At 45.3% G+C, this 144,179-nt stretch overlaps 5 protein-coding genes across 9 annotated transcripts; all 5 read left to right on the top strand.

Moving 5' to 3' along the window:
• The first annotated feature begins 16,352 nt into the window (after positions 1 to 16,352).
• Positions 16,353 to 26,895, top strand: LOC119458177 (sulfotransferase 1B1). Of its 3 annotated transcripts, none has more exons than XR_007467889.1 (4): positions 16,353 to 16,482; positions 22,668 to 23,142; positions 25,395 to 26,594; positions 26,636 to 26,894. XR_007467889.1 is itself a non-coding variant. In XM_049670823.1 (4 exons), the coding sequence occupies exons 3-4, from the start codon at positions 22,687 to 22,689 to the stop codon at positions 25,878 to 25,880; spliced, it is 942 nt and encodes a 313-aa protein (XP_049526780.1). In that variant the 5' UTR covers positions 16,374 to 16,482; positions 17,284 to 17,339; positions 22,668 to 22,686; the 3' UTR covers positions 25,881 to 26,895. The 3 variants fall into 3 exon arrangements, 2 of the variants coding, with proteins under 2 accessions (XP_037575934.1, XP_049526780.1); XM_049670823.1 differs by adding an exon at positions 17,284 to 17,339 and having other exon boundaries at positions 16,374 to 16,482; positions 25,395 to 26,895; XM_037720006.2 differs by having other exon boundaries at positions 25,395 to 26,895.
• Positions 26,896 to 45,472: 18,577 nt separating this feature from the next.
• On the top strand, positions 45,473 to 87,912 carry LOC119458176 (sulfotransferase 1B1). Of its 3 annotated transcripts, XM_037720004.2 has the most exons (4): positions 53,117 to 53,245; positions 58,357 to 58,832; positions 64,689 to 65,174; positions 87,845 to 87,912. In XM_037720004.2, exons 2-3 carry the CDS (start codon positions 58,377 to 58,379, stop codon positions 65,172 to 65,174), a joined length of 942 nt encoding a protein of 313 aa, XP_037575932.1. In that variant the 5' UTR covers positions 53,117 to 53,245; positions 58,357 to 58,376; the 3' UTR covers positions 87,845 to 87,912. The 3 variants fall into 3 exon arrangements, with proteins under 3 accessions (XP_049526767.1, XP_037575932.1, XP_049526766.1); XM_049670810.1 differs by lacking the exons at positions 53,117 to 53,245; positions 87,845 to 87,912 and adding an exon at positions 45,473 to 45,537 and having other exon boundaries at positions 64,689 to 66,350; XM_049670809.1 differs by lacking the exon at positions 87,845 to 87,912 and having other exon boundaries at positions 64,689 to 66,349.
• Positions 69,668 to 87,844, top strand: LOC119458175 (sulfotransferase 1B1). The gene is made up of 3 exons (XM_037720003.2): positions 69,668 to 69,757; positions 77,302 to 77,777; positions 87,359 to 87,844. Exons 2-3 carry the CDS (start codon positions 77,322 to 77,324, stop codon positions 87,842 to 87,844), a joined length of 942 nt encoding a protein of 313 aa, XP_037575931.1. The 5' UTR covers positions 69,668 to 69,757; positions 77,302 to 77,321.
• Positions 87,913 to 103,659: 15,747 nt separating the features above from the next.
• On the top strand, positions 103,660 to 109,956 carry LOC119458174 (sulfotransferase 1B1). Its single transcript, XM_037720002.2, has 2 exons — positions 103,660 to 104,130; positions 109,471 to 109,956. The coding sequence occupies exons 1-2, from the start codon at positions 103,675 to 103,677 to the stop codon at positions 109,954 to 109,956; spliced, it is 942 nt and encodes a 313-aa protein (XP_037575930.2). The 5' UTR covers positions 103,660 to 103,674.
• A 26,625-nt stretch (positions 109,957 to 136,581) lies between these two features.
• LOC119459563 (sulfotransferase 2A8) lies at positions 136,582 to 140,289 on the top strand. Its single transcript, XM_037721274.2, has 3 exons — positions 136,582 to 136,663; positions 138,282 to 138,758; positions 139,792 to 140,289. The coding sequence occupies exons 2-3, from the start codon at positions 138,303 to 138,305 to the stop codon at positions 140,272 to 140,274; spliced, it is 939 nt and encodes a 312-aa protein (XP_037577202.1). The 5' UTR covers positions 136,582 to 136,663; positions 138,282 to 138,302; the 3' UTR covers positions 140,275 to 140,289.
• Positions 140,290 to 144,179: the final 3,890 nt, after the last annotated feature.

Genomic DNA, 144,179 nt, shown 5'->3' with positions numbered 1-144,179 from the left:
TCCTGCTCCTTTACATTTTCACCGCTCAAACGCAAGAATGCACCTAAGTAGGGTGCAAAAAGGAAATCAGGGCAATTTCCACGCGCATAAAGATCAATGATTAGTAGAGATCACATATGCCCTTATCCCCTGTCAGAACTCATTATTACCTAGCTTGAGCGAAATATATCATAAAATACGTAAAAATATTTAATAACATGATAATCGTAGCCCTCAGTGTTTTGTGGATGAGTGCGAAATTATTTTTAAGTTGGCATGATTAATGAACTTGCATCAAACAGCAAACAAACTGCAAGAAAATTAATACGGGTTTCATGGACAATCATATTCACCCATTTATCAGTCCATAATGTGAATGTATTCCTTCCCTCGCTAAAAGCTACAAATAACGGCTACATAAATATAAGCTGATGATGAAAGTTTCTGACGTACGCGTTGTATTATTTTCTTTGCTTGTTTATACTTGCTGTTATTAAGGACGCTGGTTCGTGGGAGCTATAAATTAAATGAACTATGTACAGTGAATCCAATCACGCATGTGGGAATGCCCTTGTATAAACAAGTTTTTACTAGGTGCGCCAAAAATGAAACAGATATGTTGAATTTAACAGTTCGGCAAATTTATTGTGCCCATTCATCATTACCCAACGGCATCGTTTAGGGGCAATGGGTATGTTGCCAGTTTTCTGGGTTGCGTACTGGATTGCTCTTGCGCTTTTTCTGAGCAATTAGGCTAACAATATCTGACGGTTTGAGAACTACCATGAGCGTGTCTTCCTTAGCTCTCTACAACCAGCACGTACATGCAGGCCATTACTCATTTCGTAGAAAGTTACCACTGTGTAAATAATGACGTTAAATAATATCAAGACCCAGAGGGGAAAAAAAGTGTTTTTCGGCCTTCCTCACTTTGATCTTTATTTCAGCGGTGAACGTTTTTTGGTGTTTCTTTTTTTTCGGGGAGGTCAGTGGTTGATGCTGGGAAGTTGAACGCTTTGCTAAAGGGTTCTGAAAGCGTTTATTTTTATTATTGCAGTCGCTACGGAGAAGCGAAGAGGGTTGACTTCACCACTGACACACGGCTAACTCTGAAGATTCCCTGGCGGTACTGCGGTGAAAAATTTGGATATGTGATAGTTGACCTCCATAAGACCAGGTGGGTCAGATTCTGTTTTCAAAGAATATATGAATTGTTTTTTTTATGCATTGCCTTTGAGAGATCCCCACGCAATTGTCTCAGGTCAACTCACAGGAGAATAAAAGAACTTGTTACTATCTTGATATTAATAACTTGCTGAAACCGCAAACCAATGTCATTTACACATGAATAACCACTCGCTTTAAAAACATGGAATTTACCCCTTCAGGAAAGCACGCCAATATCAAGCGTAAGACCTCCTAAACCATGTATTTTAGAAAGCAGGGCTGGAAGCACCAACAACTGGCAGATATCAGAAAGCAGTTTAAATCAGGTATGTAGAGAAATTCCGAGTAAGTGCCGTATTCTAGTCTGATGCATGCCTTTAATAGCGCAAGAAACACGGGGAAATACAAAAAGGAACACATATAAGCGAATCTTTGTCTTCGTTCGTTTCATCCATCCTGTGTATTGTGCACTATTTGGAAGTATATTTGTCCACCCAAACGCAACCAGTTCTGTACCTTATTCAAGTAGACTGTCCTAGCAACGGTACCTATAAATTTTCTCGCTATCAAGGAGCCTTTGCGTACCCGGCAAGCGCTCAAGTCGTTCAAGTCGTGCGCTCCCACCAACCGTCATGATTCTTATCAATTCCCTGATCAAATTTATGCTCTGCATGCGCATTTAATTCAGCAAAGAAGTACTCTCGGCTTCTATATTTCGATGCATTAGCATTACGAATGTCAAAGTGGAACAAAAAATGTACATGTATGGGAAGTGTGGCAGGCCGGTCGCGTGTAGAGGTAGGGGCAGAGATGGATATCAGGAGCGTATACCTATATATATATATATATATATATATATATATGCTCTCGATATCCATCTCTACCTCTACACGCGACCGGCCTGCCAAGACATAGTTGACGGGTGCAAGCACCCTACAGCAACAATGTGTTTTGACAGCGGCAAAGCATATATTGGGGGCCCGCTATGTCACGTACGTATTTAGGCACAACGCCTTAGAGTTTAACGCATTCCCTGATGAAGGTCAGACCCCGACCGAAACTACGAAATAAAGCATTGTTCTTTTTTCATACGTGCGTCGTCAATCTACAAGTGCCTGTTCAACTACCGGATCCCGACAGACTCTCATTTAATATAAATAGTGCAACTGGCGTTCGCCTGCTCCGGACTACCGTTAGCGGCACTCCACTCCGCGAAGAGGCAAGACGCGTGTCGACTGACCTCCAGAACAACTTTGCAATGTCGTGAACATAATTTATATCTTAGATCCCAGGGCTAAACGAGGTGCGCCTTAGTGCTAATCGCATTTCTCCCGCAGTTAGCGCTAAATCGCCACTGAAAACGATCACTTGTGGCAGAGTAAGGTTGTGTTTTAGACACTATTATAAGACCTTTATAAACAGGGATGCAGAGCTTGACTATGGTGCTTCGGCTACTGAAATGTTACGTTAGATAATGACTGTCATTAGTTACCTTTTGATGTGCGGGAATTTATGGTAAGAAAACAGTAACACAGCCCTTCACAAACTGTCCTCCTGATGGTTGCGTCACGAGAGAAACAACTGAAGAAAATGTTAGGGTGACACTTGTGTTTTATTTAGCAGACGGGTTCAGTTTGTTTTCAGACGGAGTGCAGAAAGACAGTATAAAACTTATAGCATGTCTTCCTATTATTCACCCCGCTATATTTAACATAGATTGTGATCACACAGCCATATTAATTCTGGTCGCTATCACTAGAGAGTGTCGCAAAAAGAACAAAAGCCTGCGTTTTGCTTAGCTTATTCTTTGCCTTTTAAAACTGACATTTTTGTTTCTTGAATATTCGTAGGTTCACCGTCAATTTCGAGGTTGTCAGTAGCGCCGACGAAGAAGTGACCCTGCGTGCCGTAGAATTGCATACTGTCTGGATGGATGACATTGGTACATACGTAGAAGGGCTTGGATCCTTTAGTATGAAGGCAGGTGTGGTTTTGAGCAAGGTTTTCCCACAGATTATTCGCGATCTGTGGGTAAACTTCCTGCCCACATTTGTAAGCAGGATTATGCAGGACACCGTTCTACGCATATTGACTAAGCCAAAAGGATTACCTTAGGCATCGCCACATTGTAAGCCTAAATAAATGGGCTTTCAATATAGTGCCTGCACAGTTTCTTTCGTACCACAGTGATCACGTGCAAACACCGCAGAATAGCAGCTGTAATAGATTCGAGCCTGGACATAATGAATTATCGTGTATTGCAAAGAGCTGTATACTTTGAATTTTTTTGCATAAAAATCCATTTTGTATATCAAATTGCAGGTATACCGAACTATTTCGCGATCCCCTTCGAGTTCTATACTCTGGTTCGACTGTATAGGGTGCTTTTGAACTGCAGGAAATATTAAAAAAATTCCTGTGGCATATATGACAATTACACATGCTTGATCTAAATTACTCCATGAGGCGACCATTACTTCTACGAGAAATCGAAATGCCTTATTCAATAATATAAGATAATTACGCTAATTACCTTTTTCAGTGAATTACTTTGCGGCAACTATTTCATACTACGAATTTAGCCGTTGAGCAGTGTAGATGAAGTGTTGGAGTTGTGGTATCTGCCACACGCAAAAAAAGGACATTTGGTGCAGCTCAAAATACACGCGGTGCATTGACTTAGGTTGCTTGAACCTATGAATGATTTACATTGCTCTTATTATGTGCGTACAATATGTAACAGTAGCGTAAGATAAACGGTGGGCCCCAGTAAGCTGAAGGGAACCCTAAATAACTCATCGGGCGTTACGATCGGCAGAAAATAGTACATAGCCACAGATGCTTATGAAATGACCGAGCGTTCATAAAATTCATGTAACTTTTCTATGCCCAGGTATTCTGAGTCATCAATAGCGTGTACCACGAAAGGCGTTAATAATTCTGTAAACATAAGGAAGATGGGACAATTCTAACTATTTCTGTTTTTTTACCGTAGCATCATAAACAATACGACAGATCGAGGTAGTATTTGAGTAAGTATGTATAATACTTTACCTGCTCAGTTTTACAACCTAGAGAGTCACAAAATTAATTTTAAAGCGAGACTTAAAGCCTGTCATCCAAAATATTCGCAAGCACTTCGAGAGTTTGAAAACGGTGACACTGCTAAATAATGCTGTCACTAAAGTCTAGCATATTTTACACCTGAAGCCGAATCTAAAGTGCCGTACAGAGAAAATATTATGACCATCACAGACGCCCACGAGTGACAAGGCTGTATTCCGTTCACCATTGATCGAGCATAAAAGCGCGTGTTTCTCAAGCAGGAATTTCCATGATTAAGCATTTGCTTGCCCCCCGTTAAGGTTGCCATCAGGAGCGTTACGCTTATGCTCGCCTTTCAGTTTCTGCTTACCAGGCGATATTTCAAAGCATTCAACACTATACATAAACTAGGAGGATGAGAAGGAAGTAGCTTCATTCAAATTAAAGAAAATAATCGAGCATTGTTAGCTTCTTAAGTGTATGCGAGCAGTTTTTTTACCTTCCGGACATTAGGCTTCTGTGTAGCATTAAAAGCGATCATATCAGTGTTTTACGTGTACATAATTAGTTAATCGGTCAAATTTTCCTTTGCTTGGCTCATTACTATGGGGTCTTTTTCAGTCGTCAGAGGTCGCTTTTTTGCGGGGGGGTTGCGTTGTGGGGAGGATGATCGCGAAGAGGCTGCGGATGCAGCGGGTGTGTTAGCTATTTGTCTTTGGGGTGTGTTTGTGGTGGAGTGTTGAACTATAGAGCTATTAGTTTGCTCTCTCTCTGCTCTCAGTTTGTTAATTTCCTCCTGCAATTGAGCGACTACGGAGGTTAGGTGCTCATTTTGTCTTTCTAGGTGTTGTATTCTTTCGTCTGCTTTAGACCGGGAGATAGGCGGACCCCAGCTCACCTGTTTTGACCGGTCTTTGGAGACGCTTCTGGACAAGGGCGGGAAGGAGCTTGACCTGCTTCGACTTCTCGTTCCAGGGCCGCGTGTGGCTGAAGGAAACCGGCTTCTTGAGACGTGTCCATCATTATTCTTGGGTGGTGCAGGTGAGGTAGCAGGTTTCCTTTGTTTTTCGTAGCGAAACTTGCACCTTCTGGTCCCGGTGACGTGATCTCCCTTGCAGACGATGCATTTCGGGGTGCAATCTGGGTTTTCTTTCTTCGGATGGCTTTGTCCGCATCGGTAGCAGAGCCCCATGGATGAAATTAAATCCATGCTGGAGAAAAATTTCTCACAATTTGCCGCACAAATTGGCAGCAGAATCGAAGCACTTGAGGCCAGACAAAGCAAACAAGAAGCAGCCTTTGCTAGCTTCACATCCAACTATGAGCAGAGTGCAACTACTTCAGGTGCCAGGCATCGTCCAGAAACCCCCCATGTACTTCAACATGGCGGGACTGCATAATGACATAACAATCTGGCAATGGAACTGTAGAAGCTTCGGAAAAATCGAAGTAATCTGCAGTTCCACATACAAAACCTTAAAGAAAAAGTCCCCGACGTTATTGCCTTACAGGAAACACTTGGCAATGTTAAACTGCGGAACTATAAAACCTATGAAAACAAAATTTCAGAGAAATACCAAATTGCCACTTTAGTCCAGAGAAATTTAACGGCCATAGAACATGACCTAGAAGTGTCTGACTTGGACTGTCTACTAGTAGAACTAATTCCACAAAAGGTAGGCATACCCGCCTTATTCATACTTAATGTTTACAGCAACCCTAAGGGAGGACACCCTGCCATTATCGAAGCAATAAATAGGACACTCAAAATTTCCAAACAGAATCCACTAGTCATAGTGGGGGACTTTAATGCACAAAACATAGTCTGGGGATACAGAGCCAATAATAAGAAAGGCACGCATCTCTGGAATTACATCCAGGATGCGCGCCTTACGCTACACACAGACCCAGTCACCCCTACTAGAATTGGCAGGAGCACACAGGTTGACACATCTCCAGACCTGACGCTCACAAAGTATATAGGGCAAGTGACATGGCAAAACACTATGACTAACCTAGGTAGTGGCCACTACATAGTGGCAACTACTATAACTGCCAAGAACCTCAGAGGTAGAGGCAGGAAACCGGTCCAAATTACGGACTGGGACAAATTCAGACAACTCAGAGATCAAACCGCAGGGAATGAGATAAGTAACCTAGATGAATGGGTCAAAGACCTCATCCATGATGTTAAAACATTAACGAAATCAATCCCATCTTCAGAGGCACCAAAAACTGTGGACAGTCGGCTGCTACATATGTGGGAAGCACACGACAGTCTGCAGAGAAGGTGGCAAACGCAGAAACTCAATCGACCACTGCGCATTAAAATTGCAAAGCTATCCAAAGAGATAGAAGATTATGCACAACAGCTTGCCAGGCAACAGTGGGGCCAAGTCTGTGACCAAATGAGTGGCAAACTTGGACTCAAGGATACTTGGCACCTCCTCAGACACCTTCTGGATCCCGCGACCAGCAAAATAGCGCACATGTAAAAACATCATTAGACTAGTGCATAACCATGCGCTCACAGATAAAGAACTCGTCGAGCAACTCAGACAGAGGTACCTAGACACATCAAACAAAGTCTCTCTATCGAGCTACTTGGGAGCCCCGAACCACAAACTGGACGAGGAGATCCAAGAGTCTGAAGTGCGAGCAGCGCTTCAAAGACTTCGGACCTCCTCGGCTCCAGGCGCGGACGGGGTTACAAACAAATCACTAAGAAACTTAGACGATGCCTCGATCGAAGCAATTACTAAATATTTCAACGAATGTTGGGAAAGAGGGGAACTCCCCTCATCCTGGAGGCATGCAAAGATAGTCTTCATCCCGAAACCGGGAAAGAAGCTTGACTTGCAGAACCTCAGGCCCATATCTCTCACCTCCTGTTTAGGCAAAGTGCTCGAGCACGTAATTCTAAACAGGCTACAGAGCCACATGGATGACAATAATTACTTCCCGCACACCATGATAGGCTTTAGAGGAAATCTATCAACCCAAGACATCATGCTAAGACTCTCAGAAGAGGTCTTACACCCTATTCACAGGAAAAGAACTAGAGCTGTCTTAGCCCTAGATCTAACAAAAGCCTTTGACAACATTAACCATGAGGCAATCATGCTTGCATTGGAGAAACTCAATGTCGGACGCAAGACATACAACTATATCAGAGCCTTCCTCTCCGACAGGACTGCCGAACTCCAGCTATAGGCTCCGTCGCATCTTCCATATTTCAACTTGGCAGCAAAGGAACTCCACAGGGATCAGTACTATCCCCTTTACTATTTAACATCTCTCTTATACCGCTAGCTACCGCACTTAGCACAATCCCTGGTTTGAGACACTCACTATACGCTGACGATATCACCCTCTGGGTTAATACCGGAAGTGATAGTGAGATCGAGGAAACACTACAAGCAGGAGCAGATCAAGTGTCATATCATGCGAATCAAATAGGCCTGTCATGCTCCCCCCAAAAGTCAGAACTTCTGATTATAAGGGCTCAACCACGAGCAAAGACACCTCACCCAGACATCAAGGTGATGGTAGATGGCACGTACGTACAAGAGGTGCAGACCCTTAGAATTCTGGGGATGCACGTACAAAACAACGGAAAGAACGCATTCACCCTGAGCAAAATCATAGGATGCGTTAGCCAAACAAACAGGCTAATTAGACGAATAGCAAACAAGCATAAAGGCATGAAGGAAGCGGATCTCAGGCAACTTGTCCAAGCCTTCGTCCTGAGCCGCATAGTATATTCCCTTCCTTACCTGCACCTCTACCCGGCTGAAAAGAAGAAAATCGATTGCCTAATTAGACAGTCATACAAATCAGCCCTTCACCTCCCTAGATACACGGCTAATGAGAAGCTCCTTGAATTGGGAATTCACAATACCCTAGAGGAGCTGGTCGAGGCACACAAGCTAGCCCAACTGGAGAGGCTATCCAAAACTCAAGTAGGAAGACACATACTGGAGGACCTGGGGATCCGATACGGATCCACACACACCTCAATATGTAAACTTCCCCTAATATACCACAGAAATTTAAGGATAGACCCAATACCAAAAAACATGCATCCTGAACATCACAAGGACAGAAGGAGAGCAAGAGCTAAAGCTCTACATAAACACTACTCAGGTCTGCAGGATATAGTCCACGTAGACGTTGCGGAATACCCAAGTCGAGAAGCCTTCTCTATAGGCATAGTCAACAATCAAGGTCAGGCCCACTCCGCAGCAACAATTTGTTGCATGCATGCAGACGAAGCAGAAGAGGCAGCTATAGCTCTGGCTATAAGTGGCACCACCGCGGAAATCATTTTTAGCGATTCCAAAACCGCAGTTAGAAACTTTGCCAGTGGCAAAATCCACAAACCGGCCATGCAAATTCTAAACAAATATCCACCGCCTGATCGCCAGATCCAAATCATCTGGGTCCCAGCACATTCCTCGCACCCAGGAAATGAGGCTGCCCACAATTATGCCCGAGGTTTCGTCAGCCGGGCGGTGGAAGGCCTCGACCTGGGTTCAGCGAGGGATCGCATGGTGACATTCCATGAAATTACTATGCACTACCGCGAAGGTAGACAAAAATACCCCCCTCCGCATAAATCACTGAATAAACTGCAACAGGTGACCTGGAGACAGTTGCAGACTGGCTCATTTGCCAACCCTTACAAATATTCACTAATATATCCGGGCTGCTTCTCACCTAAATGCAAGAACTGCGACGCCTATAAAGCGGACTTGACACATATAATGAGCGACTGCCCCGGGCTGAAACCTAGGGCTGAACTCGAGCTTCATAACACTTCAGACTGGGAGGTGGCGGTGTCCAGCTCGGATCCCGCGGTCCAGCTGCGGACCGTCAACTGGGCTTTGGAGGTCGCCGAAAGTCAAGGGCTTACGGCCACCTCACGCCGCCTAGCAGAAGAAACCCAGTAATTTAAATAACCCTGCATCTGACGAAAATAAAGTTTTCCCTCCTCCTCCTCCTGGCTCATTACTACTTCTAATCAACGGAAACAGCTCAAGACGTCGTCATACGGGCTGGTCAGCTCTCTCGACATTGCTTTCACAACGCTGCCGATCTGCACGCGCAAAATAATTTGCCCGACGCAAATCAGTGTTTCACCGGAGAACCTTGAGTGTTTTACCGAAAGTCTCTATGCACGCTTGTTTGGTACACTGAACTTCATGTACAAAAAATGAGGTGTAGTGCAATAGGAAACGTAGGAAGACAGAGGATACAAAGACTGGTAATGCTAAGCAGTGCGAACAAGCGCACCGGTCTGTTCTTTTGTACGATATAAGTTCGCCAACTGTTCGTATTTCTTTGTCCGGGACTGACCATGTTGCATGAAAGCGCCATAATAACACTAAGACTAAACACTTGAGAACCACTTGACGAATTCTTGGCGACTAAATAGTCAAGAGCACAGCGAGGGGGACGAACCACTGCTAACATTGTATTTCTTAATTATAGAATATGCACTGTTTACGCCACTAGAACTGCAGCCGTCTCATCTTGACTGCAAAATACATCGTTTTGTCGCTTCCGATATTGCAATAACGTCTCACGGTTGTACAAAAATATTACACATGCAATGTTCAGTGCAATTCCACATGTAATAAATATGGGCCCCACACTACTAAGCAGTGCAGCGGCAAGTACATCAGTATATAGCGTTAGGATTCTTCGCATTTCTACGAGCATTTTGCTAAAGATGCCCAAAACTCTTACAGAAATAGGAATAGGTATAAATGCGCATAAGAATACAGAAAATGTGACTTTCTATGGGACATGATGTGTTCTGAAATATAGTATATACTTTCTCGCACGCAATATGCCTACAAAGATGAGTCTAAAGAACGGATTTTGATATGAAAAAAAAAACATTTACAGAAGCTTCTGCTAAATCAATAACAAGGATTTGGTTCCCGTCTAGGAGCAGATAAATATGTGTGACGTATTACATTGTCTTTATGTGTGTCATAATTTTTGGGTAATAAAGGTTGTGTTTAATAAATCGCATTGAATCAGCTACAGATTTTTATTAGTATAGACAACTACAATATATGATTATTTTTGCGCACAACATCCTGAATGTGAACCCATGGTACAAACAGCAGACATAATCCTAAAGCCACCAAGTCGAAGCGAAAATAGGTTACATCGTAGCCCGCAGCGTCCTAATTTCATTTCACACTCCAGTTAACAGTAGAAGTAACCAGCACAAGTTTCCTATGAAAACCTATAATCCGAGGTGTTCTACATGTATAACCTTGAAACTTGACGAAGCCAGCATTCTCAGGCCGCGTTATTTACACGATCAAAAGAAGAAACAAAACATATTCCTTGTTCATCAGGTAAAATTATGCCGTATAGTCCCACATTACGCATTTAACCCATCGCCGATAAATAATCCACAGTGGCTCCTGTGTCCTCGCAGTGTAAGTTGTGATAATGTGTTAGGAAGATAACAAGGTGCAAAAAAGGAGTGGCTACATCAAACTTTTGGAGCGAGTTTGCACTCATTTTTCGGGCGACTTAACATACCCCGACTCTTTTCACAGCCCTCTATGCATATTCACATCGGTGCGTGAGATCGATTTTTTTTCGTTCACAGGCATGCCCTTATATGTTATATTTAAAACCTTGAAGTCGCAATAGTAAGTTAACGTGCCGCCCCTCTTACCTAAGAAAATACACAAACAATAACACCTAAAGAAAACTAGTCTGTCACAAAAAAGTTTCAGTGAGTTCACAGAGAACAGAACAGTGGCACGCAGGAATTTATATTAAGTCCTTTCCTGCAAATTTAGTTCATTCCAGTCAATACAATTCCAGTTTATTTTTAATTTTTCGTAACAAGGAGGAAGCAGCCTAGTCAAAGTTACTGCACTGAGCAGCTTGACAGAGACACAAAACATCCGGTTTAGCTCGTACATGAGCGCCCTTCTTACTGCATGTCTCATTCGAGAGCTGATATCTCTTGCCCGATATCTTAAAGTGCGCGCCAAAGCGATAGCTTTTGACCCTCCAAGACGCGGAAGCGAGACACCAGTGGTATCATATATGCTGCAGATTGGTTTCAATGCGTCTCGGAAAGGAAATATATGCAGGTTGTCCCAGCTATCATGTAGCACGATTTAAAAAAAGAGGAACGGCGTTACGCGAAGCAAACCTAGTGCGTATTATTTTCAGGACAGTGGAGTAACCGCAAGTAATTTTTGGTTACTGAGATTTAATTAGGTAATTGTAATTAACTATCTAACTCGAGAAGCACTGCTCCTAATCAGTCAAAGTGTCAATGAGAAAGTTGTAGAGAAACACGAAAAACTCCCGATGCAGCTTTCTGGTGCTCAATACGTGCTACATAAATGTGTTTTTCCGAGTGTGAAAGAAGCCCGCGAATGCACGCAAAGTGCCTCGAGCGGTCAGTCGCGCGACAATTCTGCGTGTATTCGCGGGCTTCTTTCACGCTCGGAAGAACACTTTTATGTAGCATGTATTGAGCAACAAAAAGCTGTATCGGGACTTTTTCCTGTTGCTCTACAACTTTCTCTTGACACTTTCATAATTAGGACAGTACTTCTCGAGTTAGACAATTATTTACAAAAACCTAATTAAATCTCAGTAACGAAAAACATTTCTGGCGGCTACTCCACTGTCCTGGAAATATTATGCACTAGCTTTGCTTCGCGTAACGCCGTTCCTCTTTTTTTAAATCGTGATGCATGATAGCTGGGACACCCTGTATAAAGGCCCTATGATAGCGATCATATCGCAAGAACGCTGGGTAATCGCGCTTTAACGAGCAACCGATGACGGTGCTCTCACTGCTTTGTACGCTGAAGTCACTGCTGTCAATGATAAAAAAAAGCATGGGGCATATAGTGCGACTTGTATCTGTTAAATTTAAGCTAACCGTTCAGTGCAATAACAAAGCAACAGATGTAACGCTATTTATGTTTGAAGGAGGGATATGTGTAGGTGTCATACCCAGTGATGTTGAAAAAACTTTGTGCTACCATAGATATACAATTTAGGGTTTGATACTGGGACTGCAGGATTTCATATACGTGGCATATCGTGGTTCATCACCGTAAATATTGCAGTAGCTGGGTTAAACCTAATGGCTCAAATTCTATTATCCTATAGAGCTTATTGCACATTACACTTCAGGCCAATTACCTGAAGGAATGAAGATTACTTTCATGACAAATGGAAATGTACACATATGCAATTAAACAAAATACCTATTTAAATTCGTTCTGATTTTCTTAGGCGCATGGTGAATGGCGAAATTGAAGCTGACAACTTATGAAATTATAATGGGATGGATAGTTGGCCTAGTTAATATTTTATTTCTGGGAAAGTCTGTTTCATGTTGACATGCGGAGTGTGTCTGTATATAATCTTTTCTTTTGTGCATTACGAATTCAGTGGCTAAATAATTACATTATCGGGTTTTACGTGGCAAAACCACGATTGCATTATGAGGCACGCCATCGTGGGGGACACCGGCATAATATGGAGCCTCTGGGGTTATTTAACGTTCGCCTAAATACAAGTACACGAGTGTTCTCGCATTTCGCCCTCATCGAAATGCAGCCGCCGTAACGGCGATGTGATCCCGCGACCTCGTGCTTAGCAGCCGAACACCACGGCCACTAAGCAACCTTGGCGGGTCAAAATCATTTGTGAATGAGTGCATCTTTCCTTCACCTTCTTCGTTTCTTCATTACCGCGCTCTTTTTTCCTAATAAGTAGGTTGTGTCTGCTTAATAGATATCTTAAGGGTAGCACCCCTTTTGACATACCTGTCCGTGAAATGTGCTACAAAGCGCTCTGCTGCACCCCCTTAAAAGTTTCTCCAAACCCAATACAATGCAGGACAATATCGACTGCAACGCATTGAGCAACCTTGACGCTACGACTTTTCATGTACGTTTAATTTATTGTTCTTTCAATCAATCTGAAAGGGTGAAGCAACGCTTTCTAATGAAGCAAATGTTTGTGTCTAGTGGTTAACCGATATTTCCGATATAACTACGGATATTTATATCAAGGCGGTGCTGCACGGGTTTGCTATGAGCTCCCTGCTTGGGGACTGTACCGCTGAGCGAGAGCGGCTTCTTGTAGTACAGAATTATAGCAGCGTGTGTTGACACATTGCAGAGGTGAGTAAAGTCAATTAGGTTAACCAGATTTCTCCAGCTTTACGGCTTGTATTCTTAACTTGTCGTCTTTGAGAATCACAGGAAGAGCGTAATATTTTTTCAGCAACATCCTGTGCTCTATTGGGCTGAAAAAGTGTTTTTCGTTTCATAGTTTTTCAATATTAGAAGGAAGGGTTCGTGCCTGCGAATAAAATCGTCTTTTTATGAAGAGGTTCCATTTCTCGCGTAAAAATACAACATAGAAGCATTGTAAATGCTTGTAAATTTACGATATCCTCGTAAACATATTTTCCCGTTAATTTTCTGTTGCATAAGACCAACTGAAACACTGCCGTAATTTTTCTTAGGCATTAGTTCTAAATCACATTTTTTTTTATTCAGTGCAGTGTAATTTGATTTATCTATACACATTATAAGCGCGTAGGTGACTATTATCCACTAGCTTTAGGTACTACCTCATTTAAGGTGACTGGTATTCCCCTACAATTAGCAGTTTCATCAGAGTGCAAAGGCCGCGCCGGGTAAGGCCATTCAGGCCTAATATATCATCTCTCTACTGACGCAAGAAAACGATAATATAAAGCGCTGAAAAAAATTAAAACACAAGACTTTTTAACGCATTGTCCCTACTAGCCATATCTCAAAGCAATTTTTTTTTAAATTTTCTAAACCTTACAATCCCTTATTGGTGTGTGCGCCATGATAATGTGCTTGGATGCTTTCAATGTCATTCAATGTCATTCTAGGTCACCAGAGAAAGTCGTATTTTCTTACTGTGACGGCTCTTGAGGACGTCCTGATGGTTTCAGTGGCTGCAACAATGGCTGCCGGAGAAGTGGTCTTCAACTCTACCCTACAATTATGATTAGGAACTGTGAAAAAACTGTGCCCACACAACGCGCTATGTTACGACTGCATGAACGAAAAAAGTGTGCACCCGCTGTTTCGCTAACGCAGGCACTCGACGCAAAACCAGCCTTGATTGCTTTCCCACATCCAGTAAAATGAGAAGTGCAATTTTAACTTGGGATCAGCTGAAGGCTGTTTTCGTAAACGGTGCATGCAAGATGAATCAGGAGACACCACCACAGCAGAGGATAGTTTTTTTTCTACATGTGTTCTGTAGTAAACTAGACAATAATTCATGCCTTACCTACGCTCCTTGCTCAAGTACGACAGCAAATGCTCAATGAATACCCAAGAATGCGGATGTTGAAACGGCCACCGCCATAGCAAAAGTGGTAGTGCATCGTACGCCTAATAAGAAGGTTGTGGGTTCGGCTCCCGCGGCCAGGCAGTGGTATTTTCCTTCACTTTCGTTTCCCTTTGATTCTGCTCTTCAATTAAAATCTAACATTACCTTCCCCTATGATTTTCTTGGTTTTATTATCTGTTTGCTTCATATGGTTGCGATTTTCAGTTTCGTCTGAATATAAACTAAGTGATGTGTGTCAACCAAGCAAAGAACTTTACACGTGCAAAAGGAGCGTGACTGTTATTGGGGGTTTTAGGCCAGCACATGCGACGCCTGCTGCCTGTAACGATGTTATAATTTGATGGTCTAGAATTTTAATATGGCCCTTGTGCTGAATCCTCAAACAATCCCGACATCGCAATTATTTCTAGCAATGCTAAAAGCGCATAGGTATTCCTCACATTAACTTTAACATTATTTCCTGTCAGGTCAGATTGCTTTCAACTTCTGGTGAGACAGTGCTGCGCCATATGCATGTCTGTTACTTGCCCATGTACTTTATTCCTGGCCTTTTTCGTCATGGGTCCCCTTACAGTCTTTCTACTATGGGACCCTCCTCTGTAAAATCATTTTTCGTGATCTTACACCTAGCGAACAATAAAAAAATTTTCATTACTGCAATAGGCGCATACTTCTGGCTTATTACTGAGGGGGAGGGAAGAGACTCCCAACCTTCTCCACCCCTGACCTTATCGTCGAAAATCAATAAATGTTATTCTCTCTCTCTCCTTCAATTTTATCCTGACGATGAAGCGTTTTTTAACAAGTGATTTAGTAAAGCTTCCTGCTTTATTTTTATGTAACATTCTGTCAAAGGTTTATGATGCAGGGCTACGTTGTATGCATGTAAAAAATGTGCATTGTAGACTACCTTTAAATAAGTGTATGTTGCGTGCCTAAAGTTCATCTACTTCGTCCTGACAATTTGAAGTGTTTTAAAGCTCGTTCCTAAGTTTAGCGCTGTTTTAGCCATCTGCAGTGTTGGGACGATCCCGGAAATTGTGCAGCCCAATGTTCCCGCGAGTATGTGTGCCTTCGTATGCGACACTGTGTATGCCGCCATGCCGCTGTGTGTGTGCCGTCACCGTCACATCCTTCTCGTCTCGCCATTATTGCCACGCCATTGTGGTAACACAGTCTTCATGACGCTATCTCACGCCATCGTCGTCACTAAGGTATCCTTACAGTCTTCGTCGTCTTCATCCGATTTTCGGCATAACATCGTCGTTATACAGCATTCCTCATACAACACTAATTACGGCATCGTCGTCATACACACGCTGCCATCCCATTGTTAAGGCTTCTTGGCGGACCAGTTGGTTGTAATTCATAGTGAACAAATAACAGCTAGAACTGACAGGATTGAGTAGGCCACACATGCGCTGACTTATAACTACTTTTTTTTCGGTGGTTTACGAACGGTATATCATAAACATAGTACACGAAAAAGAGAAACAGTTACAACAATCACACATAGAAGTGATTATCGTCTTGTACAAGAAGACGATATTTCTACAAATCCTACCGTGCCGATGGGCCCTGTAGGAGTGTGCACAGTGGCACATTATTGTGCCGCGTGGGAATTTGTTTGGCCCGAGTCTCGTATCATGTTTGCGTTTGGGTCGGTCCTTCGGCTGCTAGCTGCACTTAAGCTATCAGGCACAAAGGTTCCGATGGGTATCCTATGATAGATTGCGCGACTGGGAATAGCCTTGGTTGTGGCCCCCGAGCGGACAGCACAAGCTTTGTCAGTTCTTCCACTGGCGCCAGCCTCCACAGTCATTCATAAAGTACCGAGAAGAAACCTGAGAAAACTGCTACCAGGAACTGTTTAACGTTCAGGTAAGTGCAAGTTGTCTGGCACTTCCGCATCGCTTTGGTAGGAGAGCGCCATTAGGTTACAACATGACCTACCTAAATTTTTAGGTTGAAGATGTTTCTAAGGAATCAGGTCTTTGATTGTTGAGTGAAGAGTATAGGACAGAAGTACATAAACCTTTGTTGTAAGAAACATTAGTAAGCTATACGTTCTGGCGACTGGAGCAAAGGGCTTGCGATAGTTCTTTTAGAAAGGTTGTGCAGCGAAAATATTTTACCTTTAATTTAGTTCCTGTGCAGTTTTCTTGAATGATGACCAAAGCACGTATTAACAAACACTTCCTATGCAGAAGTCTTTTGTCCTATTAGATACAATTCAATTTTTCGTCATCGGAGAGCATTATATTAGCAAAAGCTCTCAGGAAAGGCCACATGCTTTGCCGCACAAAAAATAAAGCTTTGTTAACAGAGGTCCGCCACTCCAAACAAATATTTCACGATATATATATTGCCTTCGGAATTGTTTGAATCACCTTTCCTAAGAATTATTTCATCGCGAGCAAGGAAGGTTGTCCTTTGGTCGCAGATGTTCTACAACTTAAAGGCTTTCTGTTTCCAAACCGTTTCTCTGGTAGCAATTGCGTGCAATTCGCAGGCTGCATGCTAAATCTTTTTCCACAAATTTCTCATCCTCGTTACCAGTCATAGCATATGGATGGCGTTGTGACTACGGAAGTAGTGACATTACTAATCAAGCGGATGGTACACAGGATGGTCTGGAGTGAGGAAAGATAAAACCAGTGAGCTCGATAATCGCTTTTACAGGAGGTCCGCGTAAAAGGAGGCACGGCCAGCTGTTCTATCTAACAGTACATAAAGAAGTATGTTAGTGACACTCTTAAACAAAATCTGTAAGTTAACTGCATTTTAAGTGGCTCACTCACTTAATAAAAGGGCGCAATTAGACCAGAACATTTTAATGCTGAGCGACATAATTAGCGATGCGGGAAAAAATATGGAGCTTGTCCGGAGACTCTTTCGGTCACGAATCACGTTATTAGAGGAAATATAACCCCAAAAATTATGCATATTCAACGCACCTGTTGGTGTCTCTGTCAGGCGGAAGTTTGTAGTCTTTGTGCATAAGTTTCTCGATGTTCACGCCTATACGTTAGTGCACATGCGTGTGAAAGGAGAGCACTAGTTCACTGAATAATTAGTTTGTTTCCCGTGCGTGAGTTTATGTGCAGAATTTTATTTTGCGTCTGGTCGCTGGAGCTGTTCAATTGTGTCACGAAAAGACGTTTCGTGTTGTTAGCTTCTAAAGCTGACTCGCGTCCCGCGTTTACGCGCCAATGTGCGCTTGCGTTGAGCGGCATAACGTTCAAATCCTTGTTCAGCGAGTCGCGACTTCCTGGCGTCCAGATTCTTGGCAGTCTCATGGCACGCACCCAATACAAAACCCTCACTCACGATGCACGCGTAGATGAGGCGGCTCTACGTGATAAAATGACATACTAAGCTACGAAAGACGACAAAAACCAAACCCCGCGGAAAAGGAAAGAATGCATCACTTTAATATATTTAGGTCTTCATACGCCTTGCGTCACAGTATCGCATGTACGAGTATGCTAGGCCATTCGCCAAAGCTGTGGGTATACCCACCGACTTGAGTTGTCTTTTCTGTGTGTGCGTGTGTGTTAGTGGCAGGACCCATTCAGTGATGATTGTGAAAGTCAGCGATAGCTTGCATGTATCATCATCATCATCAGCCTATATTTATGTCCACTGCAGGACGAAGGCCTCTTCCTGTGCTCTCCAATTACCCCTGTCTTGCGCTAGCTGATATCAACTTGCGCCTGCAAATTTCCTAACATAATCGCCCCACCTCGTTTTCTGCCGTCCTCGACTGTGCTTCCCTTCTCTTGGTATCCATTCTGTAACTCTAATGGTCCACCGGTTATCCATCCTACGCGTTACATGGCCTGCCCAGCTCCATTTCTTCCGCTTAATGTCCACTAGAATATCGGTTATCCCCGTTTGTTCTCTGTTCCACACCGCTCTCTTCCTGTCTCTTATTGTTAGGCCTAACATTTTTCATGTATATTCAGCTGCATATAGCCATGCCATCGCACAAGAAACGTTGTGGGCACATCAGCCGACGCAAGAAGTGGCAAATTCGCTGGCCACAACAATGCTGAATGATACCACGACACACCATATCTGGTTTTAATTACTGCACCCAAGCTGAACCTTTGTAACAACCGCCACTGTCACTGGTTTTCTGGCTGTAACATTATTTGAATCACTCCACAACAAGCAGCCGCACTCGAAGTGATGGGGACTGTAACGGATGGGGCATTATTGCTGTTTTCTGTTTAAGATTTAATTTTCTTACGTCACTCTGGCCCAGCTGTTCAGGGGTACTGGCCAAGAATAATCATGTACTAATATCGCCTGCGCTGCGCCAAAGTTGACTTTTTGGGAACATACCCAGTGGCCTTTCTGTCTGTTCGTCAAGACAGTAGCCAGCTCATGGCTAGTTGTTTGCTAGGCCAGAGAAATTGGGTCACTTGGTAGGCGCCACTGTTTACTGTGCGAGATAGTCCGACCATGCATTGTTGCTGAAGTAGCCAAAGAATACTCCCGCAATAAAATTTGGGCTTCTACAACGCCGCCCATGAACGACCCACCAGCATGACCAGCCCGGCCACGCGATGCCTCATGTTAGTTGATAACTTTTAGCCATTTATACGGAGGAGTACTTGAGAGGCTTTTGCGCAGCGTCCTGAAGTGTTTTCTCGATCACTTTGCGTAAGATAGCATTGAGAGGCCGACAGGCGTTAGGAATGACAATGGCTGGAGCAATGTGAACATAACTTCGTCCACGTGTCAATGCTTCAGCTTACAAGAAGTGTGAATCGAAGTTCACACTTCTTTGATCTATGGTAGTTTCTGCCGACTTAGCCATTTTAAATACGTAACAATGGGCTTATTTGACCATCGAAATTCATAAACATCACAGAACTGCTATTCTCTAGCATGCAGGAAGCGTGTCCACTTTTAGGCTTTCTTGCTATCGCTGTTTATTACATACCCATGAAATACTATCTAACTTTAAGGTGCTGCCGGAGTGCAACTCCTGTCTGTAACACAGAGATATCCATAATATATATATATATATATATATATATATATATATAATATATACATACATTTCGTCGTATTACATCAGCATACGTATATCACGATGACGTTTTTGCCACTAGTCGAGCGTGCGGATTGGGAGCCTCCAAATAAGGAGAAATTTACGCAGTTCAGCGCGTAATTAACAAGGTTACCTTTAATAACTGTTGATAAAGGATCTTAGGTGCGGACAGTACATTGGTATTTTCTAGAATGCCCTCGAAACTATCCAGCTAGGCGAATAAATTGTGAGTAAACAACCTCCTGCGATACCTACGCGAAAGAATATTTCACGTTCGAAGGCTGCTTGAAAACAAAACTGACGCGGAAAACGAGCCCCTATGACGTGAATATTCCCGCCCTGTACTTCACTCTACCACTCTGTCCACTGGCAGAGCCCCATGAGGAGGTGCTTTGAGGATTGCCTTCGTTATCTTTTTTCCTTCGGTCGCTAAAGAGTGCCTTCATGTCGATGGCCTGCTATAATCTGCACCATCACTCCGTCGTAGTTGCCTTCGCGGTGCACCTAGAGACCGACGGCTAGACTTTCACTGCTCTGACAAATTAATGTAAGGCAATTCTAAACTACCTATGGATAAAACAACAGAGATAAAAAGTGGAAGTGGGCCGTCCTCAACGCGCCGCCTCGCGACGCCACACTATTGGCGGCGATGGCTACGTCACGAAAAACAGAGGGTGGTGAGGTCTACGTCATAGGTGCCCTTTGTCCATGCCTATCGCTTTCAGAAAAACCTTCGAATGTGAAATATTCGTTGGCGTAGGCCCTGCAGGAAATTTTTTATTGAAAATTTATTCTCTTAAAGACATAATGTTGTTGACGGCCTCCGAATAATTGCTCATTTGCTTTAGCCACCTAAGTTCATTAATTAAGAAAAAGCAGACAAATAAACTTTGTAAATTGCGCTTATAACTGCGCAAACTGCCCTGCATCTAGAGGTTTAAAGTCTGACACCTGCATTGTCACTATAAAGTTATCGTGATTTATATTGCTCGAAATATTAAAGCTTGTACCAGCTGTTATTAAAGCGACTATAGTAAGAAGAATTTAGGTTTAGGATTTTTATTGCTACTGCCTAAATGAATCTGGTTTATTGCTTTATTGTCGAAGTTCAATTCCTGCTAAATCTGCATGTAACAAAAACTACTTTCAATACCACGCTGCGCTTATCTTCCATATCCCTATTGCAAAAACCAGCGTCTTCCAGTGCCTTCCAGTGCGAAACCAGCGCGTTTTTTGACACTGGGTGGCACTGGGGACGCTGGCGCACGCTGGGAGTCACTGGGAGTCACTGCGACGCTGGTGAGATCACTGGATAAGTGCTGGGTCACACTGGACGAGACGCTGGTTTCACTGCTATGACGCTGGGGCGCACTGGTGTGCGCTGTACACGTGCTGGAGTTCGCTGGCTCCTACTGGAGACTGCGCTGGTTTCGTTTGTGCCGCACTACCGGAGTATAGGCGCTGCTGAATATTAAATGCTTGATACAATTTTATGGGCATCTCCTGTCCTAAATATAGCGCTATAAGTTGGGATCATAAATATCTATTTCGTGTCGGTGGTGTTGAAGCTTGGAATAAAGGTGCGTGACGCTAGCCCATGCATATGCGACACTTCAGATCACTTTCGCTTTGTACATTTCCCTTTTGACTGTGCGGATAGCTGTATTCGTGAACGAATTCACGCAAACGCAGATAACGCCTCGTTTTCTAGTAGTTTGTACTCAATCGATGACTGCAAGTTGTCGCAGTGTTGTACAGTCGACACGAAACCGAGCAGCCGTTCAGACGCGTTCGAACGGACCTCAGAAAGAATGCCGCTGATTGATATTATCGCACCGACAAAAAAGCTGCGGTGATTCGTGCGCTTCCAGTTTCCCTGCTGTACCAAAAATAATAGTTAAAAGGTTCTGAAGCTCAAGCACAAATATTTTCGCATCCGCCCGGTACCCACACCGAGATCGTTCGTTTCAACCGAAGGTTAAGTCTACCGTACGTACCCGCCGAGTTCGTCTACACTCTATCGGCCTGTCTGGGCTGAGGAATCAACAAGTCTAACGAGGATAAATCACTCTGTAGTTCACCTTTTCCATCGGTGTTTTTAAACAGACCATTCTTTCGAGTGTACAGTGTCAGCATAACAAGCGATGAGCGCCGATATGGCGTTATAAACATACCTATATGTGCTGTCGCCGAAGGCTGTCAGCAGCATTAACCGACCGCTTCTCTTGCGGAGATATGTGTCTAAACATATGTGTCGATTGAAAAGCATTGTCGAGCTATGGAAATGTTGCATTACGTTTGCGCGAAGAATAAGAAACGGCTGTCAAAATCGGCAGTAACGGCCCGTACAACATTGCGGGTCGGCGGTTCAATTAAGGCTTTTTTCGTTGTTAATATACCCATCGCAAAAGCAAATCAGTGGTGCAGCACTTCCAGGCATACTATGCAATACGGACAACAACTTTTTTGTTCTGATAGAGACGTAAGTTTTAGTTGAAGGCGATATCGCATCTACCATGTCTGTGCAAGACGTCTGTGCAAAACTACAACTGTGTCTGCGCGTTGACATGGCAAAATATGAACCGGGAATCATAGATCGGCGTGGCGTAGTGGTACGATACTGGGATTGGGATCATAGGGCGGAGTTTCGAATCCTCGCGGATTTTTTTTTTTTTTTACTTTTTTTGTCTTTTTTTATTGCATTACTACGTTCTCTGTTTCTTTCTGTATTCGAAAAAAATATATAAGATAGCCAGGCACCACGTATTTCTCGCTCTAGAGCTGCATTTCGCACCAGTACCCCACGCCCAGCGCCTCCCAGTATGCCGCGCCTTGCCAGCGTCCCAGTATCCAGCGCGCGACACTGGGCCCATAATCAGGCATGGCACTGGGCACTGGATACTGGGTTTTGCAATAGGGATGGCACTCATCAGGCGTTCTGATTGCATAGCAAAAAAAGAAATGTTCGAATTATTGATGTGATCTACCCAACTTTTTGCAGGCACGGCAATCCGATCGAAATGGACCAAGAATCATATCGGTTTGTTGAAGGAGTGTGGATGCACAACTTCTTCCGGGACGAAGCCATCCGCTCAGTTATCAATTTCAAACCCCGGGATGGAGACATTGTCATCATAACGTATCCCAAATGTGGAACCAACTGGACAACGTTCATTGTCTACAACATTCTGACACGCAGCAAACAACTTTCCAGTGTTGGAGAGTTTGGGCTCATGTGCCCGTTTATTGAGATGACTGGAGCCGCAGCTGCCGAAAATCCATCGAGAGAAGGTCCCATTATTACCCACCTGCCGTTGAGAGTTTTCCCACCAGTGGACCACGCAAAGTACATTTACGTGGCCAGAAACCCTTACGACTGTGCGGTGTCCTATTACCACTTCCTCAAGGGACTAACTCCAAAGACGGTCACCGATGTTTCCTTCGAGAAGTTCCTACCGCTTTTTTTATCCGGCAAAGTAAGTATTCTCTTCCTCAGATGGTAATGGGGGTATTCAAAGTACAGAATTATTTGTCCAATGCGAATCCCATTTACCTATCGAAGCTAAATGCCGATATTAAAATAGCAAACCTTTAGGTCTGATTTCATTAATTTAATTGGTCTCTATATGCATCCAGACACATTCACGTACGATAATCGCGATTTTCTTAACCATTGCGTTTGTCTACAGCGCAACTTGAACCACTTCTCTATCTAAAACTGTTTCTCCTCTGTTTCACAGCATTCTTTTAGCGCAGATTAGCGTGATTTCTTCTAATAAGAGTACATGTCAAACTTTCGGCGCACCACGAACCTGTTCAGCCCTTAGCGACAATCCCGTGTTTAAGTTTCCTTTCATCTTGAGATATCAATGGAAGGCATGTTCTGCTCCAATACATAAAATTAAACCGGCCATTGCTACCACTCATAACAAGAAATGGCACGGTGGACTTCATGACGTACAGCCAAAATGATGCAAGACAAGCAATAAATCGCAGCCTGCGTGGGTAGCGATGTGGAAGAGTTTGTTATCTAGACGTTTTCATGACATTACCTGGCATTAAAATTTTGACAGATTGTGTGAAGGAAAATATAGGAAAAACAATAGTGTTCGTCATAGCGCAATTTATACAGGAGCTATGCAGGTGTATGTTCTTGTGCTTGGACTGAAGATAAGACTCGAAGCGGGGCGCATACGAAAAACGAGTAGGTAAATAGAAGTCCAAGAACTTCCAATCTGGTGGGCAGACCAATAAGGTCGACGTGTGCCATGAGAATAAACTCGCATATGAAAAAAGTGATGGGGGAGGAAGCTCCCTCTTTCTCCTCATTCCTTTAGTTTTTCTTAATTCATTCTTTAGTTATTCTGAGTTGCGGTAATGGAACCGAAAAAAGTCAGTGTCACCCTAAAGGCAACGCATCAATTGCGATAGCTAAATACTAGACAGCTGTACGAACCAAGGACAGTAGCTTTATGGGCTGTAACTACTTGTAAAAATTCGCTTACTAACTAAATTCTAACAAGCACGGTGTCACGCGCGCGCTGGCTAATATGAACACATCTCACTCGATGACCGCTGACATGCGCTGTCCAAACGTTGGCGAAAGGAAGAGGGGCAGCAGCAGTGAGCGAATAGTCCATCGGGCTGCCTCTCGTTTCAACGCGAACGTACTAAGCGATTTGAACACAACGCGAAGCTGTTAGCCCTCGGAGCGCCTAGACTCTGTACCCACCGCAGATTGATTCAAGATGGGACAGGCGCTGGCGCGCTCTGCAGTGCTTTATGCACTGCACTATATGCACTATAGCACGCCCTATTCCACCCCGCCCTCTTCCCGAGCCTTGCGCGTGATTAAAGAGGTCGCACTTCACACCCGACCGTCTTCCTTGCAGGTGCGAGATCTAAGCACCATCAGTGGCTCACCCTCACACGCTTTCATGCGCACCCACGTCATACGGCGCGCAGCCGTGATGTTATCGCACTTGGAGTTCATACGCAAAATCACGGCGACGCCGACGCCAATGGCGGCGTCGGAAATGTGCCTGGAGTGTCCATGTAATTGCTCTGGGTGAATAACAAAATTTGATCGCCTTTCAGGATAGCCGCCCGGGATTCCACTAGAAAAAAGCCCTCTTAAGAATATCACGACATCGAACCTACTGCATAGTCCTGTGTTGCATGTATTTTGGATTCCTGGTGGTAATGACTTTATCTGTGGGGGCTAACAGTACGAACTGTGAAATTGAAAGAGGGAACTTGCAGCCAGAATGGGCGAAGAAACATTTTTCGGACGTTTAAGTTATCCGGATTAAACGATGCAGCCCGTATTCTCCGCGGGACTCTCCATTGCATTCGACTACTATGGTTCATAGCTCCGTATAAAGTTAATTACCTGCCTGGCTGCATCATTTTGCTGCGCTTTGAGACCGTAACATGGATCAATCACAAGCGTTTGGTTACATGTACCTTTATTTATGTACTGAACGTAAAATAAAAAATTAGAGTGACGTATATTCCGACAGGTTTCATACACTAAGAATATCAGCACGTAACTAACATTCAGCTTACTCAAGCTACACGCAGGCTATTTACAACAAGGTAAACTTACCTTGTTGTAAATAGCCTTACATGCAAGTAACGTTGCGTGTGTTTTGACACTAAATTTGTACAGACACAATTTGTTCTTCATGCTTTCAAGGTACCGACGTCCCTCTGTTTTCGTGCGCAGGTAATTTACGGCGACTATTTCGACCACCTCTTGGCGTGGTACGAGCGGAGAAACGACGCCAATGTCCTTTTCCTTACCTATGAAGAACTTAAGGCGGACACGACAGGGCAAGTGCTCAAAATCGCTGACTTTCTCGGTAACGACCACGGCGCCGCACTGCGAGAAGACGAGGCGGTTCTGCAGAAGGTGCTGAAGGCCTGCAGTCTGGAGAACATGAAGGTCTTCTTTAGTGACAAGCCACTGGACCGAGCCAAGAAAATGGTGGAAACAGCGCAGGAAAAACCAGGTTCTTCTGAAATGTTGAAGAACATGCCAACGCCGACTGTCGAGATGCATGAGGGTGCGGGGTTCGTGCGTAAGGGAATCGTAGGCGACTGGAGAAACTACTTCACACCGGAACAAATAAACGAAACTAAAGACTGGATAGCGAGAAAGACTGAGGGAAGTGACGTAATGACGCTATGGAATAACTGCGACCTGCCTTAAGCATTCGAGGGTCATGGTGTTTTTATTGTCAGGAGGTGTTGGCGTAAAAGAGGAATATTTTACAATCTGGAATTCATTATCACTATATAATTAATGCTGTGTACGCGGGCGAAGATATGTAAGCTTCCTATTCCTTTTCTATATTTTTTTGTTACCAATAAAAATCTTTTACACAATGCCTATGAAACGTAGAGGAGATTTTCATTTTTTTATTATGATGCAACCTGCGGATGCATGTTCATTGAGCCAATCACAGTGAAGAGTCCCTATACAAGATTCGTCTTTTTATGTCATATCAAATTCAAAGAACGCTTATTCACAATTCATCAGCCAGAGTGGTCACCAGTATAATGAGGTGCCGACCAGAAGGCTAGCTATAAACCACAAAAGCGAATTTATTAACGTAGTTCACGAATCTAGAATCTCTTAGCTCCGAAAGTCTAACCCTTGTTGCTGCTTAAGTAAGGGCACGTAATAACCGTCAAAACAATAGGAGACTTGCGTGCTCTGACTCTGAGCTTTCACAGTGGTAGCGCGGTGGACTGTTCATTCTAAATGGAGCCGCACAAATCACTACACTATCCTCTTTTTTAATTAGGAAGCATTCCTTGCCTCCTTTTAGGTATTTTGGGGCAGGTAGGTAAGTGGGTAGGTAGTCAGGTAGGTATTTCTTGTCTCACCACACTTCGGAACAACTGTAATTAAAATAAATACGTGACCAACCGTGCAATCGAAACCGATGTGTTAGAGCACAGCACCCGAAAGCTCTAACCACTCGACCACGATAGCACTATGCTCCCCTCGCGCCGAAGTCGCTCTCTTGGACGCTTGGCGTGTGCGTTACGTGCAGGATTCTTGTGTTGTTTCCTTTTGTCAGCTTGCGCTTTGAGATTACGTGTTAGACCACACCATCTCCGGGATCGGCCTACATTCTCCAGTTCATTCCTCGAAGCAGCTTACGCTTGACAGAAACTGCGCGACGTTCTAGTGCCTTCAAGATTGGTGTAGGTCCAATAAATTTTATACGCAGAGAAGCAATTGCCCTCGTCGTTTTAACGTGCACCACATGACACAGCCGAAGGTACGTAAGATTGTAAAGAGCCGTCTCACTGATGACGTTTAAATCCGTGGTTCTCTCGCTTAAGCTCGTGCAGTACCTGTGTGAAAAGACAATAACCTGCATGTTGTAAGCTCGCGTGCAACGGAGTAGAAAGCATACGTGGCGAGCATGCGAAGGTGAAATGAGCGTGAGTAAAGTAGGGACTTAGAAAAATGTTCCTAATGAAGGCCGGAATGCTGTACACGCGGGCTAACCATAAAATAAAGGATTTAGGGGTTTTATTTGCCCAAACCACCCTATCATTATGACACACGCCACTGTGGGAGGCTCCGGAATAACTTTGACCACCTCGGCTGCTTAAACATGTACCTAAAACTAATTATGAGTGCCTTCCTGGTTTTCGCCTCCACTGAAATGCAATGCGCAGCTGTGTGCTCCTAACCGAAAAGCATCCCGCTTTCAGCATTTGGCACCTGCTTTCTCCCTTAATTTCTTTATCAATAGCGAAGAGGGTGTTTTTGTCTTCTCCAGGCTCGTACTATAAGAACAGGTGGGCAGAAGAGTCCACCTAGAAGTCCTGAGGATCCAGAAGGGACTCTCTGAAGTTCGCGGACAAGAGATCGCCGATATTAATTACAGGGAAGTTAGTTATTTTTACACAATTTGTAGCTTCAGCTGCTTCCTTTCTGGAACACTTCTTTTGTTACTACGCTAAATGCACCAAAGAAAAGAAGCTGTACGGTATGAAAAGTCGCTCAATCTCTGTCCTTGACATAGTCAAGAGCAAGACTCTAGATATTTAACACCAGCTGCGTAAGACACCGTAACTTCTCTGCTATAAGACCTGTCTATATAATTGGTATGAAATGCTTCGCTTTATGCTGTGGAAGCGATGTACTTCACTTATTGGTTAAATTTTACAGCCAATGTCATTGTGCTACTAGCAATTCTCAAAACGGCGTGTGCGTGCTTTCATGGCGTACTAAGGGAAAACTGAGCTCAGAAAATTGAGAATTGAGAAAATCGAGAGGCGCGCTATTCAAAGTAATTTCACCTTTGCCACACCGTGGTAGGACGACAACTTCTGTTTTAAGATCTTCTCCGAATAAAACAGTTGCAACACCAAGGGGAATAAAGCACTCTCCACTGACACCATGAAACTTCACACCATCATTCCACGGGAACATAACTTTCCGACCCAGCTTATCTTTGAAAGTCACTCATGGCCGAAACGGTAGCACTAGTATCCACTAGTGTTGTTGCAGGTGTACTATCAATTAACACACGTACTTTGTCCTTAACCATCATAATAGGCAGATGAGTGTTTCGAAGAGAAGTACACTGTCCGGCGACCTTACCTCCATCGGACGCGCAGGCTAGTTTCCCGATGGCGGTGGTGGCGTAGAACGTCGCTGAGGTGACGGTGAACGTGTTGGCAACCGGTTGGTGGCGTCAGGCTACGGTGTGAAGCTGGCAAGACACTCCTTGTGTTGACGGAAAGTATTGCTGGGTGGCGCGCCTGTGGTCTTTGCAGCACCAGGGTTTGCCGGTCAGTGGTCCCCATGACTGTCAGGTTAAAAATTAGGCCAAGCCGGTGGGGGGCCATATGTTGTCTGTCGGCGTCGGTGACAAAAACGAGCAATGTGTCCTATGGTGCCACAGCTGTAATAGGCGATGCACGACCGACGTTGTGGGCCTCGGGGCGAACCGGGGGATGCTGCGAATAATACACGCGATCTTCCGTATGCCGATTCGTGGTGGTAGCTCTACGAGTGCGTTGATCGTGCGTCATGTCGTCGGGAAAGGAACGTCGGTGCTATTGCAGCTGATCGACTGCAGCGCCTGGCATGGCAGACAGTGATGATACAGAAGGTGCATTTTCTTGAGGTTGGCTGGAAGCACAGCCAAGCTATTCGACATCCGCCCCTTTGGTGTGTCGTTCAAGTTCTTCACGGACCATTTGCCTTGTAGTTGCCGCCAGGTCAAATTGAAAACTGCAGTTGTCGTCAGCGCTTGCAACCATTGTGACATTCGCTAACCTCCCAAACTTTGGCGCGATACGGCGCAGCTTCAAGACCTCAAAAGTGCGTTAATGCTTGAGGAGGTCGCAGATCAAGGCGAGTCTCTCCTTTCCAATAAGGTAATCACAAACAACCTTGGCTATGCCTTTGAGAGGTTGTACAACTTTGTCGCCTTCGGACATTCGACCGTTTTACATAGATCACTTCTATGTACGTAGTACAGGTCTCACCTGGAACTTGAGCGCGCTGATGCAATGTCTGGTCAGCCCGCTTACTTTTCGTGGTGGAATCTCCAAAGCACTATGTGATGTTAGTAACGAAGATCTCCCAGGTTGTGAAGGCATCTTCGTGGTTCTCGACCCACACAAGCGGAGTGTCTGTGAGGAACAGAACGGCATTGTCTAGCTGAGTCGTGGAGTTCCAGCCATTGTACTTGCTCACACGCTTTGTAGTGGATGAGCCATTCCTCCACGCCCTCGCGGAATTTTTCTGAGAAAGGACGGTGCTCCATTTATTCATCCAGGTGTCAGTTGTCCGCACTGGAGAAGCCAGAGATGGCTGTTTATCGCCGCTGTGTGTCATCTGGATCTCCAGTGGTGTCGGAGGCAGTCGAGCGAGGCGTCCGTTTCGGCGTGGCACTTGCTGCAGCAGCTCCGTCGTCTTGGTCGACGTACCCAATACCGCCACCACAAAACCGTTACGGTTACGGTTGAACAGTCTTTATTTACAGGACGAGGCTGATGGTCAAGGAAATATGTCGTCGATCGACTACGCCAGCTAACTTCTTCCTTTTCTTCTTGCCCGGCTCATGCCGTAGCAATATCTTAACTGAAGTCAGTCATCATTATTTGTTGCCTGCACAATCTGACTGACACATGTTCTTGTACGTGCGCCTACACGATAAAGACTTCCATATGAAGAAATAATCAAATCTCATTGTTCCCTACCGAGATAGAAAATATTCTCAAACACCAATGAGCGGCAAAAAACGATAATCTAGAATGTTACCAGCTTAAGTTATATGGATGTCACAGAGCGCACGTTTTATCACGATGAAGCCGGGTCTGGATCACGATTCTCGGTCGTGATTGGTTCCTTTGCACAGGCTGCGCGAGGAAGCCATCACAGTGAAGAATTTCGATCAGGATAGGGCTTTATCGCGATCAAAAGTGGTCGTGTGACACCGGTATTATACTACCTAATTCATGATATACATTCCTGTACCTTCAGCAAATAATTACCGAATGATGCTTATACACGTCTCATACTGCTGCTGCGCCGCGTTTGTAATCGTTTTTCCCCATGCTCTTATAATGCGCATGTGTTCGAGGAAGTGCTTGGCGTGACGCCTGCACTTGAGATACCGCACACAAAGGTGGCGTCTCTCTGTCCAACACTATTCTCCGAGCGATTTCTTGTGAAGAGAGCTGGACCAAACGGTATCGAAAACCTTATTGCACCAGTGAAAATATTCTTCGTTTCGCGTTCGGACCAACGGATAGACACGTTTTATCATTTTTGTTCTTTCGTGCCACAATCCCTAATCATCCACATACCAGGTGAGTAAACTATACTTCGAGAATAATTTGCCGATCTGGTAGGTGGTTCGAACGTTATCACGTGTTTCTGCGGTTTTGCGTAATGTAGCTAAATAGGGTGCAAATTTATCAACTCACACTTTTCATTTTATTGAGTGCTGTGAGCCGAAAGGAACGTAATTGTTGGCGCAAAGTATGTGGCAGAAAGGGAAAATATTTTTGTTTGTCGGATTATGTGCACTTGACCTGCCGCCTGTGTGAAAGTTACGACCGCTGCAGCAATGGACAGGCGTTAGGATTTAGTAAACGGTCGACAGCACGACATGCCTTCTGAGTACGCCCCCGGAAGCGCTCACCTGATAGAGCACCAGAACCCTTATCAAAAGTAAGCTCCTGTGGTTTGCGAGAATAGACAAAAGTCAATGGTCCTATAGTGAGCCCATATCAGTAGTGAAACATCATATTGCGCTCAAAAAAGCAGTCAATGTGGGTCACTGAGACAGCGGAGATAACTAGCTAGGTGGGCGCTGGCCGCAGTTGTCAGTCTGCCAACTGTGCCGTTAATCGAAAAATAAATTATGTACCAACATAAAATAATACCAGCATAATATACCAACAAGAAAATACCAGCAAGATAGGCCTCTTTCGGCGTGCGCGAACCATAGTGGGCGAACCAAAGTGATCATCTTGACATGTTTGCGCTTCTGTTAATATTTATATCAGCGTCCGTTATGCAATTATCATGTAATTCTAACCTCATGTTTTATCAGCATCAACCTTCCAGATTTTAGTGATTGTGGTTGTTTATCGCGCATGCGCAATGCTACACCGAGTGCGAAAGACTTCCTTGTAATCTTTTTTGTAAGTTGCGCCCTTGTCCAGGTCTTCATTTCCGCCATGCGTGTTTCGCGTTAGTTCACTCTTTTTGGGCATTCTTCGTTACGTGCTCCCTTGTATTTTTGAGTGTCTGTGACTCTTTTTGTGTGAGGTACGTGAGTATTGTGCTTGGAACGAGGCACTCGAGAGGGACCTTCTTCGCTGCGGTAGCTTGGTGGCTATGACGTTGGACTGCTAAGCTCGAGGTCACTTGTTCGGTCACGGTCGCTGCAGCCGCATTTTGATGGGCGCGAAATGCAACGGCTATTTTATAATCAGATTAAGGAGCTCGTAAAAAATCTTATCAAATTTAATCTCGAGTCCTCCACTGTAGCGTGCCTCATAATCAGATCGTGGCTCTGACACGTGAAACCATAACATTTATTGACATTTTAAAGAGAGACCTCAGCTGCAACTGTCTATGAAGATTTACATTTTGTGAACATTACCACTCGACATATACACTATGTGAACATTTAAATTGAGTGCACCTACAATTTTTTTACTGCGAACTGTGTCCACGTGAATTTACCATTGATAATTTTTTTCATTAAACTCTGCAGTTAAACGGGCCCGAATCACGAGATAAATTATGAAGCATGAAGTAGTGAGGCACTCAAGAATAATTTCGGCCACCTGGGGGAGGGGTTCTTTACCATGCACCTTATGTAAGGTACACCGACATTTTTTTTTTTCTCATTTCGCGCCCATCAAAATATGGCCGCTGCTTCCCCAAACTCCAGCACTAGACCATAGCCACCACGCAACAAAGATGGGTGTGAATCTCCATTTATTTTTTACAGCGTAAGCTGTTATGGGCTCATTCCAATAGCCGTTTCGCGTCGCGATGATGCGGCCGCCGCCGCCGCGTAACCATACGAAAAAAAAGTACCCGGTCTCCGCCGGGATCGAACCCAGGCCCGCTGTGCGAGCGTCGGATACTTTTCCACTGAGCCACGCAAGCGCTTGCTTTCGGGCAGCGGAAAAAAAAAAGACCTATCAACGCCGACGCAGACAATCCTAGATTCTGCCAGTATGGTGACGCCAACTAGTTAAGGCGCAGACGACGAGATTCCACTCAGACGAGGTGCGCAAAAAAAAAAATAATACAAGAACACGCGATCTCCAGTCTCCGCCAGTATGGTGGCACCCTCTAGTTAACGTGCCTGCATACGCATCGTGGGCAGCTCGCCATCGGCGCCGGGCAGGCAGTTGAGAGATCGCTCTCGTCAAAACGAGGCGAAGAGACTTTGTCGCGAAGACCCTGGTGTGCGTGGTGCCGAAATTAGGGCTACTCTTGAGCCACTCCACCAGCTTACGCTGTGATTGTGCTGCGTGTGCCGCGCAGGCCTGTGATCTTTTTGCAGTTCATTGTTGTTATTTTTTTCACGCAAATTATGAGCACAAGTACCATGCCAGGAAAGAGGAGTAGGTGGTGCTACATGTAGTCACCAAATTGGCTGTAAAAAACACAGGTAAAAACTGCTGATACAGTTCGACTTTTTTCTTCATATTCATACCTACGTAGGCACTAAGAAATGGTGCTCAATTCGTGCCACAAGTTGTATGACTTGATCCTGGGTTTACCGCAATCTCCAATTTAAAGAATAACTAGATATTTAGCTGTGCACCTAACGGTAAGCAACAAGAATATGCTGATTTATATTTCTAAATAGTGCTTCACCTAACTTGAGCGACACTCAAAGGCCACTGGGTACGGACTACGTGTGGTAGTTATTATTTATCGTACGGCTCCGCTTGCTCTATTGCTTCAGGTGCCCATTGATTTAGGCAGAAGTGGAAGTGAAGACCATTGTCCTTGAGACATCATCTTAGATGAAAGCCTATTCAATCAAAATTCCGGTTTACAGCACTGATCCTGCCATCAAAGCATACTTGAGAGAACTAATATCGCTGCGCTCAAGCGACAGGACACATGGCAGATTTTCAAATTTTTTGGAGCTCTGAAACAAAGAACCACGAGAGCTAGCTATCTACATAAAAATAATTTATCGGCACTTTTCTAAATGCGCTCTAGAACTTATCTTTGGAAGACGTTATGTTGGAAGCAATAGTTTAAAGGATAATGTTTTTCTAAAATAATGACACCACCTAATAGCAAAAGTGGTTTGCGTGGCTTAACAAGATAGTCAACGATACATGCTCTGGCGGCATTCAGGTAGCGCACGGGTGTTGTTCAAGGCTTGTCACAACCTAACTGAAACATCTTGTATATGGTGCTCTCGAGATTTTCAGAGCAAGCAGTGGCAAAGTGATATGGATGCCCGGTGATATCTGTTCGTGTAAACTTTTTGCAGACCCTGACGACAACGAATTATGGACCAATAATCATATCGATTTGTCGAAGGCGTGTGGATGCACAACTTCTTTCGAGACGAAAACATCCACTCAGCAATCAATTACAAACCCCGGCTAGGAGACATTATCGTCGTAACATACCCCAAAGTCGGTACATACTTCTTCTTCTTTCTGGGGTTTTACGTGCCAAAACCAGTTCTGATTATGAGGCACGCCGTAGTGGAGGGCTCCGGATTAATTTTGACCACCTGGGGTTCTTTAACGTGCACTACAACACAAGCACACGGGCGGTACATACTGGATAGTGTTTATTGTTTACAACATTCTGGAACGTGGCAAAGAACTCTCGTGCGTTGGTGAATTTAGTCTCCTGTGTCCATTCATTGAACTGACTAGTGCCGGACCTGCTCAGGATCCATCGAGGACAGGACCAATTTCGACACACCTTTCAATGCGAGATTCCCCACCAGTGGACAACGCGAAGTACATATACGTCGCCAGGAACACTTACGACTGTGCGGTGTCTTACTACCACTTCCCAAAAGGATTGACTCCAAAGACGGTCACGGACGTTTCCTTCGAAAGTTACTTACCCTTTTTTTTATCCGCCAAGGTAAGCATCGGTTTTTGCCCTATGGCTATGTATACGTTTAGTTTCCATAATATTTCTTTCAGTATGCCTCTTAGTTTATCTTTTAGCCTACACTGTAAATTTCAGAGTAGGATGCCTTTAATGCACTCCTAATGGTTGGATTTGTCAGTCATTAAGATACATGACCAAATTTAAACGTGCGGCGGTGCTTTTCATTGACCCGGAAAATGTCAAAGTATTGAGCATTCACCGTATGCAAAATACATGTGAGGAATAGTGAAACGCGCCAAAGAGCGTACTTTGGCGAGCAACTTCTCATCCGTAAATCACTCTAAGTTCATGTTTCAGAAATAGGGCGTAAAGTTATACTTAATGCGTGTGGAAAATTAACAAGGTCCCTCTTTTCGTTTGTGCAGGTCATTTGCGGCAATTATTTCGACCACCTCTTCGCGTGGTATGAGCGGATAAACTGACGCCAACGTCCTTTTCCTTAGCTATGAGCAACTGAAGGCGGACACGAGAGGGCAAGTGTTCAAGATCGCCTGACTTCCTCACTGTGCAGCACCGAGCTGCATTGAGTGAAGCCGAGGTAATTCTGCAGAAGGTGCTCAACGCCCGCAGTCTAGGAAACATGAAGGTCTTCTTCAGCGACAAGCCGGTGAACAGAGTGACAAAATTGGTAGAAACCGCGTCTAAGAAACCTGCTTCCTTTGAAATGTTGAAGAACCTGCTAACGGAGGCTGTCGAGACTCACAAGGCTGCTGGGTTCGTGCGTAAGGAAAACATGGGCGACTAGAGAAACCGCTTTACGCAGGAACAGGTTCAACAAATTGAAGACTGGATAGCAAAAAAGACAGCGGGAAGTGACGTAATGCAAACTCTGGAATGAGCGCGAACTGCCTTGGGTATTTAAAGGTTGCTTAGTAATTTTTTGTTTCTAAAAATAGCTGGTATGAAAAGAGGAAGCTTGAGGCTCCAGGTGAAATGCTATATTTATTCCTAAAAATTTGCGCATATATGGAGATTGTTAGACTGGGTGGATTTAATACAGTTTCGGACAACGGACAGAGCCTTGGACAGCGACCATTCGTAGCCATCATTGAAAGCAACGAGAGCATTAGTACTCAACCGGAAGTCGTCGCTAGGTATCTACGATTGCTCATATAATTGATACGTATCTTCATGAGTGTGCGCGACTAGTACAATTTCTCTATCCTGTGTATGTTTTAGTTCCTACATGTCTTGATCGAAGTCTAGGGTAAGGTATCTGATGGTTATCTTGGTAACTTCCCAGCTTTACTTCTCTTCTTTATCATGTGTAAGAAATAAAAAAAATGTCGCAGTTTCACCCCAAAGGCGAAGCATCAGTTGTGATAGCAAATTAGTAGAGAGCTATTTGAAGTAGGGATAGTAGTTTTACCGGCTGCATAATTTTGGAGACAATTCGCTTACTAACTGAATTAACAAGCGTGGTGTCAACGCGCACAAGCAAACATGAATAGATAACACTCAATGACCGCCGACAAACACTGTAAAAACGCTGGCAGCAAGCGCAGCCGCTGCAGCGAGCGGAAGTTCGTGCGGTCTATCGCTTCAACGGAAACTGAGTGGCGAATGCACAGCGCATACAAAAGTCTGAGGCGTGTGGAGATCCCTTTTAAGAGACGGTGCGGGCGACCGCCGCAGCCGGCCTAAGTAGGAGCGCAGTTGTTGGCCGAGTAGAAACTGCCAACCACTGAATTCTTGAACTGAATATTCTGAATTTAAAATTAACTTCTCGAATAGCATAATTGGATGAAAAGTGTTGATGAGAAAATTTTAGAGCAGCGTGAAAAACTCCCGATACAGCTTTCTGTTGCATAACACGTGCTACATAACAGTGTTTTTTCCGAGAGAGAAAGAAGCCGGTGAATACACGCAATATTGGCGTGCGACTGGCCGCTCGAGGCACTTTGCGTGTATTCGCGGGTGATCATGTTTGCAGGTGAAAAGACGAGTGATTATTTCTTAAGTGTGCCGGAATTTTCAGAGATCACCTGTGGCAGGTAGCATGATTCTTGTCCTTGGAGTGTATTATTCGAAGAGGCGGACATCACTTCCACGAGAAACCGAAAAAAATTAAATAATTACTTTTTTTAATGATTACTTTAAGGCACATATGACAATTTCAAAATTGGTGCCCGTGAAATTGCAAGACAAATCCGCTTCAAATGAATTGCAAGGATGACACCAGTTTCCAGATATTATTTCACAGCGTGCGGAACAAAATACTTAGGCGTTCCAGTTACTTTGTGCTTGAATGAATAAACAGTGCTAAAAAGTAAGCGGAACGTACAGCGCATTCTTACGGCCAGTTTGATGGCGCCTATATCCAAACCGGTGTCATTCTGGAAATTAATTCTACGTGGATACGCCTTGCAAACTGGCCGACTACAATTCGTAAATTCCAGTAGGTGCTGCAGTTTAGGAAATCAGGAGGCTAATTAGTGTATTTTTCTTTAGTTGAATATCATTTTTGACTTCTCGTGCAAGTCCGCCTTTTTGAATAGTCCAGCTCAAGGAGTAGAATTATGCAATCTGCAACAGGCAATTTTTAAAAATTCGAAAAACTTAAAAATTATCACCCCGTTTAGCCAAAGGAACAGAAGCCCCAGAATATATTCTACAGATTTCTAAATAAACTTGACTTCAACAATTAGGCAAGGTATATCTGCGCAGGGTAACGAAGCTTCCATAGAAGCGTGCACGTCCTGCAATGGCGGCTGGTGGAGGCAGGGCAGCGCCATCTGCATCGCACGAGGCCAATGTTTCTGTGGTAAAAAATAACGTTTGCAGCTCCAGGGGGGCTATTCTGTAAGAGTCCACCTAGTGGATTGTCCACTTCAGCTGTGCGATTGGCGCCAGCAACACGAACGTGAACGAGCCAGCCAGTCTCCTTCGCGCCCGTATTGCTCTGCCAATGGATAATCCGAAGTGGACAGTCCACTAGGTGGGGTGGACTCTTACACAATAGCCCCCCCCCCCCCCCCTTCCCTCGCCATCCTTGTTTAAACTCACATTAGATCACGTACACACAGCACACAACAGTGTAAATTCAGCGTGAGCAAATGATGATATTCGCCACAACATCGTGCCAGAATCCTTTTTTTTTTTTTTCTTTATTTCCGGGCTTCGACACAGTGCAACAAATGAACACACAACAATAGACAGTACGCCAGATCGCTCAAGTGGCCAAATTGCCACTGCGGCGAAGCGTTGTCATTTTAAAATTCCCTGAGCACCAAAGGCTCCAGCCTTGACAGCCACTCAGGAACATCTGTTTGCGCTTTCAATATCTCCAGAAACCTGTGCAAACTTTCGCGGAAATACAAATATAGCAAGCCATACGGGAGCGCCATATACTGTGGAGGCCCATCAGCATAATCTGGTCAAACGGAAAACCATCCTCATTCATCATCATCATCAGCCTATACTTTTATGTCCACTGCAGGACGAAGGCCTCTCCCTGCGATCTCCAATTACCCCTGTCTTGCGCTAGCGTATTCCAACTTGCGCCTGCCAATTTCCTAACTTCTTCACTCCATCTGGTTTTCTGCCGACCTCGACTGCGCTTACCTTCTCTTGGTATCCATTCTGTAACCCTAATGGTCTACCGGTTATCTATCCTACGCATTACATGTCCTGCCCAGCTCCATTTCTTGCGCTTAACTTCAACTAGAACATCGGCTATCCCTGTTTGTTCTCTGATCCACACCGCTCTCTTCCTGTCTCTTAACGTTAGTCCTAAGATTTTTCGTTCCATTGCTCTTTGTGCGGTCCTTAACTTGTTCTCCAGCTTCTTTGTTAACCTCCAAGTTTCTGCCCCATATGTTAGCACCGGTAGAATGCAATGATTGTACACTTTTCTTTTCAACGACGGTGGTAAGCTCCCAGTCAGGATTTGGCAATGCCGGCCGTATGCACTCCAACCCAATTTTATTCTTCTGTGAATTTCTTTCTCGTGATCAGAATCCCCTGTGAGTAATTGACCTAGATAAACGTACTCCTTTACAGACTCTAGAGGCTGACTGGCGATCCTTAATTCTTGTTCCCTTGCCAGGCAATTGAACATTGTCTTTGTCTTCTACATATTCATCTTCAACCCAATTCTTACACTTTCTCGATTAAGGTCCTCAATCATTTGCTGTAATTCATCTCCATTGTTGCTGAATAGGACAATGTCATCTGCAAACCGAAGGTTACTGAAATATTCGCGTTGATCCTCACTCCTAAGCCTTCCCAGTCTAAGAGCTTGAATACTTCTTCTAAGCATGCAGTGAGTAGCATTGGAGAGATTGCGTCTCCTTGCCTGACCCCTTTCTTGATAGGTAACTTTCTACCTTTCTACCATCCTCATTATCTGTTGGCAGATACCTGATCCCGTAAGAGTCGAGCGGTAATTCTTTTTTTATTGTTCTTTGTCGCACCTCCCAAAAATATTCCCCTTTCCAGCAATGAATAAAAACATAGTCTATTGTCTCAAGCTGCTTGCATATGAGGCAGTGGGAACCCCAAGGTAGAAAGAAACCCCTTTCCTCTAGGAAAGACTTAACAGATAAAGTTCCAGTGTGTAACATGAAATAAAAGGGTTTGGTTCCCGGCGACACCTGCATTTTTTTCACTCTCTTTAAAACATTTCCACCTGGGCCTCCAGAGTATACAGCCCTGTACAAGGGCACGGGAAACACTACGTCACAAACATCCTTGTACAATTTTTTCCTTATAACGCTACTCAAATACTCCATCGAAAAACGTGTGTTTAGAAATTTGAGACTTACAACAATTTCTCTGAAGAAACCACGAACGCCACCTGAAACATATTGCGTCGTCATCACAAAATCAGGCAATGCTCCCCCGAGTCTTTGTTGACACATGCACCATGCGCAGGAATGGGTCTCTAACATCTCAGAAAAATAAAAACCTGTTTACAATCTGTCGCACAAACAAATGTCCAAGTCCTAAACTACCGGCCTTCACCTGCCGAAACAAGTTTGTGCGGCTGCACCTCTCCCAACTGGACGCCCAAAGAAAGACAGCAAAAACACGGTGCAGCTTCTGCACGTTTACTCGGGAACAATGCAGCACTTGCATTACGTACAGTCGAGTGCAAAATTTTAGAGACCACGGGAGCGGTGACTAAACTGCATTGCTGCGCCTTCTGACGGCTGCGCGCCTAAGTTCGAGAGCGCATACTGCGCACGCGTGTCCTTTTTTATTTGCCAGCCTGCTCGTAAGGTCGTTTCAACCGCGCACTCACGGGAACGCGGGCGAGAGCGCAAGGTGCCACTTCTGCAGTCGCCGTGGAATCGTAGAGCGCAAAAGACATCGCCGCTTCCTGACCTTATCACATAATTCGATTTCAGAAAAGTGATGCAAAGCATGTCTTCCGCGCCGCGGAACGCGTAGAATCAAGGCGCCGAGGCTGGCGCGCTCCCAGCGCTGTCAGTACAAATGAAGTGTTTTCGTCACGATATGACATTATCATCGCTCGGGTGATTGCACGGCGGCTGCAGAAGTGGCCCCTTGCGCTCTCGCCCGCGTTAGGGTACGTGCGCGGTTGAAGCGACCGAACGAGCAGGCTGGCAGATAGAAAAGGACGCGCGTGCGCAGTACGCGCTCTCGAACTTAGGCGCGCAGCCGTCAGAACGCGCAGCGATGCAGTTTAGCCTAAAATCCCTATATAAGAAAAGTACCGCCATCTACTCTTTCCCCCGCCGCCTCCTCTCCTAAAGCGCTTGCTTTTTCTTTACTTCTTGCTTGCGAAAGCCAAGTCGACGGTGGCGCACCTAGAAAGTCCACGTTGAAGCTTTCAGGCCGGGCGCGCGCCGCCGCCGCCGCCGGCGACTGCGGCTGCGCAGAGGACTTTCAACATGGCTCTGAGGCGGAAAAAAAGAAAATATAAAGAAGTGAAAAGCGCGCGCTATCACCGTCCAATCGGAGATACGGGAGAGAGAGAAGCGGCGTTTATCAAAGGATGGCGGTACCTTTCTTATATAGGGACTTTAGTTTAGCCGCCGCTCCCGTGGTCTCTAAAATTTTGCACTCGACTGTACGACAACTTGCTTGCGAAGACTGATAGACGAGAACTTTTCCATCTGTCCGCTTTTTCTCGCGTTTCTTGCGCCTGCGCTCGCCAGGGCCGCGATTTTGTAGCGAGGCATTGTGACTTATTCTACTCTAGTCTTATCATCCACCGCTCCCGGCCGGCTGATCCCGTTGATAACGCGAGCGGACCGTTGTTCCGACCACTGACAAAGCGCGATAAGCGCGAAATCACATTATGACCGGAAAAGCATCGCTACAAAATACCGACCCAGTACGCATCAGTGTCTTTATAAAATTCCAGCGGCACCCCCAAGTACCTTGGTGGCGTAGTAACCCAAGCCACGTTGGCGAATATGTCTGGGGTCGAAGCCCATTCTCCGTGCCTAAATCCCAGGAACTTACACCAGTTCACCCCACTTCCGGTTACGTCACTGAATCGCTCCATTTTGATAACTGATTTCATAACATTTTGATAACGATTGATAACTGACCCATCTGTCTTTATAACTTCATTTTATGACGGCAGCCATTGCACTGGTTAGCCTTAAGAGTTTTGCATGAACTCAGAGCAATAGATTCACCCACATTTTATAGAATTACGACATGTATGTGCCCTTAGTACCAAAACACATCTGTTATGTTGGTGTCAACATAAATGCAACGCTACATTGAAATAATTTACACAAACCATACTTGCATCTTCACTAACACAGAACGTATGCCACTTATAGTTTTGCTCCAGTACGGAATACATATAGAAAATATTGTTTAGCTAAAAGGCAATTAAAAGACAACGTTACTGATAAAATTTTATAACGTTAAAGTTACATATATTGTCATTACTTTTGATGGCTACGCATGAGTGAGTTTTGACGACATTACAGTGGTAAATACGGCAATGCCTTCGCGGCATTTCTCAGCCCGCGTCGCCACGAGCAAACTGCAAAAGCGTGCACGATTTCATGCTCATGCGAGGGGCGTTCAATAAAGATTTCAGCTGACCCACTCCTGTGGACGGAGAGTAACGAAACTTTGCAGATTTATTAGTCCTTCTCTGCATAGGTGCAGCCCAGGGACAGACACGTCTCCCATCTTTTTGTGCAACTGTATACACCTCGCTTGTAGAAGTCGACAGGTTGCTCCTAAAGCCATGTTGTGACTTCAGAAATGAGTCTCATCATCTGGAAAATGCTTGCCCTTCAAATATGACTTCATTCTTGGAAAGAGGTGGAAGTCCGATGGTGCGAGGTCGGGTGAATAAGGGGGATGCGGTAGCATTTCGAAGCCGCAGCAGCGTGCTTCCATCTGGGCAACATGTGAGTTGTGAACTGGGGCATTGTCTTGCAGAAGGCGGACACCTTTGGTGAGCGTGCCACGTGTTTTGCTTTTGATGGCCTCCTGCAATTTCCGCAGCAGCGAAGCATAGTATGCCACAGTAATCGTGGCACCCTTTGCTAGTAAATCCATCAAGACTACTCGGTGCTGGTCCCAAAAGACTGTGAGCATCACCTTACCCGCCGAGGGCTGGGCGCGTGCCTTCTTCGGAGGCGGTGAGTCCAAGTGGTTCCATTGCATCGACTAGACTTCAGTCTCCGAATCATAGGGATGGACCCAGCTTTCATACTGCGTAATCAGTCTGTTGAAATAGTCCCTTCTGGTTTCCATGGCGCATGGTCAAAAGAGTCTGGGAGCATTCCACTCGTTCCTGCTTTTGGAAAGGTGTGAGCGGCCGGGGAACCCAGCGAGCGGATACCTTACGCATATGAAGATGGTCCTGAATTATTTTTTCCACGGACCCCACACTATTCTTGACATTTTGGGCTAGGTCTCGAACGATTACGCGCCGATTTCCTAAAAAGGCGGCCTCCACTTGCTGGATGGTGTGTTCATCGATAGCGGAGTGTGGTCGTCCTGCAATCGGAGCCGTTTCCACCGAAGTCCCACCGCATTTGAATTCACGATGCCTGTTCTTCACTACATCATATGATGGGGAATCCTCCCCATAAACCTCTTTTATCTCATCGAACGTCTCCGTTGGAGAGCGGCCTTTCAAGTACAGGAACTTGACTGCTCTGCATTCCACTGCATCCATTATCACACCTCACACCGCTTCAGCACCTGTAAAAGAAACACCGTTATTAGTTCAGAGTTGCACATAGGCACGTGACCTATAGTGAATTATTTCATTACACATGCGCAGTCTCAGCATCCTGCAATAAACAGAAGTCAGTCAGGGGAAGTCTTTATTGACGCCCCTCGTAAATATTCGAAGATGGAAGCAAGCAGCCTATGACTTAACATTTTTCCATTCTGATTATATAGTCCATATTTGTTCGAAGGTTTCCATTAGTTACGTAATGGGTGGTTAATTTTAATCAACTGCTGTGTTGCTCCGCGAGATATAGTGGCGCTTCAATAGCACGATCATAATTTATCTCGCTGCTCATTGGTTTGGAACCACATCGTAGCCTCGGCTTCGCGACCTTATGAATCGACCTCGAATATGGTGTCCCGCTATATTTTTTGGGTGGTTATTTCGTTGCCATCGTCAGTCATGGTAACGTGGATACTACCGTATTTTATTTTAACAGCGAAACTGTTTAAGCCAGCTGCAATTTGTGGTTGGTACTATGAAACTGCCGCGCCGTAGCCATGGCAACCAGGAGAGCGGAGGAGGGCAGCGTGGCGCATGCGTACGTGGTCACCTCCTGGCCAGCTCCCTACCTTCCCGACCACCGCATCTCTTCTCTCCGCAGCGCGCTGAGCTAGGAGAAAAAAGTTGCAGTGACTTAGCTCGGCTATGCCAGGATATACGTAGCGTTAGCAAAGGTTCAGCTGATTATTCTTAGTTTTCCTGGTTGTCTAGATTGTCAAGGATTAGCTTGATTGTCATGCTTACTGCTGCTCCAATGACACACACGCGGTATACGTATTATGTGGCACATGTATTCATTCCTCCTACGCTCAACCGCTAATTGCCAGGCAACTACTTCGGGATCCGATGAGTCAAGCTTCTCCGTTCTTCTGCGCTGTTGAGCAGCATTTGCGCTCTCCTTCTCCATGGCTATACCACACTGGCAAAAGCCAGTCAGAAGCGCAGCGGCGCCAGCGCAGTGTCAGACGGCCACTGCACAGCGAGCGCGCGCCGGCGCCAGTGCGTCTACCACGGCTACGACGTCACTCCTCTGGAATGCGCAGACCGGCGGCGGTGAGTCGCGCGCGGCGGCGGCGGAGTGCGCGAGAGGTGCCGGCTCCGGTGGCTCCGGTGCGCAAGCCGTGTGACATCACTTGCGCATGCGCAGCACGGCTCTTGATGTGCCGCGCGAAACGGGCTTGGCTAGGCCAGTGTAGCTAACGCTACAAAAAAAGGCGAAAGCTTGCACTAGACCGTGCAAAGCACAAGACACAGCGAAGCTGGCCGATTGATATCGAGCGGCTAGCCTCCAACGCATTCGGCGTCGCCAAGCAACAGAGTTCTGCGCACTGTGCCAACCTTGGTTAACCTGCCGGCGTTTGTGGCATCCGAGGAACGCTCTCGCTCGTAGGAGCCGACGCGTCTAGCGCTAGTCACGCGAAATGTCACCATCGCGTTCTGCGTCGCAAGCAACAGCGTTCTTAGCACTGTGCCGACCTTGGTTAGCCTGCCTACGTTTGTACCATGGAAGGAACGCTGTCGCTCGTAGGCGCCGACGCGTTCAGCGCTTGTCACGCGAAATGTCGCAAAGGGGAAGGTACCTCCGAAAATGATCGTTCGAGAATACTTTCCTACATGCGAAGTTAAGTTAAACCAAGTTAAGACCTAGCCGCAGCCAAGTTAGTACCTAAAAGTAGCGGCCAGTAACACTTGAGGATGGCACTTTCGCTGTGCCTAAGCTTTGCACGACCGAGAGCAAACTTGCCCTTTTTTTAAGTGCGATGCACTTTAGGGGCCCGGGCTGTCGGCGTCTAATGTGATGCCATGTCGTCGTGGTCATGCACAAAAACAAGATCTGCTGAAAACTCGTGTATCGTTCACTTGGTATATACCAAATTGGCATGGAAGGGTACGAATGTATGACTAACATGACAGATAGGTCATGGCATCAATAACATCACATACTCGTCAATTACGTCACAATTAACTCTAATAACGCATACCCGCATTGCATATGTGGGTATGAGCCAGGGATATGCGGGAATTAGCAGAAACTCGCGAAAATCGCTTCCGAAACGCCAGTCTAGTACCAGCACAGCGTAAGAGAGGGCGCCACCACCCCACAAACGCTCAATTTCTGCTGACGTGTGCGAGATTAGCACAACAATAACATAAGGGAAACCCCGGCGCATCACTGCTTCGCACTTCCCCAGGTTCCACTTTAGTGGAGCTGCATTAGCACTGGATTTGAGCAGGATTGGAGCTACATTAAGAGCAAGATTTGGCACAGTTTGAACAACACAAGCACAGGATTTTTACTTTACCCGTTGCGATGAACTCACATGCAAGATTCGCTTGCCTCTTTAGCTCGTCACTCATGCTGAAAGTGCACCTCCCTCGGCTTCTCAGCATGGGAAACGCAAACTCGTCTAGGCTTGAGCATGCCCAACGGTGGTCATCTGCTACACCGCCGCTTCACACTGAAGCTCTGAGTGCGCGGATGTGCCAGTGCGGTCCATGTTACACGCACTTAATATTTACCTGCGCCCTGGCACCACCAGAGACTGCGGTCACGGCAAGACCAGGCATCGAAGTCTTGACTGTGCGCAAAGCTTCATAACACCACACCGACCTCAAGGCGCGTAGGCGCCTTGGCCATGTTCTTGGCCATTTTGCTTCGCCGTGAATCGAAGTCAGGATACGTTCTGGATACGTTCTCGTCCTTAGGCTTCTTCAGGACGTCAAGACCTTTTCCTTGGTTTGTCGAATTACGTCCACCGACGTCGTTCGCATCGCTGCCCTACACTTATGATTACGCAAGCAAATTATATCTGTTTACAGAGCAGGCAACATTACGAGAGCATTCACAAAAGACCGCTCCAAGCGATTTCGCAACCACGGCACACAAGGAAAAAAACAGGTTTTTCTCCGCTTGAGCAGTCGAGATAGCGGTCCTGTCATTTGTATAGCCTTTGCCTGCTGTCGTGAAAGGGCGCTCAGGCAATACAGATTAGAAGACAGTGTCACCCGCAGGTAGGTGGACCTAACTATTTGAACCTGATTTAGTTATGCTCGGCTTGCTTTGTAACCATGGGTTGCATTTATTGCATTGCATTCTGAAGAAAGTTATTGCCGAGTCTCTAGCACACGGTGGTATGTAGTAGAAGTTAATGTTGAAAAAGATAAGAATATTGTAAACAGCAGCTATATAAACTTCTGCGAGACTTACAGATTGCAATTCCTCCCCTACCTGAATAACTCAACGACATTACCTTGTATGTAAAAACTTGTCTACTCAATTGTAAATGGAACTAGCTAGATTTTGAGACGTTATTCTAACCGATCCCTTACAAATATTTCGAGCATCTTCTTGGCGGCGAGATGCTGCTTCTCCTGGTTGAGGCTGTACTCACAACTGACGCTGTGCGTGAAATTAATGTCACGTTTAAAGGGAGCACAGCCATATCGATGAAGTGTTGTGTGCGCGACGTCTTTCTGTGTGTGAGTGTGTGTATGTGTGTGTGGTGTGTGTTTTTTCGTAACCTGAACAAAATTTTTAAAATGGGTGCATAGACTTTAGAAAAATATGGCCAATGGCATATTGTTCGTGTGCGTCTTACGTTACTCGTTACGTACGAATATTTACGAAGTAGTGACACCAAAAATACTATATCCTAAGTATATTTTTAGGGCATACGTCTCTTGTTAAGTTGTGAGGCTTAGTTGAGAAACACAACGGAGCTCTATTCCACGACGTTTACTTTTACGTGCTGTTTTTCGTTCGGACGCGGACGAAGATCACGAAATATAAAAAAGCGTGGCCAGTGCTTAAAGTCAGGGGGGGGGGGGGGGGGGGGGCGGCGCACCTATATTTCTTAAGGAGGAGCTTGGCCTATCTTGGTAAGGTCAACTGTATCATTGTGGCAACCATTTCGGAAGCGCTCAAGGTGATTTTATTACCAGTAGTGACTTATGCGGGGCAATTCTCAAACTACAATTTTTCTACTAATAATTTATTCGCGCTTAATAGGTTGATGTGGCATGAATAAATACAGGAAAGCAGGTATAGGGTTGGTATTATTGAATAATGATTATTCAAATAAAGTATCTCGCAAAACGATTTATCTCATCGATGTCCACCTTCCATTTAATCGACTTAATCGATTAGACCTGTTCGACTAATTGTTCTCGAGAGTTTGACCGGAGTGGCGCATAAGTTTTACAATCGTGCTGGAATGGCGGCGCACGAGCAGTGACTGTGCAAATGTGGTAGAGTGACTGTCGACTGTTTTAACACTACAGCGTTAGGGACCCCGTGTTGCAGAATATCCGGTGTCGACGTCGAAGGCGTTGTCCTTACAAAAAAAAAAAAAAAAACATCCCGATCCACGCATCCCGAATCATGCAGGCCCTCCGCGTGGCACATAGGCGTAACTGAAGTAATTGAATTTCTCAAAGCAAAATGCGTCAGAAAGTTTCTTAAGTAGGACTTACACACAACCTACAGACATGATAGCGTCGGATTGTAATTTGGAACAATTTAATTGCACAGAAAGTCAAACACAAACATCAAACACAAAAAAGCGCCCCGCTCGGTTCTTTGAACACCATCCCGATGGCGCTCGCCTCTACGCATCCGCGACAGCGGTGGCGCCGGCCACGCGGAGGAAAAAAAAAAGAAACAGAAAAGTCGCTTTCGTGCGTAGACTTCGTCGGCAGCGTTTGCAGGTAAACATTACGGCCACATAAGCTGCAGTCCCCGGGAAATGTGAGAAGCAGTCAGGCATCTTTCAATGGTATCGCGTCCCACTCTTAAAGGCAAAGCTAAAGCGTCCTCCAAGTTTTTTTTTTATTTATTCCCGCATGACCCTGAACAAAGCACTTCCCATCTCTTCCCCCACATTGCACACGCCACCACGCCACCCGAAGCCTTATGCTTGAAATTCCCGCAATTCAAGGCACACTATTAGCCCCGAGATATTTGAGTGGCGCCCTCGCGCGTGTGGTGTCAGATACTTTTATTCTGCATCTCCTACAGTATTCTTCATATTTCAGCCTGATGTAATGTGCATATTTCAGTGCACCGGGGAAGACCGGAGGAACCACCTGGTGCTTAGTATTACACCTGAAAGTTAGGGAAAATTGAGCGTTGCATACATATTTGCCACAGCGCATGGTTAATCTAAACTTTTTTACATTCGGTTCACCTCACCAATAATAATGAAATGAGCCTCTTTTTCTGAATACACAATTACAAATACTATTGGATTTCGTAGGCAGTCTTCAAACCTTGTAGGGGTTTCCCAAAAATTGTCTAAACTGGCACAAAACTAGGCTTTAGCGCTTTCCATATGGTCCCTAAATAACTCGCACACTTCCAAAGCTTTTCTGCGACCCAGCCCAGCTGTGTTGGCGCCCATTTCTCCTATATCTGAATTAGGGTAAATAATTGTTTCTTTAGAACGCCATGAGAGCTCACACATAACGTTTTCGAGAATTTCTACTAGCACTAACTCCTTCGCCCTATTATTTTAAGCACAATGTGAATTACATAACTGCCATAGTATAAAAGCAAAAACTATATGAACAAGTATAGGGCAGAAAATTGGCGGCCTCCGACGCCACTGAGATTGAGCAAATATTCATGCTGTAATGCTTCCTTCCTTTAGTGCATTTAACGCAAGAACAAGTGCGCTATTATAGAAAAGTTGAAGCTGAAGAAAGACATTGTGTAAACACATCGAAGTCTCACTTGAGAAATGTTAGCGAGCTCTCGTCTACAAACCTGAGAGAGCTCTTCTGTCATTTTATTCTTGCCGTTGCTAAACTGAAACAAGAGTTTTTCAATACTTTGAAAAAACTGAATGATGTGTAAGCAGCCCGTATTTTAGCGGTGTTTGTTTCATTCACTCTTTAGATTGTTCATTCACTCTTTAGATTGCAGAAATTAAACGCCTTGAAGGTCGTCATTCTTACAGACTCCCGTGCTGCCCTCAGCAAACTTAGACAAGATGCCGATAGCCCATTGTTGTGCAGTATCCAAGAAACTTCCGGCAAAATTACTTCCTGTGGAGTGTCCCTCATTGCCCAGTGGGTACCCTTGCACGTGGGCATCGCTGGTAATTAAGAGGCTGATCGCCTCGCTTCAAGCTGTGCCCACCATGAATGTGACTGCCCTGACATTTCGTGCATGTTGGAAAACGCTCGTCTCCTGATGCGCCGATACCTCCTAAATCAGCACCCAGACCGGCGTGTTGCAGACGGATCGTTCCCTCCCCGTGTTCGTTGTTGAGGCTTGCCCCGTCGTGCTAGAGCACTGTTATACAAGTTAAGGGTTGGGTCTGTGTTGGTGCTCGAACGCCTATATACCGACAAGGACGTGAGGACAGCCGGTCGTGTACGTTTTGTGGCTCCTGTTAGACACTTGAACATCTCGTTTTAGAGTGTCCCGCATTCGTTGCGCAGCGCGCATTACTAATTAATGAGTATAGACTTATGAGGCTGCAATGTGCGACCCTTGAAGATTGCCTATTTCCAAGGACGAGCGCTGCTCGACGTGACCAGGCCCATCGAGCCCTGCTAACTTTTCTGAAGGACACTGACTTGGCCTCCCATTTATAGACATTTGTATTTTTGTTTTGTTCTGTCTGTGTCTCCGTCATTCTTTATTTCCTCTTTTATTTTCTCATATTTAAATTTCCTCTATTCCCTCCTCCTATAGGAGTAGGCAGGCGTTGTGCCCCTCTCGGTGGCAGTTGTCTGCTTGCTCCCTCCTTAATCCCTTTGTGTCCTTGTGTGCATATGTGTACAAATCAAATAATAATAATAATAATAATAATAATAATAATAATAATAATAATAATAATAGATTGTAGAATTATATCACCTGGCACTTTTATCTTGGTCTGATGCACTGAGTTGCAATAATTATTAACTAATCTTATTTTAGCTAACCTTGCACAAGAATATTGCCCAGCAAAAATTACTGAGGCATCACACACAGAGAGAGAAAGACAGATTCCTACTTTTTATTTTAAATATTCAATAATTGTGGACAGTGGCCAAACAATGGCAGAAAATACATACAACATAGAGGCAACACAAAATATTTCAGTATCGATCGGCTTATGCCTCAGAGTATGATATTCAACTTATATAAACCTGTAGGTTTCAGCACGCCTTTGCAAGTTTCCACAGTGAAACGAAAACATTCACGTATTTGGGTGACCTTTGGAATGTGGCAACAAAATTCTGTATTTAAATCATTAACGGCACCAGACCAGATGTTTATTATTTTTTCCGTAAACCCCGTGACACTATCATTTTGATTACATACTGGTTCAACTCAATCAATATCCTTTATATCTCAATATTAGTGGCTCAATTTCCAGCGCTGTAATAAATTTCTGAGTACCGGCTGTATAAATAGTGTATTACTGGCTACGCACATTTGTTTTTGCGTGTGTCGGCAGAACGAGAACCTTGAGCACTTGTTTGTTTCCGTTTATCAAAAGGTCGCAAAAAGTAGTTTTAGCCCTACGCCAGCGCTTCCTGACTAGTAGTGCTGCTCTTTTCTAACTGTTAAATTTGCTTGTGCAAATGTATCTATGTCACCCTTTCACATTACCCTTGTCGCATTGCCGCTAAATATACATGCTTTCTAAGCGAAAATATTCAAGTAGCCATTTTCTATAGAAGCAATGGAGCAATGCTATTTGACTTCATCCACACAGAATTCTGTTTCAAGTGCTAATGTTCAAACTCAACGTATTCGTCGAAGTATACCACGTGTCCAAGCTACCATGCACAAAAAGAACGGAAGCCTTTAGTGCCAATGAAAAAATCACATTTCACTGTCAGCAACCACAAGAAGGGTTTCGTACTTTTTCTGACTTTTAATTATTATTTGAATAATTACGAACATTTTAAATAATAATAAATATTTTTACTGCAAACATACCAACATAAGGTGCTACGGCGCCTTCAAAGTCATAATTTATATGGCCTGCTACGAGCTATATTCTGAGGATCTCTTTTTTTTTACTGCAAAATAACACACTTTTTTTCTGCGTGGTCTGCGTGTAACGTGGTATATTGCTATGTTCGGGCGTTTTATAACACGTGGAATAACGAGCAGCGCAAAATATAGCGCGTCGAAAACAAGTGAAATTTATATTTGCGAAGTTGCTCTAATGCATTTTCTTTTTATATATGTCTGCCGTAATTATAGTAAAGGCAACATTATTTAGTAATTTATTGCAACGTATTCATTACGACCAAAAAAAAACAAGATGCTTCTTCTTGTTACAGCTAATGAAGTGCAAGTGGCTTCATCGGTATAGAGGGCGCGACGGAGACAAGCGCTGAAACTTGAACTGTGTTTTTGTTGGACACACACATGTACGTACATACGCTTATGTGATCACACTCGCAACTGCCGAACCACGCTTGGCAACACCAAAAGAACATCTCGAATATCTACATATAGACTAATACAGCGTACCACCTCTTGCACATGCCAGTCCTACAAGTTTCTTTAAGGATAAGGCTGAAGCAATTACATTTATCAATAGCCGTTGCTTTAATTATCAACCCGGTGTTAGTGCTTACGTGATTTGCAATTACTTGATGTTTTCTCCAAAAGTTTAGCGCCCTCACATCACCTACAATTCAAAGCGCGGATTCCCTTTCTGCATTTCTGCACATTTAAATTGTGCTCCTGTAATGTCACATTACGACACCTGCCCATCTGCCCCACGTATTTTAGGCCACAGGAGAGGAGGATGCGTCAAATCACACCCCCCACTGTGGAATCAACAAACCTGTTTTTAGACTTAATATTAGACGTATGTGATTCATTGTTACCGGCGCTACATTGCTGGACAAAAACATCAGTAATTGCTAAGTACGCAGGCGATAGCACCGCGTTGATAATTGAAGCCACGGCTGTGGCTCAAAGTGATTGTGTCAGCAAACCTTCTGTCGCGCTATTGGACAAAGGGCTTCCTCACCTAGAATGTGCAGGAGGCAGTACACTGTGCCAATCAACGTAGATAGTGGAGATGTTCTTTTTGCTTTGTCAATCATGGTTCAGCAGTTTCGATTGCGATCACGTGAGCGCATGTACACGTGTGTGTTTCATAAGAATAAAGTTTAGTTGGAAGTGTCAATGACTTGTCTCGGTAGTGCTTTTCCGACCTTTGTCCTCTGTCACATTGTGCACAGCAGAGATTGCCAACCAGGCCGGTCTGGCACCTTGCTTCAGAATCCCATAGCCGATGACAAAGACAGAAAATAAAAAGGCTCGTTTGCATTCCTATACGACAGAGGCCGTTGTTTAGAGCACTTGTCTAGAGATATTGACGTACACGTGAAGTCTGATGCTCAAAGCTTTACAAAGCAACAGAAGCACAGATGTCATAGTTCTCCCGCTCAAATATTACGCAAATAACGGGATAAGACTATCTCTCAGACACACAGTTTTGTTATAGCGCTCTTGGCATAGAGCCGGGTACGAAGTGTCGCTCGAGAAGCCTGCCGCCGGCACAGCGATTTGTCGGTCGCCAATGTAGGTCATCCTTGATATGACGGTTGTTCTATAAGCAGAGGACGATACCAAGGAAAAGATTGCCTTCGCTGTACATGTGACTTTCGATATAGGGGCGTTGGCAATTTCGGCGTAGAGCGTGCCTGATAAGCTCCGTTTACACTCAGGGCGTCCCACTTACGCAATTTTTCTTGAAACTACAGGCTCGAACGACAACCTTTTGCACTCTGCATGGTTTGTTGTTGCGTTTGTCGCGAGGAAGTTCTGGCGCGTATTTAGAAAGACATTCCCTTACTTGAAATCATCATCGCGAGAACCGCGATGACGAGCATGTTATTAGTGAAGGTAACTGGCGAATGGCAACCATGCAGGGCTTGTGAATAAAAAAAATCTGACTTTGATCCGAGTGCCAAAGCTTCGAAGCTTTCGTTCTCACTTCATATCACTGCTAAAAATTAAGACGCGACTGGCAAAAAATTTATCATCACGTGACCGCAAGATCACCTAGCCAGAATGTGATAGGGTTCATAATCAGCAGCTTTATTTAAAATTGTGCGCTTCCCGCGTTTGCCTGACAGGAGATTTTGGGTGCTTGAAAAGCACACAATATCTGATTTGCGATCAGTTGTTATTGAATACGCAGAAAAATCTGAGGAGCATTTATTATTTTAATTCATTCTCTGCTGTGCCAACGACCAATGGAAGCAGGTGTCAACAATGCTTGCGGAATGAGTCACGCATACGTAAACGAGTGTTCATGTTCGCATGATTTACAGTGTATGTGTACGATGGTCAAAGCAACCTCCGAAAATGGCACAGTGATTAGCAGAATGCTTATAACCCTCCGATTGGTCAGATACATCAGAAACAGAAGGCGGTGTCACGTGTACAAACAGTTACAGTTCGGGGTCGGGTTCCTCCAGTGGCTGTCACCAACATGGTTCAGATCTCTCACCTAGACTTGTGATTGTGCAAACAAAGACCCTTTGTGAATACAGTGCGCCACGTTACGAGCTTATCAGAGGAGGAGGCACTCGAAGAGCTTTTGCAAAAGCACCACACAAGAAAACATACGGCCGTGACAGCATTCCATCGTGTAGTGCAATCAGCAGTTGCGTCATTCTTACTTCAAGAACTATCTTTGGCGGCCGTCGTCAAACGGAGCGCAGGCAAGATATTTCAGAAGGCTCAGAGGTAGGAGGATCAGCCCACTGCTGTTTGATTCAGATTTGGGCTGGTGTTTCAGCAGTACAACTATTTCATAACCAGGGCATGTAATAACGAAAACGAACCTCTGCTAAAACTTAAGCTAAGTGACAACTTCAGCCAGTAGCTATGCTGGGCATATTATAAGCAAAGGCCGACTGACATTTGCAAAGAGCACTGCCGAACTAAAAGCCCGTACACATAAAACCGCTTGTACAATACATTGCACATTGCCTTCTGCATTTTTTGTAAATTCTCTCAGAAGTGATGATCCAAATTATTCATTCTGGTCAAGAAGTATGGTGCATGTGTAACTGTAAAGACGTGGTTTACTCATATTCTTATCATCCTCTTTCGAGGGATTTAGCACTCAATTAATCTAGAGCTCTGTGTCATCCCAGACTGCCGAAGGCAGCCTTCAGGTGTTTTTCGAGATCACTGAGACTGCGTGAAAATATGGGACGTGCCAGCAAGAGGGAAATGTAGTACACGTAGTTCCATCTTAATTTAACATCCATGTTTAAGAAATAAACTCTATATATATATATTTTTTCAATGGGCCAAGCGTATTTAGGCAAATCAGAAGCACAACTTCGCGGTTATCTTAGGTTTATTATTTACCCAACAGTTTCGGTCGGTGGACCGACCTTTTTCAAGATATTTCAAGGATTTACCGAAACTGTTGGGTAAATAATACACCTAAGATAACCGCGAAGTTGTGCTTCTGATTTTCCTATATATATATATATATATATATATATATATATATATATATATATATATATACCAAAGCAAACACGAGGACATGGGGTGATGTTCATATACATGGAGACGCAGTTTTTCGCATCTCACCGTGGTTTTTAAATAAAAAAAATGTTTTCACGCCTAGTCACATGTGCACAGTTTACTGTTCTACTGATACTGTTTGATGAGTTTGCTATGTGATGGAGTCTTCTCAGGTTCCGGTGAAATTATTTCTTGTCTGAACAAGTGCTCCAAAACCTTTATTGCCTTGGTTGGGGAGCTTTATAATTTTTTTCTTGAAAAGTACTGTAGTCCAACCTTGGTAATACAGCCGAGCACTTCCTCAATGCGCAGGACATGTGACAATGTGGAAGCATATACTATGATATTATCAAATTAGCATACGCAAGTTTTGAAATTACAGGCCATGCAAGACACTATCATTCAAATCTGGCAGCTGCATTGCAGAGCCCGACCGGCATAACAATCAACCGTATAACCCATCAGGGTGGCAGACTGAGTTCGAGATGTGATGCATTTGTTAGTGAACGTTTGCCGTTTTGAAGGTCTAAGCTGTCTTTATATATATATATATATATATATATATATATACATCATAAGATGGGGAGATGTTCAAACTAGTTCAATTAGTGTGTGCAAGTAATTTCCTTTATGTTGTTCTTGGTGTCAATGTTTGTTGGCTTCTTATGATATCATGACTATAAATCGGGCCCCTCGGTTCCCTTTCTTCTCGTTGATTACATAACGAGGGCTCGAATCTGGCAACATTGATGCCTTCAGGGAGCATATGTGGGTTTATTGACCAGTTGCCATCACCCAAAAAGATCACGTGCTCGTGACGCCTGCGGCAGAAAGGATGTTCCCCATCCGCCCCTAGGCTTGTGAGTGGTGGCGCTGGCTAACACTCCCAGAGTTGGTTCTAGTTGAAAAACATAAATACCTCAAAAAGCGGATGGGAAAACGGTTCCGCGGTAGTTCAATGGTGAGAGCATCGCACGCGTAATGCGAAGACGTGGGTTCGTTCCCCACCTGCGGGCAGTTGTTTTTTCATCCGTTTTCATTTCCATGAATTTATCATTTCTTTAATTCAATAATTGTGTGCAAGTAATTTCCCCTATGTTGTTCTTGGTGTCAATGTTTGTTGGCTTTTTATGTTATGATTAATAAAACTCGGGCCCGTCGGTTCCCTTTCTTCTCGTTCATATATACATATATAGCCGACTACGTCTTGGTGCTCTCATGGTCGTTTCCTTAGCTTTGTATGTACCAAAATTGGCATAGTATGACAAGAGTGTATCACGAACATAAATGATAGGTCATGACATGAATGTCATGAATTTAGTGTCATGTAGGTCATAAAACAGCTGGCTACGTCTTGTTGCTCTCATGGTCCTTTTGTTAACTTGGTGTGGTAGAAAATTGGCATAGCATGACAAGAGTGCATGAAAAACATAAATGATAGTTCATGGCACGAATGTCGCGACATGCATGTCATATAGGTCACGAAACAGCCTGCTAACATAATAATGACCCAGCCGAAAAAAGAATAAACTCAAAAAGCACAGAAATGGGTTTTTATGTGGCTACTAAGTGAAGAAAAGACAAAGTGATCATGGTAGAAGTCATAGTCATGAGCATTACTCAGAAAAATGACAATGACTCTGGGAAAATAGATTAACACTCAGAAACCACTGAAATGGGTTCTGACGTGGGTACTAAGTGAAGGAAACAATAAAAAAGGATTTAGAAGTCATAGTCATGAACATGACTCAGCGAAATGACAATGACTCCGCGAAAAAAGATTAACACTGAAAAACCACTGAAATGGGTTCTGACGTGCGTACTAAGCGAAGTAAACACTAAACGATCATGTAGAAATCATATTCATGAGCATGACGTCATAGTAATGAGCATGACAGCAAAAATGACTCAGCGAAAAAGATAAACACTCAAAAACCATTGAAATTGGTTCGGACGTGGGTACTAAGTAAAGGAAACACTAAAGAAAGGTGGTAGAATTCGCAGTCATGCACATGAGCTCTTCAGTCATTTGCCTTAAGCTCTATAGGTGTAGCTAAAGGGACTTCTGAGAACTTACGACATAAATGTCATGACATGCGTGTCATGTAGGTCATGAAAGAGCCGCCTATGTCTTGGGATTCTCATAGTCGTGTCGTTAACTTGGTAGGCTCGTCGCACACTGCTTCGCATAACATCGATTCCTAGAGGGCGTGGGATCTGCCGGCTTTTTCCTTGTTGGATACTAACATGGGTATCTGCCAGTAGCCAGATCGAATATCAAGAATGGAGAAAAATTTAGCTAAGTGTTACAATCTGAGCGCCTCGTCAATTCAGTTGGTCGCAGGAAGTAAACATCTTTGCGCGTGATTTTGTTAGGGGGACGACAGTCGAAGCGAAAGCGTAGTGAACCACCTTTTTTTCTCCACTAGAATGACCACGGACTTGCCGAAGGTCGTGTGGTAATCCGTCAATATATTTCCGACACATCTTGTTCAAAAATATTGCGCTCTATAAGAGAGACACCTGATATGACCGCCGGTGAACCTTACGGGAGTCGTGAGTCAGCATGCGATGAGTCGCGGCCGGATATTTATTTTACATGGGTGAGTGAACATCGAACAATGTACTTTGCTTGCCGAACAATGCGAGGAGATCTCACGTCTTGGCGGTGATGCGGTCTCGGACAGCGCATGTGAAAATATGATCAAGAGTCGTGTCATCTCTGTCCCTCTTTCTTTCCCCCACCCCCTCTCCTTGTTTAGGGTAGCAAACTGGGCACGGCTTCGTTAATTTACCTGAATTTCCTTACTCCATTACACATCTCTTTGGTCTTGCCTTATGGCAGTCTACAGAACTCTGGAACTGCCATTGCTAGAAGGCGAGTTCGACTCGAATTATGCAACTAAAATTGCAGAACTTCGGACGGTATTCTTGGCAGGTGATTTGACTCCAATCATTGAATTGAGGACACTGTGAAAGATACGCCGTTGGTTCTGTTCCTGTTAAGGATGCCCACCTTAGGACTCTGTGCAAGAATGTAGTACCTCGTCTACAATAGTGTTTTTTTCTTACCCGCGCATCCTCAACGCTTATAAAAACATGACACTATCAGGATGATCACTTTAGTTTCATAAAGGTTTCATAAAGCCGAATTGTCAGATGTTGCACTGTTGGAAGTCAAACCCCCTCACTTGCTCTAAGTAATATTCTCAATTTTGATCAGAGTTTTCTTTAGCGCTTGCAACTATCGTTAAGCTCAAGTAGCAGTCTTAACAATTTAAGCAATAAGCATGTTTTCTTTTACTTTATTATGACTGCTTTATTGTTGGACACAACATATGTAAAATAGTAGGATACAATAGTGAACAATGTTTCGTTTTCGAAAGGAATGGACACCCCCATTCTTATTACGGTGAACTTTCGCTTCAGTTCATTTAGTGATTTACTGTTTTTTTTAATCACTAATGGATTTACAAATAATAAATATCTAAGCATTTTTAATTTTTTACTACTGTTATCTTTAACGTTGCTGAATAAACGGAGTGATCATATTTTAAAGTTTGCTTTAGCAGTGAAAAATTGCTTGTTGCAGAAAACATATTTGCAGTCCTTCAGATGGAATATTGATAGAGGCGGACATTAGATGCATGAGAAATCAATACACATTTTCAAAGAATTCCGAAAAATCATTTATTTATTTCCTAATAATTTATTTTACGGCACACTAATCACTACAAACTGTAGCCTGTGAGTTTGCAAGGCGTATCTGCTTAGAACGTATACCAGAATGACGTCAGGTTGGATATATGCGCTATCAAACTCGCAATAAAAATGCAGTGTTGTCCCACTTACAATTTTTAACAAACGTACTTTTATTCATTGAAACACAAAAGTAATTGGAGCGTCCATGTATTTCGTCCCACGCTTTAGAAAATATTATATCGAAAAGGGTGTCATCCTGGAGGTTGATTTCAAGTGGATATGTCTTCCAAACTACCTGGCAATAATTCGCAGGTTACAATATCTTCCATGAGGTAATAAGTTAGGAAGTAGGTCAGTGAATTTTTAATAAGTTGAATATCTGTTTTGATTTCTTATAATTTCCGCCTCTTCGAATAATCCAGCTCGAGACAAGAATGTTACTACCTACCAGAAGCAATTTTGAGATATTCCGGGAAACGTAAAAATGATCACGCCGTATAGGGAAATTTTGCCTTAAACGCTGCCTCACAATTCCATACTAATTTTAATTTCTTATTGTCAAAGCCACTTTAAAGAAAATATTCGACCCATTTTATAACTTCTATCCGCAGGGCCAACGAAAAGCGCCACCATGGACGAAGAGTCATACCGTTACGTCGAAGGCATGTGGATGCACAAGTTCTTCAAGGATGAAGCTATCCTCTCTGCAGTCAACTACAAACCACGGGAGGGAGACATATTTGTCGTTACGTACCCTAAATGCGGTACAAATTGGACGCAGTTTATTGTTTACAATATTCTGACACGTGCGGCACCGGTCACCAACATGGGTGAATTCAGACTGATGAGCCCGTTCATCGATTTGACCGGAGCCGCTTCTGCAGAGAACCCGTTGAGAAATGGTCCCGTAATGACACATTTTCCTTACAACGTCTTACGACCCGTGGATAGTGCCAAGTACATCTACGTCGCCAGGAATCCTTATGACTGTGCCGTGTCCTACTACCACTTCATCAAGGGGCTGACTCCTAAAGCTGTCACCGATGTTTCTTTCGAGAAGTTCCTGAACCTCTACTTGGCAGGAAAGGTAAACTTTTTACCACGTTGCCACATGCATCGTGAAACCGGAGGGATCTTGACTTGTTTGTCGTCATTATTTTATTCATTCACGCGATGTGTCTGTCTTTGGAAAGTGGCCCGCCACGGAGACATGAATGCATTAAGACTGCTGTAGATGACTGCACGCACAACTAGTTCTGCTTTCATCTAGAGGGTTTATCTATAGCAACATTCAGCGTTCTGACTTCCCTTGCTACTAAGTACAGAGCGCGAAATGCCTGCTAGTCTTCACAAAAGTGTCGCCAACACGTTGAAGGACTCAGCAAAATTAGTCATGTTTCGACCCAATGCCATGTAAGGGAACCTGCCATTGTTCCGGGATTAGCAAGCAGGCGAGGAGTTTGCTTGCTACAAAAAGATTAGCTTTCTTATCAAAGCTTATGACGATTTTGTTAAAGAGTTGGTGGCGACCTTTCTCGCATTATATGCCCATTTCCTGAAAGACAGTTCTCCACTGCTCAATGCCAGTTAAATAGCGAGGCCTCCTTCCGATACTACATGCGGTTCTCATGCGGTTGACAAATATTCCAGATATTTCTTTCATAAAGCAGCATTATCTTCATCGTGTCAAAATCCTCTAATGACGCTCCCAATGAACGAGAACTTACTTGATGTTCACGTTTACGGTGTCCGTTTGACGGCGTTAATAGATACTGCAGCCCAGGTTTTCACAATGAGTTATAACCTCCATCGTCGACTGAAGAAGGCTCACACGCCTGCTACTACACGAGACGTACGCACAATATGAGCCAACTAACTGTATTCCATGGTGCATTAGATTCCGTTTTCATTAAATGAAAATGCCGATAAATGTGTTTCGACATCAAGAAACATTGGCTTTTTTCTAACAAGCTACATTACCTAACGAAGTCACCGTAAATTCAGCGTCGCTCTTAATATAGCATGGTACATATACCAACACAGGCTTGTTCGTATGATGCGATGGAGAAAACGGTCAGTTATGCTGTAATTAGTAGCTGATTTGTAAAGTTTCATCAATTTTCTCAGAAGAAAAGAAAATTATTATAGATGGTTTTCAATCGCTGTCTTAATAGTCGATAAAAATTGATGAAAGCCGTGTGCCACTAATATCTGAAGATCGTAACCAAATGATCTACACAATTCTAATATAAATTATAATAGCTCCAGGTGGTTCATGAAGCTTGAAAGAAGCACAAAAAATGTAGTGCAACTTATGCAACTGATACCGAAGCGATATTGCTAGTACTCGCCCGAGTTTATAAAATTATAAAGTTATGATTTTATAAAATGCACTTGCCTAATTATCTCACTGAAAATATGCACAATTTTAAATATTTGTCTTAGGGCACAAGTTTGGTTGCTAAAGACGGAGGCTGTCTTCACAAATATCCAATGATTTGTTACCATTGGGGGATTTTTACGTGGTTTATTTTTCCGGGCTCTGAAGAAAACCACTGAAATATCAAGAAGGAAATAACTTCACCACGCGCTTTTCCTTCTTGTTTACATCATTCTTAACCCTATGTGCCAAGAAAGAAGGCTCCATGCCGGTCACAAAAAATAACAGCAAAGAGCGTGCTTCTATTCGTTTTGAACGATAGCTTATCGATTATCCTTTGAAACCATGGCCTTCTTTCATTTTCGCGTATATGGTGTAGACGTGGCAGCCTAGATGCCGTGGATGACCACTTCATTTTACAACAGAGTTAGGAAACTAATTATTTTTGTCAATCACGGATGAAAAGGCTGTAAACCATCTGCACATGTGCATGCGCGCAGTGAGACATTTCTTTGTCGTTCTTGCAGGTCTCCTTCAGAGCTAGGAAAAAACGACTCACCTTAAATATATTGAGCTTTGTCAAGCCGAAGCACCTTCGGCTTTTTTTACGGCTCTCCCTTTTCACCTTGCGTATGCAGTGGTGAAAATAAAAACATGATGATGATGACAATATTGGCATACAAAAATTTAACAGGGTATTCGTGAGCATGGTCTACCTTTCAGAAAATGAATCGTAACTGAAAGGTATTTCTAGCTATATATATATATATATATATATATATATATACAATTAGTTATGATTAACTTATAATAAATCGGTCGAAAGGGGTCACTAGCTAAAACCACATCTAACGAAAACATGCTATGGACTTCTAATGTATTTCCTTGCAAACATACTTCCACCCGCCTTGCTTTCGTATCAGGTTATTGAGGAAGGAAAGCATTATTCTGTCACGCATGTGTCACTCGCGCAGTTACCGCCGCTGTCATGGCACACATGACTAACTGACAGCTAAATTTAGCCCCTAGCTCAGCGCTCAGAGAGGCATAGCTCGGCATTAAGTTCGTCGATCCGAGCGGGAATGCTCGCTATCGTGAGTACTCACTCCTTCATCAAATTCAAATCAGTGCTTATCGGGCGATATAGGATCTCCTGATGTGCAACAGTTTGTTGACATTTTACGATTGCTTGGTTATGGCACCCACGCGTTTGACAAAACAGTGCCCAGAAAGAAGGCAATCGTGGTGCAAAACAGAGGAATGACAATTCCCACCCGTCGTCTTTAACCATGGCGGCGCGAATATTAACATGCAGGGGGCATGGTTGCAAGATAAAGAGCAGGATCCCCACAAGCTGCATCAGAAGTTAAGCATGTATGATTTCTAATGCGGGAATAGATTTCATGCGGCTTACTTTCATATTGTTGTGTAGAGGAGTGCAGCCATTACTCGATCATGCATGTGTAGATTGTGTAGATAACGCCATTGTCGCGCCGCTCATGACATCGTCCGAGCGAATTAAGCCTTGCACGTGGCAATGCAGTAGGCTTCGCTCAGCGGTATCTTTCTCCAAGAACTGCCGCGTTTCCAAAAGCTTGCTATAGCAGAGTAGGTATGATTTATAAATCTGATAACGGTGCTCATAACGAATAAGAAAGCCTAAAGGGGAGTAATATTTTGCACAAATTTCGTGCTTGCATGGTTATGGGCCCCAATGCGTTTGACACGTAGGGTCCAAAATTGACAGAGATATCCAATCCCTTTGACCCGGTGGAATATGTCCATCTTCAAAGACGATTGATCAGCCGGACAAATGCCCAATAACAGAAAAGAACATCCTTGGTAGCTGGCCTACACAAACGACGGCGCGAGCCGCCCTGAAGGCACTGCTGCGTTATTTATAAGACACCAGACTCAGTGACAAATTGTGACTGTGCACTGTGTTACGTAGGATGAAGCGTTGACACTATGCAACACGAGAACGCCTTCGCAGACTTCGTGCGCATACTCGATGATGCATGTGTAGATTGTGTACATAACGCCATTGTCGCGCCGCTCATGACATCGTCCGAGCGAATTCAGCCTTGCGCGTGGCAATGAGGTAGGCTTCGCTCAGCGGTACCTTTCTCCAAGAACTGCCCACAGAAACGGTTCTGTTTTGTGTGTGTGTGTGTGACTTTCTTTTCTTTCTTCCCTTTTTTAACTTTTACTTATTTTTTTCTCTCTCTCTCTCTCCTTTCGCATCCCTTGAGCCCTCCCCCGGTACAGGGTAGCCAACCGGAGATAACCTCTGGTTAACCTCCCTGTCTTTCCTTTACCTTTTTTCTCTCTCTCTCACCATCTTCAAAGAGAGCTCAAGCACAGGAGATTGAGGCAAGCGCAGGAGCTCCTAGCATTTAATAGTGCGGGGGGCTCAAGTGACGCAGGGCAGTATTCGGTGCCGCTAGTAGGGACTGTAATTTCCTTACCGTAGTGTCCAAAGATCCTCTGAAAACAAGCTGGGCCACTCTCTATAGGTAGCGAGCATGATTGTAATTTTAAACCGTAAGACGCGCACTAGGTGTAACATAAGCTATCCATGTGAGTTCTTATGCATGAATAAATGAAAGTTCTGTATTTGGTTACGTAATTTCTGTACCCTAGTGCCCATACACCATCGGTAGCACGCGCAAGACATTTCACGTACCCACTAGCCGCTGCGCCCATGATACAGCCTACTGCTTTTTCAAATTTAAATAGGCTAGCAAGATAAATGCATTTCATAAGTTCTCCCGTGCAACTACGCATGACTACTAACCAATTAGGTCACTGGTCTTGATCGCTTCATGTGTGCATCTTTTCCAAAATCCTGGTTTAACACCCAGCATGTAATCTCTGTTATATAACCTTACGTTATTTGCGCTTCAACCCCATCGTGCTAAACATGATCCGCAGTAATCATGTGCCGTTGTAGTGTTAGTAAAAACGAACCAATCACAGATCCTCCCGAGACTCGAATACCGCTGTGTGAGATAATCGCTCTTCAAGGTGGTTTTTGTTGTGCGCTGTTATGTTACGAATGTTAAAAACATTTTTTTAAATATAGGTTCCTTGGTTAAATGCCAAAAGCTCATGTTTGCCATGGTACAAACTACATTTCATTGAGATAAAGATGAAGCTACGTTTACTGCATTATCATATTGCTGCCGCATCCGGTATGTTCACGCGCTCTCAGCGACTACAAAAAAGACCTCAAGGCCTCTTTTCGCCGTCTGGGACGACACAGAGGTCTACATAAATACCGTTCAATACTTAGAGGTCTATATAGAGAGGTCTATATCGATACTTCATACCCAGAATGCTTTGCGTAATCACTTCCGAGTAAATTTAGAAAAACAAAGTTGAAGGCAATGTGCAATGTATTGTACGAAGGTCTTAGGAGGGTATTTCATACATCTATATGTTTCCTGGACCTCAGCTGCTATGTTGTGTTATTCGTTATTTCGCGACCATACAGCAAGCACTGTCAGAGTGCGTAGGTTCGTTTTTTTTTTTCTTTACGTTGGCTTGAAAAATACTAGCCTGCAGATTTACATATTTCATTTTTTTTGTTTTTATTTAAAGCACTGACAAAGCTTTGGCTTAAGCATTGATTGCGATAGCAAATTAGTGGAGAGCTATACGAAGTAAGGATAGTAGCTTTATCGGCTGTATAAACTTGTAAACATAGGCATACTAACTAAACGAACATGAACGGTGTCACGTGCGCTCAAGCAAAGATGTATACATCTCACCCTGTGACCGCTGAAACTCGCTATCACAATGCTGGAGTGAGGAAGCGCGGCTGCAGCAGCGAGCGAATTAACCTTCGTACTGCGTCTCGCATCAAGGTGAAGTAAGCCGCGAAAACACAGTGCACGGCGGACTGTGCCCCCGAAGCAGGTGGCTTTCAAGATACTGCGACCCGGGTGGGCATGCGGGGCCGCCCGGAGTAGAACGCGCCCCCCTCCCTAAGCCCCAACCGGAGGGTTGGGCGCGACGGAAGACGGCGCGCTTCCTTCCCGCTTACCTCCCTTACGTGCGTGAGATTGAACCGCGATCGCCGGCTCCCCCTCACACACTTTCACTCGCGCTTACAGCATACGGCGCGCGACGATGATTTTACCTTCCTGGGACTTTATACCTCATGGAGACGGCGACGCCGATGGCAGAAGTGCGCCTGGAAGGTCCGTAGAATTGCTTTTGCAATAAAATTGGCAAACTTGGTGCACCTAAAAAAAGTGTCTTACAATCAAACTACCTTTATTTCGTGTTGTACTTTCAAAATAAATCATAGTTTTAAGCTTATAGTTGAATTTAGGAAATTCACTACATCGTGTGAAATGGCCTTTTAGCCTTGGGTAAGAACTCAAAGAAAGAGCTGTTAAGCACTAAGCGAATGTAAGACAGGAGAATCGATGTAGATTACCTCAGACAAGATGAGAAAGCACATGCTCTGTCCACTTAATTGGCGAGCTTGCTTGTCTTCATAGAGTCAACTATGTGTATTCTTAAGTAAAGAAATATCACTTTTTACATGCCCAGGTCCTCTACGGCGACTACTTCGATCACCTTCTGCCATGGTACGAGCATCGAGGAGCAGAAAATATCCTTTTCCTGACATACGAACAACTGAAGTGGAACACCAGAGAGCAAGTGCTCAAAATCGCCGACTTCCTTGGCGAAGAACACGGAACTGCGTTACGAAAAGACGAGGACCTTCTTCAGAGAGTCATCCACGCCTGCAGTCTGGAAAGCATGAAGGCCGTGTTCAGTAACAAACCAATGGACATGGCAAAGCTGATGCTTAAAGCTGCACCAGATAAGTCAGAGACGTTTGCAATGGTGAAAAGCATGACGGATATAAAGGAGGAGATGCACGAGGGCTCGGGCTTTGTCCGCAAAGGAATCGTCGGCGATTGGCGAAATTATTTTACGGCCGAGCAGGTACAGCGAACGAAGGAATGGATCACGAAAAAGACCCAGGGGAGTGGCGTCATGGAGCTCTGGGATGACTGTGATCTCCCATAGGTACTTTGGCATATATTTATACTATGCATAACATGGTGCATATGTATGGAGTTATACAAATGCTCAGGAATAGAATACACACTTTTAACTGTATATTTATTGAATAAACGCAAAATGATCCCCGGGCCACAGTTTCTCAGGACCAAATAAAGTTCGTGTCACCGTCACCACTAAGACAGTCACAGTGTTTATACTATTATATCACCCTGACATCCTCATACTATATACATCTTTTCGTACTGTCCACTCTAAGAAAGAAACCTCCAGCGAAGCCATCTGGGCTGTTTACAGCGAAGCTGTATACGGCTAGGTTCTAGCGGATCGCGTCCGCAGACAAAACGACGCGTAGAACAACAATTAGAAAAAAATGGGCCGATCCTGGTGATCGTGAAGAAAGGGTCCAAGCACAATGACACATACCCCAGTCTTGTGAGCCAATGCTGGTGATAGGGCTGGAAGGGCCCAAGCTCAATGGCAAATATCTCTGTGAGTTCAGGGACCTATAACATGCCCTTGAACTACCCTTGTCACATGTGGGACCTAAAGAGACAAAAGCAATGCACCGGAGCGATGAACGATGTTGCCCAAACGCGAGTCTATGAAGTTGCATGTCGAAACGTCAGTGATAAAGCTTAATAGTCTACTTAATAATAGCTGTGTCTCATTGTACCTTGACATAGCCTTTTCCATAGCGACGTCATCAGTTGACCCTTGGATTCGGTATGGGTAAGAACCATGCCGCTCGCTCGGAAGAGGAAGAGCGCGCCTTCAAGGAGCGCCGGCACGCTCAACAGCGCGAATGTATGCGAAGCCGAAGGCGCAGTGGCCCAATTAGCGGCGGCCTAATGTGCGGCGGCCGATGGTGCAAGGTGGTGTGAATCTAGTCGTCTAAAGTAGTAAACAGCGGAGCTGGTGATCGACACAGCATCTCTCCAGGTTTTCTAGGCTTGGCTATGTTTTGCTAGGAAATGCCAAGTGACGCTAGGCACGGTATTCCGAATCGGCTCATGCCGATGCTCGGATTCTGGCTTGGCCGCATGACACGCTTCAAGATGAGCAGCTACTTCTTCGGGTGTCCGGATCTTCTTTGGTCGTCCCACGTCAAGGGTACATGTACTCGCCAAAGAGTCAACGAGCGTCCTGCCGCCGTCGCGGTGGCTCCGAGCTTTATCTGCCCGGTGACGGCACGGCCAAGTGGCACCTCCACACCTGCCGGGGCTTGGCTAGTTTAAACCTGCAGATCCGACGCCAGAGGGGCCTGCTGCAGTCACGGACACCTCGTGCGTTCGGCGCGAACGCTGGGACACGGGGAAACGCGGGCGGCGTCGGCAGCAGCTCTGAGCGTTGCCTCGTTGGTGCTGCTACAATTTCTTTCTTCTCTCTCTCTTGCGCTCTCATTTTCTCTTTCTCGCTCCCGGCATTGCGCGTGCCGCGCGCATGCTATCCTTCTCTCTGCTTAACGTCCCATGTCAAGGCAGCACGTGCACGGCACGGAGAGGAGGCCACGCACACGCCGCTCCGCGAGGTGGTTGCTAGGCAACCCAGGTGACTCATCGCTCAGCGATGTTTTGCGGCTCGCGGCACAGCTTATGGCTGGCCTAAACAGTTCCGCTGTAAAACCTCAGTAAACACGCAGGCGATAGCAACACATTGATAATCGAAGCCACTGCTTTTGCTCAAAGTGATCGTGTCCGCAAACCTTCTGTCGCAGTGTCGGAAAAAGGACTTTTCACCTGGAATGTGCAGGAGGTGCTACACTGTGTTAATCTACGTAAATGTTAGAGATGTTCTCTTTGTTTTGCCAATCATGGTTAAGCAGTTTCCATTGCGATCTCGTGAGTGCATGTACGCGTGTGTGTTTCAGAAAAATAAAGTTTAGTTGGAAGTGTCAATGACTTGTCTCGGTAGTACCTTTCCATCCTTTATCTTCTGTCACATTGTGCACATCAGGGCATTGCCAACCAGGCCGGTCTGACACCTTGCTTCATAATCCCATAGCCAGTGACAAAGACAGAAAATGAAAAGGCTCGTTGGCATTCCTATACGGCAGTGGCAGTTGTTTAGAGCACTTCTCTAGATATAGTGAAGTAGACGGGATGTCTGATGCTGAAAGCTTTACAAAACAAGAGAAGCACAGATGTCATAGTTCTCCCGCTTAAATATTGCGCAAATAACAGGATAAGATTATCTCTCAGACACACAGCTTTGTTATAGCGCTCTTGACATAGAGCTGAGTACGAAGTGTCGCTCGAGAAATGCGCCACCACAGCGATTTGTAGGTCGCCAATGGAGGTCATCCTTGATATGACAGTTGTTCTAGAAGTAGAGAACGATACCAAGGAAAAGGTTGCCTTCGGTGTACATGTGACTTTCGACTCATAGACGTTGGCAATTTCGGCTTAGAGCGTGCCTGATAAGTTTCGCTTACATTCAGGGCGTCCCACTTACGGATCTTTTCTTTTAAAACTACAAGCTCGAGCGACAACCTTTTCCACTCTACATGGCTTGTTATTGCATTCGTCGCCAGGACGATGTGGCGCGTATTCAGAAACACATTCCTTTGCTCGAAATTTTTGGAGACAGTAACAGAGAAACGCGATGATGAACGTTTTATTAGTGAAGGTAACCCGCAAATGGCAACCAGGGCTTCGGAATAAAAAAAATTCTGAATTTTGTCCGAGTGCCAAAGCTTTCGTTCTTACTTCGTACCGTTGCTCAAAATTAAGACAGGGCTGGCAAAAAAATTATTCCGTGACCACAAGATCGCGTAGCCAGAATGTGATACGGTTCTTAATAAGCAGTCAGTTCGATTTTAAATTGTGCCCTTCGCGCATTTGCCTCACAGGAACTTTCGGGTGCAGAAAAGCACATAATACCTGGTTTGCGATAAGTCGTTATTGAAGGCGCAGAAAAATCTGAGGAGCACTAATTTTTTATTAATTCTGGACGGTGCTTACCATTGTATGCTACCCATAATGACCATAGGAAACAGGCGTTAACAAGACTTGCGGAAGGAGTTACGCATACGTAAACAAGTGTTCACGTGCGTACCCGCCAAGGTTGCTCAGTGGCTATGGTGTTGGGCTGCTGAGCACGAGGTCGCGGGATCAAATCCCCGCCACGGCGGCCGCATTTCGACGGGTCATAATAATTTATAATTTTTTAGGAAATTTTTAGCACAATTTTTTTTTAGGAAAAGGGGGAGGGGGGGGGCTTCGAGCCAATTCTGGTCTTGTAACGGCTAGAAAATTCATGGCTAAAAAAAAACAAACGCTAGCTGTAGTTTTACAGAGCTTGACGCTCTATGCGATTGAGTCATTTTGCACACGTCCCACCGGCCTTGGCTATTCGTTATTTCATTTCCTTGCTCTGACACCTTACTCTCACTAGACCTTTGCTGTTCCTGTATGGGGAGTGAATGATCGCCTTGAATTTACTTCCTATAATTTTATTCGCGCTGTCGATTATATAACACTCTAAGGCACTTGCAATTGAATTTCGAGTGCCACGCTGAGAGTACGATTGCTCTTCCACAACCACAATTGTACGAGGGCGGTGCGAGCGAACTGGATTGGGGCCGAGAGGCGCCCCGCAGCATATTCAACTTACTTTCGCTGCAGGCGCCGAGGCCGATTGTGCATAGTACGCTCTTAAAATAATGCTTTACTTCAACTACAAATTAATGTTTACACCATTTTGCCAAACATATATCGTTGCGGCACGGATTATACAACGCGACGTCGTCAATTTTGCTGTCGTGTGTCAAACACGTCTTCTTCTAGCGAGCGCGCATTCGCTACGTGTACGCTGGCGGACGCCCAGTTTTTCTCGCAGACCGTCTGTGCCGTACGTTTTTTTTTTTTTTATTCGGTGCGCTCATGACTCTTGACGACCGGCGCAGCTTCCAGATGCGCCGGGGCAACAAGCTTTACACAGTCGAGACGCGCGAGGCTAACTCGCTGCACGTTACATGCACACCACCAGAAAGTCCGTTCCCAGCCAGGGCCCGTGTGAAAAAGCACATGCCGTGCCCGAGCAAGGCCCGAGCCCGTATAAAACTGCCCTGCCCGGCACGGCCGGGCCCGGGCTTTCTGGTGAGCCCGAGCCCGTGCAGTGCTCTAATGTGTACGATGGTCAAAGCCATCTCCGAAAATGGCAAAGTGCTTAGCAGAATGATTGTAACCCTCCGACTAGTCCAATACGTCGCGAAGGATCTCTCCGTATAGTGGAGAATGCGCTTGTAAGGCGCGTCCAGGATATAAAACAGGACCGTTTCACTGTTACAAACAATTACAATTGGGCGTCGGGTTCCGCCACTGGCCGTCACCGACGTGCACGGTTTACATATCTCACCTACAATTGTGATCGTGCAAGCAAGTACCCTTTGTCCACACAGTTGCGGCCTTATCAGAGAAAGAGGCACTCAAAACGCTTTCGGAAAAGCACCACACGATAAAACGTACGGCCGTGATCGCATTCCCTCCAGTAGTCCAATCAGCTATTGCGTCATTCTTACCTCGAGAACTATCGTTGGCGGCTGTCGCCAAACGGAGCTCACACAAGATATTTCGGAAGACTCTGAGGTAGGTGGATCAACCCATTGCTGTTTTATGTAGATTTGGGCAGCTCGTGTTTCTGCAGCAGAACTATTTCATAACCAGGACTTGTAATAGCGAAAACGTGCCTACGCTAAAACTTCAGCGAAGCGACAATTGCAGCCAGTCGCCATGCAGGGCATATTGTGAGCGAAGGCAGTCTGCCAATAGCCAACAGCACTGGCCAACGAAAAGCTCTCTCTCTCTCTCTCTCTCTCTCTCTCTATATATATATATATATATATATATATATATATAATATGTAACAGATAAATATTTATAGACTTTACAGCATCAAAAAAATGACCTGTGGTAGATGGTGTAGCACTAGTGCATGTGCTGGATCGCTCAAAGAGGCGGCCATTACTTGCAGCAGAAATCGGCACATACATTGTAAAAATTACCAAATATTCGCTCATAACCTTGTTCATTCCTGCACGGCACTTATTGCTATTTAGGAATTGGAGCCAGTGAGTTTCCGGATGACACCACTTTCTCGTTACCGATTGGCAAAATGTGCGATGAAATACATGGGTGTTCCAGTAACGTTTCTGCTTTAATAGATAAAACATCATTTTATAAAAGCTAGTGGAACAAAGCTGCATTTATACGGCAAATGTGATGACGTATATCACGGTAACCATGTCATGCGCTTAAAATGTAATCCTACTGGATATCCCTTGAACTCACCCTCTACAATTCGCTGATTGCCACATGTGCTGTAACGTATACTCAATTAAAAATAGATTGTGACTTTTGATAGTTTTTTTTGAATATGAATTTCGATTTTTCGTGCAACTGATGTCGGCTTCGTTGAATAATCCAACGCAAAGACTATAACGCAAATACTATGCTATTAGCCACAGACAATTTTTCAATTTTTTTAAAACGTAAAAATTATCACCTTGTGTTTATTGTGAGCACCAATGCAAGGCATAAGCCCTTTCACCAATACAGGTGAATTCAGATTCATGAGTTCAGTGATCGAGCTGGCGGAGCAGTAGTAGGAGAGAACCTCTCCAGAAATCGTCCCATTGTGACACACCTTCTGTTCAATGCTTTCCGCCCGCGCACATGTGTATATCCTCCTAAGAGGATATACACATGTCCTCCTAATACATTGAAAATTGCCTTCTGCTTTTTATATAAATTCTCTCAGAAGTGATTACGCAAAATATTCATTCGGGTTATGAAGTAGGGTGCCATGTGTAACTCTAAAGACGTAGTTTACTCATATTCTTGACATCCTTTTTCGAGGAATTTGGCACTCAATTGATTTGGACCTCCGTGTCGTCCCAGACTGCCGAAGGCAACCTACAGGTGCTTTTTTTTTGTTAAATCACTAAGATTGCGTGAAAATACCGGACGCGCCAGCAAGAGGGAAATGTAGTACACGCATTTCCATCTTAATTTCAGCGTTTAAGCAATGAAATATAGTTTTTACTACAGCAAACACGAGAAGATGAGACCTTCATGTACATGGAGACGCAGTTTTTGGCCTCTAATCGGGGTATTTACCTTTTAAAAAGTGGTTTTCAATCCCAGTAACATGTGCACAGCTTCCTGTTCCATTGAGACTGATAGATTTGCTATGTGAGGGACTCTTCTCCGGGTCGGGTGAAATCCTTTCTCGTCTGAACAAGTGCTCCAAAACCTTGATTCCCTGTTTGGGGAGCTGCATTATTTTTTGTCTTGAAAAGTGCTGTAGGTCTACCTTGGTAATAGAGGCAAGCGCTTCCTCAATGCACAGGAGATGCGACAATGTGGAAGCATATACAACGATATCGTCTAATTAGTATATGCACGTTTTAAAATTGCAGGCCATACAAGACACTATCTTTCTCTCAAATGTGGCAGGTGCAGTGCAGAGCCCGACCGGCATAACAATCAACCTGTAGAGCCAATCGGGGTGGGAAAATGATATTTTCCTTCTTGGATACGAACATGGGTATATTCCAGTAGCCAGATCGAATATCAAGGATGGAGAAATGTTCGGCTCAGTGGTAACGTCCTAGCGACTCGTCAATTCAATTAATCACAGGAAGTAAACATGTTTGCGCGGGATCTTGTTTGGGGGTCGATAGTCGAAGCGAAACCGTACTGAACCGCCTTTTTTGTGCTAGAATGACCACGGACTTGCCGAAAGTCGTGTGTTAATCCGTCGAAGTATTTCAGATACATATTGTTCAAAAATATTGCGCTCTATAGAGACACGCGATATGGCCGCCAGTGAACCTTCGGGAGCGGTGAGCCTGCATGCGATGAGTCGCGACCGTAGATTTAGTGTACACGGGTGAGTGAATATCGAACAATGCACTTTGCTTGCCAAACAATGCGAGCAGGTGCCTAGTCTTGGCAGTGGTCTGGTCTCGGCCAGAACTCTGCAACTGCCGTTGTTAGGAGGCAAGTTCGACTCCGATTGTGCAACTAAATTTACAGAACTTCGGAAGGCATTCTTGACAGGTAATATGACTCGCATCATCGAATAGAATGAATGTGCCCGAGGAAACTGTGAAGGATGCTCCGTTGGTTCTGTTCCTGTTAAGGATGCCTACCTTATGACTTGCGCAGTAATGTAGTTCGTCGTCTACAATTGCTTTTACTACCCGCGCCTCCTCAACGCTTAGAAAAAGTTGACACTTACAAGTTAATCTTTTAGGGGCGAAGCTCCTTATAGCGGCACCCGTTCGTACCCGTCGTAGTAGGTAGCCACGTCTAGTTTTATGAATTGCTCAATAGATGGCGTTGTGTGTCCGTATATGTTAAAGCCCCTATATAAAAAAGTAGCGCCACGCTTTGAAGAATGCCGCCGCCTCCTCGCACACTCTGTCCGAGGCCGACGCCGCGTTGGTATTGGCCTAATGGCATCACGTGGACCGCCGAGCCGCCGGACGCTGGCTGCGTTTGTTTACGATCACGCTCCGTCGCCATTTTCGCTTGATAAGCGTCTACCGACTGGCGAGGAGCGCACGTTGGTACAGTTGCTCTTCCTTGTTGTTTAAGTTTGAGAATGCGTTAAACTAAGTTTTGTGGCAAGTGCGACATCGCTTCAAGGCATTTTCCATAACCATGGCTTCCTGACGTGCGAAAAGAAATTATCATCATCATGAGTAACAAGATGAAAAGTTCGCGCACATTTCCGGAAAATGCTGGGCTACGATCACTCAGCTTCGCTGCTTCAAGCGTTGCGCGGCCGAGTCCAAGGTTAATAGTTTTTTTTTTCTTCTCTGATTGTACTTGGTTTGTGATGAAGTACCTGTTGTGAGTTATGTTGTAGATAGTGCCCATTTTAACTTCCTGAAGATATGTCACCTTGAATTGACAAAAAACATTACATTGTTCTTCATACAGCTGCCTTTCTCAAATGTGGACGTTCGCCGTAAATGCAACTATGTTAATTTATTATTTATTGTCAAAATAGTTAGCGGTTGTCTATTGTGCTTTAAATGAAAGCATTTCTGCAGTGAATGTGATTTAATAAACTTCTCAAACTGCATCTTGCACTTGTTTCAACTCATGCATGCGAGCAATGCCGGTATTGCTAAGTGTAATTATGCACACAGACTTGTGACGGTAAAAGCATACCTGTAATTCATCTATGCTGAAAATAAACCATGAACTACCAACTCGAATGCTGTTTCAGATCATTTTGACCTCTACTAAAATATTTAATTTAGCGCAAATTAGGCTGTGTCACAGCGCAGCAATTCTTCGCGCGTCATCACTTCATTAAAGTCGTATCTCGCAAATTCGGAGCGAACGCAACCGTTCCCAAAGCATGCACCTTAATGCAACTCTGTTCGCGACAAGTACGTCACTTCGTGAACGGACGAGCTAACGTGACAAGTCACAAACCTTAAAAAATTATTTACTGAACGTAAGCTCACTATGCTCTAGTTTGAGACTGAGTGAAGCGCTGTTACCGCCTTCCCGCTTCGCGAGCGAATGCTAAAAAAGTGATTTCATTTTCTATGTACGCAGAGTCCCGACTGGATGACCGGCCGCGCAAAATTCTGTCGAGTATGAGGCACTAGAAACATAATAGGACCAGCGCCCACCCCGAGCCTTGGCGCGTGCTTATAAGATTGGCAAGCACGCATGTAGGCAGCTTTGTAGCTTGTAATGCCCCATCGAACCTTCAGAGCAGCGATTGTTTGTGTCCTCTATCAGCCTTTTTACGTCATCTGATACGCGTCGCGAATTCACATGGTATGGACGGTGCGGATTATTTAGGTTAACGAGGGCTTGCTGGAGGCCAAGATGTTGACATTCGATCACAAACTTATTATTTACACCAATTCGCAACAAGATCTTGCGACACGCGCTTGAAAAATGTTACGTACCTAATTGTAGCGCACGCGATACATTCGGAGTCGTCATGGTACGGCGTTGGCGCTCGTTTAGGTACTTAAAAGAAGTTTTCAAAGCAGGAATAAACGAAAACCTGCAGTCACTGAATTAATATAACCCTCCTTACAGAAATTCTATGCTGTAGACGAAGTTACTCGAAGCTAGAAAGCAAACGCAAACGCTCAAACGCACCGCCTTGCTAAGCGCGCATTCACTCTGCGAAAGGTCGTCTGCTACGCTCGAGCGGTGTAGGCGGCGTCACGGTCGAGGAGCGAGCGCGAAAGAGAGGAGAATCGAGGAGGAGGGAAGGTGGAGGAGGAGAGTGTCGCTACTTTTTTATATAGGGGCTTTAGTATATGTATGTATACCCATATATACATATATATGTATACGTATAGTATAACCGGAAGCTGACTTCCGCTTCCGGTTCCACTTCCGGTTCCGCTTCCGGTTCCGGAAGCCAGCTTCCGGCTTCCGGAGAACGCTTCCGGCGTTTTATGAAAAAAAAAATTCCGAAAGTTGTGTCCGTAGCGCGGAATCGAACCAGGGACCCCTCGCTTCCGAACGCGCGGCGCTAACCACTACGCCACAAAAAGCACATAGGCACACGCACCACGATGGCAATAAATACCCAACATTAACGAAAGGCCGCGTTTCTAGCGCGTTTCTAACGCGTTTGTGCTAGCGCGTTACGGCCCGTGTAAGAAGCTGGTGTAAGACGCTGTGGCCCCTCCGCATTACCTTCAACGCGTTTCGAACGCGCTGCCCAAGGCGGTGGCAAGTCAAGTTCAAGTCGAGGAGCGTTCGGGGGAATACTCTCTCAGCAGTCATGTGATGGCGTCGGCAAACGCGGTGCACGTTCCGGCATGTGTATATGGCTGCGTAAGACGCTGTGGCCGCTCCCCCTTACTAGAGAGAGAGAGAGAGAGAGAAACAACATTTCTAGAGAGTACTGCACGTTTCTAACGCGTTTGTGCTAGCGTCCCCTTAAGCGGGAGATCCGATGATTCCCTCCGGAGCTTCGCCCACTCATCATCATTCACCCCGTGGATATGCTGTGATTTTTTTAGTTTCATAAAGGTCTGCTTTATTAGAGCGCAGGTCTTAGGAGCCCGTTCCTGCGTTGAATGCCGACGTTGACCCTCGGCGTAACGGAGTGAAAGAGCACAGCGAAGAATGAAAGATCGAACGCGGAGCGCAGCGGGCGATGAAAGACAGCGATAGCGAATAGAGCACGAGGAGGTAAACGAAGGAGGAGGGTGCAGCGGAACCATAAGGCGGTAAGCGGAGAAGGAAAGTATGGCGAAAGCGTGAGAAGAAAGGCGTATTCCACCTCTGTGGCTACGACCGCTACAATATGGCGCCTGTGTAGCCCGCCGTCATCTTTTCGCCGATGGCACGTGGCGAGCGCGCCGAACGTTACCATATATGGAAACAAATGCGCTGTTTGAGTGGAGGTCTGTCTGCGGCGGCTGCTGTGAATCGCGCGCACGCGTCATCCACGCGCTGCCTTTCGCGACCTCCAGATTAGCGAGGCATTCGAGCCGCATTTCGTTCCGTTCTCAACATGCCGCACCAGAGAGATTTTCGGCGCAGCCAATATATATGGCGAAATGAAAAGTCGTAAAGAGCTGCGCTCAAATTTCGCAGTACGGTGTAACGTAATCGTCGGTGAAATTCAGTTCAACGTATCGCCGGTGTTGTGTAGCCTGGCTACGACAACCTGGCCGGTTGAATATGGGCATTGTGCCACTGTTTCGGAGCCGAAGTGCAAGATGTAACACTGTCGGAAGCGTTAACGCGGAACCCCCTCCTTTGCTCGCAGTAATATTGTCAGTTTTGATAACAGTTTTGATTAGCACTTGCAAGAATTGTGCAGCTCCACTAGCATTCTTAACGATTTAAGCAATAAGCATGGCTTTTTTTACTTTATCATGACTGTGTTAGTGTTGGAGACAACATATGTAAAATAGTAGGATAATATTGTGAAAATTGTTTCTTTTCCGAAAGGAAGAGACACCCCCATTACGTTTCGTACTTTTACTATTTCAGTCTGAGAAGATTTAACATAAAAGGCATGCGCTGTGGGTGTTTTCTTTGATCACATTTGTTTGTGGATTGTCATTCCCAAAATTCCGAGGAATAGCTTTGCCAAGAATGCAAGACGAGGTATGAGCAACATTAATGATAGAATGGTGTGGCAATATAAACCACATATACCGCATGTCATATAAGAAGACATGGCATATATATGTAGGGAACCTACATGCAACGCCGTTAAAACGGCGTTGCATGTAGGCTCCCTATATACATGTATCTAAATATATTAGGAGGGCCTGCGTGGTTAGGGATGATTTTCTCCGGCACCCACCGACATCGCATTCCGAAGCCGGCTGCCGACGCCGGATTATCTGCGACACGTGCCCTTAAGGCTATCGCGTTAAAATTGCCCGTTGTAGGTAACATAACAAGTCCTTAAGATGTTTTATTGATGGAGGCGGACATTAAATGCTTGAAGACTCAATAAACATATGCAACGAATCCGGAAAATCACCTATTTATTTCCTAATTATTTATTTTACGGCACACTACTAATTACAAACTGAAGCCGGTGAGTTTGCAAGGCGTATCTGCTTAGCACGTATTTCCAGAATGACGTCAGTTTGGAGATATGCGCGATTAAATTCGCCATAAAGATGCAGTGTCGTCTCACTTAAATTTTTAAGAAACGCACTTTTAGTCATTGAAGCACAAAAGTAACTGTAGTGCCCATGTATTTCGTCCCACACTTTAGGAAATATTTATATGGTAAGGGTGTCATCCTGGAGATTCATTTAGAGAGGATACGTCTTCCTAACTCGCTGGCTGCAATTTCTAAGTTGCAATATGTGCCGTAAGGTAATGCATTAGGAAGTAAGTTAGTGAAAATTTCATCAGTTGAATATGTTTTTCGTTTGCTTATGTTAGTAATCTCTGCCTCTTCAAAGAATCCAGCTCAAGACAAGAATTTTGCCAACACCCAGAAGCAATTTTGAAATTTCCCGGGAAACGTAAAAATGATCTTGCCGCATGGAAAACTTTGCCAAAACGCTGCCTCACAATTCCATCCTAATTTATAATTTCTTATTGTCAAAGCCACTTTAAAGAAAATATTTGACCCACTTTATAACTTTCATCCGCAGGTCCAACGATAAGCTCCACCATGGACGAAGAGTCATACCGTTACGTCGAAGGCATGTTGATGCACAAGTTCTTCAAGGATGAAGCTATCCTCTCCGCAGTCAACTACAAACCACGGCAGGGAGACATATTTGTCGTTACGTACCCTAAATGCGGTACAAATTGGACGCAGTTTATTGTTTACAATATTCTGACACGTGCGGCACCGGTCACCAACATGGGTGAATTCAGACTGATGTGCCCGTTCATCGATTTGACTGGAGCCGGTTCTGCGCAGAACCCCTTGAGAAATGGTCCTCTAATGACACATTTTCCTTACAACGTCTTACAACCCGTGGATAGTGCCAAGTATATCTACGTAGCCAGGAACCCGTACGACTGTGCCGTGTCCTACTACCACTTCATGAAAGGGCTGACTCCTAAGTCTGTCACCGATGTTTCCTTTGAGAAGTTCCTCAACCTCTACTTGGCAGGAAAGGTAAACTTTCTACGTCTTTGCCACATGCATCGTGAAACCAGAGGAATCTTGACTTGTTTGTCGTCATTCATTATATTCGTTCAAGCGATGTGTCTGTCCTTTCGGAAGTGGCCGGTCACGGAGACACGGATGCATTAGGACTCTGCTGTCGATGACTGCGTGCACAACCAGCTCTGCTTTTATCTAGAGGTTTTATCTATAACAATATTCAGCGTTCTTCCTTCCCTTGGTAGTGAGTAGAGATCGCGCAATGCCTGCTAGGTCTGATAAAAGTGTCTCCAACGCGTTGTAGGATTGGGCGCAATTAGTCATGTTTCGACCGAATGCCATGTGAAGAAACCCGCCATTGTTCCGCTATTAGCAAGCAGGCGAGGAGTTTGCTTGCTACAAAAAGATTAACTTTCTTATCAAAACTGCTCTTTGGGATGATTTTGTTGAAGACATGGTGACGACGTTTCTCGCATGCTATGCTTAGTTCATGAAAAACACAGTTCTGCACTGCTCAATGCAAGATAAATAGCGATGCCTCCCTCCTATACTATATGTTGCTATTGCCATGGTTAACAAACATTGCAGATACCCAATATTATACAATATCCAATATATCCTCTCGTCTAGTGAAATAAAAATGTGGCAGTGTAAGGAAGAAGAAGTACGCCGTGCAGAGCTCCGCAGCCGGATTGCCAGCGCTACTGAAGTGGGGCTCGGGCTCGACGCTGTTCCTGGTGCGCCTGGCTAAGCCTACGCAGTTGTGTCTTCCTGTCGGCGTCCTTCGTGTCGTCCACAGCTGTGCCAGACTTCTTTGTCATATTTGGTGGAGGTTTGCTGGGTCTTCTGTCATCCTGGAATTGCGCAGCCGGATTCTCCCTGCTACCATGACCTCCGCAAGCGCCACGAGCTTACCACCAGCTGCTCCCCAGTCCTCCGTATGCCCCGGCACACTCCGTCAGCGGGACCCTCCCATCTTTAGCGGCAGTGATGACCACGACGTTGATGACTGGCTGTCATCATACGAACGCGTGAGTCGCAACAACAAATGGGATGACATCACGAAATTGACCACCGTCCCATTTTACCTGACCGGAATTGCCCACTTGTGGTTTCGAAACCACGAAAGCGAAGTCTCAAGCTGGACCGTGTTCAAGACGAAGTTCAGCGAGGTCTTCGGCCGTCCTGCTGTTCAAAAGCTTCGTGCCGAACAGCGTCTGCAGTCGCGCGCTCAGCAGCCTGGTGAGACCTTTACCAGCTACATTGAAGATGTCATCGATCTCTGCAAACGCGTCGATGCATCCATGCCTGAGGGCACTAAAATCAAACAAATACTGAAGGGCATCGACGAGGACGCGTTTCAGATGCTCATTTCAAAGAGCCCCTCTACTGTTGCCCAAGTCATTGAACTATGCCAAAGCTATGACGAGCTACGCCGTCAACGCCTCCTCACCCGCCGCCCTAATCCCCATCAGGAATCGTTGTCCGGCTTGACCTCCCCTTTTCCAGATTCCACCCTCCTCTCGCAGATCAAGGCATTCGTCCGGGAAGAAGTTGCTCGCCAGCTCTCCCTTATCTCCAACAACCCGCCGGAGTCAAGTTCGTCCCTTAGTCCGACCCTACGACACGTTATAGAAGAACAAGTGTCCGAAGTTCTTCCTCTGGAGCGGGCGCCTCAACTCACCACCCCGTTGACTTACGCCGACGCCGTCGCACGACCACGCCCACCGACGTTCCGGGCTCCGCCTCCGATGCCTAGCCCTGTTTTTACCTCCACGCCCTCACGACCTCCGGTGCATCGAGTAAATCCTTGGCGCACAGCGGACAATCGGCCCATCTGCTATTCGTGTGGTATTGCCGGACACGTTGCACGCCTGTGCCGCCGCCGTCCACTTCATCCACGTGACGACCCACGCACAGCAGCGTACGACCATCCCTTGTCTTACGCTCCAGACCGCGATTTACCCCTTCCCCGCCCAAGCCATCGCCCAGTTTCTGACCGCCGTTCTCCTTCTCCTCGTCGTCGCTCGCTCTCCCCGATGCGTCGACGTCCCTCTACCGCTGACACGGAAAACTAAGTGGCGCAGTTCCCGAGGCAAGAACTGCGTCATCGTCGCAACGCTCAAGCCCTCTTCTTTCGCCGCCCAACGTTATTGATGTCGCTGTTGACGGTGTCTCTGTGCTTGCCCTCATTGACACAGGTGCCGCCATATCTGTGATTGCCGAAAAACTATGCCGCTCAATACGAAAAGTGACGACGCCTTTCTTCGGTCCATTACTCCGCACGGCCACAGCACAGCACGTCCAGCCAGTGGCTGCGTGCACCGCCAGACTTGAAATTCAAGGAGTGCTCTACTTCGTCGAGTTCGTCGTTCTTCCCCACTGTTCCCACGATATTATTTTAGGTTGGGATTTTCTCTCCCGTCACCAAGCTGTTATTGATTGCTCCCGTGCAGAAGTCGCCTTCTCTTCGCTTGGAAATGCCATATCTGACGACGTTTCGCTTTCCCGCACCAAGTTGTCCCTCACTGACGACCTCCAGATACCTCCACACGCATCCGTTCTGGCACCTGTGTCCTGTTCCGTTGCCTGCGACTCTACCGTACTCTTCACACCTTCCACTGCTTTCGTTCGTCGCCACATCTCACCACTGCCAACCGCGCTGCTTGGCCTTCAAGCAGGCGCGACTCACCTTCCTGTATACAACCACTTCCCATTCCCGATTACGTTGCTTCGCGGTGAATCTCTCGGCACTGTGGAGCCTTACGACACCATTACCACGTTGGAACTTTTTGGATCGTCCGAGGTCAACACCCTCTCCGGTAGTCCCGCACCTGCCACATCGCCTGAAGACGTTTTCAGCCACGTCATCGACAGCGCCTTAAACTCCAAGCAACGCCATGACCTTCTCCGTCTCCTCGAGAAATTTCGCCCTGCTTTTGACAGCCATAGCACTTCTTTGGGTCGCACGACGACTGTATGTCACCGGATTGACACTGGTGCTCACTCACCGCTACGGCAGCGACCATACCGCGTATCGTCGACAGAACGACGCGTCATTGATGAGCAAGTAGGTGAAATGCTGCAGCGTGGTGTCATTGAACCGTCCGACAGTCCATGGGCATCGCCAGTTGTTTTGGTTAAAAAGAAGGATGGCTCGATCCGCTTTTGCGTGGATTACCGTCGCCTAAACAAAATAACTCGAAAGGATGTTTATCCATTGCCGCGGATCGATGACGCCTTAGACTGCTTACAAGGCGCAGAGTTCTTTTCCTCCCTCGATCTACGCTCTGGTTATTGGCAAGTGCCTATGGCTGCAGACGATAAGCCTAAAACTGCTTTCATCACACCAGATGGCTTATACGAATTTCGTGTGATGCCATTCGGCCTTTGCAACGCGCCCGCCACTTTTGAGCGGATGATGGATACTATTCTTCGAGGCCTCAAATGGAACACGTGCTTGTGTTATTTGGATGATGTAGTAGTGTTTGCACCAGATTTTCCTACTCACCTTCATCGCTTGGAGCAGGTTTTACGCTGTCTCAGTGACGCTGGCCTCCAACTCAACCTGAAAAAATGTCACTTTGGGGCACGAAAGCTGACAATTCTCGGACATGTCGTATCTAAGGATGGCGTTCTCCCCGATGCCACAAAGCTCCGTGCTGTTAAAGAATTCCCAAGGCCGACGACTCTAAAAGACTTGCGTAGTTTCATTGGCCTCTGCTCGTACTTCCGCCGCTTCATTCGAAATTTCGCTTCGATTATGGCACCACTGACAGAGCTTCTTCGGGGAGACCCCAATCTTTCCGCATGGTCACCGCCTTGCGACGAGGCCTTCGCGACGCTACGGCGCCTGCTTACAACACCACCGATACTGCGCCATTTCGATCCCACTGCTCCCACGTAAATCCATACGGATGCTAGCGGCGTTGGTCTTGGCGCTGTGCTCGCCCAGCGAAAGCCCGGCTACCAGGAATATGTTGTTGCTTACGCGAGCCGCACTCTCACCAAAGCTGAGGCGAATTATTCAGTCACTGAAAAAGAATGCCTAGCGATCATCTGGGCCATTACAAAGTTTCGCCCATACCTGTACGGCCGGTCCTTCGATGTCGTTACCGATCACCACGCACTTTGCTGGTTGTCGTCCCTCAAGGATCCCTGCGGCCGCCTTGCCCGGTGGGCACTGAGGCTCCAAGAGTACGACATCCGTGTTGTCTACCGCTCCGGCAAGAAGCACGCCGATGCCGATGCTCTTTCGCGCTCGCCTGTCCACGCCGAAATTGTCAGTGTCTCCGTTCTAGATGACCCAGTTCCCCCATTCGCTTCTGTCGACATGGCTTTGGAGCAGCGCAAGGACTCCTGGATTTCATCTTTGATAGATTACATCTCCGATTCACCTGCACGCCCACCATCCCGAGCGCTCCGCCGACAAGCTTCGCACTTCGCCATCCGCGACGGAATCGTCTATCGCCGTAACTACAGTTCCGACGGCCGCAAATGGCTGCTTGTCATACCCCGGCAGCTCCGCACTGATGTATGCGCCGCTTTCCACGCCGACCCTCAGTGTGCCCACGCTGGTCTCTTCAAGACCTACACCAGACTACGTCATAGGTTTTATTGGCGCGGTATGTACACATTTGTGCAAAAGTACATTCGCTCTTGCACAGAATGTCAACGCCGCAAGCCTGATCCTTGCCGCTCTTCTGGACCAATGCAACCTTTACCGTGCCCCTCGCGACCCTTTGACCGCGTTGGAATAGACCTATACGGGCCTCTGCCATACACAGCTGCTGGCAATCGCTGGGTCATTGTAGCCATAGACCACCTCACGAGGTATGCAGAAACGGCCGCTCTACCAGCCGCGACAGCTCGTGACGTTGCCTCCTTCCTGCTTCAACGCTTCGTTCTCCGTCACGGCGCCCCCCGCGAACTCCTGAGCGACCGAGGTCGCGTCTTTCTCGCCGATGTCATTCAAGAACTTCTCACTGAATGCCGCATTATTCATCGCTGTACCACCGCATATCACCCGCAAACAAATGGATTGACAGAGCGGTTTAACCGAACTCTTGGCGACATGCTTTCGATGTATGTCGCCTCCAACCACACAAACTGGGACCTCATCCTTCCCTATGTCACGTACGCCTACAATACGGCACCCCAGGCAACGACGGGCTTTTCTCCCTTCTTTCTTCTATACGGCCGAGAACCGTCATTTCCGATTGACACTATTCTTCCTTACCGTCCCGACTTATCAGAGGGTACACCGGTTTCCGAAGCCGCCCGGTATGCAGAAGAATGTCGGCAACTAGCTCGCTCTCTAACAACGCAAGAACAAGCGCTACAGAAATTTCGTCATGACGACGGGCGCCCCCACAACCAGTTTTCGCCTGACGCTCTCGTTTGGTTGTGGGTGCCTCCTACTTCGACACCAGGTGTCTCCTCCAAGTTTGTATCCCGATACCATGGACCCTACCGGGTTCTACAGCAAACTTCTCCGGTGAACTACGTCATCGAACCTCTGACGCCCCCTACGGACCTGCGTCGCCGAAGCCGCGAAACTGTCCATGTCGATCGGCTCAAACCGTATCGCGAGCCCTTCGTCCTTACGACGCCTTAGGCCTCCTGTGCGGCTCCGTCTTCAGCGAGGGGGGAAGATGTAAGGAAGAAGAAGTACGCCGTGCAGAGCTCCGCAGCCGGATTGCCAGCGCTACTGAAGTGGGGCTCGGGCTCGACGCTGTTCCTGGTGCGCCTGGCTAAGCCTACGCAGTTGTGTCTTCCTGTCGGCGTCCTTCGTGTCGTCCACAGCTGTGCCAGACTTCTTTGTCATAGCAGCATGGTGTCACCATTACGCACGCGCACAGCCCTCCGGCTTCTCCGCTCGCGCCATTATCTCGGCATGGCAGCTGCCGCCATCGTTACAGGCTGCGCGGTCGCGTGTTACGACAGTGGATCCGGGTTCTTCAATTTTTATTTCGCCAGCCGAGAGGGGAAGGGGAACAGTTATCATATTTGCCAATGCCTGCGCTCCATTGTCAGACTAACTTCGCCGCACGCAACAGCCGCGTCACATCATGGACGAGCATTGCGCTGATCTTAATTCCCTTGCATGCGCAATCATGCGAACGGCAATTAAAATTTAGAGTCGGATACCTCGGAGCACAGACACGCTAGAAGAATTCTTCCAACTGATACTGTGTAGAAACACGACTGCCTCTAACTTTTTAATACAAACATACACACTTAATTACTGCGGTAAAAAAAGCCAAACATTCAATTTTAGTTAATTGGGCTGCTGACAGCTATAATTATGATCTCACCTAGTGCCCCTTGGAATACCCTGTATATTGGCAGACAGAAACTGCACTGTGAATTCCTGAGCGCGCTCAACGTTTCAGGTAATCAAACGTTGTCACTGAAAGGTATATTTAGCTCTCTCTCCTCTCTCTCTCTCTCTCTCTCTATATATATATATATATATATATATATATATATATATATATAATGTGAGCTGACTCGCTGCCTTACCGGCCGCTTTCGTGAGGGCGGGAAGTTAGTGTGAGCGCTAACTGTGCAGTTCATCATCGTCTTCATGTGTATACACCCATCCTCATAATCATCATCATTTTGTCGGGCATGGTGTTCGTGGGCTGTCTCGCGCTGTGTGACAATACAAGAGCTCTGCTTTCGTCTCGGGCGTCATCTCACAAGATATATATATATATATATATATATATATATATATATATATATCCACCTAATTTTATGCGTACCTTCAAAAAAATCAGTCAAAAGGTGTGACTTGCGAAAACGACGTCTAGCGAAAACATAGCATAGAATTATAATGTTTATCCTTACAACCATACTTCCACGTACCTTGCTTTCGTATCGTAGTTTAGAGGAAACAAAGCATCATTCGGTCACGCATGCGTCACATGCGCAGTTGACGACGCTGTCGCGGCACGCATGACGCACTGTCAGCTAAATTTAGCCCCTCGCTCGGCGTTCGCAAAGGCATAGCTCGGCAGTAAGTTCGTGGATCCTAGCGGGAATGGTCGCTTTCGTGAGTACTGTTTCATCCATCATTCACGAATTTCACATCAGTGCTTATCAGCAGGCATAGGACCTCCTAATGTGCAAACGCTTGCTGAAACTTCACGATTGCTCAGTTACGGCACCGACGCGTTTGACAAACAGTTCCCAGAAAGAAGACAATCGTGGAGCAAGACGGAGAGATTACATTTTTCTCCCGCCATCTTTAAACACGGTAGCGCCACTGTGAACAGGCAGGGACCATGGTTACAAAATTATAAGCAGCACCCCCGCAAGCTGCATTAGAAGTTAGGCATGTATGATTTCTAATGCTGTTGCATAGAGGAATGAAGTCGTTGCTCGATCATGCATGTGTAGAGAGCGTAGATAAGGCCACTATTGTGCCACGCATGATGCAATCGAACCAAAATTAGCCTTGCGAGTGGCAATGCGGTAGTCTTCACTCGACAGTACCTTTGCCCATCCGACCAAGAACTGCCGCGTTTCCAAGAGCTCGCTATAGCATAGTAGGTATAATTTATAAATCTGATAATGATGCTCATCAAGTATAATAACGCCTAATGGAGAGTAATTTCTTGCACAAATTTCACCCTTGCTTGGTTATCGGCCCCCATTCATTTGTCACGTAGGAACCCCCTTTTTAATTTTATAGCGTGGCGGGCTCAAGCGACGTAGGGCATTATTCGGGCCCGCTGGTAGGGACTGTCATTTCTTTACCTTAGTGTCCAAAGATCCTTTGAAGAACAAGCGGGGCTAGTCTCATCAGGTAGCAAACACGACTGCAATCGAATTAATACGAATGCCATAATTGGTAACTAGTAATCCTTAGATACTCGGGAGTTTTTATGAAACGCATTTACCTAGTTAGTCTCAGTGAAAATTGAAAAAATCAGTAGGCTGTATAATGGGCGCAGCCGCAGGTGGGTAAATAAAATTTCTTGCATGCGCCCTAGCTGTAACGTAAATTAGTCATGTGAGCTCCAATGCATGAATAAATGTAAGTTTTGTATTTATTTACGTAATTTTTGTACCCTAGTGCCCATACAAGTTGGGCAGCACGTGCAAGAAACTTTATTTACCCACCTGCGGCTGCGCCCATTATACAGCCTACTGATTTTTTTCAATTTTCACTCAGACTAACTAGGTAAATGCGTTTCATAAAAACTCCCCAGTATCTAAGGATGAGTACTTACCAATTATGGCATTCGTATTAATCGCTCAAAGGCACATCTTTCCTAAAATCCTGGTTCTATACCCAGCATGTAAGCTCTGTTATATAGCCATGCTTTATTTCCGCTTCACCCCCATCGTGCTAAAAATTATCCGAAACAATCACGTGCCCTTATAGCGTAAGTAAAAGCGAATCAATCACATATTTCATACCTATATATACTTCCTGGACCTCTGCGGCTATTTTGTCCTATTTGTTATGTTGTCACCATACAATACGCACTGTCAGAGTGCGTAGGTTCTTTTTCTTTCTTTTTTTTGCTTTACACTAGCTGGAAAATTACTAGCCTGGAAGATTGACATATTTTATTTTTTAAGTCGCAGTTTTGCCCGAAAAGCGAATCATTGATTGCGATAGCAAATTAGTAGACAGCTATACGAAGTAAAGATAGTATAGTTTTATCGGCCATACAAACTTGTAAGCATAGGCATACTAACTAAATAAACATGCATGGTGTCACCCACGCACAAGCAAACATGAACACATCTCACCCGATGACCGCGGAAACTCTGTCAAAACGCTGGAGTGAGGCAGCCGTGGCAGCAGCGGCGAGCGGGCTCGCGTGCTGCGTATCGCATCACCGCGAACTAAGCCGCGAGAACAAAGAGCATGGCGGACTGTGTCCCCGACGCAGATGGCTTTCAAGATAAGCAGCCTGGGCGGGCGCACGTGGCCGCCTAGGCCGCCCGGAGTAGAACACGCCCACCATCCTTAAACTTCACCCCCACCACCGAGCTTTCTAGGTGACGGAAGACGGCGCGCTTCCTTCCCGCTTTCCTCCCTTGCAAGATTGAGCCGCGATCGTCGGCTCCCCCTCGCACACTTTCACTCGGACATACAGCCTACGCATAGAGCATACAGCATACGGCGCGCGACGATGACTTTATCGCCCTTGGACTTTAGACGGAACCTCACGGCGATGACGACGCCGACGGCAGAAATACTCCTGGAGTGTCCATATAATTGGTATCGCAATAAAATCGGCCAAAATAATGCATCTAGAAAGTGTCTTACAATAGGACTTTATATTTCTCATGTTGCACTTGCAACATGAAACATACTCTTAAGCATATTGCCGATTTTAAGAAATCCAGTACATCGTACGGAATGTCTTTTTAGCCTTGGGCAAGAACCTAAAGTATGAGCAGTTAAGCACTAAGCGAACGTAAGACAGGAGAATCGATACAGGTTACCTTAGACAACATGATAAAGGAAATGATGCATCCACTTAATAGAAATGCTTGGTTGTCTTATTAGAATCAACCATGTTTATTCTTCTTAACTAACGCAATGTCCCTTCTCACACTCTCAGATCCTCTACGGCGACTACTTTGACCACCTTCTGCCATGGTACGAGCATCGAGGAGCAGAAAATATCCTTTTCATAACATATGAACAACTGAAGGTGGACACCAGAGAACAAGTGCTGAAAATCGCCGACTTTCTTGGCGATGAACACGGAACTGCGTTACGCAGCGACGAGGACCTTCTTCAGAGAGTCATCCACGCCTGCAGTCTGGAAAGCATGAAGGCCGTGTTTAGCGAAAAACCAATAAACATGGCCAAGTTCATGCTTAAAGCTGCGCCAGAGAATTCAGAGACGTTTGCGGTGGTAAAAAGCATGGAGGAAATAACGGAGGAGATGCACGAAGGCTCCGGCTTTGTTCGCAAGGGAATCGTCGGCGATTGGCGAAACTATTTTACTGCCGACCAGGTACAGCGAACGAAGGAATGGATAACGAAAAAGACCCAGGGTAGCGGTGTCATGGCGCTCTGGAATGACTGCGATCTCCCGTAGGTATTAGGGCATCTATGTATAATGTGCATGATATGGTGCATATGCTCATGCAAATGCTCAGGGATGGAATACACGCTTTTAACTGCACATTTGTTGAATAAACCCAAAATACCACACTGACAGTAACAGTCAGTGCTTGTACTGTTTATCACCCTGATATTCACACCCTACACTATACATCTTTTTGTGCTGTCCAACCTAAGAAAGAAGCTTCCGCCGAGTCCACCTAGGGTTTGTTCCTTGTCTTTTTCTTGCAATATTATTTGAATTTTTCATGTCGCCAGCCTCGTCTGGTCATCCATTCTGCGTATCTTTATTCCTTAGTCCCAGGTCAATAATGAAGCGCAAAAAATGTAGTGCGCAATTACAAATATTTTGGTTATATATAAAAATGAAATGAAATTTTATTCAGTTATGGCAGGTTACACAATTAGGAGCAGGGGAAAATGGTAGGTGGCATGTATATGCACTCTCTGATAAACTTATGCATTGCACTTTAACGAACGACGTCATACGCTTTGCCTTACTAGGGCCCCATAGTCATATCTAAAATCTTTTTCATCGGATGAATACAGAGTTTATAAACATACGCACATACACAAATCTGTTGCAAAATATGAAAGCTTTTATACGAGCAAATTAATGGTTCATTAGAGAAAACTTAAGTAGCCATGAGAACCTTTCAAATTGGCTGACGAAAATTATGATAGTAAGCAGATTTTTTTTCAAGAATCTACACAGGTTTAGAAGCTTCGATCAGTTCCTCTAGGCATAATTTATTGTGCACATTGTGTGTTATTTCTTGAAATATTGCTCCGCTGCCCTAATTTATCGTTACGTTAATGTTTTTGTACGCGGAATTTCAAAGTACATAAACGTATATAAAACATTTAAGGTACTTTTCGAGATGAGGTATCATAAAAAAGGTGATGTGTAGGGAGAGTAACGTCGTAGTCCTTATTTTAGAAATAGTTATGCCCAACTTTTCCTAGTACTATGCAATGCTTGCCTGATATGCAATGCAAGTTGTTAGTCTTATCCTTTTCAGAAGCATAGGGGTTGCGTCTAGCTTTGTGTGGGTTGTGTTTCCCGATCCAACAAGCAGTAGTGTGGTGGGATTTATTTAATGCAAAGTGGAGTTGTTTTTCTGCCACAAAGGTAACAAACGTCTCACTCCATTTCTGTCACCTATTGGGCAGAACACGTAGGGACGGATGTTCTTTACGGGTTCGGTCCATACAATTCGCCAATAGATATAATGTCCAAGAAACCTATTTAGGCAAAACTTATTCAGTGTTCGAAGAGTATGAGTGGTTCTTAGTCTATGGTCCTATTTGCTTCTCTACATAACAATTTCTTTTCTGCACATTTACTGTCAAGCTGTTCCCGTATACCTATTTCACAAATTCTTTAAGCCATAGATTTAGTTACGTATTTATGTCATGTAATTTAGACGCAGTAAACAACACATTCTACACACATGTTAATTACTAGTATGGGGAAGATTTACAACATAGTTCCTTTAATGCATACAGAGTAATGACGCTAAACTTGAGCCTTGAGGAACGCCAATACCATTTGTTATGTTTTCACACTGAATATGATCTACGATCGCGCTCTGCAAGCATGACATTAAATAACTTGTGAGAAGTTTTAGCTGCGTTCCTGTCGGCCCAAAATTAAAAATTTTATTGCCATGTTATGACTAAAAAAACCGAACGCTTTCCTCTTGTCTAGGAGTAATCGTAGCGGTAATTCTTTATGTTCTGTGCTGTTATTACTTATTCTCTGACAGCAATTAGAACATTATCAGCAGTTTTTTTATAACCATACGGCTCCCTGATAAAGATTGTCGTTCTCGTAGAGTCAGACACAAGATGCGAGTTTATGGGTGCTTCAAGTATTTTTGGGAACACAGGCAAGCCAAAGAATGACCAAGTTTCTGAGATCAGTATAGTAACCACATTTATGCACAGCGCGAAGTCATGCTACTTATGACGATGCAGAAAAGTCGCCTTGGGTAAGAATATGATTACAGATGTAGGAAAACATAGGTACTATAATGCCTAACACAAATTTTTATGGCCGTGCTGTAATTATATACCCACCAATCGTGCCACAATTTTTAACGCTCTATTGTTCTGAAGAATTTCACGTGGTGTGTTAAAAAAATGTGAATGCATGTAGTTCCTACTCTTGCTACCTGTAAGACATGGCGTGAGGTAAGCGCCATGGCGTATTGTTTTATTCATTTCGTGTCTGCAACACTGAGTCAAAGGCCGTTAAACTTGTCAGCTAGTGAAAGAACCGTGTGAATTTCATCGTCCACTGCATAGCACCTAGAGCTGTTTTTTTTCTGCACATGTGCTTATGAAAGCTTATGACATTTTTTTGGCAAGTGTCTGAAAGAAATTAGTCATATTTTGCCTTTCATAACTTCGAGGTCTCTTTTTTCATGTTTACGTTTACAGTTTTATATATTAGTTACTTTGCTCTCTATAAGTTTGACAAAATGCTCATTTTATTGCACTTTGCTTCATTCCTGTCACTTTGGAGCAAGTAGGTAAGTAGCTAGGTAGGGTCCTTTCTGGCCTCATTTTCATAAAAATACAATAACGCGTGACTGCCGGTCGAATTTAACCTCTGCCGTTGAGCACAGCATCCCCGTGCTCTAACCTTAAAGCCACTTTTTGTTTACAGCGAAAGCTGTAAATGGCTAGGCGAAACGAAAAACCACTCGCCACATGTTTCAATAAACGTCTCCATTGGCTGCGCCGTCAGTTACGTCGTTCTCTACGTCGCACCCAAGCGCGTGCGCCATTGGCAGTGCCGTTAGTGACGTCGTTAGCGAACGCGTTCCCGCCATTGCCACGTTGACGCTGCTCTGCCCGCAACGCCGCCTCATCGGCTCGCCGCTGTCGCATGCGTGCGATATCTCGAGTTTGCTCAGCGTCGTGGTTAGCAGCATCCGCCCGCCATTGGTGCTTGCGTTCCACTTCGCCATTTCAACGTGGACGTTTCGTAGCAGCAGCCGAAGCCAAGGTGCCACTGCAGAAACTCCCGCCGAAGAACACGGAACTGCGCTGCGTTAAGACGACGCTCTCCTTCAAAAAGTCCGCCGTGCCTATAACTTGGAAAACACGAAGACTATGTTCAGAAATAAAAGTGGGCGTGATAAAGATTATGCTTAAAGCTGCACAGGATAAGTCCGAGATGCGTGCTCTGGCCAAGGGCATAGTCGAGCTAAAGATCGAGATGCATGAGGGCTCCAGCTTTCTCCGCAAAGGGATCGTCGGCGATTTACCAAACAGCTTCAATGCAGAGTAAGCACAACGAATTGATAAATGAATCCCGTAAAAGACCAAGAGGAGCGGTGTCATGGCACTCAGGAAGGACTTATATAATATAAATAATATTGTAAACGCTACTATGTTAAATATGGTAAAAACTAAATGAGAGTCACCTCTTGTCGCGGTAAGCCATGTGGAAGGCGGAGCTTTAGATCAGGAGACAGGGAAGAAAGGCGCTGGCTTTTAGAGTCTGCCGAATTCCATTGGAGCAACGTAAGCACGCGATCAAGCGCACGAAGCTTCGCCGCTGCGTCTGTTCTTGACATCGGGATAGCGACGCAATCGGCGCTGGTATGTGAATATCGAGCGGCTGCGTCTGCTTGCTCGTTTCCAAGGATACCACAATGACTTGGCAACCATTGAAGTAGTCATCTGAACACCCACAAGTACAGATTGTCAAGTTCGTGGGTACAAATGCACGACAGCGCACCTTTTGTGTTATTGTCTTCGTTTCAATGAACAAAGTCCTCAGGGCCGGTATTTTGTATCGATGCCTTATTACTTATTCTATACTAGTCTCATCATCCACCGCTCACGACCGGCTGATCCCGTTGACAACGCGAGCGGACCGTCGCTCTGACCAGTGATAAAGCGCGATAAGCGCGAAATGGCATTTCCACCGGAAAGGCAGCAACAAAATACCGCCCCAGCACCACACTCGACACGATTGACAACCGTCCCCTTAGGGAAGCCAAAATTGTTTGACCCTGGTCCCAGCCGACGTCCGCACGAACTGCTTTAAAAGCATCATGATGCTTTTTTTAAATTCTGAAGAGCGAGGCGCGAAGACCACGACGGACAAAGTGGGAGAAAACACACATGCACACACGGGCGCCACTGTGTTTATGTGCGTTTTATCCCTCTTTGTCTGTCATCGTCTTGGTGCTCGCTCTTCAAAATAGGCTCAACCAACACGCCCAGTCCTACATTCTTGCTTTTTAAGAGAAACGGAACGCGCAGAACTTGGAAACCGCTTAGAAGAAAAAGGTGTGTAAAGTAAGAGCCATAGGGTAGTTTTCCTGCTTAGAGTGGATTTACAAGACAGCTCATTGAGCGATATTATTGCACATAAACCGGCATATCTTGAGCACCTTTAAGGGAAACATATCATGTCGTTCTGGGTGCGCTAGTACTGAAGGTTACAGCAAGGACGAGATTCAATTCACCTATTTTTACTCCCGCTAGGAAAAGCGCTACATTCGAAATAAATATGATAAACACACGTAACTGTGTTGCAATTATTTATCGTTACTAGAAGTTACAAGGCTACTGTGGAGTGGTACGGTGGCTTATCGGAGCGTTCATACAGTATGGGGGCGGCATTTCCACGAAGTCAGTGTGTTTATTTGTTCATACCAAATAGCTACATCACTGCCGTTAACTGAAGTACAGAAACAGTTTTTCTTAAGTTGAACAGCATTGAAATAGGAGCGGTGACCACGTAACGACAGACGATCACACAGGCAGCAGTATGTGAACTACGTGCTCTGTTTGTTTGTGTTTTCAAGTTTCATAGGAGAGGTGACACTGTAGTTGGATGTTTTTCCGATACAGCCTCGAAACGCGATGAACCCAATAGACTATGAGCTCAATTGCCCACGCACTCTCTCAAGTGCTCGCCAACTTTATTGCTTGCTTTCTTCTTACAAGCAAAGGCTGTACTAGATCATCTCTCACTTTTAGGTGAGTAAGAGCTGGAGCTCTGTGTCGAAAATTGAATTGAGACAATTGCAGCAAATATAAGACTCACGTACCTTCTCACTCACATTCTTACAACACATGCATAGGTACCGTGTTATATTAGTTTTTGAGAATTGTATCAATTCGCAACTAGCTCGAATATGCGTGTGTGTGAGGGTGTGTGAGTGTGTGTGTACAAATTAACGAAGAATTCAATCAATCTAAATAACATTCCTCAAAATCTACATGCAACTTGGAACAACATTTAGTATGTGACTACAAGCTTATTATCTTATTTCTGTGGAATAGGGCGCAAAGATAGGTTAAAGAGCAGTTAATTATGCGTAATAAAGTGTAGCATTTCATTTACCGATCATATGTCTGTCCGACAGATGAAAGAAATGTCCTTAGTACGCACAACAACAACAACAACAAAAGATTCAATAGAAGAAGTGATTTGCGAAATTGTTGTAACCATCCATTTTTTTCTTCTACATTTAGGAGGATATCACCTAGAAGTAAACAATATGCATGCAAGGCGCGTACCGAAATTAAAGGAGAATCCGCTTCCATTGCTCTAAATAGTTACAGTTTGGTGCAGTTTCTCTGGTTGGGCGATGGCTTACGTGAATTACGGGAATTAAGACTCTGGACTACGTTTAGCATTCATCAAACAAAATGCCCTTTGTTCACACAGCGTGCCATATTGCGACTGCATCAGTGGAGTAGGCACTCTAAAGGCTTCCCCAAGAGCATCGCTCAAAAAAAAAAAAAAAAACAGCCGTGATTTGTCTGCCGCCAGTATTTCAGATAGCAGTAGCATTATTCTTAGCTCAGTACATATATTGTCTACCTTCGTGAAAAGGAGCTCCAGCAATTCATATCAGAAGGCACTTTGACGCAGAGGTAGGTGGATGTACCCACTATTGTTATGTTCTACTTGGCACTGTTTTTCAACAGCAAGAGCGTTCCATGATCAGGGTCTATATTACCAACAATGTACTTACGCCAAAACTGTACTTCAGAAAGCAGACTCCAGAAAACCGATGTGTTGTGAATATTAGCAAAGACCGCCGGTTAATAGCAAACAGCACTTGCGAAAAAAAATCTATAATTCAAATTTGATCTTCATAAGCGGTACTCGCCATTGGCTCGTTGCATTCTGAAATAAGACCAATGTCAGGATTACCAGAACTTTTCTGTTAAATACAATTCTACTTGAAGAGCTCTATCTAAATAATGGTCTAGGGGCTTTACGCCTCGTATTACCAATTTCGAAAGGAGGAATGAGAAATCCGACTTCAGAATTCATTTAAGTGCAGCAGGTTTAGTTGCTAGAAACCAACCCACTCTATACTTATTCTACAAATAATGTGGAACTGTCGGGAATGCATTTTCGATAATCCCATGCCGCAGCTATGCTCAGCTCTTGAAAGACAAGCATAAAAAATAGGCTACATACAAAAGATACTGCAAGTTATGTCAGTGTCACACTTTAACTCTCGATCGCAATTAGGCGTGATCTGGATTGAGCTAGATCCGGTTGAAGTTCTGCTAGATGGGCACGTCACTTTCGACCGTGATGTTGCTCGATCTGGCTTTATACAATGGCGATCAGTGCATCGCGATGGCGCTGTGATGTTATTGGGTGCAGGATCACTCCAGAAAGAGATAGAAGCAGCACGCCGAAGCACAAACACACATCAGACTTGTATTGGACACGTAATACAATGAACGGCACACACGTAACAGTTCCCTAAACTACGCTCTAGAAGACATGCAGATATATATAGGCTAGTTAAATGCAGTCTGCCTACAGTTCATGTAGAAACAGGTGTCGCCATGTCGGAGACGTCGAGAAACCGGTGTCGGACAACAGGGTTGGATCGCCTCGTGAAGCTCAGGTGGCCCTGCGCCACAGTCGATATACCGGAGCCTCCGCGTGCCCGGTTACCCGATGGCGGGGTTTGTGTTCCGGAGAACACTGCGGCAGCCCACCAAGTCACGTCCACAGCTGGCGAGGTAGCCCCGTGGCCGCTCACCCGAACGCTCGATCAGCCAGGCTCAGGACCGACAGCCCTCCTGGACCAGTTGCCCAGCGGAAGAACTGGACGAGGTAACCCTGTGGCCGCTCACCCGAACGCTCGAACAGCCAGGCTCAGGACCGCCAGCCCTCCTGGACCAGTTGCCCAGCGGAAGACCTTGACGAGGTGGCCTCTCAGCTGGTGCTAGCTTTGATTGGGGTGCAGACGTAGGGACGCGGGCGGCGATAGCTCCTATGGGCCGGACGCCCAGCGAGGAAGCCCCTGTGCCGTCGAACGCCGAACCTCGCGCACCGCTCACGCCACGGGCCACGCTCCCTCGAGCCACGCTTTTTTGAGGCGCCACTGTCGACGTTCACCAATCGGTGTCGATGATGATGATGACGACCTTAAAGTACATACCCACTCATGGGTATTGGCCAAGAGTCGTCGTCCTCTTCGCCACCGCACGGCACACTGTCTTCCTATGTTTGTGTTTGCCACTCCCGCGGGCAATATATTATGACAGGCGCCTAGTGGTCGCAATCATAGGCTGACGACCATGTAGTTCGGAGAGTGGCATACGATCAGCAGATAGTAAGAGCTCTACCTACAAAGACAAAGCAATGTTTTTAAAAAGAAAATAATTTCATATTATATTTTTACAACATATTAGACACGTTTGATAACTGTTTCGGATCGACGCACGACAACTAGTGCGATTGAGCTCACCCAAACTCCACCTGGATCGTTGAACCAAGTAGCAGGGTTCATTGTCAATCGCGGTCAAAGGATACGGTACGAGTAAGACCCGATCGCGATCAGAAATGACCGTGCGATACCGGTAATTATCCTAACATAATAATAACTTCACTTAGGTAAATATATAGGATTCGTGTGCGAGAGCGCCTGAATTTTTAACCACAGGCTAGTTACGTATCCATGCAGTTATATAAAAAGAAACGATTCAGTGGCAACATTTCGCGTATATTGGCATTCACATAACGGGTCACAGAAATCCTGCGGTGAAATTTTTCGCCAAGTAGCGTGGCAAATTGTCCCTTTAGTAAAGAAAGCACCTTTTCTGGCCAGTCACTCGCTGCTAGATTTTTCAACTCCATGGCTAGGGTGGAGAAGACGTTTGCACAATCAGCGGGCGTGTCCGAAGCAGGAAGATTCAGTACCTAGACCCATGGTAACGGGCAGGTTTCGTTTGGGGATATCAACTTCGGTCGCTATGAGTCGCAATTCGTTATTCGTGTTCGGTCGAGCTACCTTTGCCAATCTCTGGATGAACGTGCCCTTAATTGTGGTTTATTGCATTTTTTTTTACTTTTCGGACATCTTCTATGTTATAAACGATGTTGGTCCTGGTAAATGATGGCGTAATTTGGAGACCTTACGTTTGGCGGTAAATGTCATCTAAGAACTTCAGGTACCAAAAAAGTTGTCGCAGTTTCACCTGAAAGGCGAAACATCAATTGCGATAGCAAATTTGTAGAGAGCTATACGGAGTAATGATAATAGCTTTATGAGCTGTATAAACTTGGACATGCAGCAGCACCGGCAGCACGCAGAACTGTTGTCGACGCCGTCGGCGTTTTGCCCGCGTTCGCACAAAATGCGTGCGGCGTTGGTGAGTGTTGCCGGAGCCTCTGATATAAATAGGCACTTGGTGCCGCAGCTAAACGTCGCCTCCCTTCCCTCCCCCTCCCCCCCCCCCCCACGGCCTTTCGTGCGTCAGAAGAAGGCGCGTTTGCTCTACATATATGGTGATTGTAAAGGAGGAAAGAGACGCCTACTTCTGCAGCCCTTAAGGGAGCACGGCACAGAACGCGCGTTTGTTCTCCGCCGTGCGTTCACTCCCCGTTAAAGCGCGCGTCCCTCGCGCCCTTTCACTCGCACATACAGCGTTCGGCATTTCTACAAGCGGGAAGGCCTCACGGCCTCCCATCCCACCCCGGGCCTGACCGGCCTGGCACAACACCCCTGCAGACTCTGCAGCACACCAAGGTCTTCCATCTCGGCCTGATACGTGCCGCCTATGCCTGCCGGTTTTGCTTCGCCCAGCCATGGCGACTCCACTCTATCCCTTCTTTCGCTCCCACTTACCCCTCCCCGTTGGCGCTGAGCCGTGCTCCCTCAAGGGCTGCAGAAGATAGCGTCAACCTTTCCCTTTCCCTCAAGAACCACTTATCATCATCATCATCATGGAGCTGCCCGGGATTTCGAAGAGGCGCTCGCCCGCTTGCGCCCTGCAGCAGACGGCCGCCTGCCTCCTGGACGAGACCCTCGGAGACCACCTCCTGGTGTACGTCGATGGTTCGGTGGTACCGGACACCGGCTCTGCCACGGCGGCCTGCACGGCACCAGCCCTGCAGAAGAGCAGGCAGTGTCGACTGCCCAGACACGCCAGCTCGACTGCAGCGGAGGTGGCAGGCCTCCACCTGGCCGTCGACCTACTCTCCGAGGAGCTTCCTGGGGTACCAGCGGCCATCCTCTGCGACTCCAAGGCAGCCCTCCTCGGCCTGCAGAGGCCAGAAAGCGCCAGCCTTGGAGTCGCACTGCTGTCTACCCGGCTGACAGCGCTGCAGGACGCAGGCCACCTGGTGTCCCTGCACTGGATCCCCGCCCACGTAGGGATCCCGGGCAACGAGGCAGCCGACACCCTGGCGAAGGACGCCCACCACACCACTGTGCCCCTCAGTCGGGCCGTGACGGAGGGCGACTTCACAGGACTGAGGCTGCGGCGACACCTGGCGACCCACCACCCAGACAAACGGGTGGCACTGGGATGCCCCCCACGACCACTCCCCCAGCGAGGCCTGGCTCGCAGGGAGACCTCGCTCCTTCTCCGGCTCCGCATCGGCTGCAGCTGGACGGCAGCACGCAGCTACCGACTGGGACGAGCGACGTCCCCGGCCTGCAGCTCCTGCGGGGAGCCGGAGACGATCGAACATCTCCTGCTGGCCTGCCCGGCGTACCTATAGCAGCGGGGCCCACTCCTGCAGGAGTTCCGCCGCCTGGGCCTCCCCTCTGGCAAGGAGGAAGATCTCCTCTTCCCCGGCCGACACCACCTTTCTGCACTTCGAGGCGTCGTGGAGTTCCTTGACTCGTCAGGGCTCTCCGCACGCCTCTAAGGACATTTCTACAAGCGGGAAGGCCTCACGGCCTCCCACCCCACCCCGGGCCTGACCGGCCTGGCACAACACCCCTGCAGACTCTGCAGCACACCAAGGCCTTCCATCTCGGCCTGATACGTGCCGCCTATGCCTGCCGGTTTTGCTTCGCCCAGCCATGGCGACTCCACTCTATCCCTTCTTTCGCTCCCACTTACCCCTCCCCGTTGGCGCTGAGCCGTGCTCCCTCAAGGGCTGCAGAAGATAGCGCCAACCTTTCCCTTTCCCTCAAGAACCACTTATCGCGGCGCGCGGCGACGATTTCATGTCCATTGACGTCATACGGAACCTCACGGCCGGCGACGGCGACGCCGACGGCAGAAATCTGCTTTGGAGTGTCCATATAATTGCTATCGCAATAAAACGTAAAGTACAAGAAATTTTGGTGCGTGTGGAAACGTTTAAGTGCACGTGGAGCGTATACCTTCTACATTTTTACGAAAGGTAATAACATCAAGGAACACAGTTCACAATATGCTAATCGCGTTGGAGTTTTTCGAATGCACGTGAGCATCAGCAAATATTCTGTCATGTATGATGCGTTTTATGTCATTTGAGTTGTGAATAATATTAGGGCATTTCCTTCAACTCACCGACTTTCTTGTTCTTGTTACCATCCTTTTGGGGACGGCCCACTTGCCATTTGATATTCAGTATAGAGGGTGCCTTCTGTAAATTTGTGTCTCATGATCAGGGTCTTCTGGGAGTAATTGATCTGGATAAACGTAATCCTTTACAGATTATAGAGGGTGACTGGCGGTCCTGAATTCTTGTTTCCTTGCTAGGCTATTGAACATTATCTGTCTTTGGATATCAATCTTCAACCCCACTTCTAAACTTTCTCGGTTAAGGTCCTCAATAATTTGTTGTAATGCGTCACCATTGTCGCTGAATAGGACAATGCCACCTGCAAACCGAAGGTTTCTGATATATTCGCTGTTTATCCTCACTCTTAAGCCTAAAATTGGGTTGGAAATTGGGTTACAGTGCATACGGCATGCATTGCCAAATCCTGACTGGGACCTTACCACTGTCGTTGAAAAGAAAAGTGTACAATCACTGCATTCTACCGCTGCTAACGTTTGGGGCAGAAACTTGGAGGTTAACAAAACAGCTCGAGAACAAGTTAAGGACAGCACAAGGAGCGATGGAACGAAAAATCTTAGGCCTAACGTTAAGGGACAGGAAGAGAGCGGTGTACATCAGAGATCAAACGGGGATAGCCGATATTCTAACTCACATTGAGAGAATGAATGGAGCTGGGCAGGCAATGTAATGCGTAGGATGGATAACCGGTGGACCATTAGTGTTACAGTATGGATACGCAGAGAAGGGAAGTGCCATCGAGGACGGCAGAAAATTAGATGGGGTGATGAAGTCAGGAAATTTGCAGGCGCAAATTGGAATTAGCTAGCGCAAGACAGGGGCAATTGGAGATCGCAGGGAGAGGCCTTCGTCCTGCATGTGAACATAAGTATAGGCTGATGATGATACAAGGTGTACAAACTATCATACACCAAGATTTAAAAATATTCAAATGCAACGTAGCTGGACAGAACAGTAATCTTGTTTGCTGTTGCTTCCTCGTCATCATCATCCACTCAAAGTGCCTCAAGCGGCCAGTTGCGTGACAATTCCATCCGTTATAATTCATTCGTTAAAATTTTGGTGGAGGTGTGGGGTACAGCACACTGCGCAGCTCTTGAAAATTGTCACTTTCCTTGCCGGAATGGCCCTTATGTGGTTTGACGATAATGAGTGCGCGCTCACATCTTGGGACAGCTTCATCTAAGAGATCAAGAAATGCTTTGGTGATTCGCTTTTGAAAAACATTTGTCGCAGTTTCACCCGAAAGGCGAATCATGAATATTACGACAGCAAATTAGTAAAGGGCTATACGGAGTAAGGATAGTAGATTTATCCGCTGTATAAACTTGGACATGCAGCACCACCAGCAACGCGCAGAACTGTTGTCGACGCCGTCGCCGTTTTGCCCGCGTTCGCGCCGAACGCGCGCGGCGTTAGGGACTGTTGTCGGTGCCTCTGGTGGCGAGCGGCTCGGGGGTTTTCGACGAGATCAGAAGGGGACACTAGTCGAGCAGCGTCGAAAGTTTTTACCACCTTCTCCCCTCGCTAGGTTTTTATATAATTAGGCATTTGGTGCAGCAGCTAAACGTCGCCTTCCCTCCCTCCCTCCCGTCCCCCCGCGGCATGTCGAGCGACGGAAGAAGTCGCATTTGCTCTGTATATATGGTGATTGTGAAGGAGGAAAGAGACGCTTAATACTGCAGCCCTTCAGGGAGCACGGCGCAGAACGCGCGTTTGCTCTCCGTCGTGCGTTCGATCCCCGGGAAAGCGCACGTTCCTCGCACCCTTTCACTCGCACATACTGCATACGGCGCGCGGCGACGATTTCATCGCTGTTGTCGTCATACGGAACCTCACGGCGACGCCGACAGCAGAAATCCGTTTTGGAGTGTCCATATAATTGTTATCGCAACAAAAGAAAATGTCCGAGCAGACACTTTCACGACGAGTGCAGTTACCGGGAGAGAAGGGCACTACCCATATTGATAGAATCCTTAAGCTTTGCGGAATTGTCAACGCAAACATGTCTGACGAGGACATTTTCTTATCTATAAGAAATATATCACTACGCCGTCAGATTAAGGCGTCACTATCGTACGTTCGAGGCTCTTAAAACATGCCACATTCTTTCGAAGTTTCGTCGGCTGGACTACGTGATTACTATAAGTCAGGACGCATCTGCCTCTAACGACCTTGCTGTTTCAGTACGCAGAATTATTCAAGTGGAACACGCTAATTTTCAGGGCACAGATGCCAACCGCATGTGCGACCGATGCTCCATTGATGAGCGCTACTTGGAGACACGTGCGGCCTGGCCCCGACCTGGCAACAGCGACCGCCCCGTTTACGACAACACCCATGCCCAGAGTATCATCATCCAGGCAACATTTGCGACTTTTGAACGTCGACACGAGAGAGAGAGAGAAACACTTTATTTTCATGTTGGGTGGGGTGGTGAAAAGGCCCTCAGTGCAGAGACAGCCTTGGCGCGGGTACGATACGCCTCTGTAACCCACCTCAATACAGCTCGCAGACACCTGTGTGCTACAGCTGCGGGGCTCGGCGACACATCGCGAGGTACTGCTGCTGTGCTCTAGAACGGGCTCCGCGAGATCGTGAATATCCGCCTCGCAAGCAAGACGCTGCATCCTAGAAACCATTTGTGGCTTTTCTCAAGCCACGTCGAGAATATAGGTACATAGCAAGAAATGACTCCCCAGGGTCTGACCACAGCCTGATTCACATCGCCGCTCGCCTACGCCGCCCGTCAGGGAAACTAGCTCGTGCGACCGATAACGGTGAGGTCGCGGGGCGGTCACCTTTCTACATGCCTTCGCCTGTCATCATGTTAAAGAACAAAGCGTGTGTTTGTGTTGACGGTGTAAATACGGTGGCTTTGGCAGATACTGGCACGTCTATGTCTGTGATGTGCCTTTCTTTCACGAACCGCCTAGGACTAAAAGTGATGTCTGCTTTGGGCGGAAATACCATTCTTCGCGGAGTTTGCGGTGAACTGCTACGTCTTGTGGGAGTATGTTCTGCTGTGATAACAGTTGCTCAGCGCAGACCGAGAGGCACATACCCAATGCACCAAGTGTGCGTCAAAGAGCTTCTTCGAGCAGCGGTACCTTCGCATTCTCTCGTCTTCAGTCACCCACGTCGGCGCCAAAGAGATTGGTTGAAGAGCATCACCTATGTACACACTGCCACACACTGAGAGACCCAAGCTGCTCTGATGGTTAGCTTCGAGCCCTGTTATCCTTGCACAACGGTCCGATTTGATAGCCATTCGACCATGGACTACCAGGTGACGCCGGTCGGCGGAGAAACGGTTATAAAGTAACAATTGTTGCTTTATAACCATTTCTCCGCCGACCGGCGTCACCGGGTAGTCCATGGTCGAATACTTGCCTTTGCTTCGAGTTGTCGACAAATTCGACTTCGCCCTGCCATCTGCTAGCCGCCTGGTTAGCTCAGATGGTAGAGCGGCTGCCCCGGAAAGGAGGTGGTCCCGGGTTCGAGTCCCGGACCAGGACGAATTTTTCTTCAACTGCGAGGCTTTCTTTCGAGGAACCCGGTTGGGTTTCCATTGTAGCAAACTGCTACATTTGGGTGGATGTCTCAGTTTCCCTTTAATTACTTATCTCCACCTAGCGGATTTCCGCTGAACTATTACGTCATATACTTGCCTTTGCTTTGAGTTGTCAACAAATTCGACTTCGCCCTGCCATCTGCTAGCCGCCTAGTGAGCTCAGATGATAGAGCGGCTTTCCCGGAAAGGCGGTGGTCCCGGGTTCGAGTCCCGGACCAGGACGAATTTTTCTTCAACTGCGAGGCTTTCTTTCGAGGAACCCGGTTGGGTTTCCATTGTAGCAAATTGCTACATTTGGGTGGATGTCTCCGCTTCCCTTTAATTACTTATCTCCACCTAGCGGATTTCCGCTGAACTATTACGTCATATACTTGCCTTTGCTTCGAGTTGTCGACAAATTCGACTTCGCCCTGCCATCTGCTAGCCGCCTGGTTAGCTCAGATGGTAGAGCGGCTGCCCCGGAAAGGCGGTGGTTCCGGGTTCGAGTCCCGGACCACGACGAATTTTTCTTCAACTGCGAGGCTTTCTTTCGAGGAACCCGGTTGGGTTTCCATTGTAGCAAATTGCTACATTTGGGTGGATGTCTCAGTTTCCCTTTAACAACCATCTTTGTGCACTAAAATGACTGGCGAGCACCATGGAACTTGTCGAATGTCGTATGATATATCGTTGGAGTATTTCAGATATATCTTCTTCAATAAATTGAGGCTCGGTAAGCGACATCAGATGTTGGCACAGATGATCAATACGGTAGCCGTCATACTGCATGCGATGAGTCGTGGCGATACATTTACCGAAGACAACGTGTTAACATCGAACATGCCGCTCCTCTTGTCAAAATAGGCTAACGCATATCTGGCCGTGTCCAGGTCTGCGGTTGCAGTCGTGAAAAGCACGGAAGTGCCATTGCTAGGCTGAAAGCTTGACTCTCATGGTACAGGTAATACATAAAAACCTCGGAAGTTAGACTTGGCATTTGACTTGCAGCAATAAACAATATATGCGTACCTGACGACACCTCGAAGGATACTCCAATGGTTTCATTCGTGTTAACAATGCCTACTTTGCGAGTCGGCCTAAAAAATTGATATCTCACGTATTACATTTTTGTAAATCTACGCCATCACAATACTTTAAACAAGTGGACACCTGTATGTTTCTACTTTGTGTTTCATAGTGGTTTATTTTAATAAATACCTAATAATTGCTCCGTAGTTCATTTAGTTCTTTCGTGCTTTTCCGTTTCTCACATTTTAACTCTTATATGTTCTAACGGCTCTCAACATATACACAACGTTCCCATAAGCCCTCGGCCACTATACAGTTTTATAAAACGCCTTAGCGTTGTCAGCGCCAATTTATAAGAAAAATTTGATCTCTTTCATAAATGCAATGCGCAGGGCCTGCCAAGAGTGCCACGATGGACGAAGAGTCATACCGTTACGTCGAAGGCATGTGGATGCACAAGCTCTTCAAGGATGAAGCTGTCCTCTCCGCAGTCAACTACAAACCGCGACAGGGAGACATCTTTGTCGCTACGTACCCTAAATGCGGTACAAATTGGACGCAGTTTATTGTTTACAATATTTTGACTCGTGCGGCACCGGTCACCAACATGGGCGAATTCAGACTGATGAGCCCGTTCATCGATATGACTGGAGCCGGTTCTGCGGAGAACCCGTTGAGAAATGGTCCCATTATAACACACTTTCCGTTAAGCGTTTTACGTCCAGCAAACTGTGCCAAGTACATCTACGTGGCAAGGAACCCATATGACTGTGCCGTGTCCTTCTACCACTTCTTGAAGGGACTGACTCCGAAAAGTGTCACCGATGTTTCCTTTGAGAAGTTCCTCAACCTCTACTTGGGAGGAAAGGTAAGTTTTCTTCCTCTTTATCATATATGCATAGGGAATCCGGATGCATATTGACTTGTTTACCGTAGGTAATTTTATTCAAACCACTGATACAGACGTCAAGCATCTGCACTCTTCGAAGTGGCTGGTCTCGCAGACACAGATGCATTATAACTTTCTTGACGCCGACTGTGTGGAAAACAAATCCTGCCTTTATCTTGTTCGTGTATCTTGAGCTAGCCTAAACGTTCTCGCTTCCCGTATGTACTTAGTGGAGAGCACGCACGGCCAGCTAGTGCTCAGGAAATCATCTCCCCCACGCAGGTATGGTTGGGCAGAATTGGCCATATTTCCGCGCAATGTCATGTGAAGAACAGCGCCATTGCTCGGGCATAATCAAGCAGGTCAGGAGTCCGCTTGCTACAATGAGATTACAATTTTGCTTTCTCATCAAAACTGCTGTACATATATACTGGGGATTTTTGAACGAGGGTTGCACCTGTTTCACATTCCATGCTCGTTTCTTGGAAAACACAACATCCTCAAAACGGGCTGCACTGCGCAGTGCCAGATACACAGCGATACCTCCTTTCTATAATACACGTTGCCACTGCCATGTTAATGACTAGAAATACAGCTATTTGTTCATACGGCCCCGCTGTCAGTATTTCACGGCGCATGTCATTCCTTTTTGCATCAGTGACACTGGCATTTCGGCTGATAAATATGTTTTCAAGTTAATCTACCTTTACGTTTTTTGACAAGCTGAATCACATAGAGAAATAATTGCCAACGCGTTGCCACTTTAAATAAAACACAAACATATAGAAACACGAACGTGTTCCTGAATGTTTCCTTGGTGAAAATGGCCACAAATGCCGGTATTAGCATGGGACAACTGTTAAGTTTCAGGCATTGTGTGACAGATCAGTAACAGTAACATGGATGGTTCTCCACTGCTGCAATATCACTCGCTAAGAAATTGCAAAAGGTGGTGTTCCACGACTGTCGAACGAATGTATCGAAACAATGTACGCCTTTCGAAAATATCATAGTTTATTGTGTGTTTATGTTCCATGTAACTTGAAGCAAGCGTTTTAAGATTACCGTTTTTGTAGCATATTTCCGCGTAAACTGTTATGGGCTCATTCCAATAGCCGTTTCAGTTCGCGTTGTTGTCCGCCGTGGCCGCCGCCGCCGCGTAACCGCTATTTCCCGAAATGCGAAAAAAAGGACCCGGTCCCTGCCGGGATCGAACCCAGGCCCACTGCGTGGGAGGCGGATACTCTACTACTGAGTCACGCAAGCGCTTGCTATCGGGTAGCGAACATGCCCTAAAACGCTTCCAAGCGTGCAGGGGCTGACGACCCGAGCCTCCGCCAGTATTGTGGTGCCATCTAGTTAATATGCCTGCAAACGCAGCGCTCCTGACATGTAAGTTGCACTTGTAAGGCTTGGTCAGGCTCAGCAGACTGCTGTGCAGAGAGCATTACAAGCCGCAGGTCGCCGTCGACGCTGGCTGGGCAGGTAATATGGTTCTTGTCAAAGGAAGGCGAACAGACTGCCGCGAAGATCCTGTTGTGCATGTTGCCCAAATTGGAGCTACTCTTGAGCCGCTTCGTCCAGCTTACGCTGTGAATGTGCTGCGTTTGCCGCGCAGGCCTGTGACATTTTGTTTTGTTATTAGCTGCCCAAGTTTCTCCCAAGTTTCTCGGATGAGTTTCTGAAATGCACAAATCTAATTAGCTAATTCAGTAATTCATTATAATAAATATTTGTCTTAGAGCATGTCTTTCAATTCAAGAGCTGCAGACCATGCTCATAAGCATCCACTAATGTTGTTTTCATGATGCTATTCTTAACGTGGTTCATTTTCCCGTGCTCTGAGGAAAGCCCCCAAAATATAAAAAAAAGAAGAAAGAACGTCACTGCGCTCTTGCCGACTCGTTTACAGCGCTATTAACCATGTATACAAATAACAAAGCCTGCATGCCCGTCGTAAAATAAGGGAAAGAGCATGTTTCCACCCGTTTTCAACGCCAGCGCATTGATAATAATTTTAAACCGTAGCCTTCTGCAATATTTAACACGATAATGCTGACGTGGTGGCCTGCAGGTCGTGGCCGACTACTTCTTTTCAAAGCGGACTTAGTGAATTTGATCTTTGGAAGCATGGTTGAAAGGGCTGCAAACCTCGTGTGCATACGCCCAGTGAGATTTTTTTTTTGCCGGCTATCTTGAGATCGCAGGAAAGAGGCACACGTAAAACGTATAATATTGAAAAAAACTTCATTGCGTGCTACTGAGCACGTTCTTGATTTCTTGAAGTCAACAGTTGTCTCCTGAACGTATATTTAGCTTTGATGTGAAACGCCCTTTTTTATTATATGGTATTTAGGAGATGTTGTCGCCTTTAATTGGCGCCGGCTACGGCTTTTCACATAGGAATATGAAAAAAAATTTACCTACACGCAATAAAACTAAAAGTCGACTCCAATCACAATAACACAAAGTCCAGTGACATAAGTACACTAATACGACACTAAAACTGAAAGTCAACTAAGAAACACAGAAACACAAAATTCAGTCACATAGGTGCACTAAAGTAAACACAACGTCTGGTCACGAAACTGTACTAAAATCAGGACACATAAGAAAGCACGGTTTAGATTCAAATGAAGTTACATGAACCCAGTGTTCAATTGATCATAATCAGGTTAAATAAAAAATCACATAGAGTGAGCTTATCACAGATAAACACTCATTTCAATGGTTTCTGAAAATACTGCTCGCTTCTACAAATTTTTGGAGGGCCAATAATGCACGTATTTGCAATGAATATGTTAAAATTTATAAGAAGGGGCCGCTGGCTACAACCGCATGTGACTAAAACTTGTTATATCATTATCCCTTAGATCTCTGCAACCGTACTAGCCACGCACCTTGATTTAGTGTCGTTGTTTATAACAAAAGAAATGATTGCTTAGTCATGCCTGTGTCGCGTCCACAGATGACGCCATTCTTGCGCCACGCATGACGCAACTAGACCTAAATTTAGCCTCGCGCCTTGTGTTCAGAAAGGCATGGCTCGACAGTACGTTCGGCGATCCGAGCGGGAACGATCGCGTTTGAGAGAAATAACTTAGCCATGGAAGATATTAATTTCATAAATTCGAATGAACACTCATCAGGCGTATTATTGGCTACAAATGCGAAATGTTTTGCACACTTTTCACGCGTGCTCGGTTGTGGCGCCCCCGCGTTCAACAGGCAGGATCCAGAAATGGCGTGAAATGATTCCGGCCGCAAGATAAATGGCTATTCCCCCGGTTTGACCACAGCGCTACTTGTGCGTCTGCATAAGAAGCCCAAGCGCAGGAGATTGAGACAAGCGCAAGAGTCCCTACCACCTACTAGTGCGGTGGGGACCTAGAGCGAGTCAGGGGATTCTCATGCACCCCCAGCAGGGGGGGGGGGGGGGGTATTTTTTTAACCTAGTGCCCAAACATCCTATGCAAAACAAACGGGGGCACAACGAACAGGCAGCGAGCGCAATAGCAAAATTAAGCCGCAAGACGACCTCTAGCGGTAACATTTTAATCCATTTAATTAGTGAATAAATCTTACGTGAGCATTTGGTTACAACCATCTCTGTACCCTCGTTGCCCTACACCGTCTGCAGCACGTACGAGGCGCTTAACGCACCCCACTGCCCGACTGCATCCCTGATACACCCTATCCAATATTTCATATTTCAAATACGAGAATTGGGCTAATGCAATTCTTAACACATCCTGAGTAAGTCAGTACAACTACCAACAAACTGCTGATGATATATGGTGCTCAGTGGCGCAAGGGCCAATCATGGCCAAAGAGCACCAAAAAATGATGTAGTTTAGTCGGTGATGTAGTCAGTAACAAAAGGTAGATGTAACATGGTTATACAATGGCTTAAAATATTCAATGTAATGTACGTAAACTATAGTGCGTATGTATCAAAATACGATAATGACATGTGAGGCGTCGTGAATGTAAAGGGTGCCGCCACTATTATGCCCAAAGATTAAGAAAAATTCAAATGCCACGGAGCTGGACAGAACCAAGGTAATGCTGTTTGCCTCCGCTTGTAGATACTCAGATATTTTTGCATTCCGCCATTTACATATTTAGTCCTAAATAATTAGTGAACTTCTCAAATAATACAATTAGATTACACGTGCCAATGAGAAAATTGTAGAGCAACATGAAAAGCTCCCGATACAGCTTTATGTTGCTGAATTCGTGTTACATAAGAGTATTTTTCCTAGCGTGGTAGAAGACAGCGAATACACGCAACATTACCGAGCGACTGGCCGCTTATATTTATAATTTATAACGAGGCACTTTATAAGCATATAATGCCCTGGACGTCGGTCATCTCGTGTTATTTTTGTGGTATATTTGTGCACACAGTAATAGTTCTGACGTTTCTTTTTGCTTGCTTTATGGTACTCGAAAAAATAATTCAACAAGGTGGAAATATTACCAATAAGTTGCAAACTTAAGGCACATAAAAGCTGTGTCTTTTTCACGAAACTTATCCAAGAGCAAATGTCCCAGTCCTTGGGTTCAACTATTATTTGACGCGTTCCAGCGACGGTGGTACGCTCCTCTAAAAGGTGTATTTTGCCAAACGAATGTGCGGGTGTTAGTGAGGCTACTAGAAATAATTTCTGCCGAGTTATGACTTATCTTAGAACGTATGACCTAATGTTTAGCCAACGGCAAAGCCATCTTGATGAGAGACGCTATCACTTTTGGAAATTGCCATGTTTCAATCCCAGCAATTTTGCTAGGTTTGAGACTTACGATTGACTAATAACTGCCAAACTATCCCCGTATGGGCGCCTACTGTTCGTGTTCACCTTCTCAATTTGGTGAACCATATGGTTAGTATAAGAGAATCTCTAAAACTGCGTAATATGTAAGTCGAAAAAGCTTAGGTCTGTTCCAGCAACCGTTGGTACTGAGGGAAATTCTTGTTATTTCATAAAAGTTCTCTAAACAGATATCAGCTAAAAAGTGTCTAAAATCAGAGTACTTTTTTCTAAATTACCGCTTGGAACTTCAAGAATACTGTTTAGCACAGGGTTTCATTTAACAATTACACTCCATCGTGCACAATGTCATTTTAGCTATGCGTAAGAAGTAAGCAATAATGCAGTAAACGTTGAACGAACAGGAGAAAGTACAGTGCATGCAGATTACGCTGGAAAAGATGAGAAAACAAACATCCACCTAATAAACAAGCTTGCTTGTTTACATAAAATAAATCGTGTCTATTCTTCTTTCTTAAACAAAGATCACTTCTCAAATGCCCAGGTCCTCTACGGCGACTACTTCGATCACCTTCTACCATGGTATGAGCATCGAGGAGCCCAAAATATCCTTTTCATCACATATGAACAACTGAAGGCGGACACAAGGTCGCAAGTGCTGAAGATCGCTGACTTTCTTGGCAATGAACACGGAAAAGCGTTGCGTGAAGACGAGGACCTTCTTCAGAGCGTCCTCCATGCTTGCAGTATGGAAAGCATGAAGCCCATCTTCGATTTAAAGGCAATGGATATGGCAAAGTTGATGCTTAAAGCTACACCGGCGAAGTCCGAGATGTTTGCAGTGGTAAAGGACTTGGCGGAGCTAAAGGTCGAAATGCATCAAGGCTCCAGCTTTGTTCGGAAGGGAATCGTCGGCGACTGGCGAAATTATTTTACTGCCGAGCAGGTACAGCGAACGAAAGAATGGATTGCAAAAAAGGCCCAGGGTAGCGGAGTCATGGCACTCTGGAACGACTGTGAACTTCCGTAGGAAATATGATGTATTTGCATGATATACAAAATCTACTGCTCGTGGATGGTGAACTCAGGGTAAAATACGCACTTTTACCTCCCGATTGGTCCAATAAAAGCCAGATACTGCATTGATAGTAATTGTATTTGAACTCTTACATAAAACTGACATTAGCAGGCTACATCAACGTTTGCAAGTTGTCCGCTATAAAAAAGCTCTTTAGCAAAACCATTCTGGCTCTTCTGACTTACATCTTTTGTGTATAATATTTCATTTTCCTGTATAAGCAACTTCGTCAGGTCATGGAAGTACTTATTTCTATTGCTTAGCCTCAACTCAACAATTATTTACAGAAAAGGTTGCGTACGCATATAAATACTTCGGTTGTATACTGGAGTGTTCCGCGTAACCTGCGCCACGATTTCAAATCATGCGATTACCACGTAGCTGGACAGAACTGCAGTAATTTTGTTTGCCGTCGCTTTAAGCAAGTCCAACTTTTTTGTATTTTGCCTAATTACCGAATTAGTTATCATTGGGTCTTGGACATATCAGCGGTTCGTAACAAGTTTCTCAATGCTTCCCAGCATTCACACACATACTGATGAGAAAGAATGTCAATACCGCCACGTTTGATGGCGCCAGAACGCCACTTTTCACGACGGCGTTTTCTGCTGCGAACTTTAAACACGGCGTTAGTATACTTGAGCACGCAAGCTACTCATGTGCTTTGTTCAGCAACAACTCTTTCCTGCTCTTGTTTATAGGGTGGCAATGTGAGCACGTTGATCACTAGCCACAAGATCACGAAATAGACATTAGTTAGATCCATCACGGTATGCTAGTACCTCGGACCAAAACAGAAGCACAGTACAGGTCACAAAAGTTACTTTCTTCCACTGGCGTGTATACAGTCGAGTTTGTTTGACTTCATGCCGAAAAGAGAGGCGTTTCCACGATCCTTTTCGGTGTAACGTCTCTTGGTTAAAGTTCTGAGAAAAGCCACTCCGCGGTGGCCCAGTTAGCTAAAGCGTTGCACTGCTGAGCATGAGATCGCGGGATCGAATCCCGGCCACGGCGGCCGCATTTCGATGGAGGCGGAATGCAAAAACGCCCGTATGCTTGCGTTGTCGAGCACTTTAAAGAACCCCAGGTGGTCAAAGTTAATCCGGAGCCCTCGACTACGGCGTGCCTCATATACAGAAATGATTTTGGCAAGTTAAACCTCAGAAAGAAGAAGAAAAAGCACTCAACTCTTGGTATATCCCGGAAGTCTCTAACATGTGTGTAGGCGAATCCATACTTGTGCCTTTAATATGCGCCAAACTCATGTTACTTTGAGTTCGGCGAACTATTGTAATCTTTGCTATCTCATATTACCCATGTCTTGCGCTAGCTGATTCCAATTTGCGCCTGCAAATTTCCTAACTTCATCGTCCACCCAGTTTTCTGCCGTTCTCGACTGCGCTGCCCTTCTCTTGGTATCCATTCTGCAACTCTAATGGTCCACCGGTTATCCATTCTACGCATTTCATGACCTGCCCAGCCCCAATCTTTCCTCTAATGTCAACTAGAATATCGGCTATACCCGTTTGCTCTCTGATCAACAGCGCTCTGTTCCTGTCTCTTAACGTTAGGCCTAGCATTTTTCGTTCTACCGCTCTTTGTGGGGTCTTTAACGTGTTCTCGGGACTCTCTGTTAACGTCTAAGTTTATGACCCATATGTTAACACCGGTAAAATCCAATGATTGTATACTTTGCTTTTCAACGACAGTGGTAAGCTCGCAGTCATGATTTGGTAATGCCACTCCAACCCAATTTTATTATTCTGTAAGTTTCCTACTCATGATCAGGGTTCCCTGATCAGAGGCCTTCATCCTGCTGTGAACATTAATATAGGCTGATGATGATAGTGATGATGCAATCTGAGCAATGCTTTTGAAAAACGAGAATAATTGCTGAAGTGCCACACAACTGCATTTAGCAACATGATAAAGAAACCTGCATTGTTGCTCGGAAACCTGCAACAATGGGATGCCGTGCTGCGTGATGGAATCACCGTGGAACAGCAGGTTCTTGTCCGTCGGGCACGAGATCTGGCAGCACTTATTGGTGCCCTGAGCTAAGGGCCCCATCTTACATGTTTTCCAAAATTTTTAATAAAATGGTTTGTGTCTAGCTCCAATGTTACCTGAGTACAAATATGTCATATCAACTCTGTGGCAGCGGGAAACGTACTTGACGAACGCTCACTAGAAATGCGCATGGTACAGACACGACCGATTACGCCGAATGTGCGCCCGGATGAGTCATAAATGATTTTCAGCTAATAACTCTTGTAAATATTGCAGCTGAGTCAGTTACATATTTTTGCAGGTTCATGCTCACTTCCGCTATCACTAGGTCTCCATGAAAAACTAACTGAAAGCTAAATACCTTTACAACTTTGTTTCAGACGTTCAAAGTGAAGATCTTCTGAATGAGATATGACGAAATACGAAGAGTTTGCAAATCCACATAGAAGAAAGGCGTATGGTACGTAAGAGCTCGATTGCATTCCGTGCAGGAAGCTACATTTAAAAATCTGCCTTGTATACTACTGCAGGCAAATCGGCATATTATCAGTAGTTTTACGCGAAGCAAATCGTCTCAATCTGGACCCACTGCTAGCGAAGCTGACAGCACGGGCTCAATCCCCTTTAGTTATATCTTTACTCTCACTAGCATAAGCGCTACACTTGCAGAAAGTTATGAGAAATAATTGGGAGCAATTGTTCATTTTAGTTGAAATTACAAAGAAACCATTTCAATTGAGTCATAGTTCTCGTTTAATTCTCTTACTAAGAAACAGCTGCGCTGCCCTAATTGAAATAAATACAGGAAGTTTATAAGTTCCCCAGCGCACTTACTATCCACTAGCCATTGTAGGGGCGACAGAAGATGACGAAGGCACGGTATAAGACATCAAGCCACTTTTGAAGGCAAGCAAGCAAGCAAGACATCAAGCAAACGCCATGTTTGCCTCTGTGGTGTTTTCTAGCGTCATAGCAGAGGTACCACTGCAGTTGGATGAATCTTCTATTCAGCTGAGGAAGCTTCTGAACAAGACCAGGTGTTTGTTAGTAGCGAACCCCCTCTCTAAGAGCACGCGACAGCCAGTCTTGAAATGTGTGTGCATGCGTTCTTCCAAGCAGAAGTGTAATCGTTTGTCTCTGTTTCGCGCATAAGAGATCCGTGCCGAAAAGACCAAAGTTGCAGCGATTAGGGGTATAACCTTCGCACTCAATTTTTGGCAGCAAGTGCAACGGCACTGTCATACTATTTTGTGGAAATTTAATTGATTCGCGCCTAGCTCGAAGGTGTTTGCGTGTGAGTATGCGTGTGTTTGTGTGTATGTTTGCGTGATTGTGTGTGTGTATGTGGCCGTGTTTGCTTGGGGTCGGAGAGAACAAGCCATAGGCAAAATATCTTGTTCTTTTTAGGTTGAAATTCGAGAAGTTTCGCACGAGTGGTTATGCTGTATCAAAATTAGACATCCACAGAACGGTACCTGTCATAATATCAATCGTGGCATCTTGAGGGCTCTTCCGCAACCGCTTATTTTCCATAATGTGTAGCATTTTGTAATCGCTGATTCTAATAGGCTACTATGGCTTACCCACTCCATACAACAAACAGTTTAATTCGTTTATTTCCCACAAAAAGTAGGATTTCACTACAAAATTGACGAATAATAACAAATGTATATAAGCTCCAAATTAAATGTTGCAAATTGGTGGGAGAACAGTACGGAACGACAACGTCGTCCCAATAAATGAAAACCATCACTCCTAATGTCGACCTAACAGTTTCGTTAACAGCTCCTGGTCATTTAAACGAATGTTAATGGAGGCACAGGCAGTAGCGCACCCAAGATCTCTGCCAGGGGGGTCATAGTTTAGCTTAAACACATGGCTCCTAATAAGAGATCCTTTTAACTGTAGTTTGAAGTTGCTCAGAAAAGTGTCGCCAGGTTTACTACTAACAACTGTAAGAGCTCAGCTATTGTCACGTCCATGGAAAGCACCCTCCAGCTGCATGCACGTGTATCCTGCCACAAAATCTGCAGGCTTTCTTTGTTTCAGAAAGTCTAGTACCATATCCCATAGCTCCGACTTGATCTAATTTCCCCAAATACTTATATTTGTTTACACATTGATCATAGTAATAAGGCTGGTATTAACACATCACAAATAGGCTTGCCCCACCTCATTTAGCGCACGAACCTCAGAGGATGGCAATCGTCTTCCAGGATCAATCAGTTCCCTGAAACACGGTAAATTTACCTGCATCGTTACCTAACATTGTATAACGAGGTGTAGTCCAAGGACCTTATGAGCATTGTTTATGTTGTGAGGAAAAACGCTTCCGTCCAGCGGTCCACGGCCACACCTTCAGTCCCAGCCAGCCACACCCAAGGATGCCCAGCTGCCACTAGCGCGTTCCACAGACAACTGCTCGCGCGTCCGTCAACTTCCTCGTCCACAGTTGGCTCCTATCCACTATTCACGTCAGCGTTCCCACACTGCCCCTCCCTCTGCGAGGACGTTGACGGTTCTGGCTGGCAACACGGTGGTCAAACCCGGCGGCACGGACGACGAGAGATGCGGAGTCACCGTGAGCGAAACGAAAGACATACACACAACGAAAGACACAAACACCGCTGCTCCGCGTCGTGAAATCACTCACTCACTCCGCCTCGTCGTCACAGCGAGCACACCGCAAGGCACAGAACGAGAAGCGACGAGTCGGCGGCGGGTAGCGTAGTTAGTCGTTGGCATAACGGGTGCAAGCATTCGCGAGCGCCATTCCTTCCTGCATCGCCAGCGCTTTTCCGTTGAGGCACTGGCCCACTGTGTCTGGCAACGATGGCATGACACTCCTACCAGCGGGCGAACCTTAGAAAATTACAATGCACCGAACGAGGATCGGCGGAACCGTCAAGGCCGAGTCACTGAGGTCTTCCAGGAACCCGCAGGCCCTAAACTTGACTGGCTTCCATGACGGACTCTTCGCGAAGATGAGCATAACCAGATGGTGCAGCCTCGGAGTGGAGTTCTTGCAGGAACCGAAAGGCCCTAAACCGTCCCCTGGCGCACACCTGGTCTAGTTTTCTTCTCTGACCTCGTTATGATGAGTGCATGCAGCAGGTCGCCGGAAGGAGCCGCCGCCCCCCGCTCAATGCCTTACCACCAGAGACCACACCGCACCGCAGCCACAGCAGAGAACCCGAGAACCACGCACAGAGGGACGGAGCTGCTCGTGAGGTGGTGTTGGCGCGATCGCGCACATGATGTCACCTGCGCTGGCGATGCCCTTCTCGAACGGCGGCGCCGCGAGCTGTAGCAGCGCGTAGAAGACCACGCCACCACCAGGACCCACGCCAGGGTCGCTGACAGCGACGGAGGTGGGACCGGTGCCGCTCGCATTGCGGAAATGGTCACGCGCCATGACCGGGTAGGAGCCGATACTGGCCGTGGAACGGGTACCTTCAGCCTTCCCCACGACCATGGTCCGTCCCGGAACACAGCCGGTCCCCCACGTTACGGGCGCCAATGTAGGAAAAAACGCTTCGGTCCCGCGGTCACGGCCACAGCTCCAGTCCCCGCTGGCCGCGCCCAAGAACGCCCAGCTTGCTTGCTTGCTTGATCCTCATCCGTGACTCTTACCCACTACGGGGGACTGGCCAAGAAGCCGGCGTTTAAAGGTTAAAGGGAAGGGAGAGACGAAAAAAAAACTAGACGAAAAAGTAAATCAGGGTGAAATATAGCGTTTATGATAACTTGGAAAGAGATTTACAGAGCAGACACAGAAATAAAAGCATTGTAATTGTATTAAACAGCAAAAATTTTTGCTGGTATTCGAATAATTTCGCAGCAACAATTAGCGATTTAATGAGTTATCCAATTATTTATTTCGAGAATTAACTGGGTAGTCTTTTTCTGTCACAGATATAGTCACAGAGGGCCACGCAGATGTTCCTGTGGCTAAAGCCCATTGAAGAAGCCCTGAAGGAGAGGATATTTTGAGTAGCTAGAAAAATACCCAATTTACGGAATGAGAATACGAATTTCTTCCTCTGATTCCTAAAGCGACGACAAAATATTAGAAAGTGGTCAATGTTTTCGGGTTCCTGGCAGGTAGGACAGAGAGGGGACGGTGCCAGACCGCACCTGTATAGGTAAAAGTTTAATGGTAGGATATTGCAGGTAAATGTGTGTTTTGGGCTATCAGATCATGCTGTCAGCAATTCATTATTATCTTGAACTGTAACAATATTGTTATGCCAACGAAGGATTAAGCACTGGGGACTATTTACAATGTATATTCGCAAAAGCCAAACGCAGCGCTGGCCAGTTCAGCCGACAGCTCGAGAGCAAGGAGCAGTTCATCTTCTTCGTCGGGGTGTCCGCGTGCATCGTCCACAAGAAACTCGCAAAAATTGGAGGACGCTGGAGCTTCGCCTTTAAGAGTAGAACGCGATAGCGTTATCTGGACCCGTTCGCATCGCTACGCGGGGCTGTAGGTCTGGTAGAAATGTTGGAAAAGGGGTTTGTGGTTTGAGTTTTCTCGTAGCAGAATCAGGTTTTCTCGTAGATTCAAATTACAATCCGACGCCGATTAGTAAACAGCCTAACGGCGAATCTGACGCGGAATGGTAAAGTCGTACTTTACCATTTTGCTGACAGATTTCACTGTGAAAAATTCAATTTTTGTTCACCAAACCTTGCACCACATGGAGGGCCTGGGCGGTGGGGGTGGTTGGGGATGAGTTTCTCCTCCACCTGCATCACAAGCCTGTTCCCGGCACCGGATCTTCTGCGACACGGGGCCCTTAGCGCTGTCGCGTTAACATGCACGTATCATTATCCCCGGCGGCAGAAGCAACGTCCCGGTGCGTCTAAATATCGGTGGTAACAGGAGAATAATATGGTTTTAGGCGTGCGAAATGCACAACCTCAGTGTAATTCGTGACTGATGAGGCACTGATACTGACTGGGCTGGAGTCACGGCACGCAGCACTGTATATGGGCCTGCGTACCAAGACGGCAATTCCAAAATTCAGGTATGCAAGTTGAACTGGACAGCAGTTATAAATACGTTAGACAATTTGTCAGGCCGACCTCATGAACATGATCCAAGCGACGGAACTGTGATTAGCATGGAAGATATAGTTCTTCGCGCCGCTCAGGCTTATTAAACAATGCCGTGAAAGAGGCTCAGTGAGAAACTGAACAGCTGAAGAGCGACACTCTTACGCCGTTATTAGTTTCCCATGAGTGACACCACTGCTTTCGCCTCACCTAAGGGAAGGGGGGGGGGGGAGGGGCACCTTTGTCCTTACCTAGCCTCGATCAGCCTCCATTCATCCGGGCCGGATGTTGTGGCGCAAGCACTCATGCCTTTCATGGGCATATACTAAGCGCGTGACAATTGCGCTCTTTCGGTTTTCGGAGATTTTCGGTTTTGTTTTCTGTGTGAAGTTATGAGCTTTAATTGTAAATTCTTGGCATGGTTATGAGCTCCTCGGATTATACTTCAAGTTTTCCGTTCCGACCAGTCGTATGGCTCTGTTGATTAAAAAGGTTTTTAGTGGAATTTCCATAATTACTTGTCGAATTGCTACGCCAACTGAATTTCAGATGTGTGCCTCTGCGCTAAATGAAACACAGAAGGCATCATTTACCCATCTAATATTTCGTATCTTTCAGCAGCTTCAAACGCATTTCGTGAACCACCAGGTATATATACTTCTTGTCGGAATATTACAAATGTGTATGCTAAGATAATTAGATGATTGCACACTAATGGAACGTCATTCATGTTATAGGTGTGTAAATTAGTGGTTTATCTAGATAAGCCCATAGATTTTGATTTCTTACTGCTAATTGCATAGGCCAAGTGTCGCACCATTTTGACAAAGGGTTAGTGGCAGATTGAAGAAAGGCGATTTATTCAGGGCCTGTCGTTTCTGTAAAAATATCGCAGTGACCGCAAAATAACTGAACATATGAAGAAACGCAAGACGACAAATCAATATTATAACCCCCCCCCCCCCCAAAAAAAAAGAAGAGAACCCCGGGCGGTGCTAACTGGGACATTACATTTTAGTGCGCTTGGTTCTCGAATGCTATTGTTAGGCGAAACCAATTGAAAGCGGCTAGCAAGAAATCTTTGAATCCAGTGTAGAATGCTGGAATGAATATTTAGTACTTTTAATTTATATACCAGCACTTTGAAGGCCACTTTGTCAAAGGCTTTGGAAAATCAACAAAACAAAACCACACGACAAGAGTGGAAACATTGCAGATATGTAGCGGCTGCCGCCACACCTCTCGTTAAAATGACAAGGCTTGTTCCATGTAATGAATTTCGCTGACCGATCTTCATCGAACTTATGAAAATGATTTTTTAGCTTTCTCATAGCTCGTATATGGGGACTACTGTGACCACCTGCTATAATGGTACGATCGCCGTAGCGATGACAACATCCTCTTTCTTACGTATGAGCAAATGAAGCAAGACACCAGAGGCCACGTGCTGAAAATCGCCGACTTTCTCGGTGAGTAACACTAGACCTCCGCTGCGCGGGGAACAAGCTCTTTTGCAGAAAATACTCAGCGCCTGCAGTTTGGACAGCATGAGCATCGTCTACAAGGAGATGCCAATAGAGAAGGCAAAGAAAACTCCCGACCCCACCTGAGAACAAACCTCATCGATCGAAATAATGAAGACATTTCCGCAGGAGAACGTCAAAGGGCAGCAGGGTTCCGGCTTCGTCCGCAAGGGAATCGTTGGTTATTGGCAAAATCATTTTACACCCGAGCAAAGACAACGAACAATACCTGAGCTGCTGCGTTGTGGCGTTGTCACTGTGTTAATTAAAATGGTACCAGCATTTCTTCTGTATATTTGTGTGTCTTTATTTTTTTCTCAGAACCTTCCTTTTTGTGCGAGTTTCCGAAAAAGATAAGTCTTTAAAAGCGCTTTGCTTGGCCTTTCTGGATCACTTGTGCTTCTTTTATTTGACCCTAAAGAAGCTGTGATCCGGCCATATTCCAGCTTGGCTTTTTTCCTCTTAATATTAGTATAGCTAATAACTTGTTTTTTCCTGAACGTGCGGCTCATATTCGTTGCCCAATCGCAAGGTGATAAACCTTGCTGAAAAAGTCTTTCTCACTGGAAAAACTTAAGAAAACGTCAGAAAGATTTTCTGCCCTTTCCTTTTAGCGTTTTCTGCAAAATATTCGAGTTGGAACAGGGCGGACGTTAGAAGAACCATAAAGAAAGCCTACATAAAAATATGTTTGTATCGTTCAGTTTTTGTTTCACAGTAAATGTTGACAATATTAATGCTACTGTGTCCACGCAGATCTCCAGCAAAACAAACAAAAACGAAAAAAAAACGGGTGCAACACTGGCAGTTCGCATGTTCCAGCAAAATGTCTTATTGCTAACCTGTATTGACCCAATTAGTCATTTTATAACCCTTATATTCAAGCTCTATGAACTGTTTCGTTTTGATTGTACGTTATTGGCCCTCCATCAGCGTCCGTTCTATCTCGGCTATGTTGCCTCATTTTCTGGCACTTGATGATTGATGTCTGAAAATTTACTGTGTGATTACTCTTGCTCGTGAATATGTGCAATATTTTGAGTGACAGAAACAAGACCTCTTCCACCAGTTTTCTGTTAGCCAGAAAATTTAGAGTAAAATGGTTTTGCTCTTTTACTGAAGCTTCCTGAGCCCTGTGCAACGGCAGTTTTCTTTTCATTGGGCAGGGGGGAGGGGGGGGGGAGTGGGCGATGCATCTATCACCCACACTGTGGCCTTTATTTGTGCAAGTGAGCCTATGTACGATCGTCGGTGAATCGCAGCTCACACCCGAACAAGGGCAGACAACGGCGATGACAAACCCTGGCTGCGAACGTTAGTCCCAATGCTGGAGATTTTCTAAATAAGTCGGGTCGATAAGTGTGACGAATAGTCGCTATCCTTTTTATTGCGATAGCAATTATATGGACACTCCAAAGCAGATTTCTGCCGTCGGCGTCGCCGTCGCCGTCGCCGTGAGGTTCCGTATGACGTCAATGGAGATGAAATCGTCGCCGCGCGCCGCCGAACGCTGTATGTGCGAGTGAAAGGGAGCGAGGGACGCGCGCTTTCACGGGGAGTGAACGCACGGCGGAGAACAAACGCGCGTTCTGTGCCGTGCTCCCTTAAGGGCTGCAGAAGTAGGCGTCTCTTTCCTCCTTTACATTCACCATATATGTAGAGCAAACGCGCCTTCTTCTGACGCACGAAAGGCCGTGGGGGGGGGGGGGGAGGAAGGGAGGGGACGTTTAGCTGCGGCACCAAGTACCTATTTATATCAGAGGCTCCGGCAACAGTCACCAACGCCGCACGCATTTTGTGCGAACGTGGGCAAAACGCCGACGGCGTCGACAACAGTTCTGCGTGTTGCCGGTGCTGCTGCATGTCCAAGTTTATACAGCTGATAAAGCTACTATCATTACTCCGTATAGCTCTCTACAAATTTGCTATCGCAATTGATGCTTCGCATTTCAGGTGAAACTGCGACAACTTTTTTTCTTTTTGTTGCATACGCTTGATTGTTCCTCATGCACTCAGCCATGCAAGACCTCGTGGTAAAGCCGACCACATGGCGGAACACTTGTGGCAACCGGCATTCTTAGAGCTTCGGCTGAACGCGTCCACTACAAGAAAGGGCAACGTCTGGACTGGTCCACGCTGACGGGGATGTCTTTGCCCGACTTCGTTAGTAAAATTTTAGCATTGGGACCAAAGTTTGCAGTCAGCGCTTGTTAGCGTCATTTCCTGTCCTTGTCCCGGTGGGCAATGTAATTTAAGGTAACGTGGAAAACTAACTAGCCCAGTCTCAAACTTTGTTACACTTTCGCATTGCCTTCTACGATACTATCGCGTAATATTGAAACGCGACCAGTGCGGTACTTGCTGGACACAGCACTGAAGGTACAGTGCGTGTAGTCGGCCAGCCATACTGTTTCCGCAGAGTGCAGAGCTGCTCACCATACTGCAGCGGGTCAGGTGAGTAAACAGGCATTTAACTATGTAGTATAGGCGGCATTATCGCAGTAGGGCGAGCTGCACAGCACTCTGCGTAAAAATCACAAGTACGGGAATGGGGTCAGTGGTTACTGGCCGACAGTGCACGCTGATCTCCAATCATGCTTCGGGCACGCGCTGCTCTGTTCGCGTTTCAATCGTCAATGATAGCACAAGGCTCCAAAGCAAGAATCATTAGGTAGACGTAACCTGTTGAAGCGACGAAGCGCGACCCAATATTGTCATCTGATCGATAACAAAGGCCTGGATTAGGTCCTATTGCTGCAAGTCAACGTATGGTCCCAAGTACTCAACAGTCGCATGACCGATATGAAGGCAATGATCAACAAAACTTGCTCGGTTGCATTTTGTATAATATTGGCAGACATTTTGGCCACTGCGCTGAAGATATCGATATAAAACCTCGTATCTTATCTTTTAGACTACCAGACAGACAAATTTCATTCGTGTTTGCCGCAAGCGCGAATAACCTGATTCAAACCTTCCTAAATGCTTGAAAGAAATTAAAGATAGTGCTTCATGACAATAATAAAATAATTGTACTGGCAAAAAAAAAGAACATACGAAAGACGCGAGAGAATGTGATACAGCAGATTTACTGAAGGGGTTAACGCTCGCGCTTTAACGTTTGTACTGCGCGCTACTGAACGCTCCCATTATTCCGTGGCGTACAATTTAGTCCTTGAACTATTTGATCTCCACAACTGCTGCGACAACTTTTTACAGCTGGCACGATTTCCTGTTATTGCGAGAATGGCTGCTACGTTGGTTCTTTCGTTTCACAAACAGTATTCCCGACTAGTGCTTTTATGCTAGAGCAGCTCATAAGAATAATTCACAGGCAATCGTGATGTTGTGCATGTTCTTTGGCAGGGTGGCCCTGCCAATGACAGAGTCCTTACAAACAGATATATTTAGGAATTCAGACTAACGGTTGAAATTCACAAAGCTTTCGTTCCTGATACCTTGCCATCAACTCCAAATGGAGTTGCCCAGAAACTCAACACGTGACCTCAAGGCCATATAAGCGTATATCTTGTCGGTTTCACCATAAATAGTTTAAACTGGGCCCCCGATGCCTACTCCATGCGACAAGTTTTTTTTTGATGCCGAAAAGCACGCGATATCTGTCCTGCGGCCACCCAACGGGCTCTTCGCGTGAATACTTTAGAGTTAATCTGTATTCGTAACTCGCATGCACTTATCTTCATATATGGCACACATAGTGTACATGCCATCAATATAAGTAAAATAAGTAATGCTTGTGGAACAGGTGGCAACTATACTTGCGACAGCAGTTAAGTGCGCGTGAAGAAAGTGCTGGCTGGCGCATTGGCTGAATATTGTAATGGAAGTAGCACGCCGTTGATAAATGCTCGAAGCATTCTCAGCACTAAAAAGACAAGTGCAGCCACTATCTGCGTGATTTTGAGCCCCAATTTTTTTCTAATATATAGAGAGAGTCCTGCCCTAAAGCCATGGAAGGCATGTACAGAAATGAAACTGAAATCAGTTACACTGGTATAAATTGTCACTTGTTAAGTAGATGTGCAAACTATTCAACGTAGCTATTCATACAAACAGACCAACTATAACTGCGCCAACCGAAGTGTCATACCAATGCGTTTGGATGAAGGACACCTGTGATGTTAGCGGGAACTACTAAGAACAGGTAGCATGGGCTGCATATACGTAACAATGTGACCTCAAATTACATTGAACACATTCCTCTTTGGGAGGTGAAATTTATCATGCAGTTGCAATGGGTGTATATGGAATGAGGAACCTATTTTAATTCACGTGGGATACTTCAACACTAGGTATAGCATTGCGTGCCTGGCGGCAACATAACATATACGTAATACAAGTGTGGCATGAACACTAGCTCCCGTAGCGTGTACGTTACTGTAAAATCACACAACGTCAACACATTTAGCATTGGTGCCGATATCTAGATTAAGGAATATTCGCGTCCACTAGCCTAATACAAGAGAAGTTTGTTACTATAACTAATAACACGCAACTGCATCGGAAAGGAGAAATCGTTTTTCTCAGCAGCCACAGAACTAAATTTTATCAAGTTAATGGCACATAACAGAAACAGTGAAAACGTTGTGACAGACTAAGGCGGAGTTTTCATATGGGCAATTTTTTTTGAAATTGCAGATTATCAGAAAACAGAACTGTGAAGTTTTCTCAAGCTTGCCAAACTTCAAAATTCTTCTGAAAGATTTCAATTGGTAAATCAAAATTCTGTTTAATACACTCATTGTAATTTTATATTTTCTCCTAAACAGCAAAGTTACTTGAAATCGGTCCAGCACTTGCCTCATAATATCATTTCTGCGTCTTACATGTGTTTGAGTAGCGGCATCAGAGTTGGCCGCTAGATATAGCTTGGGGCTGCGTAGTGCAACGCTTCGTACTGATTAATGGCCGGTCGCCACTCTACGCTGCAATAACCTTGCACACATAGATCGTAACTGCTGAACTCCTTGCTGTGAAGGCTGTGGGCGCTTCGCTCATTCAAGTGAGGACTCTATCATGACTTCTGCGGGCGAGTTACGGTGGCACACGCGGCAACCAGATGATAGCTGCTGACATTTCGGACCCACAGCAGCTTCTTGAACAAGTTACAGTGCCAGTAGGCGACATGCATGTGGGCGCATCGATTCCGAGGCGCTGGCCGACGTACTGCACAGAATCAAGCACCGAGAGTGACACAGCGAGTATGACTAGGAAAACACGTCACCGCAGAACATCTAAACACAGAGGAAAGTGCAGACGATGACAATCTAGGAAGCTTCGAAGTGGTTGAAGAGAAACCACACCGTCGTCCTCCGGAACCGATCATGGGTAAATAAAACAATCGTCCGCCTACATTATTCACAGCAAGTGCCTTCGATAATGTCTATACAATCCGATCTGATAGTGGGTGTTGATGTTAGGCAGTATTTCTACAATAGCAAGCTTTAGCAAGTTGTATCATTGTGTGGCTGTTTGTTAGCCTTTCTCTCATTGGGGCCCGCCGCACATAGTGACGTACAGGTTTATATATTCGTATCTAGGACGCCATATTGAGGGGGTCATGGTCACTGAAGTTCGCACGCAGACGTTCTTGGGTGGCACAGGCACTGTGGGCACAAGCCAATCCATTAGTTAGGATTGGTGCCTAATAAAATTGTGCACATGAATCTTGATTATTTACTCTGACACTCGAAGCTTATCCTTAGTGGACATAATCGGCTTTTAGGGGTTCTCACTCGTCATGTATAACTCCACGTTCTCGATAAATTCAACCGTCTGAATGACATCTAACCACTGACAGCACCTGATTGTCTGAGTCAGAGATGATAGTTGGCCACGAACTCGTCTCTCACCCAGAAAACAAAACATTTGGCGACATTCAAGAAGTTGGTCCTCTCCACGTTGCTGTAGTCGGCATGCATGGTGACTAGGGTAATGTACTGCTTAATCTCCAGCGTCAGACTGAAAGCTGATATCCTGGAATAGTTGTGGTCCGTTACAAAGGGGTTGCTGTGGACGATGTTAAGTGCGTAGATAGATAAAACGAGAATGGTAATGTCTAAGGGGGTCCAAAGCCGTTACCTTAAATACCTCGCGCATTCGGTACATCAATAATCAAAACAGTATGTAGTGATCATGGCGCAGTGACAGGAACTTCTTTTTGCAAATGAATGTACGTAGCCTTTGGTCTCGGCAGGAAGAAGCACAGCTCCATAGGCTTATCGCAAGAAAACGTCTCGGCCTCATAGCCGTCCAGGAGATGAACATCGAAAGTGTTGGAGAGACTGAGAGGGCCTTCGAACACTTTCTGTCAGACTGTGTTCGCGTTTCACTTGCTGTAGATCTATGCGCGGGCTGCTGCTTGCTTGTGGAAAAGAGCTTACCATTTTCAGCAATTAGTTTTCATGTTGACAAGGAGGGCAGGCTATGTGCTTCGATTTCCTGTTTCATGAAGTATCTAGGACAATTCTTAACCGATGTGCATTTAACAATACTACAAGACGAATGAGTTTATTTAAAATTTGTCTAGCCTAATCGACTGTGATCAGTGTACAGTACTAATAGGGGACGTCTACTCTGTCGGTGATGTGACTGATCGGTGCAGACTTGGTGATCAACGGGACAAGAGTGGTGAAGCCTTATTTGATATTTTAGGCAATACAGGCCTCGTCGACATCGGCTCGTCAGGTCAAGCCACTACGTATAAAAGAATTCAGGGGATGTCTTTCGCTCGCCTTGACCGCGCATACGTGTCGTCATCGCCCCTCTTCCATAGAGTGTCTGGTAGTACTGAACCAGTTTCTTTCTCTGACGACTGCATTAATACCTCCCTCCCCCCCCCCCCCCCTGGCCCATCCTATTTCTTAAAAAGGAAAATAAAAGTGCGTTCATCCCTTACTGCAAGGATTGGGGCAAAATGTCGGGCAAATGTTTGACCACAGTGGAAACTTTGTAATAATAATTCAGAACTCGTAAGAGCACGGAATCACATTACTCGCATGCGAAAACATTGAAAAATTATGTTTCCCCAGGCAGGAATATAGTCGCTGCTTGAGAGATCTTCAAACAAAAGTTCCGTCCAATGTTCATAAAGGTTGGGTTTGTGAAGTCATTCCACAGGATGTATTAAAGACACTCCATAGAGTCTGTGCAACCTTTGTAAGATGGAATCCAAAATGCCAGGCGCCTACATTAAGAGATCAAAATATGAAATGTCAACTTCAAAAATATGATACCGTCCACTTCAGAGGTGCAGGTATTGGATCTCAAAACAGGTGGACTTTTCATTCTGAGCAAACGAACGTCGTCACGCAACGTCTATGGTAGTTTCAGACATATACTCTCTCGGCAGCCTAAAACAGATACAAGTAAAATTATTTGACTAGTTCAAATCGAGTAAAATGGACTGTTTAGCGCTCCTCCCGATGCCCATGATCTCAAGCCTAAAGCTTATGATCTTGAGCCCATATGTCAGTCATTCTTGCAAGTTTTATTTTTAATAGCTTACCTTGTTTATTAGTTTTTTACAAGTTTTCAGCACGCCCGTGTTTGTGGGGGTTCTAATGCATGAAGTTTACATCGCAGTTACCTTCCTTCGAATCCAGTTTTCATTCAAGCACTTCCACGCAGTGTCAGGCCAGAGACTATACAAGGATTTATTATCAATGTTTCTCCCACCACCTTTTCACCGCTTAGTGTACACAGAATTTCCAGGTCATGATATACTGAAGACAGTTCACGAGATGCGTCTTCTTTCTAACTGAAAAACCTGCTTTTATAAACTCCAATTCTGAAACGTTGCCTGTAAACACGTGGTTTCAATGAAAAAGTATTTTTGTTTCTTCTGGTAACTTTCATCTATGTGATGTGCCGGAGACAACTGAACTTGTTTTCTTAGCTGCAAAGATGTCATCCTTTTTTGGGATATACTTCAGCTATCAATGAAAAAGGGCTTCAACATAAGCCACATGGCGGCGCATGCGCATGTCGGAGCATGCATGACCCCTACTTCATATGCCTCTGCTGAGAAAAATCCAAAGGGTTACTGCTACGGGCCATCACAACAAGCGCGCACGCGTGAGGTGTGTACCACGCAGGGGCCAAGGTACAGCGGCCAGCAAAAAAGGGCAATTAATTTAGTGTCATTTCAGCCGATCTTTGTTCGTGCAGTTCTTTGAGGGTTGAAAGGTTTATTATTATTAGTATTATTGATAGTGGGGGGGGGGGGGGCGTTGTGTTCATGTTATGCGTTGCTGCCAGTTCCTGGTGTCGACAACATCGAATCACACGAGGAAGCGAACTCGCTTCACACGCTACTCCAGTCTGGTACCCCATTTTGGCAAGATGTTTATGTTTGCCAAACTTCTAGTGACAAAATATTTTGTGAAAAACTCTCTGGAAAGGTAAACAGCATCTTTTGTGGTCGCTCTTGATGGCGTGCAATAGTTCCTGGTACCGCTGATGACACTAGTTCATATATGTGGTGTTGACATCATGGTACCATAGTGTCTGTAAGTATGACGAACAATAATTTATTTGTCAGATGATGCTTCTTCATGACAGAGTGTACACTGTAACAAATACCATGCAAGAAAAAATTCACGTTCCATTCCACTGCTGTGAAATTGGATTACCAGCGATGCAGTTTAGCGCACTACATAGAGGTGACACAGAATTTAGATCAAAGATACGAGGAAATTTTATTTTTCTTATGCATACACACTTTTATTTTGATCGGTGGCATTCATTCGCGTCACCTCAGTAAGCCGGAGTAAACTAGACACGCGCTACGGAACCGCCACACCAGGAGAGCAAAAGGAAACTAGACACATAAATGCTTGGAACGAGGACAAAGAGAGGGTAAGGTGGTGGGAGCGTAAACATGGCCGACGCGGGTCGCAAAGCGGCAAATTTTTGAGAAACCCTTATTATCTACCTGAGATTTTACTGATCTTGAAAACAGTGCCTATTGATAACTAATCTACTGAAAATGAGTATCCAAGTTATTAGACGTTTAAGCGTTTGCTTGGAATGAAGCGATTTTGCATCAAATTTGGGAACTGAGTTTTTGCACACGGAGACTTGTTGACGGACACGAAAAAAAAACTTCGCTGTAAAAAACGTTTCTGCTTTAATGGTTAGACCGTAGGGCTACTGCGCCGGCTGGCCGAGACTTTTGTGCTGGGTGGTCGAGGCCGCCGGACGGGTTCCTTTTTTTTCTCAATGAGGTTGTGTCTACTCGGCCAGAACCTGACCAGTCACCGATCCACTACCAAAAGACAGACCCGCTCACCGCGGCGAAACCACTGCATGGTATGCAAAGAAAGCTTCGCTTTAAATTTGTTTTAGCAATAGTTCTACTCCATCAGTTGGCTCTCTGTAAGCAACGCTCACAGCAAGCAATGCCAGGAATTTGCTCTATGCAGCTGGAGAGCAAAACTTTCATTAGGAGTACATCGCTGTTTGCCGAAACAAATATGCGCAACCTACACTGTAGGTACTCATCGACGATTTCATACAAAAGCTCGAAACTGTTGACCGGCAGATCATGCATTCTTTGGAGCAGCGCCACGTAAACGAAGACAAAACCAAAAGCAACTGGAAAGAGTGCTTATACATGGTGTCCGAGCTATCATGCAGCATGATTGAAAAAAAGAGGAACGGCGTTACGGGAAGCAAACCTAGTGCGGTATTGTTTCCAGTACAGTGCAGTAGCCGCCAGTAATTTTTTTGTTGCTGCGATTTATTTACGTAATTTTATTTAATTATTTGACCCGAGAAGTACAGTCCTAGTTACCAAAGTGTCAATGAGAAAGTTGTAGAGCAACATAAAAAACTCACGATACAGTTTTCTGTTGCTCAATACGCGCTACATAAATGTGCTTTTCCGAGCGTGAAAGAAGCCCGCTAATAGACGCAATTGCCTCGAGCGGCCAGTCGCGCGACAATTCTGTGTGCATTCGCGGGCTGCTTTCACTCTCGGAAAAACACATTTATGTAGCGCGTATTTCTGAAGGGTCTGCTTCTTTACGATATCGTATGCGGCATAAGGGACACGCAGATGCAGACGCGCCTGCAAGAAGAGCCGAATCTCACACTCCAAACCGCGGTGTCGACTGCTCTCTCCATGGAGTCTGCCAAGCGCGACGCGTCGGAGCTCTGCATAGCGAAAGGGGCCATTTCTGCGAATGTAAATGTGCTTATGACGTCAGATAAAATACTTGTGAGCTGCTATCGGGGCGGCGACGCCCACTACGCCATGGAATGTCCACACATTCGCAAAATTTGCAGTCACTGCGGAAAAGTCGGTCACCTAGCAAAGGTGTGTCAGTCGAGAGACGCTGGCAGCAACCACCGAGTTCAATAAAATGAACTCTAACACCAGGTTCGCGTTTATGCAGTTGACGACTCGCACCACAGCACAACCAATTCAGTACAGCACAGCGCCGTTTCTTTATCTACAACATGTGGAACTTGGTCTCAATGCCTAGTGTTCCTACACCTAAACCTTTCGCGGTGCAGCTAGAAGTACAATGGCGTCCATTCAGTATGGAATTCGACACTGGGCCGAGTGTGTCCATCATTGGAGAATGAACTTTGCGCCGTCAATTGCCGTCGCTACCTCGTCAACCATTCAAAGTCCAGTTCAGAAGTTACTGTGGTGACCTCCAGCCTGTAGCTGGTAAGGTGACTGTGTCAGCGAAGTACAACAATCACGTTCGAGTGCTTCCACTGCTTTGTATTAGTGGTGGGGCATCACATTGCAATGTGATGCCCCATCACTTCTAGGAAGGAATTGGATTGAGGCACTGAACATACCGGTTTTCAATGTCGCTGATGTCTGTGCTTTGATTGACGTCCAGCAACTGATTGACCAACACTCCAGGTTGTTTTCCGATTGTCTAGGAACATTTCTGGGCATGTCAGTTAAGCTGCCAGTCCAAGAGGGAGCAAAGCCATGCTTTTTCAAGGCTAGTACAGTTCCTTTTGCACTAGTGGACGAGGTATCTGAAGAGCTGTTGAGAATCCAGCGAGAAAACATCCTGGAGGCAGTCGCTTTATCTAATGGGCAGCACCAATTGTGCCAGTGTCAAAAAGGATGGTAGCCTTCGCATTTGTGGGGACTACAAGGGGACAGTTAATCCTGTTGCTGTTGTTGATAAGTACTCAATCCCTAAAGCAGAAGAGCTGCGGGCCAATCTCTCGTGTGGAGTCAACTTCACCAAACTTGATCTCAAGAATCATCATCACCACCACCATCATCATCATGGGCATAATTATCGGTCTATATTTATGTCCACTGCAGGACGAAGGCATCTCCCTGCGATCTCCAATTACTCCTATCTTGCGCTAGCTGATTCCAATTTGGGCCTGCAAATTCCCTAACTTCATCACCCCACCTAGCTTTCTGCCGTCCTCTAGTGCGCTTCCCTTCTCTTGGTACCCATTCTGTAACTATAATGGCCAACCGGTTATCCATATTACGCATTTCATGGGCTGCCCAGCTCCATTGTTTCTTCCTAATGTCAACTAGAATATCGGCTATGCCCGTTTGCTCCCTGACCCACACCGTTCTCTTCCTGTCTCTTAACGTTACGCATAATATTATTCGCTCCATCGCTCTTAGTGCGGTCCTTAATTTGTTCTCGAGATTCTTTGGTCAGCTCCAAGTTTCTGCCCCATAAGTTAGTACGGGTAGAATGCAATGATTGTACACTTTTCTTTTAAACGACAGTGGTAAGCTCCCAGTCAGAATTTGGCAATGCTTGCTGTATGCATTCCAACACAATTTTATTCTTCTGTAAATTTCCTTCTCATGATGAGGGTCCCCTGTGAGTAGCTGACCTCGATAAAGGTACTCCTTTACAGACTCTAGAGGCTGACTGGTGATCCCGAATTCTTGTTCCCTTGCCAGGCTATTGAACATTATCTTTGGCTTCTGCATAATAATCTTCAACCCCACTTTTACACTTTCACCTTAAGGTCCTCAATCATTTGTTGTAATTCGTCCCCATCGTTGCTGAATAGGACAATGTCATTTGCAAACAAGAAGTTTCTGAGATATTCGCCGTTGATCCTCACTCCTCCAGGATGCTTACCAGCAATTAGTTTTAGAGCCCACTTGAAGGAAGCTCACTACAATAAACACACCATAGGGGCTGTTCCAATACAAGAGGCTACCTTTCGGAGTCTCAGCAGCACCATCCATTTTTCAGCGAGATGGAGACTCTCCTGCAGGGCCTACATCAGGTCGCGGTATACTTTGATGATGTCCTGGTGACTGGCACGGATGACAAAGATCACCTCAACAACCTTGGGAAGGTTTTCCAAAGAATTGAAGAAAGAGGACTCAACCCGAAATACAAGTCAAAGTCTATGATGGATAGTGGGGATTACGTGAGTGATGTGACCGAGGTGCCGAGGTACACACGGCACCACATAAGGTTGAAGCAGTCATCAAGGCTCCTGTGCCAAGCAATGTAAAGGAGCTACAGAGTTTCCTAAGGCTGGTAAACTATTACGGGAGGTTTATGCCCAACCTTTCTGCTGTACTTCATCCATTACACCTACTGCTGTCAGCTGGCATCTCGTGATACTGGAAGAGAGAACAAGAGGCCGCATTTGCTGAATCCAACGACTTTTCACTTTAGCCGCAGTCCTAGCACATTGTGATCCCAAGCAAAAACTTGAACTCACATGCGATGCTTCCCCTTTTGCACTGCCTCAGCGTGATGCTCATGGTATAGGCCGTCCCATTGCGTTTGGATCCAGGAGCCTACAGCCAGCCGAAAAAAGCCTATTCTCAACTGGACAGAAAAGCACTGGCACTCATCTTTGGCGTCACATGGTTCCGGCAGTACCTTTGTAGAAGACATTTTGAAGCTGTCACTGACCACAATCCCTTACTCGGACTGTTCAGCCATTACAAGGCCATTCCAGATCGCAGCTCCTCGAGAACTATACGGTGGGCCCTCATGCTGTCTGCCTATGACAACACCCTGGTCTATCTCCCAGGACAGACCATAGGTCGTGCGGACGGACTGAGCTGGTTGTCTTTAGAAACTAAGAACTTTCCCGTGGAAGCTCTTGCGGATGTATTTATGTTGGAAGGCAAATAGCCACACATTTTGTCGTCCAGAGTCGTTGCCCAGGCATCAAGCAAAGATCCCGTTTTTCCAAGGATCCGTGAAAGTTTGTGGTATGGTGACCAGCTGCCGCATGAGCCGGAATTGAGACTTTACAAGACTCGTGAAAATGAGCTCAGCCTGCCGGATTGTTTCCTTCTTTGGGGAATGAGAGTGGTCATTCCCGCTTCACATAGACGAGATGTACTAGAACCACTTCATGAGGGTCATCCTGGCATCAAAAAATGAAACCTACTGCCCAGTGCCTTGTGTGGTGGCGTGGTGTCGACGATGACATCACACACAAAGTGAAATCCTGTGTGGTGCGCCAGGAAAATCAGCATGTGCGCCGACCAGTGCAGTTGACACCCTGGCCATTTCCTGCAAGACCATGGTCACGTCCACATGTCTATTTCAGAGGCCCATTCAAGGGACTTCTTAGTCATTGTAAAAGCCTACTCAAAATGGGTTGAGGTAATTCCAGAGACATCACCATCTTCTGACGCCACAATCAGCAGTCTACGAGCACTTTTCACCACTCATGGCATCCCTGACAGACAATGGCATCCCTGTGTCATGACACAGGGATGACATTGACATGACATTCCTCTGTCATACAATGGCACAGCGTTCACTAGTGTCAAATTCCATCAATTTTTCCAGAGAAACCAAATCAGAGGAATCAGAGTGCGATCTTACCATGCTGCATCAAACGGTGCAACCGAGCATGTTCAATTGGTCACGAACAAGCTGATGAAGTTGGAATCTGGCAACTTCGTGACCCAGATTCACCGAATGCTATTTCAGTAACGGCTACCTGATTTATGATGCAGTCAGATAAATTGTGACGATGTAGCCGGTTGGCTGTTACATCGCTTAAGGCTGATTCACACTACGTCGACATGAGAACGATTTTGGTCTGCCTAACTGATGACGCGAGCAGTTTACAGGACGGAAAACGCTATGACGAATGGTTCAAAGGAAGAAAAGCTCTGTCGCCAGCAGTCGGCAGACCAAAATCAGTGCCGTGTCGGCCTAGTGTGAATCAGTTTTAGCATTGCCGTTTGTTGGGCGTGGTGGTTAACTAAGTTGAAAGACCGCTCGTGCTAAACCTGCTATCAATGTTATAGCTACTTGCGGATGTTCTAACTTCATTAAGGATTTTTTAGGCAAACTATCTTCTATTTCTAACCGCAGTGCTCAAATTTCAAAGGGGGCTGTTCACTTCTGTGATCGATGTTGTTCACAAGCTTGTCCTAGGAACCACCATCTGGATGCCTGCCGACCTAGAAGACTCAGATGCACTCGATCAATTAAGTAGAGTTAGATTACCACCCACAGAAACTGATATACTTTCCATTTTAGAAGATTTTATATGGATATTTGACGCTGCTTAAATGAAGAAAGGTATGAAGGCATGCACCTAGAAAAAAAAGCACCGCCAACAGCTAAAAAATGTAACAAGGTGAAACACTATATATTGTGCTGCTTATTGTTTATATACTTATACATACTTATACATACATATATATTTATATTGATGCTTCGCCTTTCGGGTGAAACAGCGACATTTTAAGCAGACCTACTTTCCAGATTAGTCACAAACTGATGTGGCTGGTAAGGTAAGAATTCCCAACGCACTTAAATATGTGGTCGGCTCAGAGAGTAAGAGAATGCAAAAATAATTGAACAAACGTACTTGTGCTTGTCTGAATATAGGTAACAGTCGGCAATTGATTTGAGTAGCTGCATGAGTATATGCCCTCCACTTGCCATTAACCGATTTGTGAAGCCCAATCGCCTTGCATAATAGTCAGTTTCACAGCACGAAATAGCTTCTTGGTGGTCAACAGACCATCGACTGCCACGTCTCAACTCCTGTTTGGACTGCGCGATAGCTTGCCCTAAAGTATGCATAGTCTAGTAGACAGGCTGTGGTGGAGTTCAGTAACGTTGTTTTGACGACTTTCGATGCTTTAGTTGAATAGAAAGCGGTGAAAGCTAGTGTTGTGCATTCTCCCCCATCGAAATCGCACTCGCCGTCGCTTGGAATAGAACGCGTGACTAAGAGGACTGGCACAACGTTATAGCTACTGGTTCACCATGGTGGCTTGGTTTTCAGTGAACATCAACGAGAAGGAAGGCGTGACGACCGAAAGAACGACATGTGAACAGTGACTGACTTAGTAGTGGCCATTGACAGGTGCGATAATACTACAGGCTTCACAAAGGTAAACCATGGGTAATTATAATGAACGCTACGATCCATACTGAAGATCTGCTTGTACAGGCAGGTTATGCGCTTGAGTGGACGCAAATATCCCTAGACAATAAAGTAACCAAACACACAAACAATAAAATTTTCGGAAATAACTTCTATGCTATCCCAATTATGTTTTATATTTTTATTTGAAGCATTCGGACAATTGCATTTAACGACAACTTCAGTTTGTTTCATTCTGCTGGAGCGGGTCTGCTCAAAAAGTCTCATCCCCAAATTAGGCAGTCAGGCAGCGAATTTCACATCCAGGAGTGCAGATCTCGACTAAGCATCATCCCCTTTTCTGACTTTGGTTACTGCTTGTGACCCCATGTTTGCAAGCCGGGCGAGGCTAATAACAGCTGCGCACTTCCTCTCGGATGACGAAAAGAAGCAACGACTGACTTTTTTTGCCTTTTGCTCACGCGCTTTGGAGTAATCGTCAGGATTCAATATCGAAAAAAAGAGGGCTTCAGATTGAATTGGAATTGACGCTCCTGAATGCAAAATTAGCTGACATGAGTGTTAAATTTGATCATAAATATTACGGAACAGAAGAGCTCCAAGCGAATTCAACAACAATGTAGTTGTCTTCAAATATTATTCTCTTAGCCGTCTAATATGTTAACATATACCACACATTGCGAAAGCGAAAGAAAAAAAATGAATAGGAAGTTCTCATTATTGAAACGTTAGTGAGCATAAATTTACGCGAAAATTCTGTCCGCAAGTACGCATAACGCACCTGTGTAAGTAGATTTTACGTAGAATACATCGCGCATTCAATAGATTTGGTGTTAGCTTAGCTTTGAATAATATATATATATATATATATATATATATATATATATATATATCTGTCGTAGGTCGGTCCACCGACCGAAACAGTTGGGTAAATAATAAACCTAAGATAACCGCGAAGTTGTGCTTCTGATTTGCCTAAATACGCTTGGCCCATTGAAAAATCCAGTTACTACTATATATATATGAGTGAATACACAAGGTTACAGCGCATGATAACTCAAAGCAAACTGGTGCTAAGAGAAATTAACGCTTGAAGTTTACCTGAGGGTAAATGAGATGCCAAGCCGAGTGCGAATAGTCAAAGTTACAAGGGCTGTATTTTCTAAGCCTTCTTGCTTTCTTCGGGATGATTAAGTCCATAAGCACTTCCTGCAGAAAGTAAGTGTCATCATTTGAACAGACGTAGCATGACCCGGCCTCTGCAAACATGCCATTTGAGAAATGGCTGAGTCTTAAAACAGTGATTGGCAATTTGTGAAGTTTACTCTGAGTGCCGCGTCACCTATGATGAATAATAACCTTCCACTGCCGTTTTACCAGCACCGCAACAAACACAGCAAAAAAAAAGCATGAAGTATAAATAGGTGTGAGCAGTTTGCAGTCAGCATTTTTCTTTTTGCGTTGGGATTTCTGACTTTTAGCTCTTCAGCATGCTATAGATGACGGTTCATGAAAGCAAAGTCTCAATTTGTCACTCTACGTCGGTCAAATACCATTCACGTGACTCACCATACATGCGCTCAACTAAAAGTGCAGTTTCTGAACTGGTATACTAGAACTCTGTGTAAAACAAGAACTATCTCCAAATAAAACTGATCAAAGCGCGCAACATTACGCTTAGGCCCTCTGCTGATCATAAGCTTAACGCTACTAATGATTGATTACTGTAGATAGCAGATACAAATGCCTTGGCCTAATTTTCACAGAAGCAGCGATGCACAAGTTCTGTGGTACAGCTGCCTCACCAGTGGTTGCGTTAAAAGAACCTGCGCGCGTTATATTCTGTCTTTTATTCGGGTCTCAATATTCCATGCGCGGAAAACAGAAAACTGCTTTATTACAGAAAGGAAAAAATGCGTCACACCTAAGGGACAATGCATTGATAGAATTTGCAATGTCAATGTTTATGACGTGTTCTTTTTTCAATGACGACGATGTTACTGTAGAAAAAGGCCAGCAAAAATTGGTAGACAATGCGAGTATTTCCGGCAAATGGTTTGCTAGTCAATATTGGTGATGACCTTACAGTCAGCAATGCGCAAAATTTTAAATCGAATGATCGCATGGTTACAGCAACATATTTCCAAGATCCGCGTGTTTTCGCACGACGCCAAGCAATACACTCGCGTACAAAATTGGTGACGGACCTCACCGACACTGGTTATGCTTGCAGTTATGAAGCCAGTTAATATTACGACAGTTGTGTAACTGCTTCTTACTTCTATAAATAGTACATATGTAGTACTTCATACTGAATAAGGTTCTGAGTTTTTGAAGACAAAACAGCATTCTGCCACGTAATTGCAGGAAAAAAAACTGGTCAACCAGACCGCAAGGCCTATTTTTAGAAAGAGGTGAATGAATAGTCCCGGCTTTCAGAAGCAGCACATGTTTTCCGTGCCACCAATCCATATATGTGACTTCTCTGTCTCCACTACCATAGAAACAAACAAAATCCGCCGGATGCGAAATTCATGGTAGTGTCCTACACGTGTAAGCGTCGACCACGCCATCTGCGTAGCCATGAACGTACGCGAACGGATGTAGTTCCCCTGTTTTTGTCGACAAGATCTACGAGAGCGTACGTTCAGTAAAGTTGGGTTTGCCCGAATTGCTGAGACTAATCTTTGTAGTGCAAGGTAGGTGCAAGCTCGTTATTCTGGAAAAAAAACTACGACCTGTTTTATTCGAATGCCTTCATTTTCGCCTAGATTTCGTAGTCCTGGCAGGCGGGATTTTATTTTTTTTTTCGCCGAGTTGTCTTTTGGTGTTTAGAATTAGGGACGAAATGAAGATTTCTACGTGAATTTTTGAGTAACAAAAGGATTTTTGAAGAATCGTCCTAACGTTGCTGCAAAGCTGACTGCTTCTGATACTGCAGAAGTTCCAACAGCAGAATGGCAAATACCGCATTACAGATAATGTGAACATGACAGGCTGCATAATGCTTTCATTTTAATATGCATAGTTTGGAACCTTGACGAAAGTCAACAAATTTCAAAAATATTTATTGGCAGACGTGCGATTACTTTCCATTTTAAGTAATAAAGATGTAAAGAAGAATCACTACTAAGCACAGGAAAATATCGTATTCGGTAAAGCTTATTTCCTGAACCTTCCATATCTGTGGGCCACAACGTTTATTTATTTATTTATTTATTTATTTATTTATTTATTTATTTATTTATTTATTTATTTATTTATTTATTTATTTGTCTCCGCCCGCCGGTGATCAAGGCCTAAAGCGAAGGTCAGCAATGCAGAATGCGATAAAATCAATAGGAATAACAAGAAACTGCGACATTAACACCAAATGTAATTCTAGGCAGTACAAACTGTTGAATGCGATTAACATGACAGGAACGGTGTACAATGTGAAGACACGATTGAAGAACTCATAAAAAGAAGTAGAAATCAAAATACGATACACTGAAAAGTGCTGGTAATGTACATGGGCTGTGGTTTGGCATGCCGTCTTTCTTTTGTTATCAGCTGCGATGACATTTCGACGGACATTCACATTTGCCCGATTTATTTGAAGCCTTTAATTCTCCAGGTAGAACATAGGCGTATTGGACAGGCCACGTTTTGCATTCCCGTTTCTGCAGTAGCTTGAGGACTACACTTAAAGTGCCGGCAGAAAGGCAGAACGTCATTGCTAGATGCGGCCTCATTCCTGCCCTTGAGGATTAGCGCTGATGCTTTCAACGAGACGGAGCTCGACTCGCGTTTGCCGAGGAACTTGGCTCTCTTTATTCAGCAATTTGCATCGTGAGTTTTTGAGAAATAAGTCACCGAACGATACTGCCAGCTAGGAGTAAGTCCAGAAGTCTCAAAATACATGCTATTTCTACTAAGGAATAAAACAGTTGTATTAATTGTATAAAAATATTCCTTTGTAAGCGGTCATATACGAAATAGAGCCCTTGTGACAAGGTCACTTGTTCGATTCTGGCATCTCGATTGAGGTGTCTGCTTTAGGATGGAGGTAGATAGTAAAGACAATCGAGTACTAAATTTTGGGAACAGGATAATGAACCATATATGATGCCAATTAGACAGCACCTTTGTACCGCTATTATCAATGGAAGAATATGCTCCAGGACGTACGGCGCCACTTTTTGTATTTTAAAATTTCAGCTATATTACTCAATTAGAACTTTCTGTTTCACGTTGTTTTCGTGCTATCTATGCATCCTAACATTGTCTAGTGTTTAGGGTTGCCTACACCTGTGATATTGCCATTTCTTTTATCAGAAACACGAGGGGCAAGCAGCAATGGACCCAGACTATTATATGGAGGTCGATGGCGTACGGATACCTAAGGTATTTGGAGAGGAAAACTTCCGTTCGGCAACAAAGTACGTGCCAAGAGACGGAGACCTGTTCGTCGTCAGCCATCCGAAATGCGGCACGTCGTGGGTGCAGTACATAGTCTGCAGCATTCTGACTAGAGGAAAGCCACCCACCAACGTTAGCGATCTGAACGCCATGGCACCGTTTATTGACGTGAGTGGCGCAGCTGCAGCAGAAAACCCAAAAAGGACTGGACCCATTGTTACCCACATTCCACCAACACTCCTTCGCCCCAATGACAGCGCAAAGTATATTTACGTAGCACGAAATCCCTATGACACTGCCGTGTCCTGCTACTATTTTCTCAAGGGATTCACCCCCAAGACGGTCACTGATGTCTCTTTCAAGAGATTCCTTCCGATGTTCATCGAGGCAAAGGTAATATTTTTGGATGCAATAGATTTCATTCTGCGTCTTTTCCTTTCGCCTTTTTATAGCACTCCTCCTCTCTCTAAGGCCTCTTCTACACGCGATCATTACCTTTAATATAGGTATTGTAACATTTACACCGAACCTATTCCATGACCTTGCGGACTATTTTTGAGTTCATGTTTTAAGCCTTAAATTGAAAAAAATAATGGCATGTATTATTCTTACACGGCGGGAAGTGCAAGTGGATTATAATTTATATTTTAAATCGTCCTTTAATACACCCTAGACACGCAAAGCCGCAGATTGACACCTTACGTGAACCAAAAAATTTTTTCTTCAGCCAATTTTACGCCAGGAATGGACATGCTTTCACACGTATTCTATAAAACACATGTAGCTGAACTTGCGTCCTTCGGCAAAGTGATAGTTACTAAGAGCGACCATCTCGCATGAAATGCTCCCGCAATGGTGCAATTATCCTCTAACATCTACAAATGAAATTGGCACTTAATGTTTTGAGCTCTGGTACATTTGACTTTTTTGGGGACATGAGTAGCCTCTCCAAAAATCACTCCCACCAACCTCTCTGAAACCTAAACGTGCGGTCTAAGTAAACACTAAGTTCATTAAGAGCAGCTGGCTTGATGTACCTTTGAATTTTTTGCCATTCTTCAACTTTCCCGCATCTTAAAGAATTTATATTTCTATCAATATAATACAACCGCATTTCGTCATGCTAGACGCGCATGTCAACTGACAATAACTTTGACGTCCAAGAATCTGCTGATATATCGTCTAGTAAAGAAGGATCATGAAACATAAAGGGAGCTGACCTACACCCCTGTGTCGAAATTATTTAAAAACAACTTCTCGAGCACCACACTATGCCCTTATTCATATTTTGTGAAGGTTTTATATACCTTACCTTCTTCACCGTGGTCGCGGTAACTTTTATTTTCCTCATTACAGTGGGTCTCTCGTTTCACTGATAACTATTCTAACTTTATCAACAAAATCGTGTTTGTTTCCACAAAACTAGGTGGGCTACTGCGGCTACTTCGACCATCTGCTGCCGTGGTACGACGTTCGAGAGAAAGACAACGTCCTGTTTCTCACCTACGAGCAGCTTAAAGCGGACACAAAGGGGCAGATCCTCAGGATTGCAGACTTCATCGGGAGCGAGCACGGAGCCATTTTGCGAGATGACTCTGATACACTTAGAAAAATCCTAGATTCGTGCAGCGTGCAGAGTATGAGAATCCTTCACAATGATGATCCAGAGGAGAGAATGAAAATGTTCTCTGATCAGTCTAAGAGCGCGCCGACGACACGTGACGAACAATCCGAGGCCACTCCGTTGGACTCGAGGCACGAAGGATCGGGATATGTCCGAAAGGGAGCCGTGGGAGACTGGAGGAACCACTTCACTGCCGAGCAGCTGGTCAGAACAAAGGCATGGATTGCAGATAAATGTAAAAACTCAACTGTCATGGAACTGTGGGCTGACCTAGATCTTCCATGACTCATATACAACGAGTGGCATTGCAATAAGGAACAAAAAAAAGAGCGGGTTATTTCAAAATATTTCAAGGTCTAAACGCTATTTATATATTGATCCCGGTAAGTTATCATGCATAACCAATGTGCATACCACCATCGGAAAGAAACGGGAGTTATTCGGATATTCGCAATATATGTGCTTTAAACAACTTCCAACTGCTTGAATATATGGTTGAAGGGAAAAAAAAGTTTGAAGGCTGTTTGGACAAAGTCTATTAGTGATTTTATGTCGCCATTTCAATCGAAAGCTGGAAACTTTTATGCATAACGCAAGTGTTACTGTGGCTGATATAGTGCGACATGTGTCGCTCTGCCTCCTTTCCTATTGTAGGTGTGATGAATTTATTGTTTTTAAGCGAAAGTTTGTAGGAATCTCAGCAATGCATGGGCGGATGCTGGCTGGCTGGTTGCTAGATTCTCGAACGTTACACGATTTTTTTTTTCGCTTTTTCATATTCTGTGGCTGTAACTTTGTTTTCTCGAGCTCTCTTTGAGTTGTGCTTTGGGTTATAAGTAATGCTTTTGTATGCATAAGAAATATGTTCTCAACAATAAAAATTATTGTTTGAAGATAGCAGCTAGTGCGTGTTTTTCGCATTCTCTCTCCATGGTTCTAGCATACAAAAACGTTTAGAAAGTGCAGTCTTTCGCCTGAGATGCATTTGTTGGTCGACGGCTACAATACATAAAGGGCACTCCTTCCGTAGCGTTACTACGGAACAGTGCGGGAATTGGATATGTAAGCAGAACCTTCATCTTGTAATGAACTATTCGAGCGAATGGATGGGAGCTATACTGGAACGCGGTCGGAACTTATGTAGCGTCAAGGAATAACACAGCTATACCAACCGATTGCTTGTAAGCCAACGAATATTGACGCTATACTCCCTAAAACCGAAAAAAAACATGGACTATTTGGCTACAACCAGGCAAGTAAAGTATGTGCACAACAACTAATCACGCTTCCCTTCATTTGAAACAGCAAAATATTAACCGCAGAAAGTGTCCTTTAAATAAGACGCTTAAAGGATGTCGTTGCACAGAAACACTCATCCAGCCTTGATTTATAGAACACTGTAGCCTATCCTAGCGCTAAAGAAATACGCAATATTTTTTCTTACGAAAAGCTTTACTACCAACCTATTGCGAGTTTCACACTTTAAATACGGCACATTTAAACACCCCAAAAACATGTTTATTTACTATCTAAGGGTGAAAACCACATCGAGAATAAGCCCATTCAACGAAAATTTTTTCGGGAACGTCTTCAGCATTATAGGGGAAACAGCAGACAAAACACTGGAAGAGGGCTTCAGCCCAGGCCACTGGAGGGTGCCGCTTATATATAATGGACGACTCATTCACTGAGCTTGCTGTCCTTATAACTGTCGGCGCATGCTTGCCGCTGGCATGTGCGTATATTAGTAGGAGTTGTATGCTTCCGAGGTTCTTGTTGTCTAACCGGTTCTGTAGCAGCTCCTAATACGTGAGTAAAACGGGTTATGCTGTTCATGTGTTTGATCTGTTCTGATTCACGCTACAGACGGTAAACAGCCGTCTGTACTCTATATAGGCATAGGACGTCGCCCTATGGCTTCGGTTGGTATTTGTACAGACAGATCTCGTCACATATGAGCCACCGTTTTATTTGATTTGCATGACGTGTGTGATATCACTGCAGCCGGAAATGCATAATCGGTTTGTCTCCTGTGACAATGGTTTGGTTTGATTTAGTGCCTACTAAATGGCACAACCCATTACGGGGTTCGGCCATGAATCGTATGGTAGTTGGCATAAACGGGAAGAATGCTTTCAAAAGAAGCCGAGTCATATGCAAACTTTTTCTTCCTCCTCCTGTGTTCGGGCTCTAAACTAATGAATGGCACTTGCTGCGTGTAACTTAGTGTTGGCCGGATCTATCTAGCCGAAAAACTTCGTACTCAATACCAAAACTCAGCAAGACGACTTTTCTGGTATGTTGCCTATATGTTTCTTGTAGGCAACACTAATCACTAAAGGGTTAAATGCATCATTATATGATCAAAGTATTTCTAAAGTAAAAATAAGACTGCTATCCCATGGCTACGCGGATAGAATCCCTTAGCGTATACTGCGGGATTTCGTCGCCGAATATGATTTCAAGAAAAGAAAATATGCTGTTTCAAAAGTACCTTGGTTTGCAGAGCAAGCAAATAACTTGTTCAGCTATGTGTACATGGTGACCGCAGATTACCTGAAGCACTGCCACGTTCTTGTACAGCGTTCTGCAGAATTTCGGCGGAAGGAAATTTCTCTTGCGAGAAAAGCATTCTATGCTGCAAATCATGAAAAAAGTAGGGTTGAAAAAACGCAGCTATATTCTACGCGACTACTTCAGTAGTTAGAGTTCTTGAATCACGACGGCATAAATAATATTCTGTTTGCAAAGCATGTTTATAACGCTCGGCAGCAGTTACATACTTAAATACTAAAAAAGATATGTAATTCACGACTTCTAGCTTTGCCTAGGCATTGTCCTAAGCATTTTCATTATTTTCACAAAGTACAATTAGAGAGAGAGAGAGAGAGAATAACATTTTATTGATTGGACAGGAAAGGGGTGTTGGTAGCGGGTGGGTGGGTCCCTATTCCGAGACTCCACTGGCCAGAGCTGCTCGCCGGGCCTGGTCGAGTAGACCCCTCTGGGTCTCCAGGTCCGCGCCGGCGAGGATGGTCTCCCACTGCTCCCTATTTGTGAATTTGGACCCCAACAGGGGGGAATTGAATTTTGGGGGCCTACTCGTGCATTCCCACGTTACGTGGGCGAGAGTTGGCTTCCCCCAGCACCATGGACAGTGGCCTGGATAGGCCGTAGGCCAAATGGCATGCCACAGCCCGAGGTGCGGGTAGGTATTCGTCTGAATTAGTCTCAAATCCCGGGCATCCGCTCCGCTCAGACTCGGATGGGGCCCCGAGTAAGTTCTGCGTTCCAGACGCTGATGCTCAAGGATGTCGCGTGGAGATGTCAAATGATCGAATCGGGGTTTCTCGGGCTGCACTCCCGCTCGGCAAGCCAATTCTCGAGCGAGAGCATCTGCCCTTTCATTGCCCGCAACCCCCACGTGGCCCGGGCACCAGATGACACTGCGTTTCCCGGAGCGTGTGACCTAGTATGCGTAGGGCACATGCCGGTACTCTGCCTTGCATGAACAGGCGACAAGCCACCTGTGAGTCCGTGAGGATCACAGAGGGCTGGCCGGCTGCATCTTTGGCCTTAATTGCCATTGCAACGGCGGCTGTCTCCGCCGTGCCTATGGATTTGCTCCTAATTGTGGAGCTAATTTGGAATTTCGATCGATCCATCGAGCTTGTGGCCACTATTACATGGCCACCTGGCCCCGGAGCTGCATCTGTGTTACAGCGCTTCAGAACAATTTCCAAATCTTTTTTGAAGTTGGTGTGCCCGAGCCTTGCGCCGGCCCTGGTGGTAAAAGGGGCTCATGTTTTTGGGAACTGGGGCCACTATGAGGTTTTCGCGTATCGCTCGAGGTAGAGCCACTAAGTCTTCCTCGCAGTAGTGCGGTCGTACGGGGTAGCCTAATGTTTCTAGCAGCTTTCTCCCGGTTGGGGATAAGTTTAGGCGCTCTCTTTGCGATATTAATACCGCTGCCTTAAGTTCTTCGAAGGTGTTGTGCAACCCCAGTGCACATAGTTTAGCCGTGGAGGTGCTCATAGGGAGTCCGATGGCAGCTTTGTAGGCCGTTCGTATAAGGGCGTCTGTCTGCTCCAGATCCGTTTTACACAACTCCTGGTAAGGGAGGCTGTATGTAATGCGGCTGATGACGAAGGCGTGAACAAGTCTCAAAGTTTCGGCCTCGCTAAAGCCGC

This window comes from Dermacentor silvarum, chromosome 7 (assembly GCF_013339745.2).
Source record: "Dermacentor silvarum isolate Dsil-2018 chromosome 7, BIME_Dsil_1.4, whole genome shotgun sequence".
Classification (NCBI taxonomy): Eukaryota; Metazoa; Arthropoda; class Arachnida; order Ixodida; family Ixodidae; genus Dermacentor; species Dermacentor silvarum.
The sequence above is the reverse complement of the archived record's forward strand: the minus strand, read 5'-3'. Positions and strand labels throughout refer to the sequence as shown.

Excerpts from the sequence above, each read along its gene's own strand:
- LOC119458177 (XM_037720006.2), top strand. The coding sequence starts at position 22,687 with ATGGACCAAGAATCATATCGGTTTGTTGAAGGAGTGTGGATGCACAAC. Across the intron at positions 23,143-25,394 it reads CGCTTTTTTTATCCGGCAAA|GTAATTTACGGCGACTATTT; the intron begins GTAAGTATTCTC and ends TTTCGTGCGCAG.
- LOC119458176 (XM_037720004.2), top strand. The coding sequence starts at position 58,377 with ATGGACGAAGAGTCATACCGTTACGTCGAAGGCATGTGGATGCACAAG. Across the intron at positions 58,833-64,688 it reads ACCTCTACTTGGCAGGAAAG|GTCCTCTACGGCGACTACTT; the intron begins GTAAACTTTTTA and ends TTACATGCCCAG.
- LOC119458175 (XM_037720003.2), top strand. The coding sequence starts at position 77,322 with ATGGACGAAGAGTCATACCGTTACGTCGAAGGCATGTTGATGCACAAG. Across the intron at positions 77,778-87,358 it reads ACCTCTACTTGGCAGGAAAG|ATCCTCTACGGCGACTACTT; the intron begins GTAAACTTTCTA and ends TCACACTCTCAG.
- LOC119458174 (XM_037720002.2), top strand. The coding sequence starts at position 103,675 with ATGGACGAAGAGTCATACCGTTACGTCGAAGGCATGTGGATGCACAAG. Across the intron at positions 104,131-109,470 it reads ACCTCTACTTGGGAGGAAAG|GTCCTCTACGGCGACTACTT; the intron begins GTAAGTTTTCTT and ends TCAAATGCCCAG.
- LOC119459563 (XM_037721274.2), top strand. The coding sequence starts at position 138,303 with ATGGACCCAGACTATTATATGGAGGTCGATGGCGTACGGATACCTAAG. Across the intron at positions 138,759-139,791 it reads CGATGTTCATCGAGGCAAAG|GTGGGCTACTGCGGCTACTT; the intron begins GTAATATTTTTG and ends CCACAAAACTAG.